The 121,593-nt window shown below is 40.6% G+C and overlaps 3 protein-coding genes and 1 long non-coding RNA gene across 9 annotated transcripts; 2 read left to right on the forward strand and 2 right to left on the reverse strand.

Annotated features, from left to right (window-relative positions):
- The first annotated feature begins 2,160 nt into the window (after positions 1 to 2,160).
- Positions 2,161 to 88,872, forward strand: ift140.L (intraflagellar transport 140 L homeolog). 2 transcript variants are annotated; one of them, XM_018236498.2, is made up of 31 exons: positions 2,161 to 2,316; positions 4,511 to 4,580; positions 6,773 to 6,949; positions 8,848 to 9,069; positions 18,624 to 18,745; positions 20,146 to 20,288; positions 21,779 to 21,954; positions 23,849 to 23,940; positions 25,104 to 25,210; positions 26,076 to 26,224; positions 26,951 to 27,154; positions 27,814 to 27,886; positions 30,895 to 30,986; positions 32,341 to 32,468; positions 32,611 to 32,728; positions 33,853 to 33,977; positions 36,268 to 36,436; positions 36,996 to 37,127; positions 39,412 to 39,611; positions 72,338 to 72,515; positions 73,371 to 73,561; positions 75,219 to 75,314; positions 78,188 to 78,320; positions 78,414 to 78,557; positions 80,779 to 80,907; positions 82,347 to 82,529; positions 83,079 to 83,285; positions 83,405 to 83,617; positions 83,908 to 84,074; positions 85,884 to 86,025; positions 88,526 to 88,872. In XM_018236498.2, the coding sequence occupies exons 3-31, from the start codon at positions 6,803 to 6,805 to the stop codon at positions 88,727 to 88,729; spliced, it is 4,386 nt and encodes a 1,461-aa protein (XP_018091987.1). In that variant the 5' UTR covers positions 2,161 to 2,316; positions 4,511 to 4,580; positions 6,773 to 6,802; the 3' UTR covers positions 88,730 to 88,872. The 2 variants fall into 2 exon arrangements, with proteins under 2 accessions (XP_018091987.1, XP_018091986.1); XM_018236497.2 differs by having other exon boundaries at positions 2,163 to 2,316; positions 4,506 to 4,580.
- Positions 48,163 to 57,907, reverse strand: tmem204.L (transmembrane protein 204 L homeolog). The gene is made up of 3 exons (XM_018236499.2): positions 56,819 to 57,907; positions 51,459 to 51,614; positions 48,163 to 48,607 (listed from the first exon to the last, which is right to left on the reverse strand). The coding sequence occupies exons 1-3, from the start codon at positions 57,087 to 57,089 to the stop codon at positions 48,363 to 48,365; spliced, it is 672 nt and encodes a 223-aa protein (XP_018091988.1). The 5' UTR covers positions 57,090 to 57,907; the 3' UTR covers positions 48,163 to 48,362.
- A 2,875-nt stretch (positions 88,873 to 91,747) lies between the features above and the next one.
- Positions 91,748 to 118,811, reverse strand: telo2.L (telomere maintenance 2 L homeolog). 5 transcript variants are annotated; one of them, XM_018236500.2, is made up of 21 exons: positions 118,581 to 118,664; positions 116,305 to 116,666; positions 113,757 to 114,037; positions 112,968 to 113,036; positions 112,728 to 112,875; positions 111,651 to 111,753; positions 111,497 to 111,565; positions 105,554 to 105,695; positions 105,328 to 105,464; positions 100,293 to 100,393; positions 99,969 to 100,055; positions 99,596 to 99,684; positions 99,346 to 99,434; positions 98,351 to 98,467; positions 96,998 to 97,069; positions 96,698 to 96,883; positions 95,932 to 96,023; positions 95,546 to 95,645; positions 94,469 to 94,533; positions 94,258 to 94,373; positions 91,748 to 93,634 (listed from the first exon to the last, which is right to left on the reverse strand). In XM_018236500.2, the coding sequence occupies exons 1-21, from the start codon at positions 118,653 to 118,655 to the stop codon at positions 93,534 to 93,536; spliced, it is 2,601 nt and encodes an 866-aa protein (XP_018091989.1). In that variant the 5' UTR covers positions 118,656 to 118,664; the 3' UTR covers positions 91,748 to 93,533. The 5 variants fall into 5 exon arrangements, with proteins under 5 accessions (XP_018091989.1, XP_018091991.1, XP_018091992.1 ...); XM_018236502.2 differs by lacking the exon at positions 118,581 to 118,664 and adding an exon at positions 118,690 to 118,811 and having other exon boundaries at positions 92,995 to 93,634; XM_018236503.2 differs by having other exon boundaries at positions 92,995 to 93,634; positions 118,600 to 118,723.
- Positions 96,808 to 105,225, forward strand: LOC121397935. The gene is made up of 3 exons (XR_005964055.1): positions 96,808 to 96,895; positions 98,302 to 98,484; positions 104,951 to 105,225. It is a non-coding gene; the product is annotated as an uncharacterized LOC121397935 (long non-coding RNA).
- Positions 118,812 to 121,593: the final 2,782 nt, after the last annotated feature.

The following is a 121,593-nucleotide window of genomic DNA, read 5'->3' on the forward strand; positions in this document are numbered from 1 at the left end:
TCTACTTTGGTTCAATAGACAGAACTCATAGTGCAGAAAGCAACAAACATTGGCAGGGCAGTCACTGCCTCCTGAGCATTTTAAACACTTTACTGATGAGAAGGCCCAAAATCGCTTCAAGGTTTTCAAAGGCAGGAATCTGAGTTGACTGCAATTGCAATTCGGTTCCCCAGGATTTGTCATTATGCTAAATCCTATTTGTTGGCTCCTCACTTGCTGAGCTTTTAAGGGGAGAACGTGTATGTGTCGATATTGCTGCATTGTTTCAATAGTCAGAACCACCAGTGTAGAGTAGTGATGTGCGGTCGGCCTGATACCTGCGGGTTGGGTGGGTTCTGGCTGCACAAAATGTTCAGGTCGCAGGCGGGTCCGAGTTGAGCTATTCACCTGCCCTCCCCACCCGTGACCTAGTAGTTTCCCCTTCCGGCCCTGGAATTTATAGACTTCTGTGGGTCTATAAATAGAGGACAGCAGTGGGCCCGGGCTGGGTGCGGTTTGGGAGTGGGCGGGTTAGGGTCAGGTACAGGTTGAGAAATTCTCGAGCCCCACATAACTAGTGTAGAGTATACCAAGGGACAGAGAGATACTGCTTTCAATAGCAATATAATATGTAATAATTTAAAATAGATTATTGTAATATTGATGGAGGACTGTTCAAAGCATTTAACAATTGAAATTTTTTGATTTTTGTAGAGTCTACATTTCTTTGATACAAGGATATCTCTGGCAGGGCTGCCAAGTTGGCGGTTTTACAGCCAAATTGAGCTACTAATTTAAAGTCCAGGCGTTTTGAAACTACAAACTATCCAAGACACGGATTTAGGCTAACTTTTTAAGACTAAGGCTGGTTTGTACTTTGGAGACCAGTAAAAGTTTTCTTTTGCCCTAATGTGCCAATGTGCTTCTCCCAATGCATGTTGGGTAATGTAGTTTTTGTTTAACACTTTGCCAAGTTTAATGAAAGACTACAATTAGGGTTGCAGCCTGGCCGGTAAAAAAAGACCTGCCAAGGCTGGTATTACAATGGCAATGTAGTTGCCATTAAATTTGTTATACCCTTAACAAAAGTCCTTTGCCCTCCGCTGGAAATGTGCCTTTTCTCCGTCTTCTGGCTATCACACATCGTGGTCCCGCCCCTTTTTTTCTGCACAACACCCCGCGGCTTTGCCTCTTTTGCATCATGATCTGCTCCTTTATGTCACTATCCACCCCTTTTGTTCCCGCCACCACCACTGACCGGTAAAAATTTGCTGAAAAGGTGGCTGAAATTTTTTTACCGGGCAGTAGTGGGGCGGGGACATGTTGTGCGAGGCCAGATGACAAAGAAAAGGTAAGTAAGTAACCGGAGTTAAGGGTATTACAAATTACCGGCAGCTACATTGGCACATACCGGCCCCGGCTGATGTTTTTTATAGGCCGGTAACCCTAAATGGGACTAGGGTTGCCACCTGGCCGGTAAAAATGATAGTTGATCCCAATGTTATTTATAGGGAAAATTGATGAATATATAGGAAGGCCGGTATTTTATTCAGGAAAAGGTGGCAACCCTAAATGGGACTGACTTGTGTAGAAGTCGAGAGTTACCAGATTTTGGGCTCTGTACCCCAGTCTCCTGCCACTCTTAAGCATTCTCACATTTTCTGGTGACTTTCCTCAATTTCAGACAATTTTGGGGCAAAAAATCTACTGAACACCAAAATGTTGACCTGTTTTACCAATATTTATTGAAATTGTGTATGTATTAGGCCTAATGGGGCCCCTATACCTCCTGGTCCCCCCTTTGGAGTTACGCCCCCGATGACGGGCGAATCTGTCCCATTTTGCTTTATGGAAACATTTTTCACTGCACATATTGTGCTATTTCTAGGCTACTTTTGAATTTGAAGTGCCCTTGGCTAGTTTTGGGCTGGTTTTGTAGCTGACTTGGGCTGGTTTTGAAAATAAGACCTGGTTATTTTGTGCTAAAACAGAAAGTGTCCACTAGGTGTAATTATTGTACCACAGTCTCGATCGGTAAAGGTTCTAAACTTAAAATTTTTCCACCAGCGTGCAGTAATATTAGGAGACTAATAGATACACAGCATTCGGTACCCTGCAAAAAAACTGCGCGCTCTCTCATCCCTTCAGACCATAAACGCCCGACTGGCCACAATCAAAACTCCCTGGTTCCTAAATCAGCGGTCTATAGATGGAAGTGACGTCGAGGGATTTTAATAGGCAGCTTCTTGCCACGTGACTCGCAGAGCCGTTGTCAGGGGTAACGAGAAGCGAAGCGGCCTGGTACGGGAGCTGGAGCCTTGCTGGGGTGTCGGGCAGGTAATAAGGGACCGAGCGGGGTATGAGGGCAGTGTGTGTGTTTGGGGAGGTGCAGCAGAGGGGAAAGATCATTGCTAATTAATACTGACGTTTATCGAGGGTGTTGTCTTTAAACTACACCTCCCAGTAGTCTGTTGATATTTTGTCTCCCGGTGTGTGCTGGGAGTTGTAGTGCTACAAAGCAATATAGGTTAAAGCCGAACCCTACCTACAGGCTCTATTATTCTGTGTAGTCGCATACTCTCCTATTGCTCGAGCAATAGGAATTCATGGGCCTCCCAGAAAAAATATGCCAAAAGTTGACAGGAGCCCTAAAATCAGCGTTTCCCTATCAGTTAGTGCCCCACTGGGCCCTCTAAACCTTCTGCCCCCAGGGTCTGCTTCCTCTATAATAACATTTGATCCCTGGAGGCAAAGTGGCATTTGAGCATTCTCATGTGTTACCTCTAGTGTTGTACTGTCCCCCTGTCCTTACCATGACTGACAGACAGCCTCACTGTGGGGACCCAGTAGGGCCCAGGCATGTACCCACCATGAATAGAATCCTGCAGACAGAGATTCATTCGTTGTCATGGCTTTCATGTAATAGGTATATACTTGGGTAAATACACCTCACTGCTTTATATAGAGAATATAGTACCCCTCTTGTAAAATATAAGGATATTATAAGCTAAAGGACAACTAAACCCTAACAATTAATATGGCTATAAATGCCATATTTTATATACTGAATATACTGCACCAGCCTAAAGCTTCAGCTTGTCAATAGCAGCAACAATCCAGGACTTCAAACTTGTCACAGGGGGTCATCATCTTGGCACATGCTCAGTGGCCTCTGAGCAGCAGTTGAGAAGCTAAGCTTAGGGGTCGTTACAAATTATTAAGCAGAAAAGGAAGTTTGTCTGTAATATAAGCTGATGCTACAGGGCTGATTATTAAATTCTGATTGCACTGGTTTCTGTGCTGTCATGTAGTAATTATCTGTAATAATTACTAATCAGCCTTATATTATGACATTTCTAGTCTATGTACTGTATATTGTGAGTGGGTCCCTAAGCTCAGTAAGTGACAGCAGCACAGAGCATGTGCAGTGAATCAGCAGAAAAGAAGATGGGGAGCTACTGGGGCATCTTTGGAGACACAAATCCTCCCTGCTGATGGGCTGTGGTTGCCTTGGGCTGGTACAGAAACCCAAAACATAATAGTAGGCATTTCTAGCCCACTTCTTTAGTTAAGCTTTAGTTATACTTTAACAAGGTGTTACACATCCATATAAAAACACAAGGCTAAAAGCAGAGTGTTTTTATACAGGTCATGGAACTCGCTAAGCTTCGTTTATAACCAATGACATCACTAAGCACCATTTTATAAGGATATAATTGACAAGATATTCATGGCTCTTGTGTATTATAATGGAATTATCCTCCCAGTGGACCACAGACATTGCAACCTGGGGTTGACATGTGAGTCGAAGCTCCCAAACTGCTTGGTTTTGTTAAAAAAAAAATTCTATGCCTGTTTTTGAACTTTAGATGGCAATGTTGAAGCCAAGAGAGAAAATGGGTAATTTACTGACCCCTCCAGGGTGTAAAGTCCTGAGGCAAATCTGGGTAAATAGGCTGTGCAAAATAAAAAATGTTTCTAATATAGTTAGTTAATCAAAAATGTAATGTATAAAGGCTGGAGTGACTGGGTGTCTAACATAATAGCCAGAACACTATTTCCTGCTTTTCAACTCTCTAACTTTGAGTTAGTCAGCGACCTGAAGGGGGGCCACATGGTACATATCTGTTCAGTGAGTTTCCAATTGATCTTCAGCATTCAGCTCAGATTCAAAAGCAACAGCTATAACACATGTGGCCCTCCCTCGTCGCTTATTGGCTACTGCCTGGTAAACAGGGTAACCAATCAGTGTAAACCAAGAGAGCTGAAAAGTAGGAACCTGTTGGGGGGTTTAAAAATAATGTTATAATACATATAAGCTTGAATGCTGAATGCACACGGGGTCCAAGACCATTCCGCTGGGTGCAGTGCATGCTGCCCTATGCGAGAGCACCACTAAATATTTGGGTAAATGTGCAAGTGATTTTTTTTTTTTCTGTTAATTACTGTGTATGAATTTTATGCCTATATTTGTATCCCTAATGGTAACTAATATTCCATTGTGGCCCAATCCTTTTTCTTTCCAGTACAGATTGAAGGCATTACCGGAGCAACCAGATAGCAGTTGAAAAGCTAAACAGGAGAGCTGCAGAGCACAAAAGGTAAATAACTAAAGACAGATGGAAACTTAAACACATAAAACCAGGAAACCACTGTGTGTAATGTATTAAAATATTATTTAAATTGTAATATCTTTTCTACACTGAATAATCATGTTGTGAAATTGTGCATTAGTAAGCACAGAGCATGTTTAAATGCTCAAAATCAGAACTTTAAACATTGACTTTAAAGGGGTTGTTCACCTTTAAATGAACTTTTAGTTTGATGTAGGCAGTGATATTTTGAGACAATTTTGCAACAGGTTTTCATTTTTTTTTATTATTTAGTTGTTTTATTCATCAGTTCTCTGGTTTTCTATTTCAGCAACCCTATTGCTGGGGTCCAAATTATCCTAGCAACCATGCATTGATTTGAATAATAGACTGGAATGTGAATAGGAGACGACCTGAATAGAAAGATGTGTAATAAAAAGAAGCCATAACAATACATTTGTTTTTTTAGATAGGGTCAGTGACCCCCATTTGAAAGCTGGGAAAAGTCAGAAGAAGAAGGCAAATAATTTTAAAACTACAAAAAAGAAAAAATGAAGGCCAATTGAAAAGTTGCTGAGAATTGGCCATTTTATAACATACTAAAAGTATACTTAAATGTGAACCACCCTTTTAAAGGAGCTGTTCACCTTCCAAACACTTCAGTTGAGTTGTTTTGAAATTGTTCTCCGGTCTCCAGACTTTTTTTCAATTGCTTTACATTTTTTATTTTTTAGAGTTTACTTTTTCCAAAATCTAAGTTTAAAGTTTTATGTCGCTGTCTCTGGTGTTTGAGTCTGGCAGCTCAGTAATTCAGGTGCAGAGTCTGAACTGTTACAATTTTGCAACATTTAGTTGATACATTTCTCAGCAGCATCTCTGGAGTATTAGCAACTATTGTATCAATTCTAACAGCTGCCTGTAATGAAACCCAGAGATTCTGTTCAGCAGGGATGAAAGAAAAGAAATGTATCCACTAAATGTATCAATTTAGAACAGTTTACAGGGTCGGCGACCCCTCCCCCAGAGCTGCTTTAGAAGGTGAAAAATTACACTTTGCACTTCGATTTTAGAAAAACGGTCACACATAGAAAATAGAAAGTAATTGGAAAAAGACTGGTGAACTATCTGAAACCGATAGAACCCTTAATTGGTATCCAGAAAACTGCAAAAATTTGAATTCTGGGGGACGAATCCCACTCCCAAATTGGCAACATTAATTCCAGAAATGGAGTGGGTAGCACACTCCACTTTCATCCCTTATAATTTTAGGGGCAGATTTATTAAGGGTCGAATTGAAAATTAGAATTTAAAAAAAATTTATGGTCAAAACTGTCAAATTTGACTAGGGAGTTATCCAAATTCGATTCGAGTTTTTCAAAAGAATTCAAATTTGATTCTTTTTTTATTATACTCTGGCCCTTTAAGAACTCGAATACGGCTATTTGCCACTTTAAACCTGGCAAATTGCTGTTTAAGTCAATGGGAGACATCCAGGGGTCAATTTGAAGTTTATTGCAGCCTTCCTGACATTCAAATCGAGTTTTTAAAATTCAATTAGATTCAAATTCGATTTGAGTTTTCGGGACAATTTAATTCACCCAAGTTGAAAAAATTCTATTTTAATAATAAATTTGGATTGGTCGAATCCATGGGAGTTTTAAAAAACTCACATGAATTCGAAATTTGACCCTTGATAAATGTGCCTCGTAGTGTAGTGGTCCGATTTCTTGGAAAACCCCTTATTTAGCGATCCTTTGATAATGATTACATGATGGTTACAAAATTGTCTCCTTATCTCAATAGTTGTAACATTTAGGGCAGAGACACAAATGGAGATTCAGAAGAAGAGGGAATTTGTCGCCGGACGACGAAATCTCCCTGAATCTCCACGTGTGTCTCTGCCTTTATTGATAAAGGATCCAAACTCTGTCTCATTATTCTAACCACTAATTATAAAATCTTTAGGCAATAGGTACATAATGGAGGACTAGCTCTTTAAATGAGCAAAGATAACAAACTCTGTTCTATATTAATGCAGTGCTGTTAAATTGCCATGATACACCAGGGTTATATATGTTGTATATGGAATTATTGGTTCTTTTAGCCATTGCAGTGAGTTTGGTATTTTTTCTGTGCTCTAGGATATTAATATTTAAATATGAACCCTGTCAAGGCTAACTGCTGTTTTGTCTATCACTCAGGCCAAGCCTCTGTCTAGAGAGGCACCTACAATGGCTGTGTACTTTGATCACCGCATCCAAGCTCCATTTCCTTCAGCATCTCCATCACACATCTCTTGGCACAGGCACCATGCTCTGCTTGCTGTAGCCTACATCAGTTCAGGTGAAGGAGGTTCAGTGGATATCTACAGCGAACTGGTAAGGTGATCTGAATATCCTCATTCTTTGGCAAACCTTCATGTTTGAAACAGAGCAATGATGCCAAGACCAGCTGCACAATTGGCAATTGCTGCCAACCATTGGCTTTCTCGTAACTCGTCATCTGTATCTGGCTTTCACTGAAACTTAATCGCTTTAGTGACCTTCAGTAACCCATCTAGTGTTTCTCACATCTCTTCTAGGAAGTATCAAAGGGAGAGTATCTCCATTTCATTTAAATCTAGCATCCCATGTTAGGCAAAGTTTTTATTCCTCATAATGAGTTATTTGCTTTATGTGCATATGAATTTATCACCTCAGATGCTGTCAATATGCAGGGCAAATGTGTGAATGTGTAAAACATTGATGCAATAAAAATAAGGAAATCCGCAGTTCACTTCCTCAGCCGGTCCCAAATTCCGTTCTCCCTCTGATATAACAGCCACACCAAATTAAGAGATGAACCAACGATAAAACAGCTTTAGGATAGACATCACAAAAAACAAAATAGCCTAGTATAGCGTAGTAATTCCAGACTCTATTGCACACCTTTATGTGAGTCACAATTAGGGGAAGTACTCCTTTTCCTATGTTTTGGGTTTATATACCATTTACCAATCCTATTAAACAGTGACACGTTCTAGGATTTAAGATTGGATACGCACAAACGTTTAAAGTCTTGATATATGTTTCTTTCTCCAATGTTCAGCCACCAGTAGTTCTGCTTGAAAGCAGCAAGTAAGTTGCAGAGCTACTGGTGGCTGAACATTGGAGAAAGAAATATATATCAAGGCTTGCAGAACTTTAAACGTTTGTGAGTATCCAATCTTAAACCCTAGAAGGTGTCACTGTTTAAGAGGATTAGTAAAAGGTATATACAGTAAACCTAAAAGGTGAAGAAGAAGGAGCACTTCCCCTAACTGTGAATCACATAAAGGTGTGCATCTCTAAATTTAGTGAAACATTGATGTGATGCCTATCTAGTTCTATAGACAGCGCACACATAACTTTGAGTTTGACTTGCTGCCACAGCATAGCACCGGTGATGTACAAGAGCAGAGGTCTGGGACTGAGCATTACCTCAAGCTCTCCAGTTGCGCAACAACAGCTTTGTTATGTATTATTCTTTTTATAGCAAGATGCATTAGCAAGCAAGGAGGACCCTGGGATACCTCAGAGTAATAATAAATGCATTTTGAAATATGACATCTCCCCTCGCTGCCAGCTGCATGTCGGATGGGACCCCTTTGGAAAATGTTTTTAAATTTTAATGCTGTTTTATGATGCTATAGTCATCCTGTTAGCTTTAACGAGAGATCTTGTAAAAAAAAAAAATAAGAATGTACCAGTGCGTTATACTCATTTAGATATAGAAGAATTGTGCTTAAAGTAGTGTTTCAGATATTTTTGCAAAACCCCTAATAATCTCTCCCTTCTCTTCTACTTCCTGCTCCCTGAATTCCTAGGCTGTGCAGGGGAGTTGGCAGCACTCAGTTCACTGCACTGTAGGACAGGAACCAATCAGCAGCTAGCAGGACCTGATAGGGAACTGAAGCCTGTCTGTGCTTGTGTGACTGCAGGGGTGTTATTGGCTGTTCCCTTCCTACTGTGCTTCTGGCAGAAATTGTTAGGACATGCCCACCCCTCATTTGAAACAGGGACCAGTGAACATTTATAGGGAGCTCTAATAAAGGGGCTGTTTTTAAAGATAATATTTTTTAGCACCATATAAAAGCAACAGCATATATTACTTTTAATTGCCTACAAAATTAGGGTTTTCCATTTTTCCTATATGTCTCCTTTAATATAATGTTTGAATGTATTATAGTAATGTTTGAATGTAAAATAGTAAGTATGGTGCTCTGGTTTGTCGTTAAAACATCTTGTTTCCTGTCCAGGGCGATCACATACAAGATGCTCAAATAAAAAGGACTTCCCATCCCACTGTGCTCAGTTGGCATCCAACCAAACGCATGTTGGTGGCAGGATGGACCACGGGTGAACTTGTAGTCTTTAATGAACAAGACAAGGAGGAATATACATTACAAACAGCACATACTGCTGAGATCACAATGTTGGAATGGAGCAGTGATGCCAGTAGACTTGTCTCTGCAGATATGGTAAGTACAAAAGCTGTTGCTCTCTCTCTCAAATATTAATATATATATATATATATATATATATATATATATATATATATATATATATATATATATATATTAAAAAAACATATATTTGTCAAGCTCGACAAATACCCCAGTGAGGGTCGAAACATTTTTCTAAATAAAGGCTTTTTTGCAAAGTTCCTTGAGTGCAGCAGCTTCTTTAATCATTTTTGTAGATGCTTTCTGTTGGTACCAGGGCAGTTTTCCCTTTGAGATGTGTGCAGCAGTCTTAAGGCGGCCATAAACGTAGAGATCCGCGCGTTTGGCGAAACAAGCGGATCTCTCCCCGATATGCCCACATTGAAGTGGGCGATATTGGGTTGATCTGATCATGGGAAACAAAAAGGGGGTTGTGGGAGCACTCCTAAGTTAAAAATATATTAAAGTATAATGGAAGTGCTATCGACTTGGCCAAATTAATCAGTGCACATTCCCTGGGCCCCTGTCTAAGTAATTCAGTATACTGTATATGCAAGTGCATGTGTTCACAAAGACAAGGGTTTTTAGTTACAAAGTTATGATCATAAAGTTGATAAGCCACCATACCACGTCAATGTAAACCCCACAAGGTGGTCCCTAACTTGTTTACCTCTGGTCATAGTATAAAGGATCTTGTGCCTCTCTGCATAGTAGCATTAATTGAAGTAAATGTCTGCTGAACCTTGGTTTCAGTCTGAAGGCTAGATCCTCCCCCGCCACTAGCTTGCGGCTTTTAAAGGGGATGGAAACCTAGTTCCCCCTCCCGTATGTTGCCCACCCTCCCTCCTCCCCCCTGGCCTACCCGTCCCGCTGGGCAAATGCCCCTAACTTGTTACTTACCCTTCTGCGCAGGTCCAGTCCAGGGAGTTTACAGACGACATCTTCTTCCACGCGATCTTCTTCCTGCTTTGAACAGCGTTTTGGCGCATGCACAGTAGGAGCATTTCGCCGGTACGGATCTACTGCGCATGCGCCAAAAGTCACAAAGTACTTTTGGCACATGCGCAGTAGATCGTACCGGCGAAATGCTCCTACTGCGCATGCGCCGGTCAAAGCAGGAAGAAGATCGCGTGGAAGAAGATGTCGTCTGTGAACTCCCTGGACTGGACCTGCGCAGAAGGGTAAGTAACAAGTTAGGGGCATTTGCCCAGCGGGACGGGTAGGCCAGGGGGGAGGAGGGAGGGTGGGCAACACACAGGAGGGGGGGAGGGTTTTTGCGCCAACTAGGTTTCCTTCCCCTTTAAGAGAGAGTGATTGCCCAAACCAACACCCAAGTTTTTTTAAAAATTTAATAATATAAAAATAGTGAAGGCAAAATAAAATTATATGTATAGGTGCACACTTGGCGAAATTGCTGTTTAATCAGTTGGAGAGGTCCAGGAATCAATTTGTATTGGGGTCGATTTAATTCATCAGAGTTTAAAAAATTTGATTTTATTAATAAATTTCTAACCATCTTATGTACACAGTGCTGGATCTGGAACGGACATAAACTGTCACATATGAGGGTTGCACCATATAGGCGTGAAGGGGGAAATAATGTTTTGTGCCTCTTTGTCATACTTGAGGGCTTTTATCCCTGGTAACATGCTTAGGGTACACAGGGAGCATCCCCTTTGAATAGTCCCCCATAAGGGAATGTTAGCAAGCGATTCAATCGAACCAGCTGCCTCTGCTGATATAGGAAAGGCTGCATTGTCGGCTTGAGAGGAAAACCACCACGCTACATAGACTAACTGTGTGGCTAAGTTATACATCTAGAAGTGTGGCATTGATAGCCCACCTCTGTTTTAGGGCCGTTAAGGTCTTAAGGCTTATGCGCGGTTGCTTATTGACCCATATAAAGGGGCGAGTCAGGGAGTCTAGCTTGGCAAACATATTGGCAGGGAGAGGGGTAGGGGAATTATGGAATAAATATAGTAGTTTGGGCAGTACTACCATCTTTATAAGATTAATACGACCCAATAGATTAAGTGGGAGGCCTGCCCAGTGCGTGAAGTTTGTGCTTAAAGGAGAAATCAACCTGTGGGGAAAAAAACACTATCCTCCACCCCAGGTAGCCCTCCCTCCCTCCGTTCAGCAGGCTAACTACCCCCCTTCCCCCGGGGAGATGCCCCATTTTCCATACTTACTTCTCGCCGCAGATTCTTCCAGTGAAGTTCCACGCATCCATCTTCCGGCTCCTCTGTAAGCTGACCGGCAATTTCCATGTAATTCCACGCATACACATATGTCGCAAACCCGGCAAACTGCTCCAACTGCGCATGCACAGAAATATCAATCTCTCAGTCAGCTTACAGAGGAGCCGGAAGATGGACGCGTGGAACTTCGCTGGAAGAATCTTCACCGGGGGTAAGTATGGAGTATGGGGCATTTCCCCGGGGAAAGGGTGTAATGCCCGAAGGCGCAGTTGAAGTAAGGACCAAAGAGAAGGCAACAATCCAAGTTCGCGGTACAGAAAAGGGTTTATCAAAGAATGGTCGTAAAACAGGCAGAATGGTCAAGACAGGCAGTACAGATTCAAAGTCGATAACAGGCAAGGTTCAAACACGGATAAGCAAAACAGAATATATCGCACCCAGGAACTATATGAAATAGACCTATAATTGGGCAAGGTCAGGATGGAAATGAGGGTCTTTATAGTCCAGTCTATTGGCGCCAAAATTGACGCGCTGGCGTCAGACGCAGACGCCAGCGTCCCCACGCTGACGCCTTGACGCCGGCGCCCGATTCTGACGCCGGCGTCCGTTCCGTCGCCGGCGACCAATCACAGGGCAAGAAGGAGATGATGCAGGATGATTGCGACCACCCGGAGCCATGTGCAGGGAAGAGGAATCGCCATTTTGGACGCCATCTTGGAGCAGGTCAGTAGACTCCATTACAGTACCCCCTTCCTTAGGGGGGGCCTCAGGACCACCGGGACCAGGACGGGAAGGAAACTGCCTATGAAACCTGCGAACAAGGATGGGGGCATGGACATCCGACTTTTTCACCCAAGAGCATTCCTCGGGACCGAAACCCTTCCATTCGACAAGGTACTGGAGAGCGCCCCTGGAAAAACGAGAGTCCAGAATCCTGCTGACTTCAAATTCTAAATGGTCATCGATAACAACAGGAGCTGTGGAAGAAGAAGAGGGGGAAGACACTGCAGGTTTAAGGAGAGACACATGAAAGGCATTAGGGATCCGCATCTCGGGAGGAAGAAGAAGACGAACTGCCACAGGGTTGATGACCTCGATGATGGGAAAGGGACCGATGAATTTGGGGCCAAGCTTAGGAGTGGGAATCTTGAGGCGAATATTCCGTGTAGACAACCAGACCTTGTCACCAGGAGCATAGGGTGGGGCGGCAATTCTCTTCCTGTCGGCAAACTTCTTTTGAGAGGATGAACTCTTTTCCAGATTAGCAGTGGTGGCCTGCCAGATGGCCAGCATATGAGCGGCTTGATCATTAGCAGCAGGAACATTTGTGAATAAGAGATCCTGAGGGAATGCCAATGGGTTCCGGCCATACACACAGAAGAAAGGAGATTTCTGGGAAGAAGAATGTAAAGAATTGTTATGGGCAAACTCCGCCCAGGGAAGAAGGTCCGACCAGTCGTCTTGACACAAAGACACATGGCAACGAAGAAATTGCTCCAAGGCCTGGTTAACACGTTCAGCGGCACCATTGGACTGGGGATGATAAGAAGAAGAAAATTGAAGAGAGATATTTAAAGCATTACACAGTGACCTCCAAAATTTAGACACAAATTGGGGACCACGATCGGACACAATTTCTGCTGGGAAGCCATGGAGGCGAAAAATATGTTTAATAAACAGTTCTGAAAGTTCAGGAGCAGAAGGCAGTTTGCGGAGAGGAGTGAAATGAGCCATCTTACTGAATCTGTCGATAACAACCCAAATGACAGTGTGGCCGGAGGAAATGGGCAAATCGACAATAAAGTCCATGGCGAGGTGAGTCCAGGGTCGAGATGGGATGGGCAGTGGAAGAAGAAAACCCTTGGGAGGAGAATGTCCGGATTTAGACACAGCACACGTGGAACATGAGGAGACAAAATCTTTAACGTCCTTTCTTAAGGTTGGCCACCATACTAGACGAGATAAGAGCTCGGTCGTCTTCTGAATTCCAGGATGTCCGGCCTGTTTGGAACTATGAGACTGAGACAAAATAGCAAGACGAAATTCTGGAGGGACAAAAGCAACACCAAGAGGAGTTTCCGCAGGAGCAGAATCTTGAGCGGACAACAATTGGGAGGCACAGGAAGGGAACAAGGCAGCAATAATCTTGATGGAGGGTACCACAGGTTCAGGTTCCTCGGACACAGAATCTTCAGGAATAAAGCTTCTGGATAAGGCATCGGCCTTCCTGTTTCTGGAGCCAGGACGAAAGGTAATGACAAAATTAAAACGGGAAAAGAAAAGTGCCCACCTGGCTTGCCGGGGATTCAGGCGTTTGAGGGTTTGGATGAACTCAAGATTCTTATGGTCGGTAAAAATCGTCACAGGAACCGAAGAACCCTCCAGTAAGTGTCTCCATTCCTCCAAGGCTAATTTGATGGCAAGTAGTTCACGATTCCCCACATCATAGTTCTGTTCTGGGGCAGAAAATTTTTTAGAAAAGAACGCACAAGGATGGAGTTTACCGTCAGAAATGGATCTCTGTGATAAAACTGCTCCAGCTCCGACATCAGAGGCGTCGACTTCCATGAAGAAGGGATGTAGAGGTTCTGGGTGCCGAAGAATTGGAGCGGAAGAAAAGGCCTCTTTGAGGGACTTGAAGGATTCCAGGGCTTGAGGAGACCAGTGTTGAGGTTTGCCCCCCTTACGAATCAGGGCCAGAATTGGAGAAAGTCTGGAAGAAAAATTTTTTATAAACTGTCTGTAATAATTGGCAAAGCCGACAAACCTCTGAATGGCTTTGACACTAGTAGGAAGAGGCCAGTCCAGGATTGCAGACACCTTGGCAGGATCCATCTTGAAACCTAGAGGAGAAATGATATAGCCAAGGAAAGGAATAGACGAGACTTCAAAAGTGCATTTCTCCAATTTAGCAAAGAGATTGTTCTTCCTTAGTCTGGAGAGGACTTCACGTACTTGGGCACGATGTTCCAAAAGATCTTTAGAAAAAACAAGAATGTCATCCAGATAAACGACCACACATAGACCCAATAAATCCCGAAAAATATCATTAACAAACTCCTGGAAGACCGCAGGAGCATTACAGAGACCAAAGGGCATGACCAAATACTCATAATGTCCATCACGGGTATTAAAGGCGGTCTTCCACTCGTCCCCTTCACGGATCCGGATAAGATTGTATGCCCCCCGAAGATCCAGCTTTGTAAAGATATTGGCACCCCTAAGTTGATCAAACAGTTCAGAAATAAGAGGAAGAGGGTACCTGTTTTTAACTGTGATCTTGTTGAGTCCTCTGTAGTCGATGCAGGGCCGCAGACTACCATCCTTTTTCTCAACAAAGAAGAAACCTGCACCGGCAGGGGAGGTGGAAGGACGGATGAATCCTCTCTGAAGATTCTCCTGGATGTATAACTTCATAGCAGAAGTTTCCGAAGGAGAGAGTGGGTAGGTGCGGCCCCTGGGGGGCATAGAGCCGGATAGAAGTTCCACTGGGCAATCGTAAGGCCGATGGGGAGGAAGAATCTCAGCAGAAGACTTGTTAAACACATCGGCAAATGCTTGGTATACAGAGGGAAGAGAAGAATTAGAGGACACAGAGGAAATTTTGACAACCGGAACAGTGGGTAGGCAGTTCTGTAAACAAAAAGGACTCCATCTGGAAACTTGCAATGTGGACCAGTCAATGACTGGATTATGTGCACATAACCATGGCAGTCCCAGGACAACCGGAGTGGAAGGGCAATCAATGAGGAGGAAGGATAATCTCTCCAAATGCATGGTGCCCACCTTAAAAGAAAGTTCCTGAGTAGAATGCGAGACGAAGGCAGACGACAGAGGACGATCATCAATCGCCAGGACACGAAGAGGAACTGCCAAGGGTTGGAGAGGGATGGAATGACGTCTTGCAAAGGATCGATCCATGAAGTTTCCTGCAGCACCGGAATCTAGAAAGGCTTGTGAGGAAAACTTTAAAGAGCCAAACTGCATCTGCACCGGAAGAAGGAAACGTAGAGTAGAAGAATGGGGAGAATGACAAATCCCACCCAGGTAAGTCTCCCCGAGCTTACCTAGGCTTTGGCGTTTCCCGGCTTCACTGGACACTCCTGGGCAAAGTGGGCTTTACCCCCACAGTAAAGGCACAGGCCGGCAGCCCTTCTCCGGAGTTTCTCCTGTTCGGACAGGCGGGCCCGCCCAATCTGCATGGGTTCTTCAGCCGGCAAGGAGGAAGAAGCAGAATCCATAGGGGCAGGAGGAAGCTCAGGGGGAACAGGATTGAAAAGCAGGGGTCTCTGGAAGCGGGGGGCCAAAGAAGGTTGGAACCGGGGGTACCTCTTTGTACGCTCTCGGTCGAGTTCAAGCTGGAACTCCCTCTGCCGGGTATCCACCTTCACCGCCAAGGCCACCAGATCCTCCCACCGAGAAGGAATTTCCCGGGAAACGAGGTCATTCTTAATGCGTATAGCCAAGCCGTTGTAAAAGGCCACGTGGTAACCATCGTTATTCCAGGAGGTCTCTGCCACCAGGGTACGAAATTCAATGGCATACTCGGGAACTGAGCGAGTGCCTTGTTGAAGCTGGAACAGTCGAGCCGAGGCTGCAGTAGTACGACCAGGAGCGTCAAACACCGTCCGGAGTTCTTGGAGAAAGGCCCCGGCGTTGTCGATCAGCGGGTCTCTCTTCTCCCAAAGGGGAGACGCCCATTCCAGAGCCTTCCCCTGCAGACGGGAGATGACAAAACCAACCTTGGCTTGCTCGGAGACGAACTGGCCTGGCTGCAGAGTGAATTGAATTTCACATTGGTTAATAAAACCACGACAAGCTTTTGGGTCTCCGCTGAAAAGAGGTGGAGCGGGAACACGAGGTTCAGACACCTGGAGAGGAGCAGGAATGGCAGGAACAGGCACAGCCGCAGGAGCCGCTGGAGACATGGCAGTCAATTTCTCCAGGATAACATCAATTGCCTGGCCAATTTGAGACTGCTGGGCTTCATAGGATTTCATGCGAGAAGCCAATCCCCGAATGGCCCCTCCGACATCGAGGGGTACTTGGGCCTCCTCCGAGGGGTCCATGGCCCAATTATACTGTAATGCCCGAAGGCGCAGTTGAAGTAAGGACCAAAGAGAAGGCAACAATCCAAGTTCGCGGTACAGAAAAGGGTTTATCAAAGAATGGTCGTAAAACAGGCAGAATGGTCAAGACAGGCAGTACAGATTCAAAGTCGATAACAGGCAAGGTTCAAACACGGATAAGCAAAACAGAATATATCGCACCCAGGAACTATATGAAATAGACCTATAATTGGGCAAGGTCAGGATGGAAATGAGGGTCTTTATAGTCCAGTCTATTGGCGCCAAAATTGACGCGCTGGCGTCAGACGCAGACGCCAGCGTCCCCACGCTGACGCCTTGACGCCGGCGCCCGATTCTGACGCCGGCGTCCGTTCCGTCGCCGGCGACCAATCACAGGGCAAGAAGGAGATGATGCAGGATGATTGCGACCACCCGGAGCCATGTGCAGGGAAGAGGAATCGCCATTTTGGACGCCATCTTGGAGCAGGTCAGTAGACTCCATTACAGTGGGTAGTTAGCCTGGGGGGAGGAAGGAAGGAGGTCTACCTGGGGTTGAGGGTAGGGTTTTTTTCCTCACAGGTTGATTTTTCCTTTAATTGTCTTATTGTTGGGTCTATATTCAACTCTCTGAATTTGCATGAATCTTGACTGACCCATACTCACAAATATTTAAACATCTCTACCTGTTGTAAGGGTATGTTGGGTATAGTTGGGCATTGTACTGGCTTGTTTAGTGCCATAAATGTGGACTTTTGCCAGTTTTTTTTTTTTTTTAACAGATTTTCTTTATTGCATTTTAAACATCCAGTTACAAAGAAAAAGAAAGAGAAAGAGTCAAGAGAGATAGAGCCTCGGGGCAAACCAAGGAAAAGGAAGAGTAAAGAGGGGAAGGGTCACCCGCGTTCGGTTCAGAGTGTTACTAAAGTGGGCATGTCGAACTAGGCATCCCACCACGAATAAAAGTGCAGAAGTCAGTTTCAGTCCGTATATATCGATAGGCCTCGGTCACATTTGACATGTTGCCTTTAGTAGAGAAAAGTTAGACGACCTTCAAACATTCTGGCCCACCCCCAACCAGGCATGCCATATCTTCCCAAATTTTCCTGGGCAGCCTCTTGCCATATATGTCAACTTTTGACTGGGAAGAACACCGTCGATTAGTTTTTTCCAGAAATTCAAAGTCGGAGGTGCCGTTGCCTTCCAAGTCATCAGGATGGCTTTTTTGGCGAAGTGCAGTAGCTGCAAAAGGCAGATCCGTTCGCTGGTGCTCAGAGCGAGACCTTCAGTTACACCCAGTAAAGGACTTTTGCCAGTTTACTTGTAGCCCTTGATTTGTGAGCTTGTTCGGGCATCCTCCATTTTAGTTAACAGAAAGTCATTGCAGAAAGGCCCTCTACCCCCCAATGTCTCCTATTGTGATACCAGTGGAAACCACCTGTCTGTTTGCTCAGATTTTGCTCACATTTATAAGCTGAAAGCCATCTGTCACAAGTGGTGGAAGTATTGGGCATTTTTCTGCATGGTTACACTGGCTGGAAAACAGTACATGTGACATAAGCCTACAGGTTGTTAGTTCTGGTGAAGTGAGATTACTGTTAATAAAGGCTAAAACCCCTGCTAACTTTGGAACTGTATAGGTACCTCAAAGAGTCGTGAAGGCACCAATATTAAACAGCATCTAAACTGAGAATTTGTTTTTTTTAAAATACATTTAATAAATGATGTTAAAAAGATGTTGTTAAAAAAAATTACATAAGTCCGCACAAGATAGATGCCTGCAAGATATGGTGGTGCACCAAGGTGCATGGTTTTTTAAATCTGAATATTAAAGGAAAAGTTCAGTGTGAAAATAAAAACTGGGTAAATAGATAGGCTGTGCAAAATAAAAAATGTTTCTAATAGAGTTAGTTAGCCAAAAATGTAATGTATAAAGGCTGGAGTGACTGGATGTCTAATATAATAGCCAGAACACGACTTCCTGCTTTTCAGCTCCATAACTCTGAGTTAAGGGGGGCCACATGATACATAACTGTTCATGTGCCACCCCTCAAGTCTCTCATTGGTTACTGCCTGGTAACCAGGGTAACCAGTCACTGTAAACCAAGAAAGCTCAAAAGCAGGAAGTAGTGTTCTGGCTATTATGTAAGACATCCAGTCACTCCAGCCTTTATACATGACATTTTTGGCTAACTAACTATATTAGAAATATTTTTTATCTTGCACAGCCTGTCTATTTACCCAGTTTTTATTTTTACACTGAACACTTCCTTTAAGCCATAAGTTCATCATCCAGCACTGTAAATGATTTTTGTTTTTCTAGAGTGGAACATTAGCAGTATGGAGGCTGGAGCAGCGAGGACGGATTCAAGTGTCACCATTGCTTACAAACATGTATCATAAACCTCTCACTCACTGCCTCTTCAAGCCTTTAGCTCCTGATGAGTAAGTAGCCCTGTTTAAATTCGTAGGTATTGCCTTGTGCTCAACAAAAATGATATTTCTCTTCCCTAGATTGGGGACACGGCACCATGGGGGATGTAGATCCTGCAGCTTGGAGAACGGACACTAACATGTTAAAAGTGACTCCTGCTCTGGGCTTCATCCCCTGCCTCTTTCTGCCAGAATCAGTTCCCTTTTAATGTCCTCAGAAGGAGACATGGTCAACAAAAATTCTAATTTGTTTATTATGCTGGCCCTTTAAAGGAACAGTAACACCAAAAGATGAAAATGTCTTAAAGTAATTACAATATAATATAATGGTGTTCTCTGTTGTCCACTATTTAACCTGTTCCATTTAGCCCTATTTTAATTGATGCTATTGCTGCACAGCAGTGTGTTTGTATACACAATAGCAGCATTTCTGAAGCAAACAGATCAGTTTTGGCAGTGAAGGGCAACAGTACATCACATTTTAATTACTTTAAAACACATTAATTAATTTTGTTATTTTCAGCTCATCCACTACATTATGGAACCACAAACTCTGGAGCTACTAGTAGCAACTACTTTTTGTGGCTACAAAATTCCCTGCCATAGACAATACTGAGAATTCCCTCTGCTAAAACACACGCCGGGCCGGATTTAATTCAGTGAGAAAAAGTTATCTCATGGTATATCACGTGAAAACTCATGGATGAGATTCAATTCTAGGAGAAAAAACTTTTCTCTTGATTCAATTCCAGGTTTTTACCATAGACTCACGTGATAAATCGCAAGACATGTTTTTCTTAATTGAATTGCATCTCAAATTGAATTTTGGCCACCACCTTTTTTTCACTGAATTTAATCTGACCCGTAGTGTCTTCGTAAAACCAATAATCGCTGTTGTCTATTTTGTAGCAAGTAGCTGCTACTAGTAGCTCTGTGTGTCTTCACCGTTAGGAATATCTGTATGCCATGTTTTTATGGACTAAACTCTCCTGCTTTTGCACTTTTCATTTGATAGAGGCTCTCTTACTCTATTGCAATGGCTTGTTTCTTGGAAAACACTGTAGGGGCTCCTTGTATAGGGAGATGCTAAACAAACTCGAAGTTGATCACATCCACTATAGTTATTAATAACAAAAACACAACTTTATTATACTGACCTTAATGTGCTCAGTATGTTTTTATACTTAAAAGCAGACAGTATTTATAACTCAGTATTGATGTGCAATGATTTTTGGTAAGTACCTATTGTTGGTTCTGGTTGTGGGGGAGGCTGGGGGCAAAGAAGTTAGTTTCCCATCCAACAGCACTTTAAACTTTTCTGTTTTTCCTACTGTCAATACATTTTCTTTCCATGAACTGTGCCTCATGTAAGCATTTGCTTTCTCAACTCTCATTTCTTATGTCTAATGCAGGGACTTTGCTCAGCTGGCAAAGGCTGCTGTCAGTGGAGATGAGAAAGCACTGGATATGTTCAATTGGAATAAATCAGGGAAATGGACTCCCATGAAGACTGCGTCTCAGCAGGAGTTTCACTTCTTCCTCGGTGCAAAGGACGGTAAGATAGGCTTTGGTTGTGACAGGATGATATATGGTTAGACTGTTATCATTTTATTTTCCCCTTATTATTTAAACTGTTTGCATCGGATGGTCTCCAAGACTTTATTTAACACCCATTTAAATATATATTAAAATATATATAATATTTTATATATATATATATATATATATATATATATATATATATATATATATATATATATAGAGTCTATAGTGGTGCACTCGCAATACAGGCAACTGCCTGGGTAGCATAGCATAACAATCCAAGAATAAAACCGCACTCCAAGGTCTTGAAATAGTGAAATAAGTGGAAAGTTTTATTTCAATCAATAAAACTTTCCACTTTTTTCTCTATTTCAAGACCTTGGAATGCGGTTTTATACTTGGATTATATATATATTTCTTATAGAGGGACCCGCACTCCAGATTCTTGTGTTGAAAAAACTCTTATTTATTCATCACTCGTGCATCCAATGTTTCGGCCCACACCACTTCATTGATAAAGGCCCCAATGTGGGTCGAAACATTGGATGCATGAGTGATGATTAAATAAGAGTTTTTCAACACAAGAATCTGGAGTGCGGGTCCCTCTATAAGAATTATATAATTACCATTGACCCAGCACCCACAAACGGATATTGGAGTTAGAGTGCGGGTACATATATACATAAACAGATTCTGTGTGCCATACATAATGATGATGATGCATTGTGATGATACAATTAGGCGGTAATGGAGGTGACTGAGGTAGGATTTATTGGAGCAATAGGTTGAACTTAATGGACATAAAAACCCTAGGCCCCCTCCAGATGTCCCCCCACTTTCCTAGAACTGCACCACAGAGAACCTCGATATTGACCGTTCGGTATCTGTAAGTAAGAGTATCACAGTGAGGTTGGTGACCACCATTTCTTGCCACTTGCCAGTGAGCTGGTTGGATCAGCTTCAGCTTTTAATGCTCCTGATAAGAGAGAGCTGGCAACATCACATCAAGCAGTATTTGAGAAAGAAAAAGTAATAAAAGCCCCACACTCTCTAACACGATCTGAATTACTTGTGATTGACTGGATATTGTATACCAATCAATACATTCCACAATAAAAACACTCAAGTAATTTTGTGTCATGCTTTGGGTATTTCAGTAGTTAAAATGTCAAAACTATGCAATAAGGAATAATTAAAGTCCCAGTGCTTGATTTTTATATAGATTTTTATATATATATATATATATATATACAAATAACTACTGCCACAATGTTCCAGATATATTTTACATCCACCGATGAATTGACAGAAATAAATACAAAGTATTATTAATACACAGACACCTGGGGCTCCAATTGAGCTTCTATGAGAAGCATTGTTGTTAGTTTTAATTTCTCTGTACTTTACCCACTGAGGAAGAGTGATGGACTGGGTACTGTTTGACATGATATTTATGTAAATAATTTGTTTTATTATGTTAACTGGATTTTATATTGGTTACAGGCTCGGTATACTTTGTAAATGAGCAGCTAAAGTACAGCCAGATTGTGAATCTAGACAGTCCAGTGAAAAGGCTCTTCTTTATGGAAAAGAAATCTATTCTGGTAATAGTCACAGAAAATCTGCTGCTGTCTCAGTTTTTTATCAGCCCAGAAGGAAACGCAGAAGAGATCTCAAAGGTAAGAAGAGATTTAAAAAATCACATGTTGCTGCACTGCTGAAGCAATGAAGATGTTTAGAATAAAATAATTAACACAAATAAAGCAATGTATTTCTTCACTGTATAATTCCTGTTTTATTACCAGCTGGATTTGTTCATCTTGTTCATTGTGTTTCTACAAGAGGGGATCCTCTCAAACTGCTTCCCATTATATTTAACACCCCCCAAATGATTGTGAGTGGGTGTGGAACAAACATATGCAGGGGTTATGATTGGATCATTCTGTGGGAATTCAGGAGCCCACTGGGTGAGGCCTGTGTCAACCTATCGATGTGGTCCTTATCCAACAGGAATTTCAAACCTGATGAATAGATATCTGGTTAATTTTCGGCTATGTATCCATCAGTCCTGAGTACCCCATTCATGGGCCCATAAGCTGCTGACTCACTCTGAAGGAGCAGAATTGGCAGCTTTTATCTTTTTTTCCTATGCAAACAAAAAATGTGTTTTCTTGCAATTTACTACGGTTTGCAACATTTTCTCAAAGAAAAATTAAAAGTGAAACTTTCCCATTCCAAGGATATTTATTCTAAAGCTGCAATAATTATGCCAAGTTAATTTTGATAAATCACTGGAAAACGTGCCACAACTGTGACCATAAATCATAATTATTTTTACCACCTCACAGCAGGATAATAGCTTTACTCCAAAAAGGGCTTAGGGAAAACAGAAAAATGGTTTGATAAATACTGAGAAAACCTGCACTGCCAATGAAAAAAAAAATGTGTAGAAAATACCATTTGCAATAAAGTTACAAATGGTAAAAAAACAAGTAAGGTAAAAGGTCTCTTTTACCTTACTTGTTTTTTTACCATTTGTAACTTTATTGCATACATGAACCAATAACAGGCAAACTCACCATGATTAAAAGTGTCTACTTTTAATCATGGTGAGTTTGCCTGTTATTGGTTCATGTATGGGGCCCCCCAGCAGGCCTGTCTGACTGGAATCTGGGCAAAAATTAGCAGTCATGTGGCCCTGCCCCAACTTGTCTTTGTGGGCCCACAATATGATCTGATTGTTGGGCCAGATAATGGGATAAGCCCAATATGGCTTAGTGCATGGGTTCCATAATTGGGCAAAATTGCCAAATGAGCAGATTTTTATGTGTATGTCCAGCTTAAGGAGAAGGAAAGGCTTTGTGCACTTGGGGGTTCCAAATGTTAGGCACCCCAAGTGATTGTATTGACTTAATTGAAACCCTAGGCTGGTGCTCCTATCAGCAGAAAACTGCACCGGCCCGGGGTTATACCAGTGAGCACCACAGATACTCTTTTGTCTTCCTCTTTTCTTCGTGCGGCTACACATGCGCAGTAGAATGAAAATCCAAACTTAAACTAAAAAGTCGGCTATTTTGTTCAACTGCACATGCGTTTGCCCTGGAAAATTTGAAGAAAGAAGAAGCCGGAAGAAGATCGCTCCGTGGTGCTCACTGGTATAACCCTGGGCCGGTGCAGTTTTCTGCTGATAGGAGCACCGGCCTAGGGTTTCAGGTAAGTAAATACATTCACTTAGGGGTGCCTCACATTTGGCACCTCCAAGTGCACGAAGCCTTTCCTTCTCCTTTAACACCAGTTACAGCAATGCCATGGTGTTTAGGTCTTAGTTTTAATTTACATATACCCAAAAATTACCTGTCTACTAAAGAGGACACAGTGAGGGTTGTAGGTTACAGTACAGTAATCCATATGATCCAGTCATTGGTTAGCTTAGATCAATACGCAACAAGTTAGACATACAGTTCAAGTAGTTGGTTGGTTGCAATGGTTTGCTGCACTGGAGCAGTATCTCTACTTCTCTTATGTAAATTGTTTGGTAATTAACAGTGTGTGTTAATGTGTTTGTCTGTGCAGGTGAAGCTGAGTGGGAAGACCGGTCAGGCCGCTGATATACATTGGGTGGACAACAGCCTCCTAATCACAGCTACTGGGGAGAATGTTATTAGGTAATTTTGACTGAAACAGCCACAACAGTACATACAGTCATTGCAAACAGTAAATGTGCCACTAATCAAAGAAAGTTTGACTGTTCTCCTTCAAACCAATTGCAGAAAAATGATTCGCCAGTATTCTTGTATGCACCTCTGCTTTGGATGCAAACAAACCATCCGAGAAAATACCGCTTACAAAAAGAAGGCACCAAAGCAGAAGTTAACTGCTCAAATTCTGTGTTTATTGCCGCACAACATCTTTCAAGCGATGGCAGGTTCTTTGTCAAGTATGAAACAACTTTGTGAATCAGTATATTGTAACAACCTCCTCTGAAATGGTTCAGAGGAGGTTGTTACTCCTGGGGGGAGGGTACTTACCTATGTATGTCACTCAGTGGCGTAACTATAATACAGCAGACCCCGCAGTTGCGGGGGGGGGCCTGGGGGACAGAGGGGCCCGGACCAAGGGGTCTACTGAACTGAAATTCCTTGCACACTGTGTGCGGCGACCGCCACAAGTAATTTAACGGCAGAGTGGCGGATCGGAGGACAGGACAGGAGATGTGCGAGCGCTGAAGGAGGTCAGCGGATGCGTGTATGCGCATGCAGGTACGTGCGTGCGTGCAGCTAAGCCGGGGCCCCTGAAGATTTCTTTGCAGGGGGGCCCGGTTAGCTGTAGTTACGCCGCTGATGTCACTTCCTGTAGGGCTGCCTAGCATTTTGTTTTGCCTTAGATGGAAAATAAATGAGGGCAGATGCTCTAACTCACTAGAAAATGGTGCTTCTTGTTGAATTGTATAGGTTATATTGTAGAGATGTATTCTTTATAAATAAAATACTGTAACATATATGGCCGGTATATTGTTCTTCATCTTTGCAAACTAAATCTGTAAGGATGTTACTCACATGTGGTTATTATCTTGTTAAAACAGAAAAAGATCCCAAACTGTTCCAACAAAGTATGAAACTAGGTCAAGAGTGATGTAGGGTCACCTGTCTGTGATCTTTTTTTGTTTATAGTCTGTTGTTTGGGAGATGCACACCTAAAATATTGTGGGTTATTATATGGAACCCTGGAGTCAGCTTTATGTAAAAGTGGATTAAAATAATATAATGACAATTAAAAGTGAGGTCAGTATATATCCTCCGCTATACCAGCCATATTATTTTTCTTGTAGGTTGTGGGATTTGGAGCGAGAGGACAATTATGTGCTTTCTCTAGATGAACAGTTGGGGTATGACGTTGGAGAGACCCTGAACTGCATTTCTTACTGCAGTTCTAAAGGTAATTCTGGCAGTTCATGGTGCATAGGTGCTAACGCTTGTCCAAAATATGCTGTGCTGTAGGTCTTTATGCAAAACTGCTGTATTTATTGAGTGGTACCAACACCTGCTTATGTTTTATTTAGCCTAACAATGCATATATTTGCATTGCATTATTCATTGGAATTCATTGAATCAAACAGCGAGCGAGCATGTAGTGCAGGAGCACCCATACTTTACTAATGCGAGATCTACTTTTAGTGATGTTGTCCCATTATGATCTACATCCATAAAAGCATTGTTAGCATTCTGTTCCATGGAAACTATTACTTAAACATTATATTGATTTATGAGAGAATTTATATTGCTATATTTAAAAATTTACTATTTCTTAAGTAACCTTAACATAATAAATATCTGAATTAAAATAATTAAATAGGAGGGTGATATAGACAAGCTGTTTGTTGACAGTGTCTTGAGATCTACTGATCACCAGCTAAAGGTCTACTGGTAGATCCCGATCTACCCTTTGGGCACCCCTGATGTAGTGTTTTGTTGCCGGCCATGAAATTCCTGATGCTCCTCTCCCACTCCATGAATCCTGTCATTGACATTAATGGAAACCACTTGATAGGCAGTTTTCAGGCAGAACATTCTCATATTTTGCCTTAGAACCACCTGTTGTGTGTGGTGGTGGTGATTCTGTTTTCGTGTCAATTACAGTAAGTGGTGGGAGAAGCTGGGTGTTTTTTCATTGGCTGAATACATGGGACCATTAGCCTTCCTGCAAATGATACATTAACCTGTTAAAATTATACAGTGCTATTATATTGTGTGTGGTGTTTCTTTCCATGGAATAATCTTTCTTAAATATTTATTTAACACAGCAATCTTGGCAGCTGGAACTAACAAGGGCAGAGTGGCCATGTGGAGCAGAGTGACCTCCCATGGTCAGAAGGCCATAAGGACTGATGGGAAAAGCACTTGGAAGCTTCAGACTCCAACCGAACTAGAAGAAAACATTATGCAGATACAGGTAAATATGGCTGAGAAGAGAACATTGGCTGATCCCAATCTCTCTTAACTCTCACTGTAGTTATTATGCTGCAAAAAGTCCTTTGCAGCATAATAACCCTCATCTTATTTTTAAGATGCAAGTTGTTCGTTTAAAGGGGCTGTTGACCTTTTAGTATGTAGAGGGCGATTTTCTGAGACAAGTTGCAATTGGTCTTCATATTATAACTTGTGTGTGTGTGTGTTTTTTTTAAATTATGTAGATCTTTGTTCAGCCGTTCTTCAGTTTGGAATTTCAGCAGCTGTCAGGCTACTAGGGTCCAAATTACCCAACAACCAGGTAGTGGTTTGAATGTGAGACTGAAATATGGATAGTAGAGGACCTGAATAGTCTCACAGAGCAACAGTTTATGGGCTACCAGTGAAACCAGTGTATGTGTGAAAGAGTCAGAAGACAGCAATTTGACCAACTGAATATTTGCTATGAATTGGCCATTCTATAAAATACTATAAGTTACCTTGAAGGTCAAAAACCCCTTTAAGGACATCCACCATGGTGGTGGAATGAACATTGCTGGAAGCTAACAATTAATAAACAATGTGTTGTTATTTAGTGGGGTCAGTTGTTATGCTGCGTTGATGCTGTTTGATTTAGTAGATGGGTTCATCATTCACTGCATGTGGCATCACCATAATATCGTTGTGTGCTTCTTTGTAACTCTTGCTGTTTCTTTCTGTCTGAGCACAGTGGGGCTCTTCAAAGAACTTCTTGGCTATCAACAACTTCAGTTCAGTTGTGGTTCTCAGTGAGCAAGTCATGTCTGCGCACTTCAGTCAGCAAGTTGCAGCCATCCAGGTTGCACCCACCCAGCTCAATCTGACCTATTTCAGCACTGAAACGGCTCATAACCTGCAGACTGACATGTACATCAAAGGTGTTTTCGTTACCAAGGTGAGCAAGCTAAATGTAAACTAAAATACATACTCCATACTCGTTATTTAGCTTTTTATTCAGCATCTCTCAAGTTTGCAACTTCAGCAATCTGGTTGCTATGGTCCAAATGAGCCTAGCAACCTTGCATTGATTTGAATGGGAGACTGGAATATGAATAGGAGAGGCCTGAATAGAAAGATGAGTTATAAAAAAGCAATAACAATACATTTGTAGCCTTACAGAGCAGTTGTTTTTGAGATGAGGTCTAAATAGGGTTAGTGACCCCCATTTGAAAGGTGAAAAAGTAAAAAATCTAAAGAATTATAAAAAATTAAGACCGGTTAAAAAGTTGCTTAGAATTGGCCATTCTATAACATAATAAAAGTTAACTTAAAGGTGAACCACCCCTTTAACCCAAAGAAGTAACACATTCTTGTTCATGATTGTGTTTGTTAAAGCTTTTTCAGACACTGGAAAGTTGCTTGGATTGACCGTGTACTACATTGACCCTGATTGTTTATTGCAGTATACCCCAAATTTATCGGTGGCACTCGAAAGTCATTCCTTTTAAATGAGACGTTTGTTTTCTTGGAAAGAAAAAAAATATTGTATTGAATTCTTCTGTAGTGTAAAATCTGCTTCTATAATCATCTAACTAAGTATAATGTTTTCTGCAGGATACAGTTGCAGTTTGGAATGGTAAGATGGTCACTGTGTATGAGCTATCAGGACCGACTCTAAGAAACTCAGGTAAAAAATGTATTATAATAATCATTATAGCTCTAGTACAGAAACTAGTACAGTGCTTAAAAGGGGTTGGTCACCTTCAAACACTTTTTTCAGTTCAGTTGGTTTCAGATAGATCATCAGAAATAATGAATTTTTCCAATTACTTTCTAGTTCTATTTGTGACCATTTTTTTTCTAATATTGAAGTGTAAAGTTTCATTTTTCACCTGCTAAAGCAGCTCGGGGGGGGGGGGGTTGCCGACTCTTTAACTTTTGTAAATTGATACAGTTAAACTGGCCATAGATGTAAAGATTTCGTTATCATTAGACCAAGCTTATCTTGAAACGATTGTTTAAATGTACCATTTGTCCATCAACTAAGAAGACCATTTCAAGTGACGTTGTGTATTTGAAGCCAGGAAAACTGAGGGTAGCTGCCTGCTTGGCCCTGCAAACAATTGGACAATAGATTATTCTATTAATAGATTTCACTGTGACCAATCAAAATTTTTTAACCTGGCCGATCAATTTTCTGACAGATGGATGAAAAATTGTTAGATGCACGATTGTTCGATTCCCACTAACCTCATGATAATTTGACGGATGGGTTGGATTGCACTAAAATCGGTTGTTCACTAAAGAAAAATCTTTGTGTCTATGGGGATCATAATACATTTCTTATCTTTGTCCCTACTGAGCAGAAGCCCTGAGTTTCATTACAGGCAGCTGTTAGATTTGATACAATAGTTGCTAATATTCCACAGATGCTCCTGAGAATTACAGTATATCAACTAATTATATCAACTAAATGTAGCAAATTGTAACAGTTCAGATGTTTCTGGCTCGCTGAGCTGCCAGACTCCAATACCAGAGACACGTTAAACTTCAATTTTGGGAAAACAGTAAAAAAAAAATGGAAAGTAATTAAAAAGTCTGTTTATGGTGAACAATCTGAAAACAACTAAACTGAAAACAGTGTTTGGAAAGTGAACAACCCTTTTTATCTTTTTTTGTGAAAGTTTATCAACAGTATCATTATTTGCAGCAAATATAAAGTGAATTTTATATTCAAACTTAAAATATAGATTTTGAACCAGTACATTTTTTCTTTAATTGAGTTTGGTAGCTAAAATCATGGCTGCAACTGATCATGTGAATGACCGCAGATAAGATTCCAAGTAAGGGAAGAACTCCACGATGCGTCTGGTGCCGACACGTTGCCGTGCAACGAAACGCATTCGACATGGCGAATGTTGTGAAGAAACAGGAAGTGAAGGAGAATTTCATGTAAGAACTACATTTATCTGACTGTCGGATGAAAACACAGCGCGTCGCATGGCGACGTGTCGGCACCAGATGCATCAGGGAGTTCCTCCCTTAAGAATGAACTGTGATATTAGAGGGGGCCTTAATGAACACAGCTGCAAGTGGGGTTTCACTAAGATCAAATGCAAATGTTGTGTGTTTTCCAATGGGAGGAGGCCACAGATAACCTCTACCCCTGCCTAATATCACAGGATGAGACAGTATGGTTCAATTCAAAATAATTCATCAAATCTATATTATGCCCCCGAGGCTCAAAGCTATGGGCAGATTAGACTGAGCCAACTGTGTGAAATGCGGCAGGGGAGAAGCTGGCTTCCTCCATTTGACATGGGACTGCCCTAGAGTAGCAGCATACTGGACAGAAGTCATTCGATATACCAATTTATTTCTATCCTTTACAGGAATCAAGCCCCCTGAGACTTGCTTATTGGGTATTATAGATAAAGTAGTCCCCCTACAAAAGTCCTGATCACTTCTAATGTCAAATTTATTTTACGCAAAAAAATTAGTAATAATGAAATGGATGAACCCCAGTCCTCCTACACTTCAGCAATGGATCGAATTAATAAATAGTACATTGCCCCTAATTAAACTGTCGTACAATGCTAGGGGAACACCTGGAAAATATTAAAAAATATGGGAACCCTGGTTGGATGCCAACCCTCATGGTCCCTTCCATGTGGCTGAACTATAATATGTTAATGTTATATACTCCTCTATGCTTTGAAACTGCTATGGTACATACAAAATAACTGTAAACAGTGGTCAAGTAAGTGTCGAGTTAATTTTGTTTTTGTTTACTTTCAAAATGCAAAATAAAATCCTTTACAAAAGAAATGTTGTTTGTTTTGATGCAATTACTTAAAGGTATATGCATCTTAACAAGGACCTTGCACTTCTATGTGTGCTTTCGAGAAGAGTAGGAATGCATTGTACAGGTATGGGACCTGTTATCCAGAATGCTTGGTACCTGGGGCTTTCCAGATAACAGATCTTTCCGTAATTTTGATCTTCATACCTTAAGTCTACTAGAAAGTCATGTAAACATTAAATAAACCCAATGGGCTGGTTTGGCTTCCAATAAGGATTAATTATATCTTAGTTGGGATCAAGTACAATACGGTATTTCGGAGCATTCTGGATAACAGGTTTCAGGATAATGGATCCCATACCTGTACTTTATCAGTTAAGCAAATATTAAAATGGTAATGAATAGACATTGAAACTTGCGTGGGACCTTTTTATACAGAATGTTTGAAACCTGGGGCTTTCCGATAAGGGATCTTTCCATAATTTGGATCACCATAATTTGTCTGCAAAAAAGGTAGACATTGAATAAACCCAATATGATTGTTTTCCCACCAATAAGGATTAATTATGTCATAGTTGGTATCAAGTGCAAGGTACTGATTTTCTTTTACAGAGGAAAAAGGAAATATGTTTTAAAATTGTGAATTATTTCATTAAAATGGAAACTATGGGAGATGACCTTCCTATACCTATAGACCTATCCTATACTTCTAGTGTATACATATTTCCTTTATACACTTGAAAGTTTGCACTAGTACTTAAACACGGTTTGATTCACATTCTCAGAGATTACTCAGATAGTAATTAACATTGCCAGGGTTACAGCATGTAGTTTGCATTCCCTTGGCCACAGCGGGAACTCCGTTATCAATTTTGTTTTCATTCACCTTCCAGGTTCCTTCTCATGTGAGTCTCCAGTGTTAGTTATGCATGAAGATAATATATATACTGTAGAAACTAACAGAGTCCAGATTTGGACACTGCAGGTGAGTGTAAAACATTAACATTATACATTTATACAGAAAATGTTTAATCACACTCCTTAGTCCCTGCCCCATTAGAGCAGGGCTCCCACTATTGCTGGAGAACTAAAACCAACATTAGCACTGTTCACTATCATAAACGTAGGCAAAACTGGTTTTCATTGGACCCACTTTGTAAATTGGACTTTGTATGGCAGACTGGCTGGACTCGGTCTTATTTAACTTATCAGTAAAATTTTTTTGACTGCTCAAGCGAACAAGGGCATGCAAAACCGTCTCCTCAAGGTTTGCAATATTTGCAGTGGCCCGACTGGCCCGGTGGGACACCGGGAAAATACCCGGTTAGCCCCGACCCTCATGGGCCCCTGCCGGGCCAAAACCCCTCTCTAAATATTTATATTTGAAAAAAATAAATAAAAATTAGTGGCGCTGTTGCGCATGCGCACCAAGCGGCTTCGTTGCTGAGCTGGCGCGTCACAGTGGGGGGTGGCCGGAGGGGGGCCCTTGGCAACAGTCCCGGTGGGCCCCGGTCCCCCCAGTACGACCCTGAACATTTGAATACTGTGGGGCTCATTTATCAACACTGGGCAAATTTGCACATGGGCAGTTACCTATAGCAACCAATCAGTGATCAGCTTTTTAAAGCCAGCTTCAAGTAAAACAATGAAAGCAGCAATTTGATTGGTTGCCATGGATAACTGCCCTTGGCCAAATTCGCCCAGTGCAATAAATGACCCCCTGTCTCTATTAACCTGATGATGCATGCACCAGATCAGAATGGAACAGCAACTCCCCTTCAACACCGCCCCCAAATTTCACAGCAAGTGTTCGGAGGCAGGTTGAAAACTTTTTTTTATAGAGGCATCTGAGACCCGCACAAAGCTGTTGACCTTGGCACAAGTCCATATAGAAAATATGCCTCTGAGAGGCACTCCATGCAGACATTCAAAAACATGCAGAGTCTGAAGCTTGAAAAAGGGCGCGAGTAAGCCCGAAACGTTGCCTGGTTGTTTTACCTAATAAATTTAAGTTTTCATTCTTTGCAACTAGGGATGCACCGAATCCAGGATTCGGTTCGGGATTCGGCTGGGATTCGGCCTTTTTCAGCAGGATTCGGAATCCTTCTGCCCATATGCAAATTAGAATTTGGTTCAGTATTTGGTCGAATCTTTTGTGAAGGATTCGGGGGTTTGCCCGAATCCAAAATAGTGGATTCGGTGCATCCCTATTTGCAACAAAGAGGTGCTGCAGCGGTATATCAAACATCTGAATCCTGTTTTTTAATGTTAACATATAGTTTGGTGAAACTAAATATACTTTTGTTTTCGATTTGCAATCCACTTACATTATATTTTAGGGCACTGTGAAGCAGTTGCTGCCTTTTTCAGAAGCAGAGGGGACTCCATGTGGTTTGGATGTTTGCGGACACTTTCTAGCAGTTACAACGGACACTGCTCATTTTAAGACCTTTGACCTCTCACGAAGGTAATGCTGTCTTCTGTAAAGTATGTTGTTATCATCTGAAGTTGGAGGGAGCACCAATCCATAAAGTAACAAGCAAAAAATTAGGATTAGGAAATAAATACAACAATGTAATTTATTTGTGATGATTTTCTTCTCCTAACAGGGAAGCCAAAGCCCATATCAACTGCAAAAACCTTTCTCAGATGGTTCCAGGAGTGGGGAGCATTGTGTCTGCGAAGTGCAATGTCAATGGCAGCAAAGTCAGCATCCTTGCTAATAGGGTAAGAAGCTGGTGTCTGGTAATTATGTGATATGCATCTCCTTAAAGGGGCGGTTCACCTTTAAGTTAACTTTTACTAAGTTATAAAATGGCTAATTCTAAACAACTTTTCAATTGGCAATCATTTTTACTTTTTTATAGTTTTTGAATTATTTGCCTTCTTCTGTTCCCAGCTTTCAAATGGGGGTCACTGACCCCCATCAAAAAAAATGCTCTGTAACTCTACAGATTTATAATTCTTGCTACTTTGTATTAAACATCTTTCTATTCAGGTCCTCTTTTTTAATATTCTAGTCTCTCATTCAAATCTGTGCATTGCTGCTAGGGTAATTTGGACCATATCAACCTGATTGCTGGAATAGCAAACTGGAGAGCTGCTGAATAAAAAGCTAAATAACTCTAAAACCACAAATAATAAAAAATGCAAACCAATCACCAATTGTATCAGACTATCACTCTCTACATCATACTAACAGTTAACTTAAAGGAGAACAACTCCTTTAATGACTACAAACAGGGATTTTCATTCCTTCTATTTTTCTGTAAATGTTAAATAAGACTTGTGAGTAGTTCTTAGTTTGCACCAGGACTCATTTCTTTCTTTTACCCCATGAAGAAATACAATTTCCATATATAGTATATATCCGCCAATGTGCTATATGCAGTGGCTTAAAATTTAATGTTTTTTATCCACCTTAATGTGCACAAGAACTTCCCCAGAACTTGACTGACCATTTCTCTAGCGGACTACTGTGTTTTCTATTTTACCACTAGGGGGTACTAAAAGCAAGTTATCAGTATTTCTGAAAATGGCTATGTTTTTCAAAATTCGATGTGTAACAATCACTATTTTTGTTTTAATTTAATTTGTTTGACTGATGAGTTAATAAAAACCATATTAAAAAGTCATTCTAAACATTAATTATTAAGTGACCTTCCACTTTAACTGTTAGCAATCATGGTTTAAAATCCTGTTAACTATTCACCTCTTGTATTGGTTATTGGAGCTTGTATGTAATTCTGTATGTTCACTGTATGAACCCATTTATGGCAAAGCACTTTGGAATATGTTGATGCTTTATAATTACATTATTAATAATAATACTAATACATTTTTCCCTTCAGTCCGATGGAAACTTGGATTCCAAGATGTACTTCTATGATGCTGAATTGGACACTGTGACCTTTTTCGATTTTTGGAGTGGTCAAGCAGAACAAGGGGACTCTATATCCAACCATGACACAGACACGTAAGATCTGAAATGATAGTTTATGATTTAAACAGATGGTCAGAAGAAAAGATAAGCTTAAAGGGCACAAATAACACCCTTTTCAACATAAGGGCATTTAATTCAGTTGTTCTTATGTATCAAAGGCATATAAACACTATATTAACTTCCAATATTAAATATATCTGACATACAGGAATCTTCGGATTAAGAGTAAACAATGATAGTCTGCCATTTCCCTACTCGTTCTGAAGCAGGCATTTCATTCCTTTCTCCATATTGCAGTGGTGTTTTCCAGGAATTTAGTTGATCATTTTAATTCCAAAATACACCACTGGGAGGAGTTGAATTACAGTGGCTATCGGAAAGCAGCAACAAACCGCTTATTAAAAAAAAAACACTACCCCACATAGACCTTCCACCCCCCAGCCTGGCTGCTACCCCGGGCAACTGCCCCTAACTTTTTACTTACCACTCGGTGCAGGTTCAGGGATCACGGCAGCCATCTTCTATGTAGTCTATGTGGGGTAGGGTTTTTTTTAATAAGGGGTTTGTTTCTCCTTTAAGGGGAGGTGGGGAAATGGACTCTGTGAGACAGAGGCAGACTATCATGGTGCAGTTGTTCACATAAAAAAATATCTATTTACAGCAATGTGATGAAGAGAAAGAATGTTCTGTGCACATCTTAAACTATGCATCTGTACTTAAAGGACAAGGAAAACCTTAATCCCTAGGTAGTATTAAGGATTTCAGGGTCCAGGGGCAAAGGTTAGGGATTAAATTAATTGGGGTGCCTAACAAATTGCTACCCCCCAGTGATAAAGTATTTCCTATATGTGTATATTTAGAGGCCCATTTATCAAAGGTCGAATTTGGAATTCATGTGAATATTTTTAAATGCGAACATACTCACAATTCGACTGGGAGGTAATTTAAGAAAAAATTTGAATGGCTAATATTTGATCAAATGGTTCCGACCCAGAAAATTTGAATCATATTCGATTCGTACAAATCAAATTTTTCTCCCAAAAAAAACCTTGAATGTCAGGAAGGCTATTTAACATCTCCAGATTTCTCAACGGACTTCTGCCATTGTCTTGTACGTGAACTCGAAAAGTTTTAGGTGGAGAATACTCAAATTAGGACTGTTTCCACGGTTGAGGTGTGATAACCATACATTCAAATAGGGGGATTAAAATTCGAATGTGTGAATTTTTAAACTAGAAAATTCAATTTGAATTGACTGTTCGATCCTTGATAAATCCTGCCCCATAATCTATATATGTGATTGTTAATCTCCACCAATGAACAGGGTATAGTTTCTTCGTTATAGCACAAGCACAGACAAGCAAATCATTTTTTTCTTACTGTAAATTCTACTGACACGTATTTCTGTTACTTAACTTTTTATTAAGTTACAAAAAAAATTTGAAATCTTTCAGAGCTTTCTGAGTAGCAGAGGCCTTCTTCAATTGTTCCTATACAAGAAATCAATATGAAATTGACGATACTATATAGTTACATAGTTAAATTGGGTTGAAAAAAGACAAAGTCCATCAAGTTCAACCCCTCCAAATGAAAACCCAGCATCCATACATACACCCCTCTCTAATTTTAATTAAATTCTATATACCATACCTATATTAACTATAGAGTTTAGTATCACAATAGCCTTTGATATTATGTCTGTCCAAGAAATCATCCAAGCCATTCTTAAAGGCATTAACTGAATCAGCCATCACAACATCACCCGGCAGTGCATTCCACAACCTCACTGTCCTGACTGTGAAGAACCCCCTACGTTGCTTCAAATGAAAGTTCTTTTCTTCTAGTCTGAAGGGGAGGCCTCTGGTACGGTGATCCTCTTTATGGGTAAAAAGGTCCCCTGCTATTTGTCTATAATGTCCTCTAATGTACTTGTAAAGTGTAATCATGTCCCCTCGCAAGCGCCTTTTTTCCAGAGAAAACAACCCCAACCTTGACAGTCTACCCTCATGACTATGATTTCCGAGGGAATGCTCTGACTTATTGTTAACGGTTATACAGATGAAGCCAATTTTTTTTGTGTGTTTGGCACAGAATAACTAAACCCATTTATCCCATTTATCCCATTTATCCCATTTAACACAGAAGATTGCGTCACAGCATCCTGTGGTTTGCTAATGAAAAGGTTAAATGCATTAAATGAGTTAAGATTACTTTAGATACCACAGTTTCAGTTAATCCCTAGTCATGACGCATTTAACACACAAATCCAAGTGGCTTCATCTGTATTTGTCATAAAACATCTTGCACTTTTACATTTAACCAGGAATGATGCAGAAAACAGAGTGTTACTTGACCGCATCCCAATAAACCATTTCTGGGACCAAAGTGAACCTCGGCTTGTGGTTTGTGAGGCTATGTTGGCAGTGCCAAAGTCTGCTAACACATCGCCAAAACACCAATTGGATCAGCAACCAGAGCTCCATCATAGAAAGGTGTGTTCTGTGGCTCTTTTCTTTTACAGGTATGGAACCTGTTATCCAGAATGCTCAGGACCTGGGGTTTTCCAGATAAGGGATCTTTCCGTAATTTTGATCTCCAGACGTTAAGTCTTCTAAATAATCATTTCAACATTAAATAAACTCAATAGGATTGTTTTGCCTCCGATAAGGATTAATTATATCTCAATTGGGATCAAGTACAAGCTACTTTTTTATTAATACAGAGAGAAAAAGAAAATAATTTTTGAAAATGTGGATTATTTCATTATAATGGAGTCTATGGGAGATGGCCTTTCTGTAATTCAGAGTTTTCTGGATAATGGGTTTCTGGATAACGGAGCCTATACCTGTACAGGGATATTATATAACAGCAAACTGAAATAGGCAGCTTATGCATTTGCATCCAATCTGTAGATTCCTGCCAAGGACAGAGAGGCTACTTTAGGACAGTCACTATTTATTGGGGCTGTGGCTGCAGGTCTATTTTTAATCTCAGTCCAGGCCTGGTCAAGCATGTTCTTTATAAAAATACTCTCTAATTATCTATCCGCAGGAGGACATTTTGGTCATTTCTTTATTCAGCACCCAGGAGCACGGTCTTCTCATTCAAGAGAGTTTCCCACGTCCTGCTGCCCTTCAGTCACTTTTGGGTATTGAGGTACCTCACTACTATTTCACAAAGAAGGTGAGTAACCTGCCATCTTGGCACATGATATCCATAACAAAGCAGGACATAGGGCCACACAATATTTGCCTTGTATACAGTGTTGCATCTAAGCTGTGTTGTCAAGCATGAACACACATTTTGGCATTAGAGCATGCAACAAATGGTGGTTTTTGTTGGATTCAGTACTAGCACTTCACGGTTCTAGAAGGACATACAAATGAATACTTTTATGCACAAAGGCTAAAAACATAGCCTACAAAAAATAAGGGGGGACATTTTTGTACAATGTATGTAGAAATAGAGTTGTGCAAAAATACAGAAAGACTGACTGCAGTACAATATCTGTGATTATTATGCCAGAGGTCCAATATAGGAGCTCCCATACTGTAGGATTTAGTTCCTGCGTTCATGAAGTCTTTGTAGTCCCCTGCACTAGGTATAGCAGTGAGGTTTATGGAAGAACAATTTGCTGCATCCCACCACCCCCCACCTCTCCCATTGTTTGTATTTTATTTTCACCATCTTTTTAACTATTCTGTACATGTGAATCTGTCAATTTATTCTTTTGTTCTGCATGATGTTTCTGTTTTCTGTTCCTTTTGCCATGCTATATCAGTTATTTTTTCGGAGGGGTTATTTCTATCAGCCAGTTGTAAGTATTCTCATACTTCACCACCTTGCTTTGCAGAAATCGGGGTATAGTTGGATTTAGGCTGTGTTTAGTTAGTGACCAGGCCAAAACAGACATAACTGTCATATTATTTATATAATGTAGCATTGTCCAACTTGTTTTCAACTCTAGATACCTTATAGGAAACTTTCCCATCTTCCTTCTGTATTCCATAATCACATAATCATAAAATGCCCATACCTAGTCTTGGAGCTCTTTACCGCAAGCCATCAACCTGTTTTTTAGTGCACCATCCCAAAATTATGTCAAATTATGGGGTTCAGCAAGATATCAATTTTGAGCGTGTTGGAAATTGTTTAACCCGAGACGACCACAACCTCCTATTTTCCAACCATTGCTTAACCTGGCCCACAGTTCAATTTATGTCCTGCACCTGGCTCAGATCCCTTCTAATGACATCATAGATGGTCAGGATCAACCACCAAAAGAAGAGGGGGGTAGTGAAATTGCATACAAAAGGCATGTCTTATTGAAACCTGATCAGATAGGTTCCCAGCACACAACCTTACAGACTCTATGTGTCGGTCCTTAATTATTAGAGCCATACTCCACAGAAACAGCAAATCAAAAGGATTACAAATTTCTTGCAAAAAGCTATTTATGGTGGGGACTTAGAAAGCATATTTCAGGCCCCTTACTTGCCCTTTATGAAGTGTACATATACAAGCCGTGCATGAACATTTAAAGGGATACTGTCATGGGGAAAAAAATTTTTTTCAAAATGAATCAGTTAATAGTGCTGCTCCAGCAGAATTCTGCGCTGAAATCTGTTTCTCAAAAGAGCAAACAGATTTTTTTATATTCAATTTTGAAATTTGACATGGGGCTAGACATATTGTCAATTTCCCAGCTGCCCCAAGTCATGTGACTTAGGACTATTAACTGATGCATTTTGAAAAAACATGTTTTCCAATGACAGGATCCCTTTAAAGATACAGTCCAACCCACTTTGTTGGTCACTTGGAAGTTGATTGGACTGTATCTTTAAATGTTCACATGCAGCTTGTATGTACACTAGATAAAGGGCACGTAAGAGGCCTGAAACATTGCATCGGAACCCAGGCTCAGGGTTCTCTTTGTTGCCCCAAACCTGCCTAATCTGTGAGGTCAACTTGCTTTTTGCTACAGAATATTGAATGGGCAGGAGGCAAAGTCCACATGTTTTTAGGTAGAGTTTGTATTTGTATTTTACCTTGCAATATTAGTTTTAACCTGAACATGGGAGATTACAATACACTCTTAAAGTGACATTAAAAGTTACATTAAAAGTTACATTAAAAGTTACCTATAGGTCACGTTGATCGTTTTTCATGGATAGTTCTGCTTTTATAAGTAATTGTTACTTGAAGTTCCTAAACCGTACTGTTTTGCCAACCTGACTGTCCCTTCTCAGCCTGTCAGTTAGAGTTTCTAATGCTAACGGACTCCGGCTGCACAAATATGGCAGCCCCCTCAGAGAGCAGCAGGGGGGTAAAAGGTAATATAAAAGTATCAAGCAATTACTTTTATGGCAAAACAGTAAATAGCATTCAAAAACAATGTTATGATAGAAGGTTATTTTCTTGTGTTAGTATCTCTTTAACAGCTTTTTTTCTACCCAATGTCCAACAGCGAGGTGAAGAGGAGAAAGCCTCTGAAACAGAGGTCCGGAATAATCAGATTCCCCAAATGGTGGCAAAGAAACCCCTGAGAGACTTTATTGGGCTAGAAGAGTGTGATAAGACTACAAGAGAAGCCATGCTTAACTTCAGCTTCTACCTCACAGTGGGAGATATGGATGAAGCATTTAAGTCTATCAAGCTTATCAAAAGGTAGGACAAGCTTTCATCTTCCAACCGTTCCCCCCTCTCTGTTGAATGATATCATGTGTAGCCTATTACTTGCTTTTTTATTATTTCCTTAGCTGTGTGTAAAGGCAGTTACACACGTGGTGGTCTATAAGATTACTCAGTTCAATAACATTAAAAAGCATTTCCTATATATTATTATTAAAACTGGTCCATTCTGTCAGATATCCCAAAATGATTAGTAGCTGGCTAGAAATCTGTTTCAGTGTTTACTTTGGGTGTGTTATAAGCTACATGCCCCATTCAAAACAAATATAAACTATTTCTAGCCAATTTACAAGAAGCTGCTGATAATTTCCTGCAATAAGGGGAAAGGTGGAGATCCGCTCGTTTGTCGATTTTGCAAAATGAACGGATCTCTCCCCGATATGCCCACATTGAGGTGGGCGATATCGGGCTGATCCAATCGTGGGCCCTAGAGCCCAATGATCGATAAGATATGCACAGCATTTTTAACCCTGCCCAATCAACATCTGGCAAACTTTTGGGCAGATATCGATCAAGAAAGCCTGTCGGAGGGCCCTACACATGGGCAAATGAGCTGCCGACTCGGTCTGTTGGCAGCTTTTATCGGCCTGTGTATGGCGATCTTAAGTCATAGATTATTCTCCTGTGCAAGAGCCTTTGTGCTGGGCTTTCTAGGGACAAAGCACTTCTGCTTCAGCATAGTTTTAGGATAGCTTAAATTGACAATTCTGATATTGTGCCCTCAGCAACTTTACAGGTACATAGAACACAAAAGAGCTTTTGGTCTTGCACTTTATAGCAACTACAGAAGCATCCAACTGGAAAACTTTCCAACACAGAGAATTAGCCCCTGGGTAATTTTTGATTGGTGCATAAGCTGTCAGTAAAATAGGCAGTTTTTGTATGTATACTTCTTCAAAGCAAGCAAACCTTTCCTTAATGTTCTCTCTCATTTCCTTAATACACACTATATGAGCAGTTCACTTTGGGAATCACTTGTATTTGACTATGTGGGTTGTGGCCATGCAGAAACAGACAAAGCACATCTAGTCAGTTTTGGACGGAAACTTAATTTATGCTGATTCCAGCATTAGTAGAATACCATATTGAAACGGAAATGACCCTGAACCCTCTGTATTTAGGGCAGTGCTTCCGAACAGAAAGCCACTTCCACTCAGACAAAAAAAATAAAAATAAATGATATCCAGTTTTCTTTTCATGTCCACTTACAATATATAATAACTTAAATCAGAGCAGTCCAGCAAGACCAAAAATAAATGAAATTGCCTTATAATGACATACCAGATATCTTATAGAAATATACACTTTGGAGTTGAATTGTGCTGGCCTATTCTTTTTCTGCTTAGTATATTCAGGTATCTTTGCTCTTTTATATAAATACTAAACCACAAACTGTTATGTTTCAACATCTGGTGCAAGGGTAAAGCACATTCGCTGCCTTGTAGTTCCTGGTACAGATGTGCTTGCTTACCCACTAATGTGAATGCCAGGCTGGCACAATAAAATAATTATATAATCCCACTAACATATTTAAAATATTTGAATTTACATAATTTAAATGAATTTACATTATTCTAAATATATTGCTTTGGTAGGTAAATCAGTGTGTAGTGGTACTGCACAATCTAAATATATAAAGGAGAGAACAACTTAGAGGTGAAGCTCCTCCTGCTTCTTAGGCTGTATTACAGATATAGGGCCTGTTATCCAGAATGCTCAGGATCTTGGGTTTTCCAGATCAGGGGTATTTCCATAATTTGGATCTCCATACCTTAAGTATACTACAAATCAATTAAACAGTGATTAAACCCAATAAGACTGCTTTGCCTCCATTAAGGATGAATTATATCTTAAGCTGGCCATACATAGAGAGATCTGCTTGTTTGGAGACGTTGCCATACAAGTAGATCTCTTCCCCATATGCCGGCGATATCTGGCTGATCCGATCATGGGCCCTAGGGCCCAGCAATCGGATCACAGCAAAAAGAATACGAGTGGTCGGATCGAGGGCCGCATCAACCAGCGATGCGGTCCTCGATCCGACGGCATTTTTAAACCCACCCAATTGACATTCGGCCATATCAACTGGGAAAACTCATCAGAGGGCCCAATACACTGCCCAATAAGATGCCAACATAATCTGTCGGCAGCTTATATCTGCCTGTGTATGGGGCCTTTAATTGGGATCAAGTTCAAGGTACTGTTTTATCATTACAGAGAAAAAGGAAATCATTTTTAAAAATGTGAATTATTTGCTTAAAATGTCTATGGGAAATGGCCTTCCCATAATTCAATTTTTTTTTCCCAGAATCCCATACATGTACTCTAATAAAAATTGCATGCATTCCTAGGTTCAGGCTGAGGCTAAAAAACAACATAAATATCATGGCCTTTAATATAGCACTTTTTATCACCTGTAATTTACATTAAAGTGTTACTGGATGATCCTTTTTAAATATGGACAGTACACAGTAAGTATGTCATAAGCCATGAGAAGTGCAGGTAAAAATGGAAAACTCTAAATGTTTGATGAGAAAAAACATACAATGATAGTGGTATATTGCATTTGTGGCACATAATGCATATGGTGGATCTAGCCCTTGTTCTATTCAATGCATTTAGTCTATATTTCTTAAATATATTAGCATATAGATTGTGGTTAGTTTTATTAACCCCTTCCTCCCAGAAGGAGGGAGTGCAGTCAATCTTGCTTCATTTATAATTTTAGCCTATTCCAGTAAATGACATTTGTTCAGTTCTGTATATCAATGTAAATGCATTTGACTTGTATGACCCATTGCACTGAGGATCAACAGAAAAAGTTTTTTTTTTTGCCGCACACCACTTACTTTCTTGCTGGGTGCATCCGTATCCCTGGCTGCTTCCACGCCAATTGTTACAGCGAATGTATGTCCAAAGTGGGAAGGAGCACACCAGAATAAGCAGGCAATGCCTTAAGTCATTTGCAGATTTATTGAGTACACAAGCTTTCGGGGACACAACCCCTTCCTCAGGTGCAATACAGAAACAGTGAACATAGTGCAATTTAAACATTCAACCCCCAGACGGAAACAAGCAATTAATCCATCATGTGACTTATTAACCCTTTCAGTATTTATCCAAATCAAAAGTCCCAAGAGATAGTGGTCAATCTGTGTGTAAATTATACGGATCAAATATCACAGTCTGCTTTCTTATCTGAAAAAGTGTAATGTTACAAAACATATTAAAAACAATGTTACAAAGTCATATACAATATATATAAAATGTAAAAAGATCTATAAAAAGCATCTAAGGCCAAAACTTTCATTAAGTCCCCTAGGGGAAAGCGAATCTATTTTGTTAATCCAAAAGGCCTCCCTCTGTAGTAGTTGTTTGTTAACATTGCCCCCTCTTGGCAACTTGATCTGTTCTAATATGGTCCATCTTATTTGGGCAACAGTATGCTTAGCATAATAAAAATGTTTGGCCACGGATAACTCTGTTGCAAATTTACTTGAATCTCCATTTTTTAATTTTTCTTTTTCGGGATTATAATTTCTTATATTGCTTTTATGCTCATTCAGGCGAGTTTTTATACACCTTGACGTTTGCCCGACATAAGGAAGCCCACATGGGCATTTGATTAGGTATATTACATTAGAACTATTACAAGTGAAGTGGCCTTTAATCTTGATCGGGGTTCCTTTGGTAGGATGTGCTATACTATCACCCTTGATAATGCCCGTGCAATGTGCACATTTAATGCACTCAAAGGTGCCCATTCTCAAGGGTGCTAGCAGGCCAGTTGTTTTCGGTTTTTCTAAAATTTTTTTGGAGACAGTTTGGCCTATTGATTTCCCTCGCCTGTAGGAAAATTGTGGCGTATCTCTAAAGATTTTCCCTACTTCTTTATCATTCCTCAAGATTTTCCAATTTTTTAGTATACTTCTCTTCACGTCTGGGGTTAAAGTGCCAAAACTCGTCACAAATGTCACTCTATTATTTGTGGTTTTTTTTGTTTGTTTTCCTTTTCTGGTAAGTAGATCTTCACGTTTGATTTTTTTAATTTCCTGACTGATTGTTTGTATGTTACCTCCATTATAGCCCCGTTGTACAAACTTTCTAGCCATTTTTTCCGATTCCAGATCGTACAGCTTGTCATTAGAGGTGATTCTTCTAACCCTCTTGAATTGGCCATAGGGTAAACTTTTGAATACCCCTGGGGGGTGGCAACTGCTAGGCAATAAAGTGGTATTACAATCAGTTGGTTTGTAATGCATAGTGGTGGTTAGACTATTGTCCACAATTGAAACATTGACATCTAGGAAGGCTAGCGTTTGTTCTGAATATTCAGATGTGAACTTAATTGTCTGATGTGCCTTGTTCAATTCTTTTGTCATTGTTTCAAATTGTTCCACATTACCATCCCACACTAGAAAGATGTCATCCACATAGCGCCAATAGTGCAGAATACGTTCTTTCCACTTTGGATTATTTAATATGCATTTGGTTTCAAATTCGTACATGAACGTATTCGCATATATTGGCGCCATGTTAGCCCCCATTGCACAGCCCATTCTTTGGACAAAGAATTGTTCTAAAAAAACAAAATAGTTTCGTGTTAAAACTAAATCCAGAGCATCACATGCAAAATTAATTTCATATGTCTTTAGGGGCAAAAGTGACAGAAATTTTCGTATGCATTCGATCCCTTCTGTGTGTGGGATAGTTGAATACAGGTCACATACATCCAGTGAACACAACAAGACCTTTCTGTTAGGTAATTGTATCTCTGATAATTTATTCAGAAAGTCGGTTGTGTCCAACAAACACGTATGTAATAATTCAAACAATGGCTGACAGATTACATCAAGATATATTGCCAGAGGCTGTAGTACAGAACCGCATCCAGACACAATCGGTCTGCCTGGTGGTTTAGAAGTGGATTTGTGGATTTTTGGGAGAAAGTATATGTAAGGAACTTGTGGCCATTGTACGGTTAGAGTGGTAAATATATCTTGAGTAATAATGCCGTCCCTGAGTGCTCCTTCAAGGAAAAAATCTATTTCCCGTTTATAGCTTTCTGTGGGATTAAAAGTAAGTTTTTTATATCGAGATACATCATTCAGCTGACGAAAGGCTTCAGTAATGTATGCGTGCCGGTCGAGGACAACCACCGCACCGCCCTTATCAGCAGCATGAATGATGATATCAGTATATGCATTCAGATCCCTCAATGCTTGTTTTTCCTCTTTATTTAAATTATAATTAGACCCAATCTGTTTTGTATGGATCATTTCCAATTTTCCTACAGGCGAGGGAAATCAATAGGCCAAACTGTCTCCAAAAATTTTAGAAAAACCGAAAACAACTGGCCTGCTAGCACCCTTGAGAATGGGCACCTTTGAGTGCATTAAATGTGCACATTGCACGGGCATTATCAAGGGTGATAGTATAGCACATCCTACCAAAGGAACCCCGATCAAGATTAAAGGCCACTTCACTTGTAATAGTTCTAATGTAATATACCTAATCAAATGCCCATGTGGGCTTCCTTATGTCGGGCAAACGTCAAGGTGTATAAAAACTCGCCTGAATGAGCATAAAAGCAATATAAGAAATTATAATCCCGAAAAAGAAAAATTAAAAAATGGAGATTCAAGTAAATTTGCAACAGAGTTATCCGTGGCCAAACATTTTTATTATGCTAAGCATACTGTTGCCCAAATAAGATGGACCATATTAGAACAGATCAAGTTGCCAAGAGGGGGCAATGTTAACAAACAACTACTACAGAGGGAGGCCTTTTGGATTAACAAAATAGATTCGCTTTCCCCTAGGGGACTTAATGAAAGTTTTGGCCTTAGATGCTTTTTATAGATCTTTTTACATTTTATATATATTGTATATGACTTTTGTAACATTGTTTTTAATATGTTTTGTAACATTACACTTTTTCAGATAAGAAAGCAGACTGTGATATTTGATCCGTATAATTTACACACAGATTGACCACTATCTCTTGGGACTTTTGATTTGGATAAATACTGAAAGGGTTAATAAGTCACATGATGGATTAATTGCTTGTTTCCGTCTGGGGGTTGAATGTTTAAATTGCACTATGTTCACTGTTTCTGTATTGCACCTGAGGAAGGGGTTGTGTCCCCATTGCACTGAGACCTAACTGGGAGGCCCGTTGCAATTTGACTATGGCCCAGATCACTTTGGAAACTTGAAGACCTTAGAATTCAGGGTGTAGAATGACCAGAACAGCTAAATACATGTCAACCATGGTCCTAGGTTCAATAATCACATTTTCCAGTAAGAATGTAATGTTATTGGCCTATACCAGTGACCAATGGCTCTTGAGCAACATGTTGCTTACCCACCCCTTGGATGTTGCTCTCAGTGGCCTCAAAGCAGGTGCTTATTTCTGAATTCCAGTCTTGGAGGCAAGTTTTGGTTGTATTAAAACCAGGTACACTGCCAAACAGAACCTCAATGTAGGTTGTCAATCCACATAGGGGCTACCAAATGACCAATCGCAGCACTTATTTGGCGTCCCCAGGGACTTATGTTGCTCCCCAAATCTTTTTACATTTGAATGTGATTTATGGGTTAGAAAGGTTGGGGACCCCTGGTCTATACAATCACTTTGGATCCCATAAACGGAACAATATGTTCAGTTTGGTATTCACCTGTGTTTTTTGGGTGGTGAGGGGGTGACCAGAACCATGTATTTACCCTGGGCATTGCCTTATGGCCATTTATACACTCAATTGTGTACTTTTTATTTTATTGCACTGTAAACTTTGCAGCCCCTCTGCCTCCACAGCGGTCAGACCTCATTTGCTTTACAACATAGCTTTATGCTCTTAGATAGTATAATATAGTAACACATCGATTCCATAGGTTTGATATACATATATAGTTTACTTATTTATTCATTTACACTTTACAAAACCAGGTGATAAATAATACAAAAAAAAAATTAAAATATGATTTGTATTTAGTATTTCATGTACAATAGGTGATTGGTGGAGGGTATGTGATTTAGTGCCGTATTTCACCTCTCATCATTCGTTTACCTGAATAATATATTGAATCAGGCTGCTTAGAAACAATGGATTCTGTGTTTTTCAAGACTGTTCTTGACACCTAATTGGTATTGCCCAGCTATTAGGCATTCTGTAAAAGGTGCTAAACTTGTAGCCTTGAAAACTAGATCCTTGAGGTCCTTAGAGATGGGAGGAACCCAAATCAAGCTGGTACTTCCTGATATCATGCAACACCTCTTTATTGACAAGTTAAATGTGCCTCCATAAGGCCAGATTATCCACTGAGGACCGTGCTTCACAACTGACATCTGCTGGTACAGGTATGGGATCCGTTATCTGGAAACCCATTATCCAGAAAGCTCTGAATTACAGAAAGGCTGTCTCCCATAGACTCCATTTTATTCAAATAATCCAATTTTTTTTTAAAAATTGTCCTTTTTTCTCTGTAATGATAAAACAGTACCTTGTACTTGATCCAAACTTAAAGGGATACTGTCATGGGAAAAAAAAAATTTTTCAAAATGAATCAGTTAATAGTGCTTCTCCAGTAGAATTCTGCACTGAAATCCATTTCTCAAAAGAGCAAACAGATTTTTTTATATTCAATTTTGAAATCTGGCATGGGGCTAGACATTTTGTTAATTTCCCAGCTGCCCCATGTCATGTGACTTGTGCCTGCACTTCAGGAGAGAAATGCTTTCTGGCAGGCTGCTGTTTTTCCTTCTCAATGTAACTGAATGTGTCTTAGTGGGACATGGGTTTTTACTATTGAGTGTTGTTCTTAGATCTACCAGGCAGCTGTTATCTTGTGTTAGGGAGCTGCTATCTGGTTACCTTCCCATTGTTCTTGTATTTGGCTGCTTGGGGGGAAAAGGGAGGGGGTGATAATCACTCCAACTTGCAGTACAGCAGTAAAGAGTGATTGAAGTTTATCACAGCACAAGTCACATGACATGGGGCAGCTGGGAAATTGACAAAATGTCTAGCCCCATGTCAGATTTCAAAATTGAATATAAAAAAATCTGTTTGCTCTTTTGAGAAATGGATTTCAGTGCAGAATTCTGCTGGAGCAGCACTATTAACTGATTCATTTTGGAAAAATTTTTTCCCCCATGACAGTATCCCTTTAAGATTTAATTAATCCTCATTGGAAGCAAAACCAGCCTATTGGGTTTATTTAAATGTTTACAGGTTTTTCTATTAGAACTAAGGTTAAATATCCATATTAAGGAAAGATCCGTTATCTGGAAAGCCCCAGGTCTCGAGCATTCTGGATAACAGGTCCCATTCCTGTACCAAATATGAAATGAGAAGGCACAGAGATGTTCCATCATCATTTCACAACAGGCAGAAGTAATGTAGATATCTTCACCTGTTATTATTGCATTGGCAACTACAGGCGGTTTGAGTCTCTTAAGTCAGCTCTTTGTGCAAACTTCCCTTGAAGACTCAATTTAGCATCAGTTTTCATCAGCCTGAAGACTAAGTGAAATATTTACTTTTATTGTTTTCTTGTGCACAGTAATGAAAGGCTTAATACATATAACGTGCATTTAATAATTATGGTCATGTGATCTGTTTCCTTGTCCCATAGACACTGGTTGTGTATTTTTCCTTGCTGTTTATGCGGCAAAGCTATAGTGAATTTTTATTGTTTTAAATTGCCTTTGTTGCATTCGTGCCGCCATCAGCACGGCGACTCCACATAGTCATTTTCAAGGCCTCTCCGGAAGCGGGCAGTAAGGGATCGACTGATGACAATGACACGGGGAGCCATGCAGTCTTCTCGGCGATGGAGAATGTTCCAGATGAGGATAGCAGCTGCCAAGGTAGCCAGCAGGCAGGCAACAATGTCCAGATAGCAGGACCAGGACAAGTGGGTGTAAGGTCCAATTCGATAAAAGGTCACCAGTCCGATGACAAGTACAAAACCTGTGAAATAATCAGAAGCAACATATGTTAAAGGGATATTGTCATGGGAAAACTTGTTTTTTTTTTAAAGACGCATCAGTTAATAGTGCTGCTCCAGCAGAATTCTGCACTGAAATACGTTTCTCAAAAGAGCAAACAGATTTTTTTATATTTAATTTTGAAATCTGAAATGGGGCTAGACATATTGTCAGTTTCCTAGCTACCCCCAGTCATGTGACTTGTGCTCTGATAGACTTCAGTCACTCTTTACTTCCTTACCCCCCCCCCCAGCAGCCTAACAACAGAACAATGGGAAGGTAACCAGATAGCAGCTCCCTAACACAAGATAACAGCTGCCAGGTAAATATAACAACAGCACTCAATAGTAAAAATCCAGGTCCCACTGCTTCACATTCAGTTACATTAAGTAGGAGAAACAATATCCTGCCTGAAAGCAGTTCCATCCTAAAGTGCTGGCTCTTTCTGAAAGCACAGTTTATACTGAAAACTACCCTCGAAAACTTTTCAGGGAAAAAAACAACTTGACTTTTAACTAATAACCCCTTAGTGTGGGTTCCTAACAAAAATTAGGAAACAATGTTCTGAAAGTCTTCTCTGAAGGTCATTTGGGTTGAGATTTCTGGGCATGCACCTTGCAGGGACTCGTCTGCCATTTAACTGAATTATGCCCAACATGCTGAAATACTTAAAGTAAAGTAAAAATACTGGATAAAAAGGCTGTGCAAAATAAAAAATGTTTCTAAAACAGTTAGGCAAAAATGTAATGTAAAAAGGCTGGAGTGACTGGATGTGTAACATAATAGCCAGAACACTACATTCTGATTTTCAGCTCTCTTGGTTTCCACTGATTGGTTACCAGGCAGTAATCAGTGACTTGAGGGGGGGGCACATGGGTCATAACTGTTGCTTTTGAATCTAAGCTGAATGCTGAAGAGCAATTGCAAACTCACTGAACAGTTATGTCCCATGTGGCCCCCCTTAAAGTCACTGACTAACTCAGAGTTAGAGAGCTGCAAAGCAGGAAGTAGTGTTCAGGCTATTATGTTACACATCCAGTCACTTCAGCCTTTATACATTACATTTTTGGCTAACTATATTAGAAACATTTTTTATTTTGCACATACAATCTATTTACCCAGTTTTTTATTTGTACACTGAACTGTTCCTTTAAAGGCCAGTGTCAGCTTGCTGCATCTCACTAAGTTTTATAAGATGCAGCAAATTGAAAGCAACAATTGTTATATTGTATTAAATCAGCATTACTGTCTAATGCCACTGTATTTATATCTGTCTGTTTTTCATAGGAAGGAAATTCTCAGTGTTGTTATTTTGTCTCTCCCGGGCACACAGCAACATATGCACCTAAATTTAGCCTGCCCCTAGTTTCCTCTTTTTGTGCTGCAGTCGGCTGTGTAGTCAGGCCCAGGGACAGAGACTGGAGGGCGCCAGGATGTCCCCACACAGGAGGAGGAAATGCCTGTTACTACCTGTTATGCAAACTGGGCCTTGAAAGCCTGGGACATGTAACTCGTATGGGGGGGGGGGGGTTAGGACAGAAAAATCCAGAGGAAGCGAATTAAAGGGGAAAAATGTGTGAATGAAAGCAGAACTTTCACCGATGAATTATCAACTGTCCTGGCTCAGGATTAGGTCATTGAATGTATAGAGAAACCATTTATATCAGGGACCCTATGTATGGACTGAACCAAAGGTTTTCATATATGTTGTTTCTCGCCAATATAAGGCTGTGATCTTCAACCTGTAACTCGCCATCTTTTGCTAATCTACTAACATGTAATATGTTGAAGATTAGTTGGAAAGCTGCAGGTCGAGGTTCATTGCTGTAGGCTAAGACCTGACAATGGATAATGCAGACAGTACAGTAACATCATGATCCCAGGTATTACTGTACTGTCTGCTGGCCATAGACGTGCAGATTTACCTACCTACCTACCTTCGGAAAGACGAACCAACATTCAGTGCCATCTCCTGACCTGCCACTAACTATTCAGATCAAATAAAGTAGTAAAAGAACAGATCAGACTAAGTTCTGCTCGACAGCAATCGTACGAAAGTTATGTCCGACAAAAGCTGGAGACAGTCTCCCACTGATATCGGCAGATCGGCAATACATGCAGAGATATTATCGGCAGCCGACAGAAATTTTCTAACCTGTCCGATCTACTGAATGACCGATCGCCATGGCACGAAAAATGACGGGACACTCCACACATGGCCCGAAAATCGTACAAAACGGAGATTCGTATATTCAAATCTTTGCGTCTATGGCCAGCTTTAGGGTTTGGGAGTTTATTATGTTAGATCAGTGGTCCCTAGCCACATTTTAATGTAAAAAGAGTTGGGGAACACAAGCATGAAAAGTTCCTGGGGTGCAAAATAAGGGCTGGGATTGGCTATTTGGTAGCCCCTATGTGGACTGGCAGCCTACGGAAGGCTCTGTTTCACAGTACACCTCATTTTTTATGCAACCAAAACTTGCCTCCAAGCCAGAAATTCAGAAATTAGTACCTGCTCTGAGGCCACTGGGAGCAACATCCAAGGGGTTGGTGAGCAACATTTTGGCTTGGCCCTGGCCCAAATCATTGTCTTGCTTAAAAACAATCGCCAGTTCTAACTAAATTCTAGGTTACTTGGAACTCTGGTGTGCTCCAGTGGAATACTTAGGAAACCTTCACATTTATAGTGTTAGGAATGTTGGCATTGAGTATGCAAATTTTAAAGCTCTGACAGTTTTCATTTTATTTAAACTGTAATCACTTCCCTTTCAAACAGTGTTCACTGATGTCATTGTAGTGTTATGCTATTCTGTATAACTGTTAGCCACACTTACTAGCCAGCTGGAATACAGCAGCTATGGCTTCTTCCCACCACTCGGAATCCTGAGAAACGATTGGCAGCTCGATGAGTCCCATCAGGAAGATGAGTTGACCAGCAGTCAGGGCGACGGTGGCAATCAAGTTACAGGCCCTCATCATGTCAAATTGCACTGGAAAGGAAGGCAGACATAGAAATGACATCCCATAATATTGCATACTTGTAAAATACTGCAGGCCTTCTCTGCACTCCCACACATACAAATAACACTATATTACTATTGCCAACTTGTACTACTAACTAGTTTTCATGAACTTGAAAAATCAACTATACTTTGCCTTTTGCATAAAGAGTAATGTGAACCACCTGTGTTATTTAGAGAATACGTGCAAAATATTTCCCTTTTCTTTTATTTGTTGATATATTTAACCCAAACATGCTTCTTGGCAGCAGCTATGTGTATATTATTTTGGTTGACCTTAAGCTTAATGAAGTGTCAGCCAGCTAATTGTCAGCTAACCGCCCCTACAAAAGTAATTCATCACTTTCTTTTCTGCAGTAAAATTTTGGCTGCACTTTCTTGGAATCAACAAGCCATTTGCAGCCTTTATAAGGACACAGGCATTCTAGCAATTTTTCACATTTAGTTCCTAGGTATCCTCTATGGATGAGTGCAAAAGAGCTTTTATTGGAGGGGATAATAAAATGTTGGTGTATACATAGATACTGTAAAACTCTGAAAACAACTAGAGTCGACAAACTAAAGCAGATATCATACTAATGGGGTTGAAGTCAGTAGGAAGTCACCTAAGCACAACAAACCATTCCCAATAGAGCAAGAAACCCATCTGACAGTCAGACATGGCACTTGTGAATGGTGCTGGCTAGATCTTCTTGCAGGTCCTAACATGTATCCTGAAAAATCCAGGCTTTTCAGTATGTCTTGTGATTGCCAGTAGCACACTATAATATAGGTTTTGGTCAGTTAAGGGGCCAGTGGCAGAACTACCGGGGGTGCGAGCGGGCCAGGGCCCGCACCCCCTCAGGGCCCCCCGGCAGCCCGCGCGCTACTGAAATACGGGCAGCACGGAGGGGGGCGGGGGCCCGGCTGCGCGTCACGCACCAGGGTCCGCCCCCCTCCAGTTACGGTACTGTAAGGGGCAGTTACCTAATATGACTTTAACATATGCTCTAGGGTGGGCAACCTATATTGGCAATTGGGGCATATTTATCAAAGAGTGAAATTCTGCCACTCTCCATTAATTTCTATAGCATTTTTAAAGGCACTACGGGATTGAGGTACTCTTCTCTCTCTGATAAATATTGCTGCAGAGCATCATTCTTTCAGGCAAGCTGTCAGGATGCCATATTCGCGTCCCTGCAAAATGTGGTGCTATAGGCCAAAGGCAAAAATTGTATGTACAAAGTGGCGTTTTCTCAGAAAGCTTTGTTCATGGCCAGCAATGTAAATTAATGATCTTAGTATGCTATTGCCAACAAAGGTAATTCTCCTACCGCACACCTGTAGTTCACCAATCCTGCAGTTGGTGGTGCGTTCCTTCCGTTGACCCGGCCGGGTCCCTTAGCAACCAATGTGTATAAGAAACGGATCCGCACACACGCTGATTAATGAAGTCGGGGAATATCCCCTTTTATTCAGCCACCAAACATCAACGTTTCGGGGGGGGGAACACCCACCCTTCATCAGGATACAATTATTTGTGCAGTAACCCATTTAAACCCAACTTCCCACGCCTTCTTTTCCCATCATGCAACTTGCCACAAAACTTTTTGTGGCAAGTTGCATGATGGGAAAAGAAGGCGTGGGAAGTTGGGTAATATAAGCTGATGGGACAGGGCTGATTATTAAATTCTGCTGCAAATTACGCTGGCTTCTGTGCTGCTGGTTTCTGTGCTGCCATGTAGTAATTATCTGTATTAAATACTTATTAGCCTTATATTGTGACATTTCTATTCTATGTGTACTGTATATTGTGAGTGGGGCCCTAAGCTCAGTAAGTGACAGCAGCACAGAGCATGTGCAGTGAATTAGCAGAAAAGAAGATGGGGAGCTACTGGGGCATCTTTGGAGACACAGATCTTTACTGCTAAAGGACTGTGGTTGCCTTGGGCTCGTACAGAAGCACAAAACATAATTTACAAAATTTCTACCCTACATCTTTAGTTAGGCTTCAGTTCTCCTTTAAGGCTTACCCATTGAAACACTGTATGAACTGCATTTTTGAAGTGGGCAGTAGTGGGGTAACTGTCAGCAGACCCTGCAGCCACAGGAGGGACCAGAAAGGACCTACATCCCACTGGCACTCTCTCTTCTACCTGAAACCATGCTGTTAGACCCTTTGACTTGTGGGCTCCAAACTTTTTTTTTTGTGCCAGGAAGCTCTCATCTGACCCATATAGTATGTAGGTAACTCTCAGGCCTTTTGGCAAACTCCAGGCATGTTTTCACGTTGTTTGTTATGGCTAAGAAATTCTTTTGTGCTATCATCCCATACAATTAAGGGTTGTAATACTTCATTTTCACAGCTAGATTTCTAGCATGAATAATGATTCCTTAGGCTAAAGGCAAAGTCAGCGAATCCTCCACTGGCATTTTTTCTGCCAACAGAGAAATGCAGTGACTGCAGCTTCCCCCTGACAGTCACGTAAATTGAATTCCATCTGTCATTACACACATGGTGCAGGTTTTGGCCCAAAAATGCTCATCTGCAGTTTGTTTCCCCATACATGCTTCTCACAGATTGTGTCTCTTGCCAATGCACCTGTTGAGCCAGCTCTAATGATTTGAATGTAATTTGCAAAGTAGAGGGTGTGATGGATTCAAGGGGACTCTGGAATTAGCACCTGTTTTGAGCTGCTGGTAAGTCCAGGGTTCCCTTAACTGTTGCATTCACACACTCAATTGACTTGTATCAAGTCGATCAACCGCTAATGCTGTAATGGACCAATATTGGAAAGCATTTGCGGGAGATTAATTGCCTGCAGATTATAGAGCCGATTTATCGCAGGTGCCATCACCCAAAATATTAACAACCAGGAGGCACCTCTTGGAAGTTTCTTTGCTCCTAGGATTTGTCTGCTTTAAAGTAGGGATGCACTGAATTCGGGATTCAGACAGAATTCAGAATTTTTCAGCAGGATTCGGCTGAATCTGTCTGCCTGGCCAAACCGAATCCAAATCCTAATTTGCATATGCAAATTAGAGGCGGGGAAAGAAACCGTGTGACTTTTTGTCACAAAAAAAAGGAAGTAAAAAAATATTTTCCCCTTCCCACCCCTAATTTGCACATGCAAATTAGCCTGCGGTTCGGTATTCGGCCGAATCTTTCACAAAGGATTCAGGGGTTCGGCCAAATCCAAAATAGTGCATTTGGCGCATAACTACTTTAAAGATTCCCTTTTTATTCTCCTGTAAGCCTTCAGTGCTCACATCCAACCCATGAATAAGCAGGAGGGTCAGGTGTTAATCTGCTGTGTTTTTTAATTGTACAGTTATGGGACCTGTTATCCAGAATGCTTAGGACTTGGGGTTTTTCTGGATAACGCATCTTTCCGTAATTTGGTTCTCCACACCTTAAGTCTACCAGAAAATCATATAAACATTAAATAAACCCAAAATGCTGGTTTTGCTTCCAATAAGAATTAATTACGGGTATATCTAAGTTTGGATCAAGCACAAGGTACTGTTTTATTGTCACAGATTAAAAGGAAATCAGTTGGGACTATTTGGATAAAATGGAGTCTATAGGAGATGGCCTTTCCATAATATGGAGCTTTCTGGATAACGGGTTTCCAGACAACAGATCCCATACCTGTATAATTAGGTGAGATCATTTTCTGGATTAACTATAAAGCATTTTGGTTTCGCCCATATGTATGACGGAGACTGAAGAAGAGCTTATACTGTTGTAGTATGTTAAGTGAATACTCCTCTGTAGAACAGAATGGGTTGAACCAACCTTCTGCTCTTCAGTAGAGGAACATCCTTCAGCCAAATAAAACAAATATAGGAATAGGCAGATAACATAGGCTCCCTGAGCTTCATTTCCACTGTGTGAATATTTTACTGTACTAGTAATTAGGGGGGAGATTTAGCAAAGGTCTCATTGGGATTTCTGATATTTTCAGTTAGTTTTTTTTAATGCTTGTTAACCTTTTCCTGACATTTTGTAATTTTTACCAATTTTGCTCTCCTAAAAAAAAGACTAAAGGCTTACATTGTGGGGAAAAGTGTCCTCCAGCTTTCCCAGCTAAATTCCAATGTTGAAATGGACTTATGTTTTGCACAGCTGCTCAAAACCCTGTTTCTGACCCAATTTGTATTTTAGACGATACAATTTCAAAAATTTTTAGCACAATGCAAGTCTATGGAGATTTCATGCAAAAAAACCATCCCCGCATCTATTCATTTAGCATTAACAATTCTTATGTCTTAGAATAAGAGTTGTCTTCAACCACAACACCAGGAATTGTTGTGAGGAACTTCCTTTTATAGTAGATGGACATAATGGAAAGGAAAAGCATACAGGTAGGACTTTTACCCAGAAACATAGACATGCCCTTTAACAATTGTCTAACCCTTTGGGGGAACAGGGGCCACATCTGAGGCCTTGGTTATCAGCAGTTTTATTTGCCATTGTTAGGGACCTTTTTATGCACCATTCCTATTGGGCAGAACTAAAGTTCAATGAAAAGTCTGCAAGGCCAAATTTTTCTTTCTATCCCAACGATCATCCCTATTTTTCCCATTCTTTTGCACCCCCTCTCCGCACACCCAGCATGAAATGCCTTTTGCAAAACCCAAAAAAAACTATTCAAAACTCTTCTTTCCACATGTGGTATTTGACCTTTGGATTAGTAGAGCAGTGGGAAGGAAAATGAACCGTGAATGTTTTATTGCCAGTGAACTAATGCAAATTCACTTTAACCCTTCCCCAGCTTGTGGCTAAAGCAGTTCCCCTTCTCTGAATCAACTGCCTGACCGTGAACTGTATGGGATATTTTCTTGGTTGTAAGGATTATTACAGCATCTTAGGTTGGGGAAACTTTTACTCGTGCACTGCAGTTATTCATGAGATTTATTGAGCATAACAAAGGGCATTTGGTGCATCTTAGAATACTAGAACTAGATTATATTGAGGTTTTTTATGGGTCTCTACAAGATTACTGGCACCACAAAATAATCATAGAAGTGAGGGAAGTATATGGCTGCTGTATAACAAAGGGCATTTGGTGCATCTTAGAATATTAGTACTAGATTATATTGGGGTTTTTTATGGGTCCCTACAAGATCACTGCCACCACAGACCAATCATAGAAGTGAGGGAAGTATAAGGCTGCTGTACAGATACTTACACTTGACTGTGCTGCGAGATTCCTGTAAGCCAGATGGCTCTGACCCCCAGCCAAGTAAATGGCACTCCCTTTCTTCCCCTTGACCCTGCCGATTGTTGCCAGCCAACACACCTTTGGTGGTGAAGCACATCTTCCACAGCCCCACGCTGCGCTTGCGCCCCTCTTCCAATGTTTGGTACACCCAGTTAGGTGTGAAGGCAGCCACATTGTTGAGCACCAGTGATACCAAAGCCACGACCACAGCCACTGCCACCAGCTTTTGCATTCCCATGCCTGTTCCTTTGGACTTTTGGCCCCTCAAATGGGGACTCCCCTGCCGCACTGCACGGGGTCAGGAGAGGCTAGAGGACATCCCCACTCATTCTGATTGTCAACAGCCCCCCAGAAGTAACAGAGCTTGGCCGGCTGCCTTCCAAGTCCCATGAAAGGGAGAATCCAGCAATCTTTTTCTTCCAACTTTATCCACACTCCTGCAAGGCAACCCCCACCTCCTCTACTCGGAGATGCAACAGCATTCCCGTGTGGACCCCTCCAATCTAGGAGCCCCCACAAACAGCTGAAATCAGACTCTCTCTTTCCCACGCCCCAAAAGAGACAGATGTGTTCCAGATGTGGCCTCTTGTCAGTCAACTTCAATCCCAAGCCGGTGTGTCTTTATAGGTCAGAAAAGCAACCGATGTATTACACTTTCCAGATGGAAGAGAACTCTCCCTGCAATTGCAAAGCCTAGTAACAGGCAGAGACTTGGGAACAAAGAGAAGAGGCCATCCCGCTGCAGACTGTACAGAATGAAAAACAGGCTTCTCACTAGTTTCAGCTTGCCTGTACTAGTGATTGGGAAGGCAACAGCTCATAGGAAATGTTTTTTTTCTTTTTGCACGGATATATATATTTTTGGCATGCTAATCTGTTAATTTGTTTCCTCTCTGTCTCTCTCAGAAGGGAGGAAATGGATGTTTTTATGTTGCTGGATTTCCCACCCCCTTTTTTTTTTGTTAAACTCCCCCCTTTTTCGGTCAAACGCAGGGCATAGATAGAAGCTCAGAACAGAAATTCAAAGCAGGATGCATTTCCTGAAAGGCAGAGTCCCCTTTCACAGCCTCATTCCCCCCCCCCCCGACTTATAGCCCTTTTTTATCCCTCTTCAAACTAAAAGCACAGCTGAAGGAGTGCCAGAGGGTCAGGGTCACCAGCTAAAGTCAGGACAAAGGCGTGAGATTCCAGTATGTTATAGAATGGCCAGTTCTAAGCAACTTTTCAATTGGTCTTCATTATTTATTTTTAGTAGTGTTTTTAATGGTTTGTCTTCTAAATTTTTCCAGCTTTCAAATGGGGGCCACTGACTCTTTAAAAAACAAAACAAATTTCCTGTAAGGCTACAAATGTAATGTTATTGTTACTTTTTATTACTCATTTTTCTATTCAGGCCTCTCCTATTCATATTTCAGTCTCTTATTCAAATTAGTGCATGATTGCTAGGGTAATTTGGACCCTAGCAACCAGATTGGTGAAATTACAAACTGAAGAGCTGCTGAATATAAAACAAAATAACTTAAAAATCACAAATAATAAAAAAATTAAAACCAATTGCAAATTTCACTCTCTATATTTTACTACAATTTTAAGGTGAACAATAAATGGACTTAAGTATGCCTACAATCTTATGTGAAAGCCTGAATATTGTATTGTTATTTATAAAATACCAACGTATTTCTCAGTGCTTGCAAAAACCAGCATATACAAATAATTCTTACCAATGCTGACTCATACAGAAAGTCCTTCGGGCCATACAACAGTAGTATAAGAGCAGTACGGGCTGAAAAGTCTGTAAAGTAGCATTGGTTTCAGTTTTCCCCCATCTTTCCTAAGCTTATATAGGGGTTATTGGGACATCATCCTGTAGTAGTTGTTTCATAAAATGCTTATTACCATTGCAGGGGCTTCTACATCTGGTTTTGGGGTGGGCATGATGTTGTTTGTGTTTCCATGATGACGGTAATGATTGTGTCTGAGCACACTTATTAAAGAGGTTGTTCACCTTTAAGTTAACTTTTAGAATACTGTAGAATGGCACATTTGAAGCAACTTTTCCATTGGTTCATTATTTATTTTCTATAGTTATTGAATTATTTGCCTTCTTCTTCTGACTCCAATCTGCTTTCTTCTTCTCCAACTTTCAAATGGGGGTCACGGATCCCATTTTAAAAATAAATGCCCAATAAGGCTACAAATGTATTGTTATTGCTACTTTTATTACTAATATTTGTAGTCAGGCCTCTCCTAATTATATTCCAGTCTATTATTCAAATCAATGCTTGGTCGCTTGGGTAATTTGGCCCCTAGCAACTAGATTGCTGAAATTGCAAACTGGAGAGCTGCAGAATAAAAATCTAAATAACTCAAAAACCACAAACAATAAAAAAATGAAAATTGCAAACTGTCTCATGATATATCACTCTCTACATCATACTAAAAGTTAACTCGAAGCTGAACAACCCTTTAAGAACAGCAGATCAATTGTTGAAGACTATTGCACACTATTTTTGAGATCACTGCTACTGATGAATCGCTAGGATTCTTTTCAGTTCACTTTGATGGCAGTTACTGTCTATCGATCTGTAATTGAACATTTTCAGGCAGCAGCCACAGACCAAGGGCTAACCCTTAACTTTCAACAGATCAAGGCCTTTTAACCTTTACATTAAAGCCAAAGTAGGGACCCCAGTTGGGTGATGCTCACATAGAGCCTCAAAACGATACTGTGGACTCCTGTTTGCTACAAGGAGTTCTGCTGGTAGCATGCTTATTATCATTAACCTTTATTCATATCTGAAACTCAAGGTTCGTAGAGGAAACCCATGCAAGTACATGCACATAGTGCCTTGACTGCAAAGGAACCTAGGTCCACACCTAAGCTAATCACTGAGCCCATCATTTGTCTCCCAGGTCAAAGATTGGATCATAAAGGGGTCCCCACAGGGGAGGACCATATCAAGACAATGTGGTCCTAATCTGACAAGGTTATCTGACAATCCCCACAGTGATGATTATTCTTGATGTACCCAAGAGAGGGCACTATAGAGACATTCTCTTATGGGATCTGAAGTTTATGAGCAACTGGAGGGCAAGTTTAATGCTGGGGTAGATAGACACAAGGTGGGTCTCAGATGTTGCTCTTGTCTCTGTGCATTTGTTAATAAGGCATGTTGGGTGGCCAAGTAAACAGATTGCATTGGATGTACCTCACAAAACCTGTCTTTTATCTTCAGTCCTTTATATTATCTGCCTGCAAAACTCAGCTGAAGAAATTTCTTTCTTTGGGCTGGACACTGTAGCCCAGTGGTTCCCTAACTGTGGGGCCAGACATACTTAGGGGACCCAAAGCAGTAGAAGCAGGCTTGAAGGTCAATTAGGGATGTTTATTTACGGTCTTGTTAATCCATAAAACTATACAAGGGAGACAAATTCTACCATATTTTAGATATCTGCACCCTTGTTATGTGCAAAGAGGGGACCACCAAGGGAAGCATTGAATTACTTAATTCTTTATCTTTTCAATCACTCAGCAACTGTGTTAATAAAACAGTTTTATGAACATGGTGCACCAAATCCAAAATTTGCCTGCATCCGTTTTTTGAGGATTTGGATGCAGCTGAATCTTTAGTATGTATCCAAAAAGTCATGTAACTTTAAGACTTAGGGCCAGTCAAACATTTATGCTTAACAGTTGGCGGGTCATTCTGTGCCTATGGCCCTCCCCACCAATCTGCCAATCTATGCACAGTTTTAAATTGTATTAATTGTCCAAGAAGTTAGTGATTGCAAATGGAATTGTCTCTGCCTGATCTGCTTTTGATATCTACCATGTAGGTTTGGGTTAAAGCATTTTTTGGAAATTTGTTGCCCACAGTCAAGTATTGTGGGTGACAAATCTCCCCATCAGCCATTACTTGTCTAACACTTCCATGTTAAATTGACCCCATACCATAAGCTGCAGTAGAAGCCCTCAACAAAATCCCATAACACCGCAGGGAATGCTGTGGGACTATCTGAGCTCTTGCAGCGGAAAAGTGACATATTTTAAAAAGGCTCTTTTTCAGAGAGCTCTTGGTAGACCTTGGATTTCAGGAATCATGACACACCAACCAAACAATTTTAGGTTCACACGCAAATACTCACAATAACAGAAAGGAAGTTCTCAGGGTTCTGAGCCAAATATTCGTAACTATGAAGGGAAAAAAAAGGCTGTATTTTAGGAATACGGCTACTTAATTTAAAAATGGGCTCATTCCTCAAAACCATCTGGGCTTTGCCACAACCTCCCCAATCACAAACTGTCACGTTGCCACTGCTCCAAGCCATCCCTCAAATTTTACCCTAACTGGCTTTCAGGCTACACACCCATTGGCAGTGTTCTAAACCACCCAAAGAGGGATCAGCCCAGCATTATAGAACTACTGCCCAAAATCCTCTACTTTTTTTAAAGGAGAATGTTCACCTTTAAATTGACTTCTAGTATGATGTAGAAAGTGATCTTGTGCGACAATTTGCAATTGCTTTTAATTTTTTATTATTTATGGTTTTTTTTTTAGTTATTTAGCTTTTTATTCAGCAGTAGCAATAACAATACATTTGTAAGGAGCATTTGTTTTTTAGATGGGGTCAGTGAAAGCTGGAAAGAGTCAGAAGAAGAAGGCGATGTATCCAAAAACTATAATAATAAAATTGATGGCCAATTGTAAAGTTGCTTGGAATTTGCCATACTATAACATAGTAAAAGAAGGTGGAGTTGCATCGTATCACATTAGATTGCTGTCCTCGTAAAAAGACTGGCCTGACCTTAAACTTCACTTTGTATATTTTGAAGTCCAGTGGGTATGGATATTTATTTAGATTATGAAAAATCTTCTTTAGCCTGTATCCCATGTAGAGACTGAAAAGAAGGGACTGGTTTGGCTCATAATGCTTTTTTTTTTTTTTTGTCTAGAAAAAAAAACATGTGAGAGAGGTTTTACATCTGCCATGATAGAACAATATATATTATTTTGACATTTAAACATTTCACTGTATAGCTGTAGTTATATTTAGCTGAACACTGAATTTATGCACAGTATGAAAGTTAGTTCCACACCTAATCTTTCCTTACACGAGAGCTTCCTCTGGAACCCCCATTTCAACATTCAGTTGTCACAGGGTAGGAAGCGGTAGACACGGGGAAGATAACAGCCATGCCTTACATTAGAAAGAGCCTACTAAGCTGAAAATACCCTTTTTATGCTTCACCGGGGACATCAGCAAGTTAGCAATAGCTACAAGTATGGGACCTGTTATCCAGAATACTTTTGCTTTTCTGGATAGGGAATCTTTCAGTAATTTAGATCTCCATGCATTGTCTACTGAAAATAATTTAAGCATTAAAGGAGAAGGAAAGGTTAAAACTAAGTAAGCCTTATCAGAAAGGTCCATCTAAATATACCAGTAAACCCCCAAAGTAATGTTGCTCTGAGTCCCCTGTCAAAAGAAACACAGTATTTCTTTCCTTCTATTGTGTACACATGGGCTACTGTATCAGACTTCCTGCCTTCATCTTAAACCTCATTGCCCTGGGCAAGAGCATGCTCAGTTTGCTCCTCTCCCCCCACCCCTCCCTTCTCTACTGTAATCTGAGCCACCACATTAATACTGCAGCTCCTATTCTAAACAAACAGAGAGTTTCTAGAGCTTTTTACTCAGGTATGGTAAAAGATTCTACAGAATAAATATAGCATTCTAGCTTGCACTATTGCAGCTAATCTATTGGCAATAAAATGCCTCTGTAGCTTTCCTTCTCCTTTAATTAAACCCAATAGGATAGTTTTGCCTCCAGTGAGGATTATGTAGTTGGGATCAAGTACAAGGTACTGGTGTGGGATCCTTTATCCAGAAACCTGTTATTCAGAAAACTCTGAATTATGGAAAGGCCTTCTCCCATAAACTCAATTTAAAAGTTTTTTTAAAAATGATTGCCCTTTTCTCTGTAATAATAAAGCAGTACCTTATAATTGATCCCAACTAAGATATAAATAATCCTTATTGGAAGCAAAACCAGCCTATTGGGTTTATTTAATGTTTACATGATTTTCTAGTAGACTTAAGGTATGAAGATCCAAATTACCAAAAGATCTATTCTTTGGAAAACCCCGGGTCCTGAGCATTCTGGATAATGGGTCCCATACCTTGTACTTGATCCCAACTAAGATATAATTAATCCTTATTGGAAGCAAAACCAACCTATTGGGTTTATTTCATGTTTACATGATCTTCTAGTAGACTTAAGGTATGAAGATCCAAATTACAGAAATATGTATTATCTGGAAAACCCCCAGGTCTCGAGCATTCTGGATAATAGGTCCTATACCTGTACTGTTAAAGAGAAAAGGGAAATATTTTTGTTAACATTTTTAATTATTTCATTAAAAAGGAGTCTTTGGGAGATGACCTTCCTGTAATTAGGAGCTTTCTGGATAACAGGTTTCCAGATAGATTCCATTGGATAGGAAAGGAATGGTGTAGAGCAGGAACACCCATACTTTACTAAAGTGGGGTCTGCTTTTAGTGATGTTGTCCCATTATGATCTACATCCATAAAAGCATTGTTAGCATTCTGCTCCATGGAAACTATAACATAAACATTATATTGATTTATGAGAGAATTTATATTGCTTATATTTAACAAACAACTATTTCTTAAGTAACCATAACATAATAAATATCTGAATTAAAATAATTAAATAGGAGGGTGTTATAGACAAGCTGTTAGTTGACAGTGTCTTGAGATCTACTGATCACCAGCTATAGGGTGCATCCCTGGTGTAGAGAATGTTATACTAAAGGCATATGAGCATGTAGTGTAACCTGTTGCTCTGTTTTGGAAGGTCATTCTGCAATCCTATTGGATCGAAAATAGACCGACAAAATGATGCCAGTGCCCCGTCTTAGCAGGAGGCTGGCAGTTTCCTCTCAAATCTAAAATGAATCAAATGTTACTTTTATGACAGTTTTCCCCTTTAATGTGGCAGTTATTTTTCTCATTATAAGCTGAGAATTTAATTATGATATGCATTGACTGTCAGTTTTGCATCTCTCACACCTCCCCATGGCACGTCGTTCAGTTCAGCAGAAATGGTCCCCACCTTTGGGCTGCGTCATACCGATGACAGGAAAAGAGTTATCAAGGTCTGTCTTTTTACAGCGGCAGCCAATGTGATGACTGTACAGAGGAAGGTCTGGGGAACACACCTTATCCTCTCTGCAAAGCCCTGCAATTGAAATGCCCGATTAAGAACTGTAGTCATTGAAGGAGCAATGCTCTGCAGCTCTATATTTGTCCCAGGGGTGAAGGTCTCGATAAGCAAAGTCAAATATTTCAACTCCATAAAAAAGGTAAAACACAGCAGAATCCTTATAATAAACAGCAGTGAATAGGTTTTACATAGTAACATAGTAGGTTAGGTTGAAAAAAAGAAACACGTCCATCAAGTTTGACCTTTCAAATGTCCCCAAATATGCATGAAAAACTCATAGATTTGTCCCTACATGGGAAATGCAAGGGGTCCCCAGATCTTGCCCCAGTGAGACTAGTTATTAGTAAAGGCAGTAACCCAGTGCAGAGCTAAAACAAAGAGTATCCAGAGCCCTCTTAGTTAGAAGAGAAGGTGAGAAGCCAAAAAGCCACCACTGTTAATTGTCATACCTTCTCAACAGCATTGAAGAAAAAACATATTATGCTTGTTTAGGGCAGAGAGCTCAATGCAGACGAAAAGGGGGCAGCATGGCCTATGGCAGCAACAGACAGTCTCCAAAACACCTCTGTTTTGCTATTGGAGGTTTCTGCTGCAGAACAATATTATGAGGTCTGCTGAAATTTTGGGTAAATGAACTGCATAGCAAATTACCGATTATAAGTCTAGTCTTCAATGGAATACTTACAATCCCCGGCCTTGGATAGCACTTCTAGCACTCTCAGGGTATCTTTTCTCTATTGTTACCCTTCTAAACTTAAAAAAAAGCACCTTTGTTGGGGCAGGGGGAATATAAAATAGTGGATAATGTACCCCCTACTGTAATTTATAAAGATATTATGTCACAGAGGAGTTATGTGACCATATAATACAGGTCACATAACTCTGAGGTGACTTCTAATATCTTTATAAATTTCAGTAGGGGGTACATTATGCATTATAATCTACATTTTGTGTGAAATTTCAGTAAGGGTGGTCGGCGTCCAATTTGGGTGTGTCGATGTCCAATTTGGGTGTGCCGGCATCCCATTTGGGCGCGCCGTCGTTCAATTTGAACGTGGCAGCGTCAAATTCGGACACGCGGCGTCAAATTCAGCGGCCGGGGACCCTGTTATAAACGGCGCGTTCTGACTTCAGAGCGAGCAGTTTATAAGGATATCATTTACAGTCTGGTCCCATAGGGAAATGACCAGACTGTAGATTATATATCTATATACGTATATTTATATATATATATATATATATATATATATATATATATATATATATATATATATATATATATATATATATATATAGCTGCTGAACAAAAAGCTTAATAATTTAAAAACAAGAAACAAATGAAGACAAACTGCAAATTGGCTCAAAACAAGGCTGGAATTAGGGGTAGGCAGAAGTAGTACCTCGCGGCCCACTGCTGTAAACTCTAATATGCCCATTTAATATATATATATATATATATATATATATATATATATATATATATAGTGGATAATGTACCCCCTACTGTAATTTATAAAGATATTATGTTACCGAGGAGTTATGTGACCATATAAAAGCACGAGGCCGCAGGCCGAGTGCTTTTATACAGGTCACATAACTCCGAGGTGACTATTAATATCTTTATAAATTTTAAGTGGGGGTACATTATCTATTATAATCTACAGTTTCTGGATTCAGTTTTACTTTTTTTGAAGTGTCTCTACAAGTTGATTTTTATCTTTAACTGCAGCTCTTTTAGGTACCTGTATTTTATTTTTGCTTTCTAAATGGCACACGTCTCCTGCAGCTGCCTCCCTGGTCTCGCTCTTTTCCTCACAGGATTCCTCTACATTTTCACTTCCCCTCCCGTCCACTATCTAAAGAATCGCTCCCCCTCTGTGTCACATCATTTTCTTTTACCGGTCATGCAGGGAAGGAGGGGGAGCGAGTGGACGGGAGGCAGAGCGAGACTTTGATAGTGAAAGGGAGGCGGAGCGAGACTTCAGACACTGGACGGGAGGGGGAGTGAAAATGGAGCCGAATCCTGTGAGGAAAGCGACATCAGGGAGGCAGCTGCAGGAGACTTGTGACAGGAGTGAGAGATGCGATGAAGGAAAGAGAAGCCCTTCATCGCATAAAACGGGTAAATCCGTTGTGGGAAGTGAGGAAATGTGGAGCCCGATAGCGGTGGGAAGCAGGGCCGCCATTAGAAATCACGGGGCCCCGTACAACAAAATTTTTGGGGCCCCCTGGGCCCCGCCCATACTGACGACCAAGCTCCGCCCCATATCCCGCCCACATCGCAGTTAAAAGACCACACAGACATCAGCGCTAAAAAAGTAACCCCCCCCCACACAAGTTGTAAAAAGCTATTGATGGTCAGGGCCCCCTTATAAAAAAAATTGGGGCCCCAAAAAAAAAAATTTTAATTTTTTTTTTTTTTTTAAACATTGGTGGCAGGGGCCCCCTTATAAGTTAAAAAAAACTTGGGGCCCCAACAAAAAAATGTAAAAAAAACTAAAAATAAACAAACATTGGTGGCAGGGGCCCCCTTATAAGTTAAAAACAAATTGGGGCCCCAAAAAAAAATTTGAAAAAAAAATTAATTTTTTTTTGAAAAAAAAAAAACATTGGCGGCAGGGGCCCCCTTATAAGTTAAAAACAAATTGTGGCCCCAAAAAAAAAATTTGGAAAAAAAAAAATTTTTTTGAAAAAAAAAAAAAAACTGGTGGCAGGGGCCCCCTTACAAGTTAAAAAAATTTGGGGCCACCAAAAAGAAAATTAATTTTTTTTTTAAAAAAAAAAACCAAAAAAAAACAATGGTGGCAAGGGGCCCCTTACGAGTTAAAAAAAAAAATTGGGGCCCCAAAAACAAAAGTTTTAAAAAAAAGATTGGTGGCAGGGGCCTATAGAATATTAAAATAATACATTGGTGGCCAGGGGATAAAAAAAAAAAACACAAACTGGTGTTCAGTAGAATTGAACTCATGGCTTCAGTACTTCAACTTCGCCTCCTTTCGTGACTTCGGGTCTTTTCACCGCTTCAGGACTTCAATTTCGGCTGTTTTCGTGACTTCGGGTCTTTGCGCTGCTTCAGGACTTCGGCTTCGGCTGTTTTCGTGACTTCGGGTCTTTTCGACGCTTCGTGACTTCGGCTTTTTCCGTGACTTCGGGTCTTTTCGGCGCATCGGCTTCGGCTTTTCGGCACTTCCGCATTCGGCACTGAAGAGGAATGACGTACGGCTCGGGCGCTCGTAAGGGGGGCCCGGATCTTCAAAAAAATGCAGCGCTGCCGGGCCCCCCTTCATGCCCGGGCCCGGTACGCTTGTCCCCCCTGTCCCCCCCTGATGGCGGCCCTGGTGGGAAGCAAGGCAGCAGCTGCGAGTGCTGTCTCTTTAAGCTTATAATCGGCGCGTTCTGACGAAAGAACGCGCCGTTTATAAGGATATAATTTACAGTCTGGTCCCATAGGGAAATGACCAGACTGTAGATTATATATATATATATATATATATATATATATATATATAAAACGCAGTATTCAAGAGAAACGTGTTATTGTCCATTATGCCTTGATTTAAGTAAAGAGACATTTTTTTGCAAATTGATGCCTGATGCCGTGGTTGCTTTCATCTTTTTTGCTCTGTGTGTGTTTCCATAAAGCCTGATGAATGTTGTATCATGTCTGCACTGAAATGATTAGCTGGTGATTACGTGTCACCAAGAGAGTTCAGTAGATGGTAGACATCTTCAATAAATAAACTACTTGCTACTGAATTGGACTCTATTTGGGTCTCCCATTGGAGCAGCGCTGGAACTATGTTATCTGTGTTTTTTTTAGTTATTTAGCTTTTTATTCAGCAGCGCTCCTATTTACAATTTTAGCAATCTGGTTGCTAGGGTCCAAATTACCCTAGCAAACTTGCACTGATTTGAATAAGAGACTGGACTATGACTAGCAAAGGGCCTGAATAGAAAGATGGGTAATAAAAAAAGTAGCAATAACAATAAATTTGTAGCTTTACAGCGCATTTGATTTTTAAAAGGGGTCAGTGATACCCATTTGAAAGCTAGAAAGCGTTAGAGGAAAAAGGCAAATAACTCAAAAACTATAAAAAAATCAAATAATGAAGACCAATTGAAAGGTTACCTAGAATTGGCCATTCTATAACATATTCAATTTAATCAATGTAAAGGTGAACCACCCGTTTAAGCACAGAGTCCCTTTTCAGGTTGGCCCGACACTGCATAGGGGCACATAATGCTACACAACTTTTGCCAGCACAACTTTTCTCCACCTTTAACACTCTCCTTTCCCCTTCTCCACCCCCTCCATGCACATCTGTCTCTGCTCAAGATATTGCTGAGCACTTAAAAAATAAAATTGACACTATCAGAAGGGACATTACACTACTCAACCCCCCTAGACTTCCACCACCCTCCCTCCATACTCCCCAGTCACTGATGAGGAAGTCTCAAAGCTTCTGGACTCTTCTCACCTTACCACCTGCCCGCTTGATCCAATTCCCTCAAAACTTCTCCGCAATACCAATCCTTGTCTAATCAAAGCCTTAATTCGCCTATTTAATCTTTCGCTCTCAACTGGACTGTTTCCTTCTCAACTAAAACATGCTCTTGTCACCCCCATTCTGAAAAAACCCTCTCTTGATCCCTCCAATCTTGACAACCTCCGACCTATCTCTCTGCTACCTTTCATCTCTAAACTACTTGAGCGCCTAGTCTACAACCGACTTACCTCATTCCTCTCTGACAATAACCTGCTGGACCCCCTACAATCTGGTTTTAAGCCACAACACTCCACGGAAACTTCCCTGACTCGACTAACTAATGACCTCTTAACCGCTAAAGCCAACAATCATTTCTCACTACTAATACTGCTTGATCTCTCAGCTGCATTTGACACTGTAGATCACCCTCTCCTCCTCCAGTCCCTCCAGTCGCTTGGCCTTCGTGACACAGCCCTGTCCTGGTTCTCTTCTTACATCACCAATCGTTCCTTCAGTGTCTCCTACAATGGAGTATCATCTTCTCCCCTACCTCTTTCTGTTGGAGTTCCTCAAGGCTCTGTCCTGGGACTATTACTATTCTCCCTCTATACTTCCTCCCTAGGCAAATTAATAAATTCGTATGGTTTTCACTACCACCTCTATGCTGACGATACTCAGATCTATCTCTCATCTCCTGATCTCAACCCAGAACTCCTAACTCGCGTCTCCTCCTGCCTGTCCGCTATCTCTACCTGGATGTCGCAACGCTACCTTAAATTAAACCTCTCTAAAACTGAAATGGTTCTCTTTCCTCCAACTAACACCAGTAGCATCCCCGAAGTATCCATCATAGTTAACAATTCCACTATCACCCCCTCTCCCCAGGCCCGGTGCCTTGGGGTTGTCCTAGATTCTGCCCTGTCATTCACTCCTCATATCCAGTCACTTATTAAATCATGTCACTTCCACCTAAGGAACATATCCAAAATACAATCATTTATCACCCAAGACGCTGCCAAAATTCTTATTCACTCTCTCATCATATTGCGTCTAGACTACTGTAACTCTCTTTTAATTGGCCTCCCCCTCCAGAGACTGTCACCTCTCCAGTCCATAATGAACACTGCTGCGAGGCTCATACACCTCAGCAACCGCTCCTCCTCTGCCTCGCCATTCTGTCAATCCCTGCACTGGCTTCCATTACCTTTCAGAATCAAATTCAAATTAATGACGCTGACTTTCAAAGCACTTCACAACTCTGCTCCACCCTACATCTCTGAACTCATCTCTATATACTCACCCACTCGCTTACTATGCTCCTCTACTGACCTGCTACTCAACTCTTCTCTCATTACCTCCTCACATGCTCGCATTCAAGACTTTGCAAGGGCTGCACCCCTCCTCTGGAACGCTCTTCCACGGTCTGTCCGACTTTCTCCCAACCTTTCTGCTTTCAAAAAATCTCTGAAAACGCACTTCTTTCGAGAAGCCTACCCTCACTCTGCTTAACTACCAAACGCAACACCACATACAATACAACATTTCTCACCCACTCAATTCGATCTTGCCCACTCCCACACCTTGTGTATTACTCCCTTCCCTTTAGACTGTATGCCTATGCATAGGGCCTTCCTCACCTTTTTGTACCTGTATTGATTGTGATGTATGTAACTCCATATATTCTATATATGTAATTCATGTGATGTAGTTGTATAATCTCATTTACTTTACAGTGCTATGCAATATGTTGGCGCTATATAAATACATGTTAATAATAATAATAATAACAGTGCAGGCCCCGCTGAACAACTATGTTACTGTTGCTGAGTGTCTGTGAGTGACCCTGTAGAAATAAACACAAATACACAGTTCCGTTTATAATTATTCTAATCCCTGTCACTCGCATTTCACTTGAATCCCACTTGAACTTCCATTTTCTGAGTTTAGTCTATATTTCCATTCTCCTCCTTATTTTCCTTTCGTACTCTCCTTATAACTTCCGTCTCTCTCCTATAGATTTTATCTCGTAATCAGCCCGCTGCTAATTTCTCTTGGTTTCTTCGCTAGCACTTGTTGGCGATCATCCAGTGATCTTTCTACGTGTCTGTTCCTCCCGAGACCACCAGTTTCTTGCCTGTGCCCTGTAACTTAGTAGGGCAGGCACCCTCGATTAGAACAGGAAATCCTCAGAACATAATATGTTGGGAAAGAGGAAGGTGTTTACTGATGGGAAGAGCCTCTGTGTACGTGTTCTTGTGTTTGGCGGGGCTTGTGCAGCACTTGAAGCCCTACAGCTCTGTCCTTTAAACATTCCCAAAAAGATGGATAAATACCAAGATTCAGGGGTCGCGGGACCCTGTTCTTTAGATTTATATCACCCTTGCTTGACTGCATTCATTCTGTTCCAGAGGGTGGACGAGCGTGACCTGGAGTTTTCTAGGAACCATATTTGAGCCAAGGGAAACTCAAGGAGCCATCTGAGGATCAATATACAGTAGAACCCCCATTTTACGTTTTTCAGGGGACCAGAAAAAAATGGTGTAAAATCCAGGAAACTAGGGAAATGTATTATGCACAATATATAGGTGGGACCAGATAACAACAATATAAAATGAGGGGAAACTTGAAATCAGGGGATGTAAAATTGAGGTTTCACTGTATTCACTACATAAAATTAATTTCATATCAGTCATGTAACACTCAGCAGTGGACTTTTTTGTAGAAAACCATAACCTATAATTATACAAACAGATGCAGAGTAAGAGCTTTCAGGACTTCATTGCTCTTTTTTTACATAAAAATGAAGGACATTTTTGTGCTAAGTGCCATGTTTATTTTCCATAGTCCTTTAGGTTTCTATTATTTGTGCACAAGTGAGTGGTGTTAATGAGACGCTAAGGTGGGCTGTTTATCAAAGGTCAAGTTCTTTTATATCTCGAATTAACTCGTTACTTGAATGGGATCTTATTTAAGAAAGAACACGAATGTGAAAAATCCGATTCTGCAAGTTCCTGCGAACTGGAGTTTAAGGCAGTAAAAAACTCAAATCGCTCTAATCATTTGAGTTTTTGGGCAAAACCCTCCGAAAAAAACTCGAACATCAAGCAGGCTGTTAACATCTTCAAATGGTTCAAGGGACCTCTGCCATTGACTCCTATATGACCTCGAAAGGTATTGGGTGGTGTATTTTTGGATTCGAGCTATTTCCAGGGTCGGGGTATAACAAACCTCAAGGTTTTTTTACCCAAAACTTTTGACCAAAAAATACTTGAAACTTGAAAATTTGAATTTTTGTGGAAAATGTAACTTATGCCTTAATAAATCTGCCAAGTGTGTGTGGGCATAATAGCGACCATGATAGCACCTGATGTTACTAATGCAAAGTGTGTACACTCGGGAAGAATGAGTGGTTTAGGGGTCCTGCACATTTGTGCACTACAAGGCAGTTTTTAGTAGTTATGGGCAAACTATGCAGTGCAGGACCCCAGTTTTCCTCTTAATTTGTTTTACAACTGCCTCATTTATTCTTACTAGGTGTGAAACAATAGGGGACCAATCAAAAAACCCATCAAAACTCCACCAGTAAAGGGCTTATGGCTACACTCATCTGTTTTATGGTGCTGGCTGCCAACTATCTAACTATCTGCCAATGCCTTTGATTCTGTGTTTGCAGTTTCTTCATTATTGATCTGTCAGGTGACCAATAATATATAATGATAAATGGCCTGTTCTCTACTCTGTATGTACAGTGAAGCAGTCTGGGAAAACATGGCTCGAATGTGCGTAAAGACCAAGAGGCTGGATGTAGCCAAGGTTTGCCTAGGAAATATGGGCCATGCTAGGGGTGCCAAGGCTTTGCGGGAGGCAGAACACGAGCCAGAGGTGGAAGCAAGAGTGGCTATGCTGGCAATACAGCTCGGAATGTTGGTGAGTAGCTTTTCTTTCTAGGAAAACAAATGTTTTTCTTCTGTTTCATTTTTAAGGTTGCTGAATGACTTTATATTTGTTGTTACTTTTAGAATATTTACTTGTACAGGATACACAGCAGATGACAGATAGTAGTATACAATGGGATTCTTCAGAGCTTATCTGTTATGTACTGTGTTTGAATGGCTGCCCCCATGGCTATACAGCAGATTGTTTATATAAACTATAGTTGTTTTTTTCTGAAGCAAATACACCAGTTTTACCAGTGCATTATATTGCTGTTTCATATATGTTTAATTTTTGATGTCACTTTTCCTTTAATGGCCAAAACTATGAGAGGGCAGATTATTAATTAGCAAAGTTAAAGGGGTTGTTCACCTTTGAGTTAACTCTAAGTATAATGTAGAGAATGATATTCTGAGACAATTTGCAGTTGGTTTTCATTTTTTATTACTTGTGGTTTTGAGTTATTTAGCTCTTTATTCGGGAGCTCTCCAGTTTGCAATTTCAGCAATCTGTTTGCTAGGGTCCAAATTACACTAGCAACCATGCATTGATTTGAATAAGAGACTGGAACATGAATAAAAAGATGAGTAATAAAAAGTAGCAATAATAATAAATGTATTGCCTTTCAGAGCATTTGTTTTTAGATGGGGAAATAGTCAAAAGAAGAAGGCAAGTAATTCAAAGTCAAAGACATAAAAAAAAAAATAATAAAGGCCGAATGAAAAGTTGCTTAGAATTTGCCATTCTATAACATACTAAAAGTTTACTTAAAGGTGATCCGCCCCTTAAATGGAGTTTTGGACGATTGTCTTTTTCCTTGTGAATTGGTTTTATCTCTATTTTATGCAGGAAGAAGCCGAGCAACTGTACAAAACCTGCCAGCGATATGATCTTCTGAATAAACTTTACCAGGCTTGGAGCCAGTGGCAGAAGGCAATTGAAACTGCAGAGAACCACGACCGAATCCACCTGCGCTCCACCTACTACAACTACGCCAAGCACCTAGAGGCCATTGGGGACCACAATGCATCACTCCTCCTGTAAGCAGCTGCCTATAAGATAATAAACAGAGCTCATGACCTGATTGGTCAACAGATGACTGGCATGTAGACGCAGGTTATTTATACAGCAAGTAAAGTGGCATAAACTAATTTATTTTTAAGCCTTTTTAGACTTTCCATTGTTATTTAACACTTACCTACGTAAATAAACTTGGTATACCTGTAAATATGATTCATAATAATAATATTAAAATGAGTTAGTAGCTCCCTTTGTTTTGTGGACAGGAACACTAAGGTTAATACCTGCTTGATCTAAATGAAGATCCTCCTGTCATTGTAATGTTATGGGTTATGTAATTAAATACACTGTTTGCCCAGGAGCAGTGGCCTTTAACAACCAATCAACATGTAGCCTGTTTAAAGCAGACCTCTTATTGGTTGTTATGGGTACTGCACCTTGGCAAATTTAATGTCTTCCATTACATGTTGGGGTATGTGTTCTTCAAGCACAGGGTTTTCTATAGAGTACTATATAAAGCATTGACAGGCGGAGAGAGGCAATATGTCCATCACTCTTTTTCACGGGATTAGAGCAACAGCCAAAACACCCCCTATGACATTACCCTAAACCTTTAATCAGTGTTGGGCTGGTTCCATCAGAAGCTGACATCTAGGGCCCACTATCACAGCAATTAGATAATGGGAATACCAAATTGTATAGAAGTTATTTAGGTTTATGGCAGAAATAAGAAAGGGTTGATGGGAATTATGCCAAACTGAGGCCCCTTTGGTACTTAGCTAGTCAACTCTGACTCTGCCTTAAATGCAAACATTATATTTAAAAGCCTCTAGTAACACAAATACATAAACAGGAGTGTAAGGAGCGTAAGGAGCGTTTTACAAAGTTACTCCCTTTTCCTATGTTTACCCTATTATGTGAGTGTTTATTTCCCTTCCAAATGATATACAAAACCAATGACAACGTGACTTCCTGAAGACCTGCTATGTGAAAGTCCAAGAAAAGCATATTATAGGGACATTATACTAAGCTCATTGATTTGGACCTGCTATATTATACTGAGCTTGGATTTAGAAAGCTATTTATGACTTATGACTATTTACATTAATATCCAGATAAAACAATCTGTGCAGAATAAACTATTTTAACATTAACTCTGTCTACAAATAGTTAATTATTATTATTGCTATTATTTTTATTATTAATAACCAGCATTTATAAGGCTAGGGCCACATTGGGGCTGAAACCAGCTAGCTGAATTACACTGGCTGATTTCAGCCATACCACAGGCAGTAGTCCCACTCTTCTGAATTCGTAACCACGAAATCAGCTCGGCATGAACAGGCTCGGCAGATTTCGGTGAAGAACCAAAAGTTTCTACAATTTGAACTGAAATCCGCCAAAGTCTGTTCGCACCGAGCCAATTCAATGTGGAAAAGAGAGTTGTCTACTGCCTGCGGTAGGGCTGAAATCAGCCATCTTGTTTCAGCTAGTTGATTTTGGCCCTCATGTGGCTTTAGCCTAAAGCACCATTTATTTAGCAGAGCTGCACAACAGACACTGTCACAACATTGTATAATAGATAGCTATGGGACAAAAGTTCAAGTGCAGTAATATGTTGGCCTTCATATGTCTCTTTGTATTTCATAAGATCCGTACAAAATCTCTTTTCCACAGGTATGAGAAATCTGATACTCACCGTTTTGAGGTTCCCAGAATGCTTCTCGATGACCCTCAAGCTTTGGAAGAGTACATCAATAAAATGAAGGATAAGTAAGGCATCAAACAGTTTGTTTTGGGAAGCAAAGTTTCAAAATAAACTTAGGGGTGGATAAAAAGGCATTTAAATCCCTTCCTGTTCAGTGACACTATTAACAGGTTACTTTTCTATTGTCTGTTTCAGTGGATAAAGCATTGAAAATAATAATAATAATACATTTGATTTCTTTTGTCATGTGACTGGAATGCTCCATACAGCATAATCCAGCAGCTTCATACTCACAGAGCACAGATTTAGCATTTTATATTATTATAAGCATTTTAGAATAAGAATGGGTATTTCAAGATTCACAAGCTCCCGGGGGAGCAGCCTAACAGTTTGGGGACCCCAGTCTTAGCTGCTGTCCTAGAATCCCATGTCCTGTAATCTTGTTTTGGAACATACAGTAGCTGGGCAGGCAAGGATATCTATATACTCAATGCATGGAACACATTTTCTGCATTGTATGGGTATCACAGTCAAAACATGAATGTTCTACACAAGGTTAATTTAATTTAAATAGTTCATAGTCTAGGAACCTGTTTTAATTGTGAGATTGAATGGGAATATTGTTGACTTATTAGGCTGGACATCCATAGTCTACCATCAGATCCAACAGGCAGACCATTATACTTTTAGCCTAGGATTTAATATTTACAGGTCCAGACTAACAATGGCAAGAATGGTTGCCAGAGAGGCTCCTGTAAGTTACCATAAAACCACTGCATTGTAATGGGTCTGTCTTCTTGAATCTCAGTTCATACTTAAATGGGTTGTTCTGTTCACCTTTAAATTAACTTTTAGTATGATGTAGAGAGTGATATTCGGAGACATTATGCAATTGATATTCATTTTTTATTATTTGTGTTTTTTGAGTTATTTAGCTTTTTATTCAGCAGCTCTCCAGTTTGCAATTCAGCAAACTGGTTGCTAGGGTGCCATGCATTGATTTAAATAAGAGACTAGAACATGATTAGGAGAGGGCCTGAATAGAAAGATGAACAATACAAAGTAGCAATAACCGTAAATGTGTGTAGCCTTACAGAGCATTTGTTTTTTATATGGGGTCAGTGACGCCCATTTGAATGCTTAAAAGAGTCAGAAGAAGAAGGCAAATAATTCAAAAACTAGAAAAAAGAAAAAATGAAGACCAATTAAAAAGGTGCTTAGAATTAGGAATTCTATAGCACACTAAAATTAATTTAAAGGGGAAGTAAAATCTAAAATAGAATAAGACTAGAAATGCTGTATTGTGTTTACTAAACAAAAACATGAACTTACTGAACCACAAAATCAAACAAATGATTTATGATTTCAAAGTTGGCCACAGGGGGTCACCATCTTGTAACTTTGTTATACATCTTTGCAAGACCAAGACTGTGCACATGCTCAGTGTGATCTGGGCTGCTTAGGGATCGTGATAATTATCAAAACAGCAAGTCAAATAATATCTTCCAGAAGCCAATACAGCAAGACTCATCACAACATGCAGATTGCACTGGGTTCTGTGTTGTCATGTAATCTAATGTGAATTTTATTTTAGTTTTTGTATTGTTTAATATAATTCTCCAAATAGAATCCCAGTTTATCTGTTTAAATCTGGCTTCATGATCTTTGTCCCTGCAGCTGGAGTTGGAAACAGTAAAGGGGATATAAAGGCAAAAATAAAATCCAATGCAAATCTCTACACAGTCGCCGACTGCTCTACAGGGAAACAAACAAAGCTGCTTGAGTTCTGCATGGCTGCGAAGTAAGGCGGGGGCTCCCCCTGCTGTTCCTAAGAATGTTTGTTTCCCTGCAGAGCAGTTAGGGACCGTCTGACAATTCCTATCCACAGCAGTAAATGAAGGGAGAATTTTACTGCATACAGTCAGGTTTTTTATAAAAAACAGTACACATTTTTTAATCAAATATATTTCATTTTTCATTAAAGAAAGTAAAAATGGGATTTTATTTTTTTTTCCTTTACATGCACTTTAAAGGTGAACAATAAACGCTGCTGCACTGCACTGCTCAACTAAATTTTACTCAGTTGTTGCTGCTGGATTACAAATCCCAGAATAATGTAACATTAATTAAAGGTTGAAGCATGATGTGAGCTGTAGTTGTAGGGTCTGTATTTTTAAAGCAATATTGCGTAATAAAACTTTTCCCCAAATCTCCACAGCCAACGACTGCTTTAAAATGCAAAAAATCCTCCAGTGAGAATCCCAGCTGATCTGTATCAGTCTGGCTCCATGATCTTTTGTTGCTGCAATTGGAGTTGGAAGCTTTAAACACAATTTCCCAGCACTGAACAAGTCTGTCTTTGATCCCCATGTTCAATTCCAGTGTAATATAATGAAGAAACAATTATACATAATTATCTCTATATGTAAGATAACAGCAAGATGCCTGACATGGTGCTGGGAATCAGCATTCTCATTGGTTAATTCTTTTGCATTAATAATGACGTTTTTGATCATATTCACATTAACCTGGGGATCATTATTTAAGGGGATGTAAACCCCCGCACCCTATTTTTCTACAGCAGTTGCTGAAAATCGGAATTATAGGTGCAAGAATATTCACCAATGATGGTTGAATATTCTCATTGGTGAATATTCTTGCACCTATAATTCCGATTTTCAGCAACTGCTGTAGATAAATAGGGTGCGGGGGTTTACATCCCCTTTAATAATGATCCCCAGGTTAATGTTTTTACCAACTGTATCTGATCTAAATTGGCAGAAATTGTGCAGACTTTGATTGAATTTTTGTTGTTTGAGCACATGGACAGATGGACGGTTTATTTAGAATTGGTCATAAGTACAGCTGTGTTTGTTGAAATGACATTTAAAAAGAGGGCAAATATGACTTTGTTTTTTCTTATCTCTCTGTATAACAGGGGACTGTGGAAGTGGTGGGCACAATATTTGGAAAGCCAATCAAACCTAGACTCCGCACTCAAGTACTACGAGATGGCTCAGGACTACCTGTCACTGGTCCGGGTGCATTGCTTCCTGGGGAATATTCAGAGGGTATCCATCTGATACACCTACCTAATATTAATACCCTCACCAAATCTGCAGTCTCTATTTATTTATTCTGTTTCTTTTGTTGTTGTATTTTAGGCAGCAGAAATAGCTAATGAGACGGGTAATGGGGCTGCATCCTACCACCTTGCTCGTCATTATGAGAGTCAGGAAGAGGTGAAACAAGCTGTACACTTCTATACACGTGCCCAGGCATATAACAATGGCATCCGGCTCTGCAAGGTAAGTGGGTAATGCCACATATTTATATCCAATGGTGGGTACATTAACACAGGCAGATTTTAAGACCATTTGAAGTTGGCCTTTATTCGTTATTCTTTGAATGATTTAACTTTTTTTTATGCATCTCTGCAGTTTTCAAGTTAAAACTATCTGGTTGACAAGATCCTGCTCACCTTAGCAACCAGGCAGTGGTGTGAATAGAACAATGAAAAGTAGATGGTCTGAATAGAAAGATAAATAGTTAAAATGTACGGTATATTAACATTTTTTTTTTAGGAAATAAAAAAGACACTAAAAAATTAAGCACAATTGCATATTTTCTCATAATATCAGACAGGGTCGGGCTGGTGGGTGTAGGGCCCACCGGGACTGCCATCCAAGGGGCCCCACTTCACCGCCTGCACCCCCCTACAGCGCCGTTGCCAACCACCCTACCCCCTCTACGGCCTGGGGGAGAGCTGGTGAGGATCGCGTCTGGGACGTCGGGGCCCACCAGGTTTTTTCCCGGTGTCCGCCATCCCAGTCCGACCCTGATATCAGAATAGCAATGCCTTCATCATGCTAAAAGTGAGTGTGAAGGTGAGGGATACTCTTAATGGCATATGAACTAATGGTTAGTATGGGGCTGCATTTGCTAAACAATGATTCATTTCCTCATGCAGAGGCATAACCTTCAAAGCTCCTGATATATAAATTCCCATAAACCCCAGTAGCTTTGTTACACAAAGAAACTAACTGGCACCGTTTATGGATTCAAAGCCAGAAAATGATGTGTGAGCTGAATAGGAAACATCTATAACAGTGTGGTTTCCCCTTCCCCTGTTATACAGAACTCCAGGCACAGAGCAAAAAAAGAAAAAACAAACGGATGTTTCTCTGCTGTTTGTTTCTGTATCTAGACAGTTAATTATTTGTTGATTGGGGAACAGATACACTTAGTATTTTAGGCCCCTTTGTCAAGCTCAACAAAGAAACTTTGTGGCTTAAATGTCATATCATACTTTGATGGTTAATCTCAAAATAGTTACAGAGAGTTTGCCAGCTGCTGCCTATTGGTTGTAACTCATTGTGTAGTTACATTAATGAAAGTAACCGGGAGCTGCCATATTGCCTATGGCTTAATAGGTAGTATGCATAGATATCAGTAGAAATGCTTCTAATGTTTGTCAGTTCCCACTAATAATTATATTCTCTGGTATTACTAATTAGCTGGGAGATATAAATAGGACATGTTTAAAGGAAGGGAAGGTTTAGTAGTGTATCTTTTGGAGGATAAATTGTACCTTGTAAAGAAACTGTGTGTGTGTCTGTGTGCAATACTCAGTATCTCTCTAGCTACTCCCTGGTGCTGGGAGTCATAGTTTAGCAGCAGGTTGCATATCCTAGATGTAAGACTTCTTTTCTCAAATTGGAGACCCCAGCCAGTGTCGGAATGGCCCACAGGGATACCAGGAAAACTCCCGATGGGCCCACGTGTCAGTGGACCCTCCTGCTTCTAAACATTTGGCTTATTTCATGGCCATTCCCTATTTCTATGAGAACAAAGAGGCTAAATAGATGGAATAATAGATTATAGTATGTAAAGAAAAAAAGAATAGGAGAATAAAGGTTGAGTGAGGAGAGGAAGAAAATAATACTTAGAGTGGGCCCCTGGTCTAAAGGTTTTTGGGTGGGCCCCTGGTGTCCCAGTCCGACACTGACCCCAGCCCTAATCCAAAACTGTTGAAGAGACTTTTTGCCTATTGTGTTATTTAAGAAACATCTATAGTTTCTGTTATTTCTGGGACTAAAGAAGGATATGAAGCCAGTTTCACTTTAGTGCTCCCTGTCATATTCTGATCCCGAAGAACCTTAAAGTAGGTGATAAAACGAGTTACCGGTCCACTAAGATATCCCTGATAATGAACAGCCTAATTGTTGCTGCTTATAGGAAGGAGGGATTTCTTTGTTTAAAGGTAGATGGGGTCTCTGAACAAATTTACCTGTTTATAAAGGAAAGGGTGGGGGTGGGTTAGTTAAAATAGCTCAACTTTCAAAGTAGTGCTTTATAATGGCTAATAGGATTTTTTAAAATCAAAACAATAGGGAAATGTCATTTCAACACAAGTCCTATTTTTTTCCATTTTTAGCAGATGTGTTTTTTAGGTGTATACTTTATACTGTATGATGACTGGAGTTAAGACCAACTACTCTAAGATTAATTCTATACTGTGTCATATAGGAGAACAATATGGATGATCAACTTATGAACCTCGCTCTGCTCAGCTCCCCTGAGGACATGATGGAGGCAGCTCGGTATTACGAAGAGAAGGGAGAGCAAATGGATAGGGCAGTCATGCTTTACCACAAGGTAAGGACTTACTTCTCAGCCAAACCAGATGTATATATTAAACAAAACATGCCCAAGGACTGTAACATCATCATTTAATTAGAATTGAATGCCCAATGCCACCTCTTGTGCGCTATAAGCTCCCGGGTCCTTCAGTTCAGATGATCCAATAATTATGTTTTTTTTGTGTATATTTAAAGCAGCTTAAGCTCAGTTTTAACCTTCATGGCTGTGTTTCTTAAAGTGGCCATAGACGTAACAATTATGATCTTTCCTGGAAAAGATCTTTCGTTTCAATACACACGTGTAGAGCTGAATCGTCAAATATACAATAGAATTCTACCTGTATCTGACAATTCAGCACTAACAATGGCCGATGTTCGGATGCCTTCAAATCCGCCCAATAAAAATTTTCCAGATAGTTCGATCAACGAGCCGACCGTTATCCAAGTCTTCTGTCAATATCGGTCGGCTTATCGTTCACCATTTACCTACCAAGTATTGTATGAAAATTAATTTAGTACGATATTATCGGTGCGTCTATGGCTACCTTTAACCTTTGCCCAGTATGCTGAAATCTTTGATTACATCTGGGAAGATGTTTCAGGCTGCCAAGGAGATCTGCACTGGTCGGGAGAGAGGCACAGAGTTAGCACTTACCCAAATCTTAAAAACAATTATCGGGACCTGGGGCACTTGTTCCTTCCTTACTTGAGGAGAAACCTCCCTTTACCTCCTCTCTCTGGACACTCATGACACTTGGGGACCCAAGAAACAGAGCAATATCACTGGGGTATTTTGAGTGTTACATTTTTATTAGTGGAAACTGCAGCAGTGAAATGTCTAGAATTTATGTTGAGTTTTTGTTGTTGAGTTGATTCTAATTGTGGGTCTTGTGACAAAAGAGAAGCGCTATTGCTGAAGATGCAGACATTTGCATATCTGGTGTTCTTCTGTTTTCTGTATATTAAGCTATACAATATCTCTACTCACTATTAGGTCAAAGACACACGTGGAGATTCGGGGAGATTTAGTTGCCCGGCGACAAAACACTTCTTCTTCGGGCGACTAATCACCCCAAACTGCCTTCCCGCTGGCTAGAATCTGAGTCGCCAGCAGGATGGTACTCCGATCACTTTGTTTTATGAAGTCGTCCGAAGTTTCCTCGTGAGGCATCTTCGGAAAACGAAGCGCTCCGAGTGCCCTTCATTCTTGCCGGCCAGTTTGGTGAGATAAGTAGCCCGAAGAAGAGGCGTTTAGCGACTAATCAACTTGAATCTTCTCGTCTGTCTCTGCCCTTATGGGGGGGTTATCAGACATTTACTTGAACTCATCGTCATTATGTCCCTTGGTCTCTTCCCCTGGTGCCATTACTGTTACTGTTTACAAGACTGAGGTGATCATGCTTTGAAATGATGAATGTGATGATAACACTGTTCCATTTTTACATTTATCCCCAGGCAGGACACTTCTCCAAGGCCTTGGAACTGGCATTCACTACAGAGCAATTTGGGGCTTTGCAACTGATTGCTGAGGATCTGGATGAAAAGTCTGACCCAGCTCTACTTGCCCGTTGCTCTGACTTTTTTATCCAGCACAGCCAATTTGAAAAGGCAGTGGAACTCCTGTTGGCAGCCAAGAAGGTACTCGGCTAAATACCAGTAACACTAGAGTGTAAAAATTATTACTTTGCCTTAACATCCAAGTTATAAAGCCCAAGTAATAGATTTGGGTGAGTAATTAATCAACCTGGTTAAAGAATCAAAAACAACTGAATATTTAATAGGTTTTTCTAACTTTTTCTGCTCTAGGCCTTCTATATCCTGCCATTTCTTTTCTATTTATTTGAACCCACAATTCTGACTTGCATGACCTGCATTCAATGACAAGGGCATGGGCCTGTACTCGTATTCTGATGTGACAATTTATGTCAGATAGGCTGGCAACATACATCAACACTTGTTTCTAGGGTTGCCACCTAAAAAAAAAATACCGGCCTTCCTATATATTTCTTTTTTCCCTATTAATAACATTGGGATCGACCATCATTTTTACCGGCCAGGTGGCAACCCTACTTGTTCCCCTTGACTTATCAGACCAACAGTCCAACCCCCATCATCTCTATGGAGTCTACAAGGAAATCACTTGGAAGTTTCACCCCACCTTACTGAATATTACATTTTCTCCTACAGTATTATGATGCGCTGCAGCTCTGTATGGAACGAAACCTTGTCATTACAGAAGATATGGCTGAAAAAATGACAGTGTCCAAAAATTCCAAAGATTTGAGCGAGGAGTCCCGGCGTGAGTTGCTGCAAAGTATTGCAGACTGCTGCATGAGGCAAGGGAATTATCATCTGGCCACCAAAAAATACACTCAAGCTGGAGACAAGTTAAAGGTAAAAAAGGGGAGATTGATACAAAACTGTTGACAGAGAAAACATAGAAGTGTGACCACGTGGCAAAAATATCCCCACCCTAAAGCTGGCTAAAAATGATCACTGTGTTTTTTTTCCAGGCTATGAAGTCTTTGCTAAAGTCTGGCGACACAGAGAAGATCGTTTTCTTTGCTGGGGTTTCACGTCAAAAAGAGATTTATATTATGGCAGCCAATTACCTGCAGTCCCTGGACTGGCGTAAAGATCCTGAGATTATGAAGAACATAATCAGTTTCTACACTAAAGGCCGGGCCCTGGAACTGTTAGCTGGCTTTTATGATGCATGTGCTCAAGTGAGTATTCTTAGGCAGTGCCAACTCAGAAAAAAACAGGATTGATCAAGGGCCATTCCGTGCTTTGCTAGTAATTCAACATATGGCCCTTTATGTGTGGATACTAAAGGGAATGAGCACCTACTGATCTCCATAAGAGTACTAAAACAATGATTCAGAACATTCTTTTCCCCACTCCAGAATTTCCCTTCTGGATGCAACCCAGTATTTTCTAGGTCACTTCATATGCATAAGGAGATAAATTGGGAGTTCTAGAACTTTCTTTCTAATTCTTTTCTTCTTTTCCCTAGGTGGAAATTGATGAATATCAGAGCTACGAGAAGGCGTTAGGAGCACTAACTGAGGCTTACAAGTGCCTGTCCAAAGCCAAAATGCGAAACCCAGAGGAGCAGGAGAGGAAGCTGTCTGACTTGCAAGCCAAGATGACTCTAGTGAAGAGGTTTATCCAGGCTCGCAGGTTTGATACTTCTATTATCTGCATATGTGACTCTAGATGCTGGGTCACCTGACACTGGTTTACTTTACCAGGGGTCCCCAACCCTTTTTACCCGTGAGCCACATTCAAATGCAAAAAGTGTTGGAGAGCAACACAAGCATGAAATAGTCCCCTGGAGTGCCAAATAGTTGCTGTGATTGGCTATTTGGTAGCCCCTATGTGGACCAGTAGCCTATAAGAGGCTCTACTTGACACTATACTTAGTTTTTATGCAATTAAAATGTGCTTTCAAGCCTGGAATTCAAAAATCAGCACCTGCTTTAAGGACACTGAGAGGAACATCCAACGGGTTGGAGAGCAACATGTTACTCATGAGCTACTGGTTGGGGATCACTACTTTAGACTATGCTTTGAGCTTTTTATATTTTGTGATGTTATATTAAATTCAGGTTTGTTTCACTGAGCAACTTCACTATGTGGCCCTTTTATGTGAAAATGTACAGAAATGTTGGTAAGGTCATTGATGATTTTTCACAAACTAATTTAGATTAGTATAGGTGTTAGAGACGACCCTACTAGTAGTGGGGAATACCTGGAAACTGAGGATTGACATAATGAGGAGTAATTTAAGCAAAGAGCAGTCGGGACCCACAAGAGAACTAGTGAACAGGTTGGAAATAACAGAGCAGGTCAAGTAGAGATCTGGAAAAGGACTGGAAGGACAAAGTACAGGATTGGATAGAGATAATACAGTGTGAGCAAAGAACAATACAGAGTCAGAGACCAATATTGGACAGGCAACAAATGAGCAAGGTCAGAAAGAGGCTAGGATCAGGATCCACTAGTCTAACTATAGTTCTGGAACTCAAGTGCTCATGATAGTCCGAGTTAGGAACAAGCCATAGTATTCAGCATATTTACTGCTCAAGCAAAGATGGGGGAAGGGTTTATATAGGGATGAGTTGTGATTCGGTTTTTCTAATTCATACCTCCCAACATTTTGGAAATAAAAAGAGGGACAAAAAAAGTTGCGTGGCGAAAATGTTTTGACCACGCCCATTTTTATGGCCCCCTAATTACCATGTTCATTTTGCAAAATTTCGCAGGTTATAAAAGTTTGAACATATTTCTATGGGTTTTTTCAGTTATAACAGTTTTGCCAATGAAGGCTAATTGCCCTTAAAGCTGTGAGTCTAAATAATATTTCCCAAGGGACCTGTTAATTATATTGTTACAATTACTTATTTGCTTATCTAGATACATTTAAATTGTTACGAATGTATCTTATCTTCTGCTGTGGCTGTTCTGGGCTCTCTGCCAGAAGCCAATTAAGTTAGAAACGTTGTTTCTTTTTCTGGCTGTTCAGTGCAGAGAAAAACGGGACTTTCCAGAAAAAAGGAGGGACTGTCCCTCTAAAAACTGGACAGTTGGAAGGTATGCTAATTAGTTAATAAGACTACTGGGATGTATTAAAATACACAGGGATTGAGGAGATAACCCTACATTTCACCAGAAACCATGTGACTGCTTTCTAGCCCAAGGGCTAAGGAAGGGGAGCCATAAACCAGTAGGTCCATAGATGGAATCCCAGTAGCACCTTACAGTAGGTTGGTTCATGCCATACATTTTAACATTCATTAAACTTCCTGCTTGTTAAATTTGGGTTCACTATAATGTTTGTGTATCTTTGTGAATATTTATATAAAGTTATTGATTGTCATAATATGTGCACTACCCATTGTTTTCCTCATTTGTATCCTGCTACTCCATGAGTGATGTCCTTGAGGAATCTATGTGCAGGTAAATACTGATGTGTCATTGTCCCCGCAGGACATACTCAGTGGACAGTCAAGAAGCAGTAAAGCAGTGTGAGCTGTTGCTAGAAGAGACAGATCTGGACAGCGCTATACGTATTGGTGATTTGTATGGGCTACTGGTTGAGCATTATACTCAGCAGGGAGATTTTCAGAAGGTAAGGAGGCCAATTTGTGCCATTGTGTATGTATTACTGTATGATAATATACTCTGTGCAAAGGACTTACCCACCTTGTATTTGGTAGTAGGCTTCTAAGTTCTGCCATCAATTCTGGCACACACAAAGCATGTACAGGTATAGGATCCCTTATCCAGAAAGCTCTGAATTACGGAATGGCTCCCATAGACTCCATTTTATCCAAATTTTTAAAAATGATTTCCTTTTTCTCTGTAATAATAAAACAGTAGCTTGTCCTTCATCCCAACTAAGATATAATTAATCCTTATTGGAAGCAAAACCAGCCTATTGGGTTTATTTATAGTAGACTTAAGGCATGAAGACCCAAAGACGTAAAGATCTGCTATCCGGAAAACCTCAGGTCCCGAGCATTCTGGATAACAGGTCCCATACCTGTATCAGTTTTGACTTTCAAACAGTGTCTTTTGCAAGATGGGGACTCACTCTTGTAAGTCCAAACCTTCATCGTCATTTCTTGGCTTGAGTTTTTTCAGTTTGAGTAGTGGTTAAAGGCAATAAAATATATTATATGCATATGTGCCTGTAAAAGCCTGAGTCTATCATAGAAGCTAAATTGTAAAAGCATGTTCCACTTATGGGAGGCAGGAATTCCCTAGGGATTTAGTCCAGGCCGAGAAGCCATTCACCTCATTACAACACATTGATTATTATTATTCAGTACAAAGCATTATATTTAGCTATCATACTGTATGTGTCTTCACTGCACTGACAAAGCTTGGCAATTCCAGATGGCTTCTAGGAACTAAAAGGAACTTAAAGGAGAACTAAGCCCTAAAAATTAACATGGCTAAAAATGCCATATTTTATATAGTGAACTTATTGCACCAACCTAAAGTTTCAGCTTGTCAATAGCAGCAATGATCCAGGACTTCAAACTTGTCACATGGGGGTCACTATCTTGGAAAGTGTCTGTGACACTCACATGCTCAGTGGGCTCTGAGCAGCTGTTGAGAAGCTGAGCTTAGGGGTCGTCACTAATTATCCAGCAGAAAATGAGCTTCCCCTGTAATATAAGCTGATGCTATGGTGCGGAATATAAAATGCTGATGCTAGTTGCACTGGTTTCTGTGCTGTCATTTAATAATAATCTGTATTAATTACTAATCGGCCTTATATTGTGACATTTATATTCTGTATATACAGTATATTGTGAGTGGGTCCCTAAGCTCAGTAAGTGACAGCAGCACAGAGCATGTGCAGTGAATCAGCAGAAAAGAAGATGGGGAGCTACTGGGGCATCTTTAGAGACACATCCTGCCTGCTGAAGGGCTGTGGTTGCCTTGGGCTGGTACAGAAGTCTTAAATAAAATGTACAACATTTCTGGCTACTTCTTTAGTTAAAGCTATACTGACATATTCCTATAAAAATCATAGGAACATCTCAGTATCAAGTAGTTGCTGCAACCAGACTAGTTCCCCTGAAAGCCGACCCCAACCACGAGAACCTTTGTGCAGCCGACCCGCTGACACAACTAACAGATCTTCTGCCTTGCTTCTGTGGGCTTGGGGTGGAGCGATCCTTCCATAGGCTGAAGTCCTGTTTTCATTCGTAATTAGCCTATAGAAGATCGCATCACCGCCAGCCCAGCATCATTGAAACAGCACAGAAGATCTTTTAGCGGTGTTGGAAGGTCGGGCAATGCAGGTTCTCGGGACTGGGGGCGGCTTTCGGGGGGGCTTTCAGGGGAACTATTCCGGGTGCAGCAACTACTTGATACTGACATGATTTTTATAGGAACATGTTGGTATAGCCTTAAGTTTTACTTCTCCTTTAAAGGACATGTAAACCCTTCCACAAAAATTTAATCCGTGAACAGCCGCTTTGAAATCTTTGGATAAATGTCACTATGGTTGTTACTGGTTAACAGTAAGGCTGCAGCATCCCCTTAATTACTTAGAAATCATTCTACTCCTCTAACCCACACCCTCAGGAATTTGCTTTGGCTGTTGTCTAATGAGCATGCTTAGTTCTTCTCAGCTTAGATTACTAAACACACCCTCCAGTCTAACAGCCAATGAAGAGATAGCATTACTGCTTCCCATAGAAACTGTCTGATCCTATTTTTCGCCTAACCACCTCTCCTGAGCTTAACTTAACCATTACAGTGCTCAACTCCAGCAAAACTTTTTTTATCAAAGTATGTTGTGCCTGTGTAAAACTGCATTCTGAATTGCATGAACTTTACATGTCTCAATGTTACTGATGATGTGTCAGAGGGAAAATGGCCATCGATTGATGCTGCTATTTGTATTATGTGGGGGTATATGCAGTGCAATTATGTGGCTTAGGTGGAGAAGATATGCCCAACTTGTATACATAGTAGGAAAATGTACGCTTTACGTGTCCTTTAAGCTCTACCAATGATTGCATATTATTGTACTACAAGGACACACTCTGCCTAATATTCATAACAATCTTAATTAAGACTCTTCTTTTTCCCACCCCCATATCTACCAGGCCTACCAGTGCCTTGAGGAAATGCGCTCCAAGATGCCATCTGTCAACTTGACTTACTATGTGTCCCAAGGCATCATAGAATCCATCCATCGCGCCCTCTCTATCCCATTCAGCCGACATTCTCTATCAGAGAACATGAGGCACAACAGCGTGGAGGATAGCGAGGAGGTGGAGGAAGTAGCAGAAATGGACTATGGAGACTAACCACAGAGCGCAATAGATGTACATGTGTTGGACTCTCAGGAAAATCTGACTGAAAAAGCATCTTTTCTCTTGCTTGCTCCTTATAACACGATATCAGTAATTTATTTTTTATCTCACTTTATATATTAAACCGGTTTTATGGACATCTTTACGGTGTACACTTCATCAGTAGGTGCTTTAAGAAGGATTACAGAGGAATCTTGTAAAGGGGAAGTGTAGGTAGTGCACACTTGCATTTTCCAAAGGTTTCTGATTAATACAACATTAACAATTACTGTATAAAGGTCTGTTAGTCTGGAGAAGGGAGTGTGTTTAATCGTGGGCACAATTCTAAGTGTCTATCTAGTACAGCATTCTGCAACTCTGGGTGGAGATTGAATGTGGCAGAAGGCTAGACCCCCTCAATGGCGTCAGAGGCATCACAATGTTCATAAGGTTGCCAAAGTGATTAAGGCTCATTTCCTACATTATCACTTACTTTGGCTTGCTGCATCTATAGTATGCTGTGTGTCCCCCTAGCCTCCAATAAGGAAATGTGCTAAAAAAAAGATTGAAAAGGCTTGCTGGGCTGAATTTGGCCAATGAGCTGACATCAGCCAAGATATCTAAAGTGAGCTGCAAGATCTGACAGTAAAAGGCCAAAGAATTGATCAAACCTGACTCCAGGCAACCAAATAGCTGAAATCAGCACATGGGCCAAAGATAATAAGAAGTGGCCTCTAGGCTGCTAGAAGGCTGAAAACTGCAGTAGGGCCAAGGGGTTTAAAAGAGAATTAAAGCTTAACTAAAGAAGTAGCTAGAAATGTTGTACATTATGTTTTGTGCTTCTGTACCAGCCCAAGGTAACCACAGCCCTTTAGCAGTAAAGATCTGTGTCTCCAAAGATGCCCCAGTAGCTCCCCATCTTCTTTTCTGCCGATTCACTGCACATGCTCTGTGCTGCTGTCACTTACTGAGCTTAGGGACCCACTCACAATATACAGTACACATAGAATAGAAATGTCACAATATAAGGCTGATTAGTAATTAATACAGATAATTACTACATGGCAGCACAGAAACCAGTGTAATTAGTATCAGAATGTAATAATCAGCCCTGTAGCATCAGCTTATATTACAGGCCAACCTCATTTTCTGCTGGATAATAAGTGACGACCCCTAAGCTTAGCTTCTCAACAGCTGCTCAGAGCCCACTGAGCATGTGAGTGTCACAGACACTTTCCAAGATGGTGACCCCCTGTGACAAGTTTGAAGTCCTGGATCATTGCTGCTATTGACAAGCTGAAACTTTAGGCTGGTGCAATAAGTTCACTATATAAAACATGGCATTTTTAGCCATTCATTTTTAGGGTTTGTGTTTGTAAATAGTATGGCGCTCGTATTTTTATGGCATGCATGTTTTAGGTGAACAAAATTTCTGCTGCCAAAAAAGTCTGAAAGTTGCCTTCTTGTAAAATCTCTCCCTTCAGGGCCAAAGTAGGGCAGATGAAGTAAAAAGTGGGTCAATTCTTTAGGCACCCATAGTGAATAAAATGACAGAAAAACAAAATAATATCCAATGGCCTACGCTACTTTGCATCGACAACACCATCAGCTCAATCATCCAACCAGCATTCAGAGGTCGTCGTCAGCCTATGCATATACCAGGAAGAGCGAATTAAATGTAGGGATGCACCGAATCCAGGATTCAGCCTTTTTCAGCAGGATTCGGCCGAATCCTTCTGCCCAGCCGAACCGAATCCTATTTTGCATATGCAAATTAGGGGCAGGGAGGAAAATCACATGACTTTTAGTCACAAAAGTTTTCCCATTCCCACCCCTAATTAGCATATGCAAATTAGGGTTCGGATTCAGTTCGGTATTCGGCCGAAGGATTCGGGGGTTCGTCCTAATCCAAATTAGTGGATTCGGTGCATCCCTAGTTAAAGTGGACCTGTCACCCAGACACAAAAATCTGTATAATAAAAGTCCTTTTCAAATTAAACATGAAATCCAATTTCTATTTTTTATTAAATCATTCATAGCTGCTGTAAGCTCATTTAAAAATCTCCGCTGTCAATCAAATATTGTCTGCCCCTCCTCTATGCCAATGGCATAGAGGGGGGGCAGACAATTACTTTCACTTTCCATTCAGCACTTCCTAGATGTCACTGCTCTCCCCACATTCCCCCATTCTCTTCACCATTTAATTGTGTAGCCAGGGCATGGGGATGGACATCAGGTCCCCCATTCTCGTGCACAAACAATATTCTGAGATGATACAAGGCTTGTCTTAATAACAGTGTCCACAAAATGGCTCCTTCCTGCTTGCTATAATTATGAATTCCCAGACTGAAGGAAACAAGATTCAAATAATTTATATAGTGTAATTAAAGTTCATTTTGCTTGACTAATGTGATAACATAGGATTTTGAATAATTTCTTTGGGTGACAGGTCCCCTTTAAATGTGAATAAGGTTTCTTGCACTTTTAGATGGAGATTGGATTTCTTTTTGGTTGTCCTCTTTGGCATGGGTTTAAGCTGGATGAGTTAATATGAAGTTCTGATTGTTAGTGGGTGCTACAGGTAGAAACATATAAAAAAAATCCCTGTGTGTCATAAACCTTCCAGAGTTGCAGGGAATAACTTTGCATGTTGTGAATTGGGGTTTAATTGGAAATGTTATAGTCATATATTTGCCAAGTTGCTGCTACAGAGTTGTCAGTGTGAACAAAACCCAGGGGAATCCTTAAAGGGGTGGTTCACCTTTAAGTCAACTTTTAGTATGTTATAGAATGACCAGTTCTAAGCAGCTTTTCAATTGGTCTTCATTATTTATTTATTTTTACATTATTTGCCTTCTCCTTCTAAAGCTTTTCAGCTTTTAAATGGGGGTCACGGAACCCCTCTAAATAACAAATGCTCTGTAAGGCTACAAATGTATGGTTATTGCTACTTTTTATTACTATTCTTTCTTCCCAGGCCTCTCCTATTCATATTTCACGTTCTTATTCAAATCAGTGCATGGTTGCTAGGGGAATTTGGATGGTAGCAACCAGATTGTTGAAATTGCAAACTGGAAAGCTGCTAAAAGTGAAAACCAATTGCAAATGGTCTCAGAATCTCTCTCTCGGCGTCATACTAAAAGTTAACTCAAAGGTGAACGACCCCTTTAAAAGTGGCCATTTAGTGAACAAATACTGTTTACAATCTCCTTCTTTCTTCATATTCTCCTACTGCTTCCTCTCTCCACCCCAACATCCAAGCAGAGTCCCCTCCCCCCACCGTGCAGCATGTGAGAGAATCAGGGAGACACCCTGTGTTGGGAGTCGTGGGAAGATGATCCCGGCAGGTATTTATAGCGATGTTGCAGGAGATGAGTCGGGCTTAATATAGCGTGTGGCCTCTACGTGACTTCCAACTCTGCCAGTCCCTCTCCTTCCTTCCCCAGGACTTTGTGTACAGGATGAGACAATCCAGTAAAACCAAATAATAAGGACAAGCCAACCTTCTCCTCCCTTCATCTGATGCTGCACCGTCATGCCCCTACTGCACATTTCTCCTATCCACAAAGGTGGAGGAAAGGAAACTGAAGCAATGACGACTCATGAGGTAAAAATCATGGTTTTGATATAAATAAAACCTGTTCATGAAAAATATATTGTTCTGCTCACATGTGCCACTTGATAATTCCACCCTGAAACACTGCCATTTTAGGTACTCTGTCCCTTTGGCTTATATGAGGTACTGTGCTCACACACAAACCTAAGGCACGCACTCCTGCTAGGCAATATCAGCCAATGAATGGACAGAGGCGGGTCTTTTACTGACACATTTCCACTATGTGCTTTTTTTCCTGTCAGGGGAACACTGAGTGACACACAGAGCATCACAAAATGGCGGCTCACCTGTATATATTATGCATAATACATTTCCCTGATTTTACATTTTCCTGGATTTTACACCATTTTTTTCTTGTCCCAGAAAAACGTAAAATGGGGGTTCTACTGTATATTGCATAAAACCCTGCTTCATGTATGTAAACAACTTTTCTACAGTTCTACAGGTATGGGACCGGTTATCCAGAATGCTCAGGACCTGGCGTTTTCCAGGTTATGGATCTTTCCATAATTTGGATCTTCACACCTTAAGTCTACTAGAAAATAATATAAACATTAAATAAACCCAATAGGCTGGTTTTGCCTCCAATAAGGATTTATTATATCTTAGTTGGGATCAAGTACAAGCTACTGTTTTATTATTACAGAAAAAAAGGAAATCACTTTTTAAAATTTGGATAAAATGGAGTCTATGGGAGATGGCCTTTCCATAATTTGGAGCTTTCTGGATAATACGTTTCTGGATAATGGATCCCATACCTTATAGGTTTGTGACCTGTTTTCCAAAAAGCTTGGGACATGGGGTTTTCCGGATAACGGATCTTTCTGTAATTTGGATCTTCATACAGTAAGTCTACTAGAAAATCATGTAAATATTAGATAAAGCCAATAGGCTGATTTTGCCTCCAATAAGGATTAATTATATCTTAGTTGGGATCAAGTACAAGCTACTGTTTTGTAAAACAGCCGATGAGGCTCAAGCTTTGCATTTGGGTTTATACAATGCAGTGTCTAGTCGTACTTGCCATGGCAGAAATTGAATGGTAGAATTTATAGTCCATATGAGCAGTGGTGGAGTAGGATTTCTTGATGCAGATCATTGCACCTCAACCACATCGTGTGCGTATTTGCAACTTAGATACACAAAAGGCCAGCTGAATAGTTTAGACCACAGTAGGTGTTGCAGGGGTGTCTGTGAGGAAGCTTATGGGGTTCCGTGAATATTGTTTCTCAGCTTCTCCATGAGAAAAAGCCCATTAAGGGCCAGGCGTCGACAGTCATCATCTGAATCTCTCTCAGCTACGTCTGCCAACAGAAGAAATAATAAGATGAATTATGTGTTTGCCGACTTCTGATGCCCCTCTTTTGCTGCAGTTTCCTACAGTAGAATCGCTCTTATTTGTTGCCCTCTTCCTGCATTACCCCCTGACCTCATATCTCTCTGAATCAGCAGCAAATTAAATACTAATCAGGAACAGTATCACCAAAAAATGAAAGTGTTTTAAAGTAATGAAAATATCATGTAGCGTTGCCCTGCACTGGTAAAACTGGTGTGTTTGCTTCAGAAACACTACTATAGTTTATATAAACAAGCTGCTGTGTAGCAATGGTGGAAATTGAAAAAAGACTATATGGCACAGGTTAAATAGTGGATAACAGATAACACCATTATGTTCTACAGAGCTTATCTGCTGTGTAACCTGAGCCTTTTCTCCTTTGAATGGCTGCCCCCATTGCTACACAGCAGCTTATTTATATAAAAGATAGCCGTGTTTCTGAAGCAAACACACCAGTTTTACCAGTGCAGGGCAACGCTGCTGCATTTTTTTATTACTTTAAAACACTTTAATTTTTGATTTGACTGTTCCTTTAAGCAACTTGTCTCAGGCCTTGACGGACACCACCATCTGAGGAGAACTTCTTCTCACCTGCTAACCAGGACTGTGTCTCCATTACTTCTTCTGCCATGTCGGTCATAAGACGCTCCCAGGGGACACTCAGTAGAACAGTAGAGATACAGAACAGGAGACCCTGTCTCACAAAGCTAGGGTAGAAAAGAGCCATCTGTTAACCACCTTATGTCACTTCCACTCCCTTAAAGTCTCAGGTCCGACCCCATTACATCCAATGCACACTTACGCATCAATATGGAAACGCAGAACCCACACAAATTCAAGAAGCGCCTTTCCCATCTGAGAAGCAATCTGTGGGGTTATCAAAATCAGATTATTTTATGAACAGAAAGGATCCTTTAACATATTTGTTTAATCATATTTTTCATTAGATGGGTGCATGAAACTTCATAAAATATTACAGTATGGATTTCTGATCATTTAGAGCCACTTAGATCTCACCTCCTGAAGATTCAAATCAATGGCTGCTGTACTGTAGGTAGGTACTCTTCACTGCAACTGAACAATCGTGAGCGCTAAACCAGTGATTCCCAAATCTGGGGGCTACTCCTTAAAGGGTGGTTCCCCTTTAGGTTAACTTTTAGTTTATGAAATGGCTTCTTCTAAGCAACTTTTCAATCTTAATTATATATATTTTTCTATAGCTTTTTCATTATTTGCTAGAGATGCACCGAATCCACTATTTTGGATTTGGCCGAACCCCCGAATTTTTCACAAGAGATTCGGCCGAATGCCGAACTGAATCCTAATTTGCATATGCAAATTAGGGGTGGGAAGGGGAAAACATTTACTTCCTTGTTTTGTGACAAAGTCACCCAATTTCCCTCCCCGCCCCTAATTTGCATATGCAAATTAGGATTCGGTGCGGCCGGGCAGAAGGATTCGGCTGAATCTGAATCCTGCTGAAAAAGGACGAATCCTGGCCTGATCCCAAACCAAATCCTGGATTCGGTGCATCCCTATTATTTGCCTTCTTCTGACTCTTTCCAGCTTTCAAATGGGGGGGGTCACATATTTTTATTCATACTCCAGTCTCTTATTCAAATCAGTGCATGGTTGCTAGGGTAATTTGAACTCTAGCAACCAGACTGCTGAAATTGCAAACTGGAGAGCTGCTGAATAAAAAACGAAATAACTCAAAACCACAAATAACAAAAAATGAAAACCAATTGCAAATTGTCTCAGAATATCACTCTCTACGTCATATTAAAAGTTATTGCATGGGTGAACAACCCCTTTAAGGGCCCAAAGCTTTGGAAGGCCTAATGAACTATTAAAGTGACATTTTCTTGCGAGTACTTACTGGAGCATGCAATGCCAGGTGCATTAAGATGCCAAGTGTATGGACCATCCTCCCAAGAACCAGACGATCCTCTCCAAGAAGGTCAAAGGTAACAATTTGCCTTACAAACAACAAAAGGTAATTAGATACAACCAGATTTTGGAGGAAAAGTGCATTAAATAAATGTGTCAGTGCCACAAAGGAAAAAGGCAGTGAGGGATTAAACCAGTTGGTTTGAGTCATCTTTGTCTGAATAACCATAGATTTCAGGCCAGAATCCATTAGGTTAGGTTGCCCTCTATGTGATGGGCTAACAAGCTTTAAAGTCAGTTCACTGTCATTTATGTCTTTAAGATACAGACAATCAATGTTTGTCCAAGTTTTAGGCTAATGAAACATTCTCTCACCTGTCATAGTTCTGTATGAGCGGGAAGAACAAATGTCCGGCTACAGCATGGTAACGGTTTGGGGCAGGGACAGGTGTAGGAACTGATTGACCCTATGGAGGGAAGCAAAGAGCGCACTGGGGATTTCAGACAATAAACATAAAGCGGGTATCCCCCCCATGCAGAGGAAACAACAGATACACATGCCCATTTCCTGAAGCAAGCTAAGCCCTAGCATTATGCTTAAAATATATGACCACCTATGGCTAATAGAAGAATTCACCCAAACTGAAGCAAATACTAAAGGAACAGTTAAGTATAAAAACTGGCTAAATAGATAGGCTGTGCAAAATAAAAAAAAAAATTCTAATATAGTTAGTTATAGTTAGACAGGAGTGACTGGATGTCTAACATAATAGCCAGAACACTACTTCCTGTATTCAGCTCTCTAACTCTGAGTTAGTCAGAGATTTTAAGGGGGGCCACATGGGACATAACTGTTCAGTGAGTTTGCAATTGATCCTAGCAGATTCAAAAGCCACTGATTGGTTGCTGCCTGGTGGAAACCAAGAGAGCTGCAAAGCAGGAAGTATTGTTCTGGCTATTATGTTAGACATCCAGTCACTCCAGACTTTATACATTACATTTTTGGGTAAATAACTATATTAGAAACATTTTTATATTGCACCGCCTGTCTATTTACCCAGTTTTTACTTTTATGCTGAACAATTACTTTAACATCTTCTGTTGCTCATTACATGGATCTCTTTTCTCTCCAATCAGATACCTTGGAAAACCGTCTTGTCTTGCTTGCAATACGCTCCTCCACCACCTTCCTCCAGTCAGCCGGTGCTTCTGCTAACGTCCATGTTGTACTTCTAATGGAATGTTGGCCAGTGCCTGTAGAGCGGGACTCTGATGATACTTCATGGGAGAGCTTCTCTGAAAGGCTCTGGGCTGCAGACGACAATACCTGAGATGAAAAGTAATGCAATTATACAGTGAACAAAATGCCACCTACTGAAAAAAAATAAAGATATCACAAAGCAACAGGGGAATAATGTTTCTGGTCGCTAAAGATACTTACATCTAAAATGTCCATCCTTTGTCGCAAACTGTAGTTCAGGGAGTAGAATTCACCAGTAAGGTACTGTGATACCTGTGGATGGAGATATAGATATATATAGATAGATAGATATACACAGAGCAGTGCTGAGGACACATATACAGAGGGTAACACGCAGCACTTCCTCCTGAAGATCCTCTACAATGAGAGAGCCCTAGAACAAAGTACCATTGTCACCCCTTTTATTTTAGCCATATGGTAGCGGTTAGGCCAAGGTGCTAATACTCAACTCAATGTACTCAGCTGATCCAAAGTAGCTAATTTCTATAAAACTATGTATAAGGGGTCTTTAAAGGACAAGGAAAGTTAAACTAAAGAAGTAGCTAGAAATGTTGTACATTATGTTTTGGGCTTATGTACCAGCCCAAGGCAACTACAGCCCTTTAGCAGTCTGTCTCTCCAAAGATGCCCCAGTAGCTCCCCATCTTCTTTTCTGCTGATTCACTGCACATGCTCTGTGCTGCTGTCACTTACTGAGCTTAGGGACCCACTCACAATATACAGTACACATAGAGTAGAAATGTCACAATATAAGGCTGATTAGTAATTAATACAGATAACGACTACACGACGGCACAGAAACCAGTGCAACTAGCATCAGCATTTTATATTCCGCCCCATAGCATCAGCTTATATTACAGGCCAACCTCATTTTCTGCTGGATAATTAGTGACGACCCCTAAGATTAGCTTCTCAACAGCTGCTCAGAGCCCACTGACTTGACCCCCTGTGACAAGTTTGAAGTCCTGGATCATTGCTGCTGTTGAGAAGCGGAAATTTTAGGCTGGTGCAATACGTTCAGCATATAAAACATGGCATTTTTAGGCATGTTCATTTTTAGGGTTTAGTTCTCCTTTAAAGCCAAAAAGATGTGTGCTGGCACCAAAAAAAAGAGAAGTTGTCCCTGCAGTTTAATTCTTAAATTATCCATCGAGCGATTAAGGTTTCATGTATAGCTTTCCCCTACATTTAGACTTATTTATTTATGGAATTAAAAATATGAGCAAATGAAAGGTAAAATAACCCCCCATTATTATGAATATGAGATGTTTCTGGATGTGTGCATGTCTACAGCAGTAACGGGCAAGAAGAGAAAATATAGAGAGAGAAGTAATAATATTGCATGCAGACTTAGTATAAGAATGTCTACAGATGGGAATAAATAGAACCGTATTTACTTCTGGAAAGGCTAAGATTTCCGAAGAGTGTAAACGATTCCCCTTCTGAATGGATTACCACTCTGAAATCTAGGTTTACTGTTTCAGGAGCATTTTCCCCCCACCCCGTTCCTGCCATCGTGAGGCACTGCATTACCGGCACAGGGTCAGTCACTGCGACAGCTACAAGGGCCGCATGCCGCAACTCTGTGAAGCGTTCAACACTGGGCTTGTCATCAATGTGTAAGAGGATCTTGGTGAGCTCCACGCTGACCTGAAAGATGGAAGCTAGTAAGTACAGCATCTCATGTATAATGACTGTTAGGTTGAAAAAAAGAAACTTCCATCAATCACAACCTTTTTGCAAGGATCTGCTGGGAATCGAGCCTGGGACATTGGGGTTTCTGGCTCATGCTTTAAACTATTGGGCCGGGTGAGCAACTAGCAGGCTTGCTCATTACCCATCACCTGGCCTTTCCATACTATTCCCAGCAGCAGCCTTACTGGTGGGTCGGGGTCAGCCAATCAGTAGTCACCCTGCCCTATAAGGCTAGCCCTCCTCACTGCCAGTGCCTGAGCATTAGCCTAACTTGAGCACTGACTAGCTCTTGTTTCCCTGCTATTACCTTGCCCTGTCTAGTTTGTGTCTTGTTCCCTGCTCCTGGATCTTGACTTTCTGTCCAGCTCCAGCATTCCTACTTTGCCTCCTGATCGGATTCTGCTCTCTGTCCTTGCCTTGTTCTTGTGCACCCTTGTTCAGCTCCTGTCTGCGTTTGTCAGTCCTGTTCCCATCCTGTCCTGTTCTACCTAGCCTTCACCTGATCCATCCTGTCCAGCTCTGCCTAGCCCTGGTCTTCACCCGCTCCGTTCTACTCTGCCTAGTCCTAGTTCTTCATCCACTCTGTCTTTATTTGGCCTGACCATGATTCTACGCCCTTGATCCAGTTGATACTTGTGATTATTACATTTTCTTTGTGGCAAACCACAACAGTTCCATCTTGCTTTATGACAAGGATTCTAGATATACTACCAGGATCAGTGCCAGTGCACAAGACAAACCTGAATAATTTACCCTTCATCCTGAAAATTGACTACGCTGCAGGTGTACATGAGAAGAGAATGGCGCTTACTTTAGCCACATGTTGCAAGTACCTCTTTTGTTGCGGATGTGTTTGCCTGGATCAGTGTAGCCAGACAAGTCATGGTCACCTCCAGTTTTTCCACGTCATCTGATAACAGCACTGGGGAGAGGGAGAAATGGAGAAATTAAAATATCTCAAAGGTGCCCAACAGATACTACTAGGAAATGTAGTAAATGGTGTTAGAACAAATAAAAGAGACACTGTGCAAATTACAAACTCGGCACACAGGCCAATTAGTGCATCTCCCTTTGTTGCTTCACCTTCAATGCAATCCCGTATGTAGGCCGGTGCTTTACTCTTCTTCAGCTCTGTGTCTGCGCTCATGTCATATGGAGCCAAGTCATCGTCACTGTCACAAGGAAGGCACAAGTTATTCTACTGTCAGTGAGAGGGAGACACATCCACTCTCTCTCTTAATACAAGCATTTATGCCTGACTGGACATCCCCAGCTCTTCCTGCATGGCTCTCCTAACTGTCTAAGCTGTAACTACCTAACTGCATGTCACTGGCTATTGCCAAATCACCTACCAGTCTTAGCTACTCTGCTGTAGCTTGGCTTTCTCCATTACTTTCCTGTCTGACACGGTTGTACATGGCTGATAGCATACCTGGGCACCTCCTGCATTACTTACCTGTCTAGTTCTGAATCAGATGCCTGGTCAGCCTTGGCTTCCATCTTAGACTTTTCAATGGCTTTAGGACATGACTTTGATGGAGAGCTGAAAAGAAATACCATGTAAATAAACAGAGGGAATGGCAAACACACTGATAATATGTGACTAGAAAAGCAGCTCATTTGGCTGTCACTGTGCCCTCAGCAAAAAAGGATCCAACCCTAGAAGAACACCCCCTTCAGACCCCCAATAGCCGTCAGTATAAAGCCATAAGACCTACAGCAAGCAAATATTAAATCTGTCTGACGTGACCACTAAAACAGTCTAGTCTTTCCCACCTACCTCTCTTCTGGGTTTTTTACACAATCAGCAGAGTCAGCTTCAAACACATGTGGGGGTTTTAGAAGAGCCTTCAGGTCTCTGGTATCCTCATCTTCTTCATACTTACAATAAATACATAAAAAGAATTGTTACATGGGTGTAGGGTTGCCACCTTTTGGCTGTATTTTTATCAGCCAGGGCAGGAGCAGGTCCATGAGGGGGTGGGTCCATGATGTCATGGGTGAAGTTGTAAATGTAAATTGGGGCGCAGGCAAGACATTGTGGACCACATACAAGGGGAAATAGATTGATAGAGGGAGAGTTGGGAAAGGGGATAGGAGGTGGGTCGGGGCAAACAACAGGTTAGTACAAATTTACCGGTTACTACATTGTCGGTAAGTTTGTAATACCGGCCTCAGCCATGGCTGGTATTTTGCCGAGTAGAAACCCTACGTGGGTGATACCAACTATCATTTCATAATTATCCTCCTCACAGCAACTGGGAAGATGCACAGTAGAAGTGCAACTGTCTTCATTTATGAGCTAAATGTCAGTGACTTCATTCAATATACTCCTTTAGGTCTGATTCAGCTATGGAGGCAGTTTACTCCAATTTATTGTAGTGTATATAGGAACGACTGAGAGAGGCCTGCTTTGTTGGAGCATTTCCATTCTAGGCCACTTTCCAGGACAGTTTTCTGTTGTTAGTTTGCACTGCATGTGCCATCTAGTGGCTGGATACAAAATCTATTAATATACATTTAAGATGTATTAATTAATACAGGTATGGGACCTCTTATCCAGAACGCTTGGGACCTGGGGTTTTCTGGATTAGGGATCATTCTGTAATTTGTCTCTTCATACCTAAAGTCTACTAAAAACTCATTTAAGCATTAAAGGGGTTGGTTACCTTTAAAGTAACTTTCATTATTTATTTTTTTATAGTTTTATAGTTACCGTATATACTCGAGTATAAGCCGTCCCGAGTATAAGCCGAGGTACCTAATTTTACCTCCAAAAACTGGGAAAGCTTATTGTCTCGAGTATAAGCCTAGGGTGAGAAATGCAGCAACTTCTGGTAAGTTTCAATCAAAAAGTTGAGGGTTTCTGCTCCCATTGGAGGTGCCGGTGTCTCGTTTTTGGATGCTGGCGACCATTCTTGGACGCCGGCGACTATTCTTGGACGCCAGCGACTATTCTTAGACGCCGGCGATCATTTTTGCGCTTGACCCAAGTATAAACTGAGGTAGAGTTTTTCAGCATATTTTGGGGGCTGAAAAACTCGGCTTATACTCGAGTATATACGGTATTTGTCTTTTTCTTCTGATTCTTTGCAGCTTTGAAATGGGCGTTGCTGTCCCCTTCTAAAAAAAACAAATGATCTGTACGGCTACAAATGTATTGTTATTGCTGATCTTTCTATTCAGGCCTCTCCTATTCATGTTCCAGTCTCTTATTCAAATCAATGCATGGTTGCTAGGGTAATTTGGGCCCTAGTTACCAGATTGCTTAAAATGCAAATTGAAGAGCTTCTGAATAAAGAGCTAAATAACTCAAAAACCTTCAATAATAAAAAATTGCAAATTATCTCAGAATATCACTCAGGCCGGATTTGTGGAAAGACCACCATGGCCCGGGCCTAGGGTGGCAGGATTTTAGGGGGGGTGGCATTGTGCACAACCACATTGTTTCAAAAACACTGGGGGCGTGCTGGAGATACAATCATTTTTTAAATTCCCATGTGCCAATCTCCATTGCTCCGGTCTAGATGAAAGGGGAGGGGACAGGGGCGACGAACAACAGAGGGCCCTAGGGGCACCCACTATGTAAATCCGGCCCTGATATCATTCTCTACATCATACTAAAAGTTCTCAAAGGTGAACAACTCCTTTAACAACCGATAAAAAATTGGATTATTTGGATATAATGGGCTCTATGTGAGAAGGCTTTCCGTAATTCGGAGCTTTCTGGATAACGGATCCCATACCTGTACATTCAATTCATAACAGCATAAAGGCAAATAATCTGTGTCCCTTTAATGTAGTTTTAATGTATTTAATGTATTTGATTGTGCTACTCCATATGTATTGGTGGCACTGACAACATACAAACAACATAGTATGCATGATACTGTCACTGCCAGGTTTCTTTGGGTACTCTGGATTCCTCCCACTCTCCAAAAACACAGGCAGGTTAAGTGGCTCCTGATAAAATATGTTGGTGCCATATATTGCAAAAATGTAAACGCACTAATCTATAAACTACTATAATCTCTGCTGCAAATTTGGGTATAATTTCTCCCTTTGAGATTGAGAATCAGTTTGTGGCCATTCAGCTAATGCTAATCTACACCTCTTAGATGACAGTCTGCATACTTAGGGGCAGATTCATTAAGGGTCGAATTTCGAAGTTAAAAATACTTCGAAATTCGACCCTCGAATTGAAATCCTTCGACTTCGAATATCGAAGGATTTAGCGCTAATCCTGCGATCGATTGATCGAAGGATTTTTCGTTCGATCGAACGATTAAATCCTTCGAATCGAACGATTCGAACGATTTTAATCCAACGATCGAAGGAAAATCCTTCGATCAAAAAATCACAGGCAAGCCTATGGGGACCTTCCCCATAGGCTAACATTGACTTCGGTAGCTTTTACCTGCCGAAGTAGGGGGTCGAAGTTTTTTTTAAAGGGAAAGTACTTCGACTATCGAATGGTCGAATAGTCGAACGATTTTTACTTCGATTCGTTCGATTTCGAACGAATTTAACCAATTCGATGGTTGAAGTACCCAAAAAATACTTCGAAATTCGAAGTATTTTTCATTCGAATCCTTCACTTGAGCTTAGTGAATGGGCCCCTTAGTGTTATGTGCTGTTCCATAAAAAAACAGCACACTTTTAGTAGACTTTCTTTAGTAACCTCTATAAAACTAGCACATGAATTTGGGCATGACATTTAGTCTCCTCTATAAATAACTAACCAGGTATCGCTGCAAAAAAAGGGGGGTTTTAGGAGCACTCCAAGGCTAGTAAAAAAAATATATATAAATACAATGGAAGTGCAACTGATCTGGCCAAATGAACTACAAACATACAAAAAAAGATGGCGGATTGATCAATGCACATTCCCTGGTCTCATAAGTAATTCGGTATCTATGCAAGTGCATTTATTTTCAAAAACAGGGGTTTTAGTCACAAAGTTATGATCATAAAATTGGTTAGCCACCACATCACATCAAGGTAAACCCCATATGGTGGGTCATAGTATTCAAAGACTGGCACCTCCCTGCATGGCAGCATTTCTTGGGATAAGAGTCTCCTGGGCATTGGATTCAGTCAGAGGACTTAGTGCAGGGAGGTATATAGGCTTGTATTTCATTTGACCAGATCAGTAGCACTTCCATTCAATTTACATATTTTTACTTAGCCTTGGAGTACTCCGCAACCCCCCTTTTTGTATTTACAGGCCAAGCTTCCCCCACACCTGCCCCTTTAACTGGTCCTGTTCCTTTGGAAATGAGTGTTAGTCTGGGCAGTCTCTCGCTCTCTCTTAAAGCAACAGTAACATCAAAAAAATAAAAGTGTTTTAAACTAATAAAAATATAATGCAGTGTTGCCCTGCACTTGTAAAACTGGTGTTTGTTTCAGAAACACGGCTATCTTTTATATAAATAAGCTGCTGTGTAGCAATGGGGGCAGCCATTCAAAGGAGAAAAGGCTCAGGTTACACAGCAGATAAGCTCTGTAGAACATAATGGTGTTATCTGTTATCCACTATTTAACCTGTGCCATATAGACTTTTTTCAATTTCCGCCATTGCTACACAGCAGCTTGTAACTATAGTAGTGTTTCTGAAGCAAACAGTTTTACCAGTGCAGAGCAACACTACATGATATTTTCATTACTTTAGGACACTTTCAATTTTTAGTGTTATTTTTGCTTTAAGCCAGTGATCCACAATCAATGGCTCATGAGTAACATGTTGCTCACCAACCCCCTTGGATGTTGCTCCCAGTGGCCTCAAAGCAGGAGCTTATTTTTGAATTCCAGGCAAGTTTTGGTTGTATAAAAACCAGGTGTACTGCCAAACAGAGCCTCAATGTAGGTTGACCAATCACAGCACTTATTTGGCACCCAAAAACATTTTTAATACTTGCCTTCTCCCCAACTCCTTTTAATTCTGAATGTTGCTCAGAGGTTCAAAAACTTGGGTATCCCTGCTTTAAGCCATAACCAGGGGGAGAATTAAGCCTGTAGATCCATTGCTGTGGTCTTGGCAATCTCTCGCTCTTGTAAAAGCTAATGGTGGGGGAGGACTAAGCCCTCTAAATGAAACCAATGCCTACTTCAGGAGACACTAATTCCAAGAAATTCTACCATGCAGGGAGGTGCCAGTCTTTAAATACTATGACCAGAGGTAAAGAGTTAAAGACCACCATATAGGCTTTACCTTGACGTGGTATGGTGGCTTATCAATTTTAAGATCATAACTTTATAACTAAAAACCCCTGTTTTTGTAAATACATGCACTTGCATAGATACTAGATTACTGATGAGACAGAGGAGCAGGGAATGTGCATTGATCAATCCCCCCTCTTTTTTGTATACCCAGGTATCTCTGTATGACATGTTAATACCAGTGAACATTCAATTGCACACGGACTCTTTTTTTTTTAGGGTTCGGCTTTGGCCAAGCACTTTGGCAGAATCTGAATTAAAGCTTGGATTTGGCGGAATCCTGGATTTTGGTGCATTCCTGCATATTATAAATGTAGATGAATCAATCAGTGTTCCTTTATAACACTACAATCTACCTGGGGCACTTGGGTTTGATGATTCCAGAAGTAGTTCCATGTAGCCTGGGCAAATCACTAGCTTTCTTCCTCTAATCTCAGGCTGCAGTGAATCTTTGTATTTTAATAAATCAGCAGCTGTAATTGTGCCAGACTGTAACCTCACCTGCGAGGCCAAAGCTGTCAGTGTGCCCTCCATTAGTCATAACATAAATTGTTCAGCACACAGAGAGTCCCTGTGGTTAGAAAGCAGGACACTACCTGGAAAGAAAGGCCTGGTCCCTCAGTGTCAATGCGGTGGCTCAGGCATTCGGCTACTACCATCCCCATACGTCTGATGGCGGGAACAGAACTGTCTAAGTAATTTCGAGCGCCCGAGGTCAGTGATACCAGCAGGTCTGTGGTGGGGTAAAGAGGAGACATCAGTAAGAAACAGGATTTCTCTTTCCACTGATAGGTTGACCAGTTAACATTCCCCCTCCCTCACCTTGCTTGCAGCTCTCAATCTCCTGCTTGTTGAGTAGGCCCAGGCAGATCAGCAGGCAGCGGCTCACATGCAGAAGCTGAGGCTGGGAGGAGTTTTTCAGCACGCTACCAGATGACCACACCTCCAGGAGTTCCCGCAGAATCTGTTGGATAAAGCCGCCGTTATGAACTTTTTGATCTTTGCATAAGCACACAATATCCAGACAATTTATCATTAAATACTATACCAATCATTTCAGTGCTTCATTATAATGCTGAAATATATGTTGTTTAAAGGAGAACTAAACCCTAAAAATTAATATGGACAAAAATGCCATAGCTTATATCCTGAGCATATTGCACCAGCCTAAAGTTTCAGCTTGTCAATAGCAGCAATGATCCAGGACTTCAAACTTGTCACAGGGGGTCACCATCTTGGAAAGTGTCTGTGACACTCACATGCTCAGTGGGCTCTGAGCAGCTGTTGAGAAGCTAAGCTTAGGGTCGTGGCATATTATCAAGCAGACAATGAGGTTTCTATGTACTATAAACCGATGCTACAGGGCTGATTATTACATTCTGATGCTAATTGCACTAGTTTCTGTGCTGCCATGTAGTAATTATCTGTATTAATTACTAATCAGCCTTATATTGTGACATTTCTATTCTATATGTACTGTATATTGTGAGTGGGTCCCTGAGCTCAGTAAGTGACAGCAGCACAGAGCATGTGCAGTGAATCAGCAGAAAAGAAGATGGGGAGCTACTGGGGCATCTTTGGAGACAAAGATCTTTACTGCTAAAGGGCTGTGGTTGCCTTGGGCTGGTACAGAAGCACAAAACATAATGTACAACATTTCTAGCCTACTTCTTTGGTTAGGCTTTAGTTCTCCTTTAAAGGGTATCTATCATACGCTGATTGACGTAGCACCCCCAGCCCAGCATGAGCTAGAGAAGCATATGCTAGCCGAGTATCAAAGAATGTAAATGCTGCTGACCTGGTGATGACTAAAGGTGGCCATAGATGTTACAATTATGATCTTTCCTGAAAAAGATGTTTCCAAGAAAGATTGTTCATTTCAATGGACACTTGTAGAACTAAATTGTCAGATATACAGGTAGAAACGATAGAATTCTAAATGTATCTGACGATTCAGCACTAACAATGGGCGATATTCGGGTGCCTTCGAAGGCGCCAATCAAAATTTTCTGGCCGGCCTGATTAACGAGCCAACTTATATCCAAGTCTTCTGCCGATTATTGGTCGGCTCGTCTCCCACAATACACGCACCGAATATTGTACAAAAATTCAATTTCATACAATATTATGGGTGCGTCTATGGCCACCTTTAGGGACACTTATAAAACAAGCAACAGATGTAATTCTGCATAACTGGTAACATTTACAGGTTTCTTACAGGAAAGTCAGTACACGTATGGGACCGGTTATCCAGAATGCTCGGGATCTGGGGTTTCTGGATAACTGATCTTTCCATAATTTGGCTCTCCACACCTTAAGTCTCCTAGAAAATCATGTAAACATTTAATAAACCCAATAGGCTGGTTTTGCTTCCAATGAGGATTAATTATATCTTAGTTGGGGTCAAGTACAAGCTACTGTTTTATTATTCCAGAGAAAAGGGAAATCAGTTTTTTTAAATTTGGATTATTTGGATAAAATGGAGAGATGGCTTTCCCGGAATTTACTGGACAATAGGTTTCTGCAAAACGGATCCCATACCTGTATTACGTTAACATATAACTGGCTCACCACATTGATTTAATGTATAGTTTCAAGAAGTGCTATAGGTCATCTAATTCATTTCACCCCAACAGCTAATCTAGAGACCATGGGTCTGAGTCTGCAGCAGTTTCAATCCCCATATGGATATGACATGCGTAGTTACCATTGTTCTGAGGGTGGAGCTGCATTTAAATTGTTTCCTTCTCAGAATTCTCAGAATACCCATAACTAGTATATAATAGACTGCCGAGTATCCACAAGAGAGTAAGAGCAATCAGCTAAATTCAGGTTAAAAAAAAAAAAGAAAAAGTAACTACAAAAGCATCTGGAGTTTGTTCAGAACTGGCTCATCTTCCATTTGGAACTAGATATCAGATTTCTGCTGAGGAAACCTATGCTTTTGCCAAGATCCTCTTAGAAGGTGTGGACTTCAAGGGTGGTTATTGCCAAACTGAAATGGCGCTGGCCTTTTAAAGGAGAAGGAATAGCATTTTACAATTGGGGTGCCAAAAGTTAAGCACCCCCAAGTCACTATTTTAACTTACCTGACACCCCGGGCCGGTGCTCTGATCAGCAAAAAACCGCACCGGCCTGCGGTTTTTCTAGCGAGCACCACGGAGAGATCCTCTTCCTGCTTCATCGGTTTTCAAATTTCCCGGAGCAGACGCATGCGCAGTAGAGCGGAAAATCCAGCTTTTCCGTTAAAGTCCATCTTTCTGCTCTACTGCGCATGCGCAACTGCGAGAATACCCGAAGAAGCAAGAAGAGGATCTCTCCATGTTGGTCGATAGAAGAACCCCAGGCCGGTGTGGGTTTCTGCTGATAGGAGCGTCAGGTAAGTAAAAGTAGTCACTTGGGGGTGCCTAACTTTTGGCACCCCAAGTGTTAAATGCCATTCCTTCTCCTTTGTACAGGTGTGGGACCTGTTATTCAGCATGCTCTGGACCTGGGGTTTTCTGGATAAGGGATCTTTTCGATCTTCATACTTTAGGTCTACTATAAAATCCTGTAAACATTAATTAAAGCCAATAGGCTGGTTTTGCTTCCAATAAGGATTAATTATCTTAGTTGGGATCAAGTACAAGCTACTGTTTTATTATTACACAGAAAAGGGAAATTATTTTTCAGAATTTGGCTAAAATTGAGTCTATGGCAGACGGCCTATATGTAATTCGGATGTTTCTAGATAATGGATCCCATACCTATATTTCTATTCTAATAGCTGAAAGCATCTTTATATTCTCTTTGAATTCCCCATTGTGTATTAAGGGGTTATGTCTTATCTTCATTCTGGCTACAACCTTCCTTTTCTCCTCCCATAATGGACACGGCCAATCAGCTCAAGCGGATTTGTGACCAAAGTAAAAGGGCGTATATAGCAACTCTCTGTAGTAGGGAAACACTCGCTGTACTGAGAGATAACAGAACCACACCATCATATAGTACCCCTTTGTATTAAGCACAGCTCTTCAGCAAATATGAGGTTTAGGCGGTCATAAAAGAAAATATAATTCAACTTTCCAATACATATTTATTAAACATTTTCTGTGCTTTTAAATTTATTTGTAATAACACTTGCTTTTCAAAGCATCATTGGCTTAACTCCTGGTTGTTACTTTTTAAACAATGTTGCAAAAGTCTTGGTTCCCCAGCAATGACAGGTCTGTTAATCAGCCGCCTCGTCTTACATTGTATCAACGCTCTGAGCCACCAGGGCACTGAATAAAAAGGGACAGACACTGCTTTCAATAGCAATACATATACAAATCACTTAAAAACCATAGAACATTTCTAATGAATGTATATTGCAAAGTTGCTTAGAATTATGTTTTCTTTTATTATGCAAAAACATTTGTACAATTTTGTGGGTTGACGTTCCCTTTAAAGTAAGATAATCAAATTCCCATATCAAACACCTTGGTCCTGCAGCCTCTCTATCCTATTGCTCCTCTGAAGCCAGCCATACACACTGATTTGCTCATTTCTGTGTTGAATCTTGGTTCAAAGCACTGTTTATTTTGCCTTGCACATAAAACAGAACAGACCATTAAAATCCAAACTGACCATTAGCTACAGAAGGCTTCAGCCATTGCAAACAGTACCATTCACAGCTAGGCAGTGTGTTTTTTCCTAAAGATAAGAATGGGGTTATCAGCCAACACAAGAGCAGCATGAGACCTCATAATCATAGACACTGTTCAAGTGGGTTAGAGTATGATAAGCTCTATGAAATAGGTGTGTGGGTGCAACATTAAACAGGCATGGGATCAGTAAACCGGAAACCTGTTATCCAGAAAGCTCCGAATTGTGGAAAGGCTGTCTCCCATAGACTTCATTTTATCCAAATAATCCACATTTTAAAAATTGATTTCCTTTTTCTCTGTAATAATAAAACAGCAGCTTGTACTTGATCCCAACTAAGATATAATTAGGGATGCACCGAATTCACTATTTTGTATTCGGCCGAACCCCTGAATCCTTTGTGAAAGATTTGGCCGAATACCGAACCCTAATTTGCATATGCAAATTAAGGGCGGGAAGGGGAAAAAAATTACTTCCTTGTTTTGTGACAAAAAGTCAAGCGATTTTCCCTCCCCTAATTTGCATATGCAAATTAGGATTCGCTTTGTCCGGGCAGAAGGATTCGGCTGAATCCTGCTGAAAAAGGCCGAATCCTGAACTCCTAGATGCGGTGCATCCCTAGATATAATTAATAGGGAAGCACAGTTCAGGATTCAGCCTTTTTCAGCAGGCTGAATCCCTCTGCCTGGCCGAACCTAATCCTAATTTGCATATGCAGATTAGGGGCAGGGAGGGAAATTGCGTGACTTGTCACAAAACAAGGAAGTAAAATGTTTTCCCCTTCCCACCCCTAATTTGCATATGTAAATTAGGATTTGGTTCGGTATTTGTCCAAATCTTTTGCGAAGGATTCGGGGGTTCGGCCAAATCCAAAATAGTGGATTCGGTGCATTATTGCCTATTGGGTTCATTTAATGTTGACAAGACTTAGGGCATGAAGATCCAAATTGCAGAAAGATCCCTCACCCAGAAAACCCCATGTCCCGAGCATTCTAGATAACAGGACGCATACCTGTACAATATTTCTCTGATCAACATGGGAAAATCAAACCAATGCGCGGCCACATTTGAAGGCATCTAGGACAACTTTACTCCATAGAGCATAGCAGGGCATCAACTACACATGCCACCTGTTAGGAAAATCCTTAGATGGAAACATGAAAGGAAAAATCGGGGTACCTGGCCATGGAATGATTCAACAAAGACAGAAAGAACAAACTATGATGATATTATAAGTCAATATTAGGATCCCTACAACCACAACCAGAATGAAGTCCCCAGCTCTCCATACTGCTGCTCTCTGTAACCCACTCATGCATGTTCCATGGCACTGGAAAACATGTTAGTATCATGTGGACGTTTTTATAAATTCTGGAGCAAGAAGAGGGTTTTGAACCTAAAAAGTATCAAACATCACTAGCGAAGAGCCTGGAAATATGGAGTAACACATTTGTATCGGCCCTATTTGTTGAGCAAACGGCAAGGAAATTCCTTGGATCCCCAACAATTACAATCGTACAGATGATCCTCTGTAAAACATGTGATTCATTCACCTATTTTTATAAAAAAAAAATTAAAAGAAATTGACTGCTGAAAAGAACAATATCATCAAAATTTGATTGGCCCATTAAATGCAAAACTCTAGATTTGGGTTCTTAAAGGGATCATTCATCCTTGAGATAATTTTTAGTAGGATGTAGAAAGTGATATTCTGCGACAATTTGCAATTGGTTTTCATTTCTTATTATTTGTGATTTTTGAGTTATTCAACTTTTTATTAGCTCTACAATTTGCAGTTTCAGCAAACTGGTTGCTAGGGTCCAAATTACCCCAGTAACCATGCATTGATTTCAACAAGAGACTGGAATAGGAATAGGAGAGGACCTGAATAGAAAGAGGAGTAATAAAAAGTTGTAATAATAAAAAATGTGTAGCTTTAAACAGCATTTGTTTTTAGATGGAATCAGTGACCCCCATTTGAAAGCTGGAAAGAGTCAGAAGAAAAAGGCAAATAATTAAGAAACTATAAAAAAAAAAAAAATAATAATAATGAAGACCAAATGAAAACTTGCTTATAACTGGCCATTCTATAACATACTAAAAGTTAACTTAAAGGTGAACCACCTCCTTCTATCCTACCTTGACTAAGAGATATCTGCGACTTGCATCCAATGACAGATATCCCAGAATGCTCTGCAGGGCATCCTTCTGTAACAGAGAAAAACACCGCAGTTAGTAAGCGGGCAGCTACAGAGACAGTACAGGAGAGATTTTTTTTTGAAATGCAAGATACCTTGAGACCATACTGCAGGAATAGCATCTTTTTCGTTAATAAAAACTGTGTCCTCTTATTCTTTACCACCAGATCACCCAGCAGCTGGGATAGAAATTCTGCTCTGTGAATGAAGGAATAAAATTGGATTTTAGTTAAGCCTAACCATAAAGGGGTTGTTCACCTTTGAGTTAATATTTAGTATGATGTAGAGAGTGTTATTCTGAGACAATTTGCAACTGCTTTTCATTATTTATTATTTGTGGTTTTTTAGTTATTTAGCTTTTTATTCAGCAGCTCTCCAGTTTGCAATTTCAGCAATCTGGTTGCTAGGGTCCAAAATGCCCTAGCAACCATGCACAGATTTGAATAAGAGGCTGGAATGTGAATAGGAGAGGCCTGAATAGAACGATTAGTAATAAAAAAGTAGCAATAACAATCAATGTGTAGCTTTACAGAAATTTGCTTTTTTGGATGGAGTGTCTTTCCATTTGTTGGAAAGAGTCAGAAGAAGAAGGCAAATAATTAAAAAATTATTAAAAAAAAAATTATGATGGCCAATTGAAAAGTTGCTTAGAATTGAGCATTCTATAACATACTAAAAGATGAAGTACCCCTTTAACAATACAGCTGAAGGTTTCTGCCGCTCACTCTCCCAATGATTGCTGCTGTAACTGCCTGTTCATTTTGTTCCTATGCCCCCCCCAGTATTTCATGGTACAGTCTGCCCCAAGCATTTCATGACAGACACAGTGACAGTCCCAGCACATGCTTGTCACTGGTGTGGAGGTTATCAATCTAGCAAGCCAGCAGTTTTTGTATTATGACATCTGTAGTTTATTACAGAGGTGTATGCGTGTATACTGGGAGATGCCCAATACTGCAGTATACATTCCACTGCCACTGAAGTATTCTGTTCTAGATAAATGTGGTGGAGGACCCCAATAAGTGAGAAGGGGCCTGAGTGGGCCCAATAGATCCTATCAAGGTCAACCCTGGCTGGTCCTGCTTGATTATTTTTGCAGTGCTCACATACATACACATGATGAAAAAGCACAAGTTGAATGTTATGCAGAGCAGAGAGGAAGAAGTTCTCACCCTGGTGCCATCTGCACAATTCCAATGACTACAGGCTCCATCCATCTGTCAGGAACAGATTCTACCAATCGCCAACAAATCCTCTGCCAGATGCAGTCAGATTGGACGAGGGCCTTCAACCGTGGCACCAAGACTGAAAGCAGCTCCTCTGCAGATCACAGTTAAGGGTTCCTTGTCAAGCAAAGCCCTCGTACAATTTCGATTACATACATGTAACAGTATGATCATTAGGACACTTACTTTGTCGGCCCTGCATGCAGACTTTACCCACAACCTGAGATGCAAATGAGATGGAACAGTTCTTGCCATCTGGGATGTAAAAGGATATTATTATACGAGTGAACAAAATAATTCCAGGCTTATAAATAGACTATAATATATATAAATGTCTCTGTCTTAAATATATTGATAATGGGTTGAGTGCAAAAGGGACTCTTGTATTTGTCTATATGTATTTTGTGGTCACAGCCTCCTTGCACCCCCGCCTAATGGTTTTAAAAATTAGTGGTGAGCACAACTTTCCCTTGTTTGTTATAGTTATACAGGAGCAGTGACCAGCTCCATGTTGTAGCTCCCACCCTTCCCAGCTATAGTCAGGTGATCCCACTGGTGTCTAATAAAAGGGCAGCCAAGTTTGGGAGTTTTACTTTGAAAGCAGCAAGTAAGTTGCAGGTAAAACTTAGTCTCTTTGTAAAATGTATAATGAAGCAATCAAATTCTTAATGAATCAGGTGAAAGTTGAGAGTAGAAATGGCCATATTGGGGATGACTTTGACGTAGTTGGCCAGCTGAAATATATTGCAATATATGGACAAACAATCCCTGTTTTGTTTAAAGGGTAGCTTTAGTAGCTGTATGTACAAAATGTATCTGTCTTAAATATATTGATAATGGGTTGAGTGCAGAGGAATCTTGTATTTGACTATATGTATTTTGTGGTCACAGCCTCATTGCACCCCGGCCTAATGGTTTTAAAAATTAGTGGTGAGCACAACTTTGCCTTGTTTTATATACATGTATATTCATTACCTCTTAATGCATCAGAGACCATTTGCAGCACACTGATAATAGAACCTGCCAGGAGGGGGTAGTAGTTGTTAGGATAGAATACAGGTTTGTTGTGTTGTTGAAGGCAGTTAGCCAGGTGGTCCGGCAGACTGCTGATCCTCCCTAGAATGGCTTCATGGAGAACAGCTGTTGGGTTGCTCTCGAGCTGCTGTTGGCAGACCTCCCGGATAACTTCGGCAAGCGCTCCCCGCTGGAGGAATCTCTCCAATACATGCACGCAGCGATCCAAGCGGATGCTAGGCCTGAAAGAAGAGGAACCGATAGCAGCCGTGAGGGATACAGAAATGCTTTATAAACCATGGTAATACATATATAGTTAAATTGGGTTGGAAAAAAGATAACGTCCATCAAGTTCAACCCCTCCAAATTAAACCCAGCATCCATACATACACATCTCCATACATTTACTTAAATTCTATATACCCATATCTATACTAACTATAGAGTTTAGTATCACAATAAGCCTTTGATATTATGTCTGTCCAAGAAATCATCCAAGTCATTCTTATAGTCATTAACTGAATCAGCATCACAACATCACTGGCAGTGCATTCCACAACCTCACTGTCCTGACTGTGAAGAACCACCTACGTTGCTTCAAATGAAAGTTCTTTTCTTCTAGTCTGAAGGGGAGGCCTCTGGTACGGTGATCCACTTTATGGGTAAAAAGGTCCCCTGCTATTTGTCTATAATGTCCTCTAATGTACTTGTAAAGTGTAATCATGTCCCCTCGCAAGCACCTTTTTTCCAGAGAAAACAACCCCAACCATGACAGTCTACCCTCATAATTTAAGTCTTCCCTCCCTCTAACCAGTTTAGTTGCACTTAGTCTCTGCACTCTCTCCATCCAGCTCATTAATATCCCTCTTAAGGACTGAATTCCAAAACTGCACTGCATACTCCAGATGAGGCCTCACCAGGGACCTATAAAGAGGCATAATTATGTTTTCATCCCTTGAGTTAATGCCCTTTTTTATGTAAGACAGAACTTTATTTGCTTTAGTGGCCACAGAATATAGCTATACAGACCAAAAAACAATGTTTTCTTCAGCACACCACTTACTGTTTCAGGGTGCATCCACTCCCAAGCTGCCTCTAAGTCAGCCAAATTCCTTATCTTGAATAATAGGATATGAAGCACACCATCCTCAAGCTTTGCCTTTAAAACATTTTATTCCAGCGGAATTCACACACAAGCTTTCGGGGGAAAACCCCCAATGCACCTGAGGAAGGGGTTTTCCCCCGAAAGCTTGTGTGTGAATTCCGCTGGAATAAAATGTTTTAAAGGCAAAGCCTGAGGATGGTGTGCTTCATATCCTATTATTCAAGATATAGCTATACAGAGGCAGGGGTGGCACTCATCATTTTAAAGCCACTTTTTATTTTACACAACCTTCCTATATCTATCTCTAACATGATACTCTGTTCTCTAAAAAAGCAAAACTGCCAAGTGACACCCGAGACACTAGCAATGGACTACTAAGAAGTGTAACATAGCGCTATGGTGGTCACATGGGACCAAAATCAAGTTTTTTGGTACATTTAATCCCACACACCATATACGCATTCCTTCAGAGAAGGACGTGCAAAAGCCTGATTTTTATGGGGATTTACTGCCACACACAGGTTACTGGTGTTATGGTTGTGGCAGAAAGAATACAGGAATTTCCCAATCACTCGTCATTAGATTATTTATAGCGTGGCATTAGACACCTATATATAATACACAAATGCCATGAATATCTTGTAAATCACATCCTTATAAACGGTGAGTTCCGATGTCATTTCTGTCACATGACTCACTGAAATTTGTGTATTAAAATAAAGTACCCCCAGTTGCAAAATATGAGGATATTAGAAATTACCTCAGAGATCCATGACCTGTATAAAAACACACGGCCTTGTGTTTTTATATGGTCATGAAACTCCTCCGTAACTTATAATATCCTTATATTTTACAAGAGGGGGTACTTTATTCACTATATATCTCCACAGCAATGACTTAGCAACTCACAGAACTTGCTTAAAAATTTAAAAATCCTTTTTATTGTGCAAAATCAATGTTTCCGTCACATATTCAGACGTCTATCAAGATATATAATACACAAGAGTCATAAATATCCTGTAAATTATATCCTTATAAATGGAGCTTAGTGATGTCATTTCTGTCACATGACTCACTGAAACTTGTGTATTATAATAAATAAAGTACCCCCTGTTGCAAAGTATGAGGATATTAAAAGTCACCTCGGAGTTCCATGACCTATTCTGTAACTTATAATATCTTTATATTTTACAAGAGGGGTACTTAATTCACTATATATCCTATGTTTAGGAAGATATTTTGGACCTTTACCTAGAGAAAAGAGATGAATCTGCAGTGGGTATACATGCTTCGCACTAGGCACGCACCGTATCCAGGATTTTTATATAAGTTGCAATGACAACAGAACCGTCATTAGCAGAGCATTAAAATGTTTGTCAATGAGCGAGAAGACTCTGCACTTACCCCGTTTTCCCCAAGCTATCCAGGAGCACTAGAAAGGCCTGATCGGCTGGGCCCTCTAGAAAGAAGCTGTCCCACAACTCGAGCTTTTCTAAAGTGAGCAGATCCAACCATTGTGGACCCATCTGGGCAACCAAAAACTCGAGAAAAGGGGTATAATGGTTCCTGTTGAACTCTGCATGCTCCTGGGTTTGAGTTGAGTTTTCTCTAGTTCCCAGGTAGCACTTAAGGCTCAGCAGCACCTCCATCAACCTCTCTCCATCGTTTATTCGGCTCAGTTCACAGATCGCATTTTTAACAACAGCAGAGACAGGGGCCACCTTGCGATCAGCTTGACTTGCATCCATTGAACCCTTATGAACAGTCTGGAAAGAAGCAAAAACGATTATAATCATGCTGTGCCGCAAGGAAAGAAATTGCCCATGTACACCATGATGATATCAATAAAATGGAAGCGCCCTACAATATAACCGTGCAGGTAAAAGTCAAGATCAGTAGTACTACCCCTTTAATTTAAAGAGATACAGACTTTTGTACAATCATAACCTTTTCTTTGCATGCTATTTACACTTTTGCTATAAAAGTATTTGCCTGATGCTATTAAATTACCCATCTGATGCCCCTTGCTCCTCTATGTGGGGGCTGCCATATTTGGACAGCAGTAGTCTGTCTAACTGACAGTTTGAGAAGGGGCAGTCAAGCTGGCAAACCAATCAGGTTTAGGAACTTTAAGTAACAATTACGAACAAAAGTAGAGCTATCAGCAAAAAGATGATCAACATGACGTATAGGTAACTTTTATTTATATTAATATGTTTGAGGAGTAGTTTAGAGCAGCCTATTGATTTGGTACTACTCTGTAGAACTTTCAGCAGTTCCTGCCTACTGATGGCATATACCAGGGCTGTCCAACTGGCGGTGACCCGCAACCCCCACCCTTATGTGGCCCTCCACATCAAAGTCTGCCTGCTGTGTCTGCTTCCCATTTGCAAGCTAACCGCACTGCACAGAAGGAGCTATTACTTGCTGGCAAGAGGGAGAAGGTGAATGATTCCACCCAACTGAGTGACCATGATTACTGAAACAAATTATTAAAAAAACGCTTGAAAAAAATGAAAGGATGAAGAAAAAAACAAAAACAATTAAAGTGCGCCCCTCAATGATGGCGTCCTAGACAGCTGCCTACCCCTAGTTCCGGCCCTGCAGTGAGCACCAACCATCTGTTTTTTTTAGTGTGCTATTAATGTGGACATGGTCTTGCGGTAACATGGGTGTGGTTTAAAATGGGTGTGGTTTAAAGTGGGTGTGGTCTAAAAACAGGGAGTGGCTAACATTGGCTTCCATTATCGACCCTCCACCATGTAGATTAGAAAAATTCCAGCCCTCTGTACCATATAAATTGGACAGCACTGGCATTTACAATAAACACACAGTAGGGGCAGGAGCATAACTACAGAGGCTGAGAGAGAGAGAGATATACCCAAAAGCAGTGTAAGGACCATTTAAAGCTATAGGCTGACACACTGATAGAGGAAGATAGTAAAGTGCATGAGGAACCCACAAATGAAGGCAGTATATACACAAGAATTCCCATAGGGAGGAAGCACACCAAACAATTGGCTTTGCCTTTTTAGAACATTTATTCAGCAGAGTTGGCACAAGCTTTCGGGGTCAACCCCTTCCTCAGGTGCAATAAAAATCAAGTGAACACAATTGCATTAAATACCTTTAACACCATGTGAACTATCATGTGACACAATTAACTGTTTAGTGCTTGATCCCATTCATCTTTATATAGTGATTTATATGTATCCCATAAATCATGAAGGAAGAATCCCTTTAGGAAAATTCATTGCCTGCAATATAACAATATATTGTTATATTGCAGGCAATGAATTTTCCTAAAGGGATTCTTCCTTCATGAATAAATGTTCTAAAAAGACAAAGCCAATTGTTTGGTGTGCTTCCTCCCTATGGGAATTCTTGTATGAAAATTGGGCTTGGAAGTAGCTGGAGGAGTTGAATGCACCCTAAGGAGAAAAAGCAAGAAAAGTAAGTGGTGTGCCGAAGAAAATGTATGCTGGCAGTATGTACACACCAGAGAGAGGGGAGAGACCACACACACTGCATTAAGTACACAATAGTGTAGAATGGAGCACATGCACAGGCAGCACACACACATTGAGCACACACACATCACTGGGCAGTCACACAGCAAGGTACTCACTACTGAAGGAGGGCACGGAGACCACACACACAGAATAGTGAACTTTATTCACCCGCTCACACGAATCCCACCTTACTGTACAGTCCCAACTGCCAGCTCCCTCTATGTCTCTCTGCAGCCAAATCATTCCTTCCCGATCGCCTTAGCCAATCGCTACTCACCGGGTTTCAGCGGCGCTATCTCTATTGGCTGAGCACAGCCAGTGATCATCCTAGAACTGAGTAGAGGGACGGGAAGAAATGTAAACGTGTGGGCGGCGCAATAGAGGGCACAGGGAAAGCGGAGAGCGTATTGGCAGAGTCTAGGGAGGAGGGGCGGAGCCACAAAGGTTAGGGGCTGTGGTGAAATGTACAAGCTTGCTTGGACGAATGGGACTGTGGTGAAATGTACTAGTTTGCTTGAATGAATGGGAAAATTAGAAACCTTTCTTAAAACGTCATCTTCACAATAGCAGCCTCTTTCTTTCTCCTGACAACTTCCTTGTCTAATTGCTGGTCAGAATGGTCTGAAAATGACCAGCAAGTGGAGCTGTTGTAACAAAATTCATATTAACCTCTTCTACAGGACAGCAGTAAATATGTATAAAAAGAGCCAGTATTGTCTTAATCTCAGTAGAATTGACACATACCTCCCAACTGTCCCTTTTTCGGAGGGACAGTCCCTCTTTTGACAGCTCAACCCGCAGTCCCTCATTTGTACTGGAAAGTCCCTCTTTTCTCTGCACTGAACAGCCAGAAAAAGAAACAAAGTTTCTCACTTAATTGGCTTTTAGCAGAGAGCCCAGAACAGCTAACAGGTGCAAATAAGATACTTTGTAACAATTTTGAGACACAAAAACACAGTTTAGATAAGGAGAAATATTTTCAAACTTTCATAACCTGCCAAATTTTGTAAAGCAAACATGGTAATTAGGGGGTGTGGCCACAGAAAGGGTGTGGTCAAAAAAAATTCTGCGCTACATGCGGAAAAAAATTTTTTGTCCCTCTTTTTACTTCCAAAATGTTGGGAGGTATGATTTAAATGCAAGAGTTTTTCTCTCTAATCCAGATAGGGTTGCCACCTGTCTGGTATTTTACAGGCCTGGTGGGTAAAAATTATGGTTAATCCCAATGTTATTAATAGGGAAAAAAGATAAATATATAGGAAGGCCGGTATTTTTTTCCAGAAAAGGTGGCAACCCTAAACCTAGCGCTGACCATGACATCCACAAAGATCACTTTATAACAAATCGGCTTTATTCAGTCATGCATCGTGGTTCAAAACAGGCAGTGGGTGTACAATAAAGCTTATGCGTTTCGTGCCTTAGTGAAGTGCCTGTAAGCTTTTTTGTACACCCACTGCCTCTTTTGAAGTGATCTTTTGGATGTCACGCTCAGTGCTGTGAAAGAGAGAACATTTTCTTGCATTTGAATACAGAGGTGGTTTGGTTAACAAAATCTCGCGACAGCAACGACCGAGAGGAGACTCATCATGAGCAGTGAGCTCTGCCGGTTCTTATACCTACAATTAGTTGTTTCTTTCCATATTTAGCAGAAAAATGTACTTACAGAGGGAGAGCAGGTAACAGGCAGTGATCTGTAGCTGTACAGCTGTCTGCCAGCAGTTGCCCACTCATCTTTAGCTGGTGCAGTAGGGGCATCACAGGACACCATTTGAAGCAACATCTGATTGCTGTGTGTTGCCATTGCCAGTGTGTTGACCGGGGGTGTAACTGCAGAGGAAGCAGACCCTGTGGCTGTAGGGGGCCAAGGAGGTATAGGGGCCCCATGAGGCCCTAGATCACATACAATTTTAATAAATACTGGTAAAACAGTTTATTGATAGGTCATAATGAGTGGCATAGTTATTTATTGATAGGGCATAATGAGTGGCATCGTGATTTATTGATAGGGCATAATGAGTGGCATAGTGATTTATTGATAGGGTATAATGGGTGGCATAGTGATTTATTGATAGGGCATAATGAGTGGCATAGTGATTTATTGATAGGGCATGAGTGGCATAGTGAGTTATTGATAGGTCATAATGAGTGGCATAGTGACTTATTGATAGGGCATAATGAGTGGCATAGTGATTTATTGATAGGGCATAATTAGTGGCATAGTGAGTTATTGATAGGTCATAATGAGTGGCATAGTGACTTATTGATACGGCATAATGAGTGTCATAGTGATTTATTGATAGGGCATAATTAGTGGCATATAGTGAGTTATTGATAGGGCATAATGAGTGGCATAGTGATTTATTGATAGGGCATAATGAGTGGCATAGTGATTTATTGATAGTGCATAATGAGTGGCATAATGAGTGGCATAGTGATTTATTGATAGGGCATAATGAGTGGCATAGTGAGTTATTGATAGGGTGTATTAGTGTAGGGACAGAAATCCTGAAGCCTGCTTTCATATTGTATTTATTAGGGCATAAAAAAACAGGTAGAGTTTATTTTGTGGTAAAAATCTAACACATTTTCAGCGAGTCCTACTGGAAAATAAAAACAAACCACCTAATTGTAAAACCTGTTGGTTGGCAGCAGGATTGGCAATTAGAAGGTTTTCCTACTGGCAGTTCCCAGTTCCAGCAGTAAATGTGATATATATTTCCTAATAAGCAAGCACTCGACCTTTGAAAAATCCTTTGAAATTGGACGCCCAATGCATTAATATCAAACTCCTCTTATATAAAAATAAATTGATGCTTTGAAGTAATGAGTAACTTGCGCAAACAAAGCTGTATGTGTCACAAGGGGACTGTCCAACGTGTCACTTTCCAGGCTGTGTCTTATTAGTCTTTCTGCTCATTGGCATTATGTAAAAACAGAAGTACCAATAATTCCCTCTAAGTTTCACTCCTCCTTTGTGGCATGAATACTCTGTTATTGTCATGTAGGGGAAGCAGCTCACTGGTTCATGATGGAATCACTTTGTTAGAACTGGAACTCACAAACTTAACCAGGAATAAAACATATATGGGGGCAGCAACATAAGGATATTTTTTCTGCTGCGCCCACCTGTAAGCTTCTAGCTAAGCAGAGGGGAGATTTCATGGGAAAACAATTATTAGAA

Source organism: Xenopus laevis, chromosome 9_10L (genome assembly GCF_017654675.1).
Source record: "Xenopus laevis strain J_2021 chromosome 9_10L, Xenopus_laevis_v10.1, whole genome shotgun sequence".
Classification (NCBI taxonomy): domain Eukaryota; kingdom Metazoa; phylum Chordata; class Amphibia; order Anura; family Pipidae; genus Xenopus; species Xenopus laevis.

What these genes read in the sequence shown, in the direction of transcription:
- tmem204.L (XM_018236499.2), bottom strand. Translation starts at nt 57,089, where the DNA reads ATGGGAATGCAAAAGCTGGTGGCAGTGGCTGTGGTCGTGGCTTTGGTA. An exon ending in ATCTCGCAGCACAGTCAAGT is followed by an intron (nt 51,615 to 56,818) that starts GTAAGTATCTGT and finishes CTTCCTTTCCAG; the next exon opens with TGCAATTTGACATGATGAGG. An exon ending in TGCTGTATTCCAGCTGGCTA is followed by an intron (nt 48,608 to 51,458) that starts GTAAGTGTGGCT and finishes ATTATTTCACAG; the next exon opens with GTTTTGTACTTGTCATCGGA.
- telo2.L (XM_018236500.2), bottom strand. Translation starts at nt 118,655, where the DNA reads ATGATTTGGCTGCAGAGAGACATAGAGGGAGCTGGCAGTTGGGACTGT. An exon ending in ACACATCCGCAACAAAAGAG is followed by an intron (nt 98,468 to 99,345) that starts GTACTTGCAACA and finishes TCCATCTTTCAG; the next exon opens with GTCAGCGTGGAGCTCACCAA. An exon ending in GACACAGTCCTGGTTAGCAG is followed by an intron (nt 93,635 to 94,257) that starts GTGAGAAGAAGT and finishes TTCTGTTGGCAG; the next exon opens with ACGTAGCTGAGAGAGATTCA.
- ift140.L (XM_018236498.2), top strand. Translation starts at nt 6,803, where the DNA reads ATGGCTGTGTACTTTGATCACCGCATCCAAGCTCCATTTCCTTCAGCA. An exon ending in TCCAACCATGACACAGACAC is followed by an intron (nt 33,978 to 36,267) that starts GTAAGATCTGAA and finishes ACATTTAACCAG; the next exon opens with GAATGATGCAGAAAACAGAG. An exon ending in ATGGCATCCGGCTCTGCAAG is followed by an intron (nt 78,558 to 80,778) that starts GTAAGTGGGTAA and finishes TGTGTCATATAG; the next exon opens with GAGAACAATATGGATGATCA.